Genomic DNA, 128,671 nt, shown 5'->3' with positions numbered 1-128,671 from the left:
TACTTTATTTTGAATTTTTTGGTTGAAAGAAACCTAAATTTCGGATTTCTTTACAATTGGGTCAAGTTGGACCCGAGGACAACACGAGGGTTACAGCTGTAGTAATATATATAATACTATAATATTTAGAATATGACAACTAAGTAATTACAACCAAACTCAGCGTCAACATGATACAAGTCTTTGTGATCTCGCATCGCCCCCCCGCATCGGAGAAATACAGACATACACACACACGCACACACACAGACATACACAAACACACACGCTCTTACACACACACACACACAGACACATACACGCTCTTCCACATACATACACACACACACACACACATCACAGATACACACATAGACACACACACAGACATAGACACACACAGACGCACACACACACGCTCTTACACACACACACACAGACACATACACACACACGCTCTTCCACAAGCTCTTCAACGTACATACACACACACACACATACACACACGCTCTTCCACACGCTCTTCCACATACATACACAGATACACACAGACACACACACTCTTACACACACACAGACACACACACACACACACGCTCTTCCACACGCTCTTCCACGTACATACACACACGCAAACACACACACACACGCTCTTTCACATACATACACACAAACACATACACACACACACACACACACACACACACGCTCTTCCACACAGACACACACACACACAAAACTGAACATTAAAACCCTGCCAGCGTGCTGTCAGGAAGCGTGGCCCCGAGTCAACAGTCAGACAGGGGTGTGAACGAGCAGATAGTAAATAAAAGAAGCCTCGGTGCCACCTGGTGCACACAGTGACGTCACCAGTACACTACACACTGCTCTAGGGGGGGGGGGGAATCGATACAGCATAGTATCGCGATATTTTTCGTAGCAATACCGTATCGATACACAGACGCCAAGTATGGATCTATTACGATACATGTGTTGGTCAGTCTGTCTGCTTGACAATCTCCATTTTGCAGCAATAACACTGAAGTGAGATGAACAGACAGAGAAATGCATCTTTTTAGATAAAACAGATGTTGACAAGATTGTCCTTTGGGGACGTCATTTGACATTGGGAAAAATTTGAAGTTGGAAAAAAAGTAATACATTGCATATATATCGCAGAATATTGCAATTTATTTAAAATTGCAATAACATCGTATCGTGACGATATCGTATCGTGAGGCCTCCGGTGATTCTCACCCCCTACCCTGCTCCGCGCCTCCTGACCAGCTGATCATCAAACTCCAAAATACAAGCTCCTACAGTCGAAAACAAGCAGCTGTCTGCGTACATTTGACACTTACAATATCTGCATTTTGTTAATTAACATGTATAACATCTACATCTTATTCTCTGTTATATATTGTCCTTAACGTATATTATTTCTTATCTTGTTTGTCAAGCAATTCTATTATTTTTTACATTCTTCTCTTGTCATAGTCAGAGTTAATATTTAATAATAAGCTATTGCACTGTTCAATCCCTGCGCTGTTCTCTCTTGCACTACCACCATTGCTCACACTCGACCATATAGCACCTTATCGTGGTCATTGCATCACATGGTCGGTCCATACCAGACCTTTGTAATCACCTCACAAATTGTTAACTCAGGGGTGTCAAACTCATTTTCCCAGAGGGCCACACTGGGAAAAGAGAATCACTTCAAGGGCCAGACATGGAGAGATTATTGACTTTCTTTTGTCTCGTTGAAAATGTCAAATATCTTTGACTGTATTACTGCACGTCGCTTTTTTTGACATTGCTGTAGCGCTGTACTCATTTGTGTATGTCCCCCCGACTTCTTTATGGCTTTCTCAGGCGTTTTTATCACCTTTTTATTTTAATTGTCGCCTTTTCTGACATTTTTTTCATGCTTTTTGTTGCATTTTTGTCGACATAAAGCCCTACATAAGTCAGCAAAAATGTTCCTTAGCCATCATAGAATTTAGCAAATTAAGCAAAAACCTGTTTTTTTTTTTTTTACGACAATCTTTATGCCTAAATATGGAATTTCTGAGTCTCAGAGTTGGCAAATCTGCCAAATTCTGCTTTGAGTGTTGTAACTGCATTTAAAAAAAACCCACTTTCCCGTGTTATGGGTTTTGGCGCACAACTAGGTGGGCCAAAATGTTTTGTGAACCTAAATTGACATGCGGGCCGGATCATAAGCTGCAAGGGGCCAGATTTGGTGTTTGTTGTGTTATGGTTGTCTAAGCTACTGGATGCCTAACATTTCCCTTGGGATGAATAAAGTATCTATCTATCTATCTATCTATCTATCTATCTATCTATCTATCTATCTATCTATCTATCTATCTATAGTGCAAGTATTCACCTTTATTTCATAATTCCAAATGTGCAGGTATACTGAATTTAAAGAAGATAACATGAGGATAGTCGCTGATAAATCAAGTGGTATTCATCTTTAAAAAGTCATATGAGTGGATAGGACCGATTTGTCCATCAGCTGTTAAACACACTGAGAAACTACAGACAGACACACATCTGTAGCCTTGACATTTTATAATGAATAATTAATAGACTAATCTCATATTCAGTTTGCCTTTTGCTTAGCAAGATAGCCACACGGTTTACACCAAACCTCCATACTTGTAAAGCCAATTTAATGTTCGTTTATCCAAATCGGAATCAGATTTATTGGCCAAGTATACATACACATACACAAGTAATTTGACTTCGGTAGGTGTTAACTCTCTATACATTCAACAAATAGAAATGTGGTAGTAAACATTCAGTAGGCAAGTAGTACAACAATATACATATAGGCACATATCAACATAATATACAAAAATACAAATAAGACATAATCTCAAGACAAGTACACATGGAGTGGGATGTAAAGTGCAAAAAGTAATAGTGCAAAGTAGTGTGCAAGATGCATATTGGAATGATAAAGTATGTAATGTGTAGAGATGAGGGTGAGTGGCAAAAAGTGGAGCCAAAGTAGAGTGACGGCGGTGGCAAAGAAGCTGTTATACGTCTGGATGTTTTAGTGCGCAGGTAAAAGTAGCAACTGCCAGCTTTAACACCTTAGCAGCTTCTGTTTAATGTCAACTTCACGGCTTCAAGACGTGTGAACGAGGACCGTTCGTTCGATCAAATCAAATCACCGACTTGCATTTAGTTTGAAGGGATGGAAAATGAAACGAGAGCGGGCGCATGTGTAGTTAGTTTAACGATATCTTCACGTATATGCATGCTTCAGGAATAAAGTCTGCTCAGATGTTCGTAAAAAAAATAATAAATCTGCCCGCTTACCTTTCATCGGCTCTTCTTTAGAGGTCTCTCGGAGGGTTTTTGCGCAGATTTTTTTTTTCGCATTAAAACATCCGCAGTCTGCGGCGGAAACCTGTTGTTCCTCCGGCTGTTTTTCACCTCTTCAGCATCTGTTTCCCCCAGCACTCTCTCCTCTGCACCGCCTCCCCTCCCTCCCTCCCTCCTACACACCGGCCCGGACCCGCCCCTCACCAAACACACCCCGCAGCATCCACACGTGTCAAACTCAAGGCCCGCGGGCCAAATCCGGCCCCTTGCAGATTATGATCCGGCCCGCATATCAATTTAGGTTCACAAAACATTTTGGCCCACCTAGTTGTGCGCCAAAACCAAAAACAGGGGAAAGTGTTTTTTTTTTTAAATGCAGTTACAACACTCAAAGCAGAATTTGGCAGATTTGCCGACTCAGACTTAGAAATTCCATATTTAGGCAGAAAGATTGTCGTTAAAAAAAAAAAAAGTTTTTTGCAGTATTTGCTAAATTCTATGATGGCTAAGGAACATTTTTGCTGACTTATGTAGGGCTTTATGTTGACAAAAATGCAACAAAAAGCATGAAAAAAATGTCAGAAAAGGTTTTTAAAATAAAAAGGTGATAAAAACGCCTGAGAAAGCCATAAAGAAGTCGTGGGGGGGGGAGAAAACATACACAAATGAGTACAGCGCTACAGCAATGTCAAAAAAAGCGACGTGCAGTAATACAGTCAAAGATATTTGACATTTTCAATGAAACAAAAGAAAGTCAATAAACTCTCCGTGTCTGGCCCTTGAAGTTATTCCCTTTTTCCAGTGTGGCCCTCTGGGAAAATTTGTTTGACACCCTAAGTGTGATTATGTGCATTTTCAAACGTCCTGTCACATTTAAAATCACACGTTCATCATTAAAAAAACATACAATGTTTTCTTTTCTCTTGCCAGTAAGCCTAATATTAAATGGGGATTCTGGGTATTGTCGATATGACTATAGGTAAGATGCATGTAAAATGTTGCGCCCAACACTGTTCAAATTTAAACCTATATTTCGATATGTTTGCAGGAACACCGCCCTCACTTCACTCATTTTTATCGACTCTGAACTTTCCGCGAAGCTTGCGCAGAGATCAACTGCGCAACTGGGTTATAGGTTGCCAGGTTGAGGTGACAAACGGGTTGAAAATTGTATAGGTGTGGATTGTGTGAATAGGATGTGTTTCATACAAGATCTGGCAACTGGTCAACATTAGACAAACAAATTGCTCTGATTATTTATAAAGGAGTTTGGGCCATGCAAATTACGGGAGTTTTCCGGGAGAAATAACAAACCCGGGAGGGGTCCGGGAGGCAAAATTACGAATCCCACTATGGCCACGCCAAGACCCGCCCTACAAAGCAGCTCGATTGGTTGGGGTTAGGCATTTGACCTCGAGTGGTTAAGGTTAGGATAGCCGATTGGTCAAGGGATAGGACCTGAACAAATGGGGTTACATTACCTTGCCTAAGCATGGACGCCTGGCCAATAAATGCTATTGAAGGACAGGTCTTGGCGTGGCCATAGTGAGATTTGTAATATCGCGTCTGGGAGATAGAGCTAAAAAAACGGGAGAAACACGGGAAAAACGGGAGTGTTGGCAGGTTAAGACACAATCGTTTATTTGTATAAAAGCGTCTGCTACGGAGCCATAACGTGAGGTACAAGGTAATGGAGCCTTTTATACGTTGTCGTGTTTCTTTAGAAATAAACAACGGACAAATAGAGTCTTTAAACGCTTCAGATGTAAAGTTATTCGCTGTCAAAGTGACGTCAAAATGAATGGGAGTAAATAGAACAAACCTGCTCTGGGGGACGCAACAACGGGGAAATGAGGCGCCACACGCCGGCCACAACAACGGGACGGACCGCCACATGTGGGACGCGATCCCCGGGCCCAGGGGCACACAACAACGGGGAAACGAAACGGGGAAACGAAACGCCACAACAGCGGGACGGTTGTGGTTAGAAAGAGAATAACCAAGAAAAGGAACTGCAACACGCGGGACTCGATCCCCCGGTCTCCATGGTGAAAGTCCCGTGTTGTTTGACCCATCCACCCCCACACAGACCAACCTCCCTGCGCAGACTTTCTCCTTATCAATACTACTCGCTACCGTCATCGTTCTATGATCACGAAATATGCTTCCCATTGAAATACATTGCTTTAAAATTCATAATCGCCACACGAAAAAAAAAAACGACATTTACGTGTCCTGTCCACGACTCAATAGATTCAATAACGTGACCATATCACGAACTGCCATGAGACCGGGCTGTCTGACGAGGTCGGTGACTCGAGTCTGTTCGGTGTGTTCATTTGGGCTGATTTGACACTTTGAATCGGAATACGGGCAGTCGGACTCAATGGCCAATCTGGTGGAGCGCTAACCCGGAAATGACGAGCGGGATGAGCCTGACTAACACTTCTCAAGTCTGACGAAAATCTTTGTCGATCTGAAATGAAGACAGATTCAGCAACTATATATATATATATATATATATATATATATTATATATATATATATATAAGATCATATTCTGAACGAGCCGCCATTATGCTCGGTTGTACAATCCGGGAGCATCCAGACCCACGTGACGTGTTTGTCCAATCAGCAGCCGGTTTTAATTTTTTGGGCGACAATACAGATTAGCGCCGCCCGCTGTTATGGAGACATACGCTCAAGTCAGCGTCGCTTCGGTGTGTTCCGAGGCACTTTTTGGACCTCGGGGAGCCTGATCAGTCCGACTGGCTTTTCTGCCGACGGTCGGCCATCGTGTTGGTGTGTCAGAGCCAATTAGGATCTATTTGTAACGTTAGCACAACTAGCCACAACTTTAGCCTGTTCCTATCCAAAGGTAACGTTGGTCTGCGCAAAGTGTAGATCGACATTTGTTGGCACCATTAAGAAATGCGCACACAATCTATTGATTTTACGAAAAGCTTTTACAGTAGATTAACACTAAGCTAAGCATTCTGTACTGACAGTGGTAGTGACTCCAACAAACCCTCCCCAGCAGTTCTCTCTTACTTTCTAAAATCACACACTCACCGCTGTCTTCCGGCAACAAGTCACCTCGCCAGATTTCAGATCGAGACTTCGTCATCTTCATCAGCCACAATAACAATCTTAGATATATACAGTATATAAAACCCAATCTCATAATACAGATAAAACCCAGTGGCAGCTTATGGCAGCTACTGACAGGCGAAATCTTAACCTCGTTGATGGAAGTAATTCATACAAAAATTAAAAACATAAAAGTATGGCTTTAGAAAAATCATAAAACCAATTTGCGGGAGATGATCTGTGATGACAACAAACCATGTACAAACTTGTCTCCTCTGGGTTTTTTCCAAAATATTCAAATTGAAAAAGCTGGGAACAGAGAATTATGAGCTTTTTTTCCATAAAAAAAAGAGATACAAATGGATTAATAGATTATTAAAATAATTGCGAATTAATGTAACAGATGACAACTAATCGATTTATCGTTGCAGCTCTAATGGACATACTGTATATGGTGTGAATCTGAAATGCTAAATAAAGCTGGTACTTCCACAACTGCTGAACTGATTTGGAGAAGAAGAAAAAAAGGAAGTGCCACGTAGAGGAAAAAGGCATAAACTTGAACATGAAGAAGAGTTGTCAGATCCACAAACTGGCACCAAACACCACTTTAACGTCAGTTTTGTCAATTTATTCAGTTTCGGATAAAAATCAAGACCTTTTCAAAATTGGCAATACACATTTAAATATAGAAATCTGTAACATTAGATTAGATTCAACTTTATTGCCACAACATGGGAATGTAATAGCGCCACCGCCTGGCAGCAGCAGGACAGGACAGTGCAACGGCAACATCTTTGGTCCCAGTTAGATTTTTCTTTATCTTTGACTTTAGCTCTGCGCCGACATTTTGCTCCCTGTTACTTTAGAGACAACCAAGACGTGCATAGGCGTAGATTAGGGTGGGGGGAAGGCAGGGGACATGTCCCTCCCCTCCCCCCAATATTTAGAAGAGGTAGATTTGTCCCCTTCAAAATATATGATTGGTTTTTGGGAGATTAAGTCCACGTGGTCAATTTTTTTTTCTGGGGTTCTTTGGACAATTATTTTTGTAAGTTTACTGACCGAGCAGCGTTGTATGAGAGAATTTAATATAACACAAAATGTTCTGTATTTTTACTGGAGCTACACACAAAATGTCAGTTTATTTTTATATTTTTTATCATTGCAAAATCTGAGTACTTTGCTGTAAAGTCAATTTACCGGTAATTTAACTCGTACTTCAGTAAAAGTTCCTCAAAGTAATAGTACTTTTACTTAAGTAGAAACCTTTTCACCTCTGTTTTTTTAGCAAAATTGATTGAAGTACTTAAAGTAAAAGTATGTATTGTGCAGTAAAATGTTGAAATGCTATGTTTTTTTTGTGATAATCCAAATATGTAATTGGACCATAAATTATAAGCTGCTAGAATATTTTACGGATTCATTTCTGAGTGCAGGAAATTAAGTTTTTTGACTCTCAAACTTTTCTGGGGCACAAACCCCCAGAGACCCCGGGTTAATAATGTGTCCCACCCACCCCCACACCACCCCCATTGTTGAAACTAAACCTACGCCCTTGCACACATGTAATGAGAGGGAGAAAGGGATGAGATGAAAGAAGAGCAGAGTAGCTTCCCGTCTCCGCCTCATGAATACATGGTCAGCTGCAGCCACTGGGAGACAGAGACAGAAACAGCGTTAGTGTCACGGGAGCTCTGCACTGAAAATATATGTCAAAACGTTACGTGAGCACCAGATTATTTCAGTCATGAAATGCCAAGGGTCCTAAATTTCCAGAGGTGGAAGATGTATACACCGAAGAGATAGCCTAGAAATCTAGACGCACCCTAGTGGCTAGTGACTAGGGTCATCTTGATGTGGGTCTGGTTTGTCAGGCTACTGTAGGGATGCACCGAATCCAGAATTTTGGCTTCGGATTGGGCTGAAAATTGGTCTTTTTGGCGGGGTTCGGTTTCTTCCGAACCTCAGAATTGTTTCCCAGCGAACTGAACCCCTACGCTTGCGCTACGCTGGTCGACGTAATGACGGCGCCGTTGATTACGGGAAGGTGTTTACGTAGGTGGAGCGCTCAATGCAGTAGGCTGTGAGAATGTGGAAATGGAACTGGTGAGCAGAAAAAGTTGTTGTTTGGCAGTACTTTCAGTCAATAGAAGGCCATTCAAGTCCAGCTACATGTTCAATCTGCAATGCTGATTGGTCTGGTGGTGGCGAGGACCCTAAACTATACACAAAAGACTGATTTAATGAAATAAGTATAAATCAGATATCAGATTAAATAAATATCACTATAAATAAAGCATCTTCCCCGCACTGTTAAAAATTAACATTTTTATATCAGTAATTAACTCGTACTTCAGTAAAAAGTTCCTCAAAGTAATGGTACTTTTACTGAAGTAGAATTTTTTGTATTCTTTCCACCTCTGGTTTTAGCAAATTAAGTAAAAGTATGTAGTGTGCAGTAAAATGTTGAAGTGATAGGTTTTTGTGATCATCTAAATATGTAATTGGATCATAGCCTAAGTTATGAACTCATTGTTGTAATGTTGCAGTGGCATTTATGAATGATTGTCTTAGTTCAGTTGACTGCGTTTTACCTCCTTGATGTCCAGGTCGATGGTGCCACTGTTGTCTTTATCCAGAGTTTTAAAGGCTCCTGCAGCACACACACACACACACACACACACACACACACACACACACACACACACACACACACACACACACACACACACACACACACACACACACACACACACACACACACACACACACACACACACAAACACAGACACACACACACAAATCAATACAGTGAGTTACATTAATATTTAAACAAATAAATACCGATTATTGCTCATTTTAAAGAGCAGCTTGTCGCTGATGCACTGTCGAAAAGATGGACAGCATAAATTTAAAATGCTTTGTCATTAAATTCTTGTTGTCTACTTGATGTTATATAATAAAAATTTTTTTATATTTAGTTGCTAAAAGAACACATAGCACTGAAGAGATTAACTGCATATCCATGTTGTGCATGTGTTTTTATTGGGGCTGTCAATCGATTAAAAAAAATTAACTAATTAATTGCACAATTTGCTGTAATTAACCGCGATTAATCGCTTTTTTAAATTGAGACTGAAGCTTGTAATAATGGATATTTAAATGCAAAATCACTTTTCATCAAAAAATCAATTTTTTTTAACGAGTTAAATATAAAAATTAACGCAAAAATTAACGCGTTAATTTTGACAGTCCTAGTTTTTATGTAAAAGGAAAGGGAGAGATGCTAAAAATGAGGACGGAACGTGACGTCTCCGACTAAAAACAAACAGACAAAAATGTCAAACAGAAAAGCATCAGAAAACTTTTTTAAAAAACTGTCACAAACGCCAAAAAAAGTGTTGAAAAAAAAGAAAGGGAAAGAGTCTACATCTACTACAGCCAGGAGAGGGCGACGCCTGACAACCAATAGTAAATGTCGGCCGCTATGAGCCGCTTGTTCCATCGCCACGTGCAGCGTTTTCTGAGTGACTGAGGAAGGAGAGGGACTCACTGCACATGGCGTCCAGTCGCACCAGGCAGCCGATGTAGTTGTCAAAGTCCATGGTGCCGCTCTCGTTGGTGTAGCGACGGATGATCAGCTTGAAGAGGTCGTCGTTCAGAGGGAAACCTGCAAACACACAAACACACACACACACACACACACACACACACACACACACACACACACACACACACACACACACACACACGGTTAGTTTGAAACTTTACACTGTTTGTTCACACACACACACACACATGCCACCACAAAAAAAAAAAAAAAAAAAAAAAAAAAAAAAACAAAAAAAAAAAAAACACACACACATACACGGTTAGTTTGAAACTTTACACTGTTTGTTCACACACACACACACATACCCCCCACACACACGCACATTACGCACAAAAACATCGCACACACACACACACACACACACACACACGGTTAGTTTGAAACTTTACACTGTTTGTTCACACACACACACAAACACACACACATGCCCCCACCACCCCCCACACACACACACACACACACACAAACACACACATTACAAAATTAAAATAGTTTGAAACTTTTACACAAAAAAAAATAAAACACACACACACACACACACACACACACACACACACACACACACACACACACACACACACACAGTTTCTCACCTGCAGCTTGGAAGGCTTTTGGCAGTTCGTCAGAGGAGATCGTTCCTGACCTATCAGCATCAAATTTCATATACACAGCCTGGAGACAATAAAACAACAGAAATCATTCTTGCTGTTGGTTTCATGAGTTTTTTTTGTAGCCACCGACTGACACGAGGAATTGAACCCTCGACCGAGCCAAACAGCCGACTGGTTATCGGCTTACAGAACTGACCTGCCATCTCTTGATGTTGTTCCACATGTATTTGAACTCGTCGAAGCCCAGTTTACCTGTGCTGTCGCTCTGAAGGGAGTCGGGTCAAAGGTCAAACACAACACACCCAGTGACGTTAGCTGAGAGTTGGCAACAAAAGAGAAAAGAAAGTGATCCCCCAACACCCTGCTTTTTGATGATGTTCACGTCGCGTAATTACGTCACTTCATAACGTTCCCATGGCAACAGGGGAAAATGGCTGCTCTTGTGTGAAGTAAAAGCAACATTTTCAACTTTCTGCTAAGATATATTATGGGACTTTTTTGCAACGAAAATGCGGGGATTATGAAATCATGCAAGCCCCGCATATTTTGCGCGGAAATCGGCAATTTATGCGGCGAAAGTGTGGTGTACTTGAAAAAATGCGGCCCCCGCATAAATATGCGGACTTTGGCTGATTAAGCATTGAATTAAACGATCGCATAATCGCGTTTTTCTGGAGGGACTGAGACATAATGCAGGTTTAAGGCACTTCTGCATTAGCAGCACTTCACGGAACCGGACGCGTTGTCCATTAATATTAACAGGCTCAATACATTGGTAGTAATGTTGACCTAACACAAAGAAATCGACGAAAACGTAAAAAAACATGCAACAAAAACCTTGCAAAGGTGGCGAAGCAACAAAAACTTCCTCTTACTACAAGGAGCTAAGAATACTGCTGTACTTTTACGGCATGAAGCTCAAAAAACGGGCCAAGTGTTTTTTTGTTGTTATTGGCCGTTGTTCGGGACCTTTGACCTGGAATGAAAACCAGATGGGGACCTTTGAGTGATGCGTTTGAGGACCCCTGCTCTAAGGCAGATTTAGAGCAAAGAGTAGGTGCATATGGTTGCAAGCCGTAGCCGACGTTGTGAGGATTTACACTTGAGCGCTGGTGAGTCTGCGTCGTTCTAACGTATCTCTTTAAGAGAATAGTAGAAGGAGTGAGAGATTGACGAGAGGTTGGCTTCAGAACGAGTAGCGACTCCGGCGGTGGAGACGGAGAGACAAAGGGTCTCCCCTGTGCTTCCTGACCACGGTCGGAAAGCTGTAGCAAAGACTGTAGTCGTTTTCCCGCTGTGCTTGAGCTATGTTACTGGTTGCTGGTTCCACGGCGTTGGTAGTTCGACTGGTCATTACCGTTTTCCCAAGATGGCGCCTGCCTGTATACGTGAACGGTACTGTCTTTCTAAACTATCTTTTTAATAAACTGTCTCAATGCTTCGGTTTACATGTAGGGACCCTCATTATGCTACCGTGGAAGTGTGGTGCTATTTTGAGCCTTGTTAGCGGTATAAAATAGAGATTTCTTGTTACTTTACCCTCTGCCCCGACGACTAGCGTTATAAGCTAATTAGAGGTTAGCGCTAAAACTGGTCACATGTGTTATTAACCCCTAGGTTCATTTTGCGCCTTGCATTTCATGTTTCATTAAAAGCACGATATCTGCTTGTGTTAAATCTAAAACGCCTCACAAACACACTTTTAGTACAACCGCTATACACCCAGAAGAGAAAAGAGGGTAGGCCTAATGTACAGAAAGCACACACACACACACACACACACACAGGCCCTGCTATTCTCTCAAAGCGATCGACGCACACACTAACACACAAGTATAAACTTCTGCGTGGAGCCTCCGCAAAGCCATAAATAACGCCTTCACCCCCCAGTCTTCATCATATCAGCGACGACTACTACTACTACTACTACTACTACTACTACTACTACTACTACTACTACTACTACTGACATAAAGTAGTAGTGAGTATCACCGGTACTGCATGGTGTTGGCACCATATTTGGTGAAAGGATACGTCCATGACAGCGACCATGCTCTTGCAGGACTCGATGCTGAAACCGTCCGTCTTCAGGTCTTCACCTGAAACAAACAAATAAAAATGCATCAGGAAGAAATACCCCAAAGGTTTTTGCAGCTAAGGCTGCGTTCGGTTCAGACAGGGGAAACAGCTATCCGGCAAATTGCCGCAGGGTAGTCCGGCGGTGTGGGAGCGTCACTAAACGGCTCCTTTGAGGGACGTCCTGCTGTGTTTCCTTAACCACCCCCCCTCAAATGTAGCACAAGGATAGAGAGAGAGAAAAGAGACGAGCAAGCAGAGATGTTCACAGGTCATTTATTGGAAGTCCAAGTCAAGGCTCAAGTCTCTGGCCATCTGACCTGGATACAAACCTAAAGATACAATGTACCCGTTCCCAGCATTAGCACAACACTCTGCGATGGTTAGCTTGTTACCTGTGATGATATATGCTAAATGTAACGTCTCTTTCACATTAGCGTGAGTGACTGACCCATCTGGGTGCGCTCGGAGATGCCTGATGAAGTCCGACGTTGTTGATCTATCATTTATCTCGGTGCCACACACCTTGCATGTAGCTGTTGGCTTACTGCCACTGTTTACCAAGTTATTGAAAGAAATGACAAAAGGCACAACTCTGGGAGGACTTGGTGTCACCATCGTCAATGCATTTTTTGCATGCATGTGAGTGTGCGCATAAACTAGTGTGCGCAGTGAGAAAATACTTCAGGCCAGATTTTTTCCCCCATCTCTGCGTAGTCAGTAATACCGGCATGTACTAGGAGATAAAAGTAAAGCCGACTCACGTTTGCTGATGATTCTGTTGAGGATGCTCATCAGCTCAGCGGCACTCACCTCCATGTCCTGTTAAAAAAACACACACACACACACACACACACACACACACACACACACACACACACACACACACACACACACACACACACACACACACACACACACACACACACACACACACACACACACACACACACACACACACACACACACACACCAGAAAGGGTGTTCATGTCCTTTGTTTCCACAGAGGAAGCCCCCACAAACAAAGTGACTCACAGCTGATTTGAGTGTGACTCAAACCATACTCAAGCTGTTTCCCTTTTATATGTTCCCAGCTTCTGACTCACTGCTGAAAAAAAATAAATAAAAAAAAAACTCAAAAACAACTCTCAGAATTTCTCACTGTTGCCAAAACAGTGTGAAGCAACAGCGTGCTTTCTCTGGATGCAGGGGCACACACATTTTTGTGCTGAAACTGTGTGCAAAGATTGAAAAGAGATGTGGAAAAAAATAAATAAATAAATAAATAATATATATATATATATATATATATATAGTGTCTTCACGAGTTTACTCTTTGTGTGTGTGTGTTTGTGGTGTTATGGTTGTCTAAGCTACTGGATTCCTAAAATTTCCCTCGGGATGAATAAAGTATCTATCTATCTATCTATCTATCTATCTATCTATCTATCTATCTATCTATCTATCTATCTATCTGTCTATCTATCAACTTCAGAGAGCTGTGATTGAAACTGTTCCCTGTCACAGAAATAGAGCACTATGTTGTGTGTTCACCATTTTGTAGCGGAGTTCGAATTTTTGCCTGGTTAATGTCATTCACTATATAGTCCACTATAAAATACCCAATATGCACTGCTGATTTGAGTGTACATACGATGTAGCCTACATTTTACTCCTGTATACCACAATGCAACGCTGCCGTGTTTTCCCCGGAGGCGAATTTACGAATCCCACTATGGCCACGCCAAGACCCGCCCTTCGATTGCTGCTATTGGCCAGGCGTCCGTGCTTACGCAAGGTAACGTAACCTCATTTGGGTTCACTTCCCGGACGAGAAGAAGAAGCAGAAGAAGCGGAAAGTGAAGAGGAAAAATTGAGCGGGCTTCGGTTTCTAACTATTGGGAATGTAACATGCGACACATAGAATATGTATAAAACATGTGACTCTCCTCCTGAGTGCTCGGGTTGTTTCAGGGACATATTAGAAGTATTAAAGTTTGGGTTTGTTTACATGATGCCGGGCGACTCAAGTCACGCTACGATGTGTTTTCACTGAAATCTGGTTGGTCATTCCCGATATAGTTCACTACCTTATGTTGTGTTTTTCTGGTTGTCTTTTTCAACACTTTTTTAAAAATGGGTCAAATTTGACCAAAGGACAACAAGAGGGTTAATAAATGCTATATAGGGAATAGTGAGTGAGTGAACACAGCTACAGTCTTCAGATAATAGGAAGCCAAATGTAGGGTACAGGTTGGCAGGAGTTTCAGTTATATAATGCAGTTTGTGTAACAGCACTGTGGACATATAGGTCTGGCAATGGGAGACTAAATGTAGCCTAGTTCAGGGTACAAAATTACCTTTTTTGTCAACCAGCCAAATGGCTAGTGATTGTTCAAATTGTATCAGCCATTCAATAGATTACCATTGGTTTTTTTTTCCTGCTGGTGAGTGAATAAATCTACCAGCCACATGGATATTTCACCAGCATTTGGCTGGTGAAATATGCAAATATTTAAATATCTTTTATATTTAAAAAAAAACATGAAATATTCCATCCTAAATATGCTTTTAAACTAAAGTTTGACTCGGGTACATTCACAAAAAGACCCTAGGTTGCATTTTGGCGAGAGTTACGCTTTAAGGTTTGTCAAAATTCAACTTCTGTATTTCCCAGCACTGCTGTGTACAGAGTCAGCGGTTGTACAAGTTTAACAGGAAGTTTTCCAGAAAAGTCTCCACAGCGGACTCCGCCTAATCCACACTAGAGCACACGCATTTTTTACTACAACCACCTTCGTCCTCTTCATCATCACCCCTCGTTACGGCTGCTGACAAGCCCACAGACAAGTGGGCTGAGTTCTGGTCTAACTGGTGCACACACACCCCTCTCTGATGAGTCAGAGAAAACCTCAGACACACACACACACACAGACACACACACATATACAGTATAAACACACACAGTACAACGCCTCTCAGGATTGAGCACCACCCTGCCAGACAATGGCAGGAATGCAGAGAAATATCTCTCTCTCCCTCTTGCCGTTTCTCCCGATCTCTCTCTCTCTCTCTCTCTCTCGCTCTCCCTCTCTCTCCATCCCACTCTTTCCCTCCCTCTGTCTCTCTCTCCATCTCTCTCTCTCCATTTCTCCCTCCCCCTCCATCCCTCTCTCTCCCTGAAGCGGACTGTTTCTAAGTTTGTCCGACGAGTCCGACACAATAAATGGATTCACGGTTTATCTCTGCAGGCAAACAGCACTCTTCAGTGTCTGAAGTGCAGCTGATGTGTAAATAATTTGATCACAACGTTTTAATCCTCCACCCTGAACATCCCAGAATGTCTCTGAACTGAAGAGGGAACTGTAACTGCTCGTCGGTTTTAATACTGATAATTGAAAAGATGATATTAGTAGGATCCGGATTGTTCGGAAAAGTAACAAGAAGCCAGCACGTAAGCCATCAAATCTTCAGTCCGCTTGTGTAAAATTGACCCTGAAATGTAAGAATCAACATTTACAATTTAAAAAAAGGAATATAAATTCCACTTGGGAGGTTTTTTTCTGTTATCTCTGATTTAATTTAAGATGGAAATCGCTTTAAGATGTCTGCCCAGTCTGTCAAACTCTCTCTGACTGTTTCTGGACAGATTCTCGGACAAAAATATTTCCACCCTCCAAAAACTTGGGAAATGTTTTCCAAAGTTGAGAGATGGCTTTTTTTTGAAACCCTGCGCGCCTCCCTCTCCCCCCCCCCCCCTCTCTCTCTTAAAAAATTTTTTTTACTTTTTTTTTTTTTTTTTTTTGGATTGCAAATTTTGGTGTTTCACCAGCCAATCACACGGTACAGGAGTTGACACGGACACATCGTAGTTTCTTTAACTTCGATGCATCTGCCCAGATGTGACAGCAGAAATGGAAAGAAAGATCCAGGATAACACCTGGATTTCATGATCAGCTGCACTGCAACAGTAGCCTAGAAATCTAGACGCATCCTGGCGGCAGCAAATGTAATTTGCAGCCAACTCTCCGTTGGCTTGCGAGGTGGATAAACCAAACTCTGGTCAGGCCTATCACATCGTGTACTGTAACCATAGTCCTCAGAAACCCACCGGCGGTTAGAACGCCAACACAAAGACAGAGGAAAGGGACGGACATCCGGTTGGAATTCCCTGCGGCACCTTTCCGGCTTACGAGCTGGAAAAAATGCCATTTTAGTGTCAGAATGTTCTGGAGATATGTGGCTTGTTGAGGAATGGGTCCAGTATTTACTATGGTTACTGTGGGGCAAAAGGATCGCTCATAATCTGTGTTCACGTTCACTTCTCCCGTTGGAATCAATACACTCAGGACCTGCCGCTAGTCTCCTAAAGAGGCGTGGCCGTGGCGACGCCCACGTGACACAGATACAGGAAACTAAGTTGAGTTGGGGCGTCTCAGTTCTAAACTGTCTCTGCCCCAACCAATCAGGCTGCTTCGTAGAGTGGGACTTGCCTAGAAGTTTGCAGTTGAGTTCAAATATCAACAATCTTTGTGCACCATCGTTTACTGCACCTTTACTCACTGGGGGCCCTATCTTGCACCCGGCGCAGAGCAAAGCCCGAAGCAAGTGTCTTTGCTAGTTTAAGACCGACGCAGTTGTCAATTTCCCGTCCAGCGCCACCGCCATTTAAATAGCAAATGCACCTGCGCCCATCTTTGTGCCCATGGGCGTGCTGGTCTTACAGGGAGGTGTGTTCAGGTGCATTCTGGGCTTGCTGGTCTTACAGGGAGTTGTGTTCAGGTGAGATCTTGGCATATTGCTATCTTGAGGCAGCAGGGAACCAAATTGTCAAAAAAAAAACGTGGATGGTTCCGTACAACGCTCTTCACAAGTTAAATAAATGATCAGTTCATTACTTTCATTGAATTTGGGTGTTTTATTCAATTTTATATCGTTTGAAGAAGAAAACTGATAAAAGAAAATTGAAAAAAGTGACAAAAATGGCAAAAAGCGCAGAATTTTTTTTACAAAGACATCATAAAAAGTGATAAAGAACATCGGGAAGAGTGATAAAAACTCGAAAAGTGTCTTATGGTTTTAATTTAAAATTTTGACCCAGAAATACAAAAGGTTGCATGGTCGACAGGAAGACAACATAAGGGTTAAAGTACAAAACTATTCCAATACCTAGTAAGAAAATACTGACTAAAGTAACGTTTTAAAAAGGGCACATTTTTCTGTCTTTGTTTCAGATTCATCTTGGGAATATTCGAGAACAGGTTGTGAAAGAAGACCTGTATGGAGCCACAGAAACCTGCCGTGCCGGGGGCGTGAGTCTGTAACCAGACAAAGAGAAGAAACCAGAGACAGGGCGGGACAGTGGAGGGCGGGGGTTGGGAGATTTGAGTGCAGCCGACAGACAGACAGACAGACAGACAGGTGTGGTGAGCGATCAAGGATCAGGTTGAAAATAGCAGAGAGAAAAGATCGGCTGATTCATTCTTTAAAAACTTGCTGAGCAGCCAAAGCAGGTTGGCACTTCGGAAGAGTGATAAAACTGTAGTCAGCCTCCACGTACACACTTCACACTTTTTTTTTTCATTCAGAAAAACAAGAAACTCCTGAACAGGGTGCGGCAGAATGCATCATACAACAGATTAAAGAGAGAAGGAGTGTGTAGAAAAGTCACAGCATTGGTAGAAGTAATCGCCTGAAATGTGAAGTATGCACACACGTTTTCAACACAATTCAGTTACACACAAAAAACTAACTTAATTACAAATTGAAACTCACTCCTTCCTCAGATTAGAAAATGACTAGTTGCATGAAAATAATGCTACACGTTACCCTGTTAGGTCCTTTATTCAGCCCTGACTAAAAACACAATATAACCAATCAGAACAGAACACTTTTTAAAGTTTTTGTTAAAGTGCCCATATTTCAAAAATCACTTTTTCTGGGATTTGTGGTGTTATTTTGTGTCTCTGGTGCTTCCACACGCATACAAACTTGGAAAAAATACCATGCATGCTGTTTTAAATGATATACGGTATCTGAATGCGTCCTGCCTTCAGTCTCGTGAGTGAGGTGGTCAAAATCTGCACGGCTTTCTACATCACTAGCCAAAACGCGGGGGCTAAACCATGCTAGCGCTAGCATGCTAGCATTTAGCACCCTCATTCTCAATGGCAAAACACTGCTACAACACACACTAGCACATCATAAGCTACAAAAGAACTACTTCCGTGTCCCTGTTCTGCAGGTATTCCACGCAAAAGTTGGAAGTGCGCCCTCTTTTAGAAAAAGTCTCCCGGCTAATCCTGCCTTGTACAGGCCGAAGTTGTAGAAACAACTAACTAACAATTGTGAGCCTTACCTAGCTAATGCGCATGTGCGACTGACAACAAAGATGTTACAGAAATTGTGATGTCTCACTCTGTAGCTAAAACAGAGACCTGAACACAGGGTGAAAAGAGGAGCTGCAGTAATGTGCAGTACAAAAAAAATATGGTGTTTTTTGAAGATTAAACCACATAAACCTATTCTGATACAACCTCTAAATAGAATTATGAACCTGAAAATGAGCAGAATATAAGCACTTTAAGTCAGATCTCTGCAGGGTAAATCCAGACAGCTAGCTAGACTATCTGTCCAATCTGAGTTCTCTGTCGCACGACTATAACAACTTTTGAACGTACACATGTTCCACCAAAACAAAGTCCTTTCCGAGGCTATTTTGCAGAGGCACCGTGGCTCCGTCCGGCGCTTAGACGATTGTGATTGGTTTAAAGCAGTGGTTCTCAAACTTTTTTCAATAATATACCCCTCTTGAATTGTTTCTTTAAGCCAAGTAACCTCTGACCAGCGCTAATCATTTTTGGTAGGAAAAAAAAGTCTTTATAAAGAGGAACAGTACAGCGCTGTCAGAGATAGATTTACTAAACAACTGCCTTGGGACTGAAAAAAACATTTAAATGCTGATGAGAAAAGGAGACAAAAACTGTAAAAAAGACAAAACCTTGGAAAAAGATAGTAGAAAGTAGAAGGAAGGAAGGCAAGAATGGGGCTAAGTCCAAAGAAGGCGACACACATGTCACATTTGTGGTAGGAAAAAACTTCTACATGAAGAGGAACAATGTTCTGGACAACAGCCTTTCTAACTATTAAACATTTTGTTAAATATCTCACGTACCCCCTGCAGTCCTGCAAAGTACCCCTAGGGGACACGTACCCCCATTTGAGAAACACTGGTTTCAAAGAAATGCCAATAAACCAGAGCAAGTTTTTCTCCCATCCAGGAATGCTGTGTGGTCTAGCCAGACCCTCATCTACAGCGCTGTGGAGGAAGGTCTAGCAATGCGAGACTAGCTGCCTGGATTTACCGGGATGGGAGAAAAACATGTTCTTGTTTATTGGCATTTCTTTAAACCAATCACAATCGTCTTGGGCGGGGCTAAGCGCCAGACGGAGCCACGGTGCATGTTTATGTTCAAAAGTAGTTTTAGTCGTGGGACAGAAAACTCAGATTGGACAGATAGTCTAGCTAGCTGTCTGGATTTACCCTGCAGAGATCTGAGGAGCAGTTAACCATAGTCCTCACAAATCCACCGGAGTTAGAACGCCAACACAGAGGAAGAGGAAGGGGACGGACATCCGGTCGGAATTTCCTGTGGCACCTGAGCAAATCCTGTGGTGGATATAGACTAAATCCACTCTGACTGAGTCTTCTGTTACGTTAGACTACGCTAGCAGCTAGCACAGGCTAGATAGACATATAGAAAACGGCTGGGATAAAACCAAATATCCAAACACTTTCATCGGGAGAGAAACTGAATGTAAACACAGAGCACACACAGACAGGATGAATACATATTATACATTTTTATAAACATGTGATTATTAAGGACTCACATCTCCAGCCAGCTGTTGGAAAACTCTACGAAACTGTTTGTCCTCTTCGGTGTCGTGAGACTCGGCGAAGTTCAAAGGTCTGCGGGGCGGGGGCTGCAGACACACAAGATGAGATCAAACTTAGTCTGTTCACACACCACGTTTAATTGCATCGTCTGCTCCAACAGATAACATAAAAAACATCTGGATGGTCGGCCAACAACATCTGACACACCTTTCCGTCACACACACATACACACACACACACACACACACACACACACAAAACACACAAAACACACACACACACACGCACACGCACACAGACACACACACACACACACAGCTACTGTTAGGTCACCCACATTCCTCAGTCTAACTGCATTTAGACATTCAGTGTGTGTGTTTGCTTAGGAAATCTTCCACTGCGAGAAATCGGAGTGTCGGCAAAGAGAGATTGAATAAAAACGTCATTCATGAAGAGTTTAACAGTTTAGCTGTTAAATAAGTTTATACTTCTTCCCAGTTCTCCTTTTTTCGGATATGTTAACAGATCGTCAAGTTGTTGTTATTATTATTCATTCACTGTCTTGTTATTTGCCGTTATTGATTTGTTTTATTTCTTGTCTGCTGTTCTGTTCTTTACATATTCAAATTGAAATCAATCAATCAATGTTTGTACTTCATTTACATTTACACTGCACTGCAATAGAATTTGTACACTGCACTGTTTCAGAAACAAGGAGTTCTTTCTCAAGAAAATGTAGCGTTTTTCAATAATGCTTCAGTGCTGTCTCTTTTTTTGGTCGTTTCTGTTTCCTCTGTGGTAGTCCTGCGTCTCTTTCTCACATCGTTCTTAGACCGTTATCTCAATATCTGGGTCTAAAACGTTGGAAAAGCTTGAGCAGATGATAAATAAATGACGCTGAAAATGCGAAAAAAGACTAAACTTAAAGCTAAGTCTGGCTACAATCATTAGATCTGTGAAAAGTATTTTAGTTGGATTCATTCATTGGGCTTAGGTGCACCTTAACCTTATAATAGCAGGGAGAACCCTGCTTTAAGATTTTTATTTATTTTGATTAGGACAACGCACATTAATCGACATTTCTGTAAATGCGCCAGGGTTAGCCCGTCGGCTAATTTTGGACTGTAGTCCTAGTTACCTAGCATGCATGTCTTTATGGTGGGAGGAAACCCACGCAAACCAGGGAGAACATGCAAACTCCACACAGAAAGGCCCGGAGCGACCTGGATTCGAACCCAGAACTAACCACTGAGCCACCTTGCTGCCTTAACGTTTTTTTTTTTTGTGTCTTACTGTAGCCATGTTACTTTATGTTCCTTTATACACTTATTGACCCGCTCTTTTCTTAAACATATTTTACCTTTTAATTTGACTGTGAGCGACTGCAACAGAGCCTTTTCCCCGAGGCATAGGCGTAGTTTACAGGGAGGGATTTGGGGGGGGTAGGCAAACTGGCGAGTGCAACCCAAACCCAAAAAACTATTATATTCCCTTTACATAAATACATACATTTGAAGCCTACGTTGATGCAGAAAAGGCACAAACTGTTGCAGAGAAATTCACCAGGATGCGGGAAATAAAGTGTTTGAAATGCTCAACCCCCATATCCCCCCCAAAGTGACACCCTTGCCCAGAGGGGATTGATTCTGATTCTGATGGAGCATAGATCAATATATATATAATGTATGAGACAGTTTGTTTGCCCTAATAAAGAATAGATGAGTGTGGGGTGGAGCTTTCACACTTACTGGGGCTGAAGGCTTAAACTGAGCCGGGTCGATGTTGCTGTTGGAAGAAAAGGAAAAAACAAAGACAACGAGTCAGACAGCAGCTGAGAGAAGATCATCGGGGGTTAGCCTAGCTTAGCACAAAGACTGGAAGCAGAAGGCACACGGCCTAGATCCATCACAAGAGGAAAAATAAAATGCTTACCTCACAACATTAACCAGGCCTTTGATAAAAGAATTTGCCAAATGCATTTTGCCGTCCGTCTGATAAAACAAAGAGAGAGAGAGAGAGAGAACATCAGAAATAAACAATTACAAACCTTTCTCACATCTGAAAACATGGAACCTTTAAATGTTCGACAAATGACCTAAACAACCGATCGACAAAATAGTTGCCAATCAGGTGAGATAAAACTTTTTCTGTTCACACACATTTTCTTACATCGTCTGCTGCAACGGTCAACAGATAACATCTGGTTGGTCAGCCAACATCTGACACACCTTTCCGTCACACACACACACACACACACACACACACACACACACACACACACACACACACACACACACACACACACACACACACACACACACACACACACACACACACAGGTTTGTGGCACTATCTTAGTGGGGACCAGTCATTGACATAATACATTCCCTAGCCCCTAACCTTAACCATCACAACTAAATGCCTAACCTTAACCCTTACCCTAACCCTAACCATAACCTAATTCTAACCCCGAGAATATAGTTAAACACACACACACACACACACACACACACACACACACACACACACACACACACACACACACACACACACACTTTCCTTCAATCAACTAATTGTTGTAGGTCTGATAATTTCTCCACTCCCGAATGAAGGCGTCTGACTCAGCTGCTGTTTTTACACATCACTATGTCAACAGTAGGACTTCTTAAAGTACACTTTACTGCCACTTCCTGTTTCTATTAAGTCAAGCAATTTATAGAAAGCAGGTCTGGTTAGGGGCCAACTAAAGATTGTTTCCATTGCTGATTAATGTGTGAATTAATTCCTGGATGAATGGATGAGTTGTTTTGTCTATAAAATTGTGAAAAATGTGGATCAGTGTTTCCCCAAAAAGCCCAAGATGAGGTCCTCAAATGTCTTGTTCTGACAACAAGTCAAAGATATTCAGTTTACTGTCACAGAGGAGAGAAGACACTAGAACAATATTCACATTTAAGAAGCTGACATCAACAAAATAGTTGGCAACTAATTTAATAGTTGACAAATAATCCAATAATCTTTGCAGCTCTAAGGTCTGGATTCTTTTCCGCCCCTAGATACAAGACTATAGACCCTTTACAACGCTGAAGTTGGCTTCCGAGTCACTTATTCTAATGTTTCTGATGTGATCTACCACATATGAAAAAAATAAGTGAAATCTCCCTTTATTGCATTTTCACAACTAGAATAAAGCATTCACAAATCTGAAACTGTGTTTTTAAGACTCTTTAGTCTCTCTGGGATAATTTAGACCAGATTTGACAAGACTAGGTATAGTGGTTTTGGATCTGGACCTTCTCTAATGTGGTCTACATTTGGGAAAAAAAGGGTGAAATCTCCCTTTATTGCGTTCTCATAAAGACAATAACGCTTTCACAAATCTAAAAGTGTGTTTTATTCATAATTAATAATTTACCTTAATGACTTACACGCTTTCAATACAGTCACTCAGCAATGTAAAGTTATGTTTCCGTGCTGAATCGGACGCTGCCAATCGGAAGCCAACTTCGTCGTCGTAGACCCTTTAACGTTACCTTTACATAATCCGCACCGTGTCAGGTTTCAGCACAGAAACAACAAACTCACACTCACTGAACCAGCGCACACTCGACTAACAGTTCCCTAAACACACCTCAGAGCTGCATTCACACTGAAACACACTTAAAAATCAAACAAGAGAAAAGCAATGTTGTTAGGACTTACTGACACTTGTGTTCAGCTGAAGAGAGAGGAGAGACTGACAGGGAGCGGGCGAGAGAGGGAGAGAGAGAGAGAGATAGGCACGAGGGCACACCCACTTCTAGAGTCCAAAAAAACCAGTTGAGCCAAAAGAACCAAGTTCTTTCTCAATGCATCATCAACCCCGCCCAACAAACACACACGCGCACACACGCACACACACACACACACACACACACACACGCGGCTTCTGGGTCCTAACGCTCGCTAGATTCCTGAAGTGTAAACACACGAAAACACAGTCTATGCTGCATTCAGGGGTCAGCGGGAAAGCTCAAATTTGCCATCTACAATCGCTATTCAGATGTAAATTCCCCAATTCTTGTTATTCTTCACAGCGAGGTGGTCTTTCTGCTGGGCCCTAGGCCTGTCGCACCTCCAACGGTGCCTGTGGTGGACTGTGCATGGCATGGGGCTTAGTTTGATTCATTGTATACATTAGAATTTGAGCCTTCCTGACCATCTCTAATGTTTATATTGTTTTATTTGCACTCTATATATTTACTCTTAACTAAATCATACTGTACATATTAACAGTCTATGCTTGCAACTGCTGCACAGCAACGCCCCTAATTTCTTTCTCTCTTTTTTTCTTATAAAAAGGCAGACTATATCTGCTTTCTTTTTTCAGAATTAGAATCAGACTACTTTATTGATCCCGTCAGGGGATTTTATTTCTTTTTTGCTTGCTCATTTTACTATTTGGTTCTTATTTTAACAATTTCATCACCCAAACCACTTTGTGACTTTGTAATAGGTGCAATATCAAATAAAACATACTTATTATTATTATTATTCATAATTAATAAATAATTAAAGTAATGTTAGGTTAAAAAGATGACGTTGCCATTACAGCAGCAGTGGACGATTGGTTGCTTTCCTGGATTTTTTTTGGAAACGCCCACCCAGTTGTGTTATTATTATGAATAACATCAGTTACATCAGGATTGGTAAACACCGTGTTATTTAAAGGTTGCTTTATGAACCGTGTTCTTGTCTGGAGAACGTGCAATCATGTTAAAACCACCGTGTTTACTGCCCTCCAGTGGCCACAGCCAGGAACTACATCAAGGCAAGAACTGGTTAGACATGACAGACAGACAGACAGACAGACAGACAGACAGACAGACAGACAGACAGAAAGATAGATAGATAGATAGATAGATAGATAGATAGATAGACTGATACATAGATAGACAGATAGATAGATAGATAGATAGATAGATAGATAGATAGACAGACAGAAAGATAGATAGATAGATAGATAGATAGATAGATAGATAGATAGATAGATAGATAGATAGATAGATAGACAGACAGACAGACTGATACATACATAGATAGATAGATAGATAGATAGATAGATAGATAGATAGATAGATAGTTTTTAATAATCCCAAATTCTGAAATTACTCTGTTACAGCAGCAAATTACAAGGACACACACACATATACACAAAATTCAAGAAATATACTATAAAAAATAAATAAGATAAAATAAGATAGCAAATATAGCTAAAAAATGCCAGAACAACTACTGAAAAATAACATACTTGAGGTTTATGTTTTCCTCTTCTTTGCCTTTAGTTTTAATTCTGCTTTGCCACCCCGGTGTCTCCTCCGCAGTTCCCTCAGGATTCAAGGCTTGGCCCCCGGCAGAAGGGCAGGTCCACACAGCGCTGATCAGCTGATCACCGGTGCTGCCCTGTGCATTACTCTCCGTTACAAAACATGACCAAAGTAGTACAAACCCTGCATGTTTACCACTGTGTTACATCACCTTTCCTTTTAACAACACTCTATAAGCGTTTGGGAACTGAGGACACTAATTGTTGAAGCTTTGTAGGTGGAATTCTTTCCCATTCTTGCATGATGTACGACTTCAGTTGTTCAACAGTCCGGGGTCTCCGTTATCGTATTTTGTGCTTCATATTGCGCCACACATTTTCAATGGGAGACAGGTCTGGACTTTGTTGCAGGCATCAAATTCAAAATGAGTGAATATCTGCAAAATAAAATAGGCTAATTAATAATAAATTAATTTATTTTAAAGATTATTTTGTTGGGGCTTTTCCCTTCATTAGAAAGTGGATAGACATGAAAGGGGGAAGAGAGATAGGGGAATGATACGTAGCAAAGGGTAGCAGGTCAGATTCGAACCCTGCACACAGCCAACATGGGGCAAACGCTCCCACTGGGTGAGGCCGCCCCAAAATGATAATAAAGTTAATCAGTTTGAACGTTAATTAGCCTATCTTGTAGCCTATTCGTAGTGTATTCAATTAAATATTGTTTGAAAAGGATTTGCAAATCATTGTATTCTGTTTTAATTTACGTTTTACACAACGTCCCAAATTCATGTAAATTAGGGTTTGTGGAAAAAAAGTTCTGAAGTTTCCAGAAGCCATTGTCGCATAGATGTTCCAGGTGACAAATACACACAGAGATTAAGAAAAGTGACTAAAAAACCCACAAATCCACATAGGCCTACACATGAGGAGCTGCTGCAGCACGACACAGCCACATTTTAACTTAAGATGGCATAGGATAGGCTAATCAGTGTTGCCAGATACAGCTGAGGGTTTCCAGCCTAAAAACCGCGTAAACGCACACAAAACCGCCCAAAAATAATATGAGCATTGATTTTGTTATTTTAACTGCTAGGGTAACTTATTGCACCATACCAAAGATCATCTATAACCTACTGTCTCTGACCAAACTTAAACAGAAATGCACAGCAGCAGCCAAAGCATTCATAAATAACTTTTTTTAGGTGCATTACCGCCACCTTCTGGACTGGAGTGTTGCCATCATAGAAATAAAATGGATAGAAAGGCCATTGAACTGTTTCCTGTGGTCATTTGATTGGTACACAACAAAATGCCGATTGTTGTTAGTTTTCATAGTTGTTGGGAGTGAGGAGGGACAGAGAGAGAGAGAGAGAGAGAGAGAGAGAGAGAGAGAGAGAGAGAGAGAGGACACGTTCAATCTCAGAACGGTGTGCACTGAGATATGTTTTCTCTCGTTTGGTGGGTGTGTCTCGGCTCAGGTCAAAGGTGATACTCAATCAGCAGAGACGTGTCTGTAAACTCGTGGTAATAAAACATTTAAAACTGCATCAGCATTTAACGTTGACGTTTGTTTAAGCCATATTACATGAGAGGGTTTAATTTCCAGGTCCGAAAGGCGCATTACTGAAGTGTAGGCCTCCTCACGTGTAATATTGTGATTATACAACAAAATAAGTGACCAATCTGTATTCATATTGTGGAGCAATTCTCTCTTGAAATACAAACAACATACAGGATTTATAGTCCCTCCCAGTTTAGTAAACCAGCCAATTTACCGTGGGTGACGACATCAAACTGAGCTGCTATTTTAATGTATTTAAGCATATTTATTCTTTTTTATCCTGATATTTTCTTTTCTTTCATTTCATCTTTTTATACTCCACTTATTATGTCTGAGATGTTGTCTGTATTTTTATCTGTCTTGTATGGCTGTTGAGCCAAAGAAAAATGTCCACCTTGGTGGACATTAAATATTTATTCTATTCTATTCTAATCACGCGATTAATCGATTGACATCCCTGGTATTAAGCATTATATATTTAGTGAGAAGAGACCAATAACAACCCATGTTTGCTGTCATGTGTTTTCCAGGCCAGCAGAAAACAGAAGCTGAGACGAGTGAAGAACAGTGAGATTTAGGATCGTGTTGTCGTGGGTTCCAGGTCTGAAGGCCGGAGAGGATGAAGAGGCCGGGTCAAAGGTCAAACAGAACACACCAAATATTTGTAAAAAACCACAGACGTAAAGGGGGACAGATCGCTTTATAAAAATATGAGATACAAGGTCTCTGCCCGGCAGCGACAATATACAGAATACCAAATGTATAATATTAATAATATTTTATTACTAGTGAGTAGTTGAACAGAAGAATATATAAACACCATTCTCACTTTTTTGTTTGGTTTTATCACTGATGCTGTTGTTTTAGTTTAATAAACTTTAATACAAAAGCTACTGCTTTGTTTTATTGATTGATTTTATGATTTGTTACTATTTACTTCTGACATTCACCTTTATTTTTTTAACTGGTACAATACAACCTTTACTAAAGTACCATAAATAACAGGATGTCTGTGTGTTTTCAGAGCTGCTCTTTGATTCTTTCTGGATTTTATGCACTTTGCAGACAAACACAGCTGTCAACAGTCCTACAAACAGCAGATTTTATTTCACCAACCTGCTGAATCAAATTATTTTTATTGAACTCAGCTGCTAAGACATTGTCCTCGACATACTTTACGGGGGGATGATGGGGGTTACAACCCCCTCCAATAATCAGAACTGGCCGGGGTTATGAAGTCAAAGAGTTTAAATGCTGTGGCAAGCAAAGATTTGTTAAGATGTGCATAATTCCTAAAATAAAACATCCTGAAACACGTGTAATGTTTATAATCTTTAGGTTTTTAACAATACAGCAGATTCATTAATCAATAATAATACTATTTACATGAAGACATTTGCACCATAACTTGATGCAGAAAAGGCACAAATCGTTGAAGAACGATTCACCAGAATGCAGGAAATGAAGCGGTTGATGCTCTAAATTTCCTGGGGGACGACCCAGACACCCCGGTTATTATTTATCCCCCCTAATGCTGAAACAAACATTTTTGTTACGGTAAAGCACTGGAGGTTGGACCCAAAAGAAGATGTGACACAGGAAATACGTTAAAGTGATTTAAAAAAGATAAATATATACAGAGAATAGTGCAGGGGGCAGGGGGGGTGTTGTCTCCTGGGGGAACCAATGGTGAGTGGTGGGTGCAGTTCACTCTCCAGAGCGTGCCCAGTTAATCAGCGTCTCTTGTTTGTGGCGTCGACCATGTCCAAATGGCGTCTTCCAAAGTCCATCGAACAATTCCAACTCGTGGCAAATTTCCTTGAATCCAGAGAGAAGCAGGCAAGCAAGTAGGCAGGTAGGATTCCAAAACAGGAACAGGAAGAACCCCAAAAAACAGGAATTACAGGGAACAGGAATACCGAGGCACACACGGGTAGACTAACACACACACAATGTCCAAAAACAGAAACAATGACCTAAGAACAGACAAAGAAAACACAGAGACTATTACCCCGTTTACACGTACATGGCTATTTTGAAAAATTTAGACATTTCCCTTTGTTTACACGCAACGCAAACGGAGAATTCGCCTCTGAAAACGATTCTTTTTAAAACCTCCGGCCAGAGTGGAGATTTTGGAAAACTTTGTTTGCACGTTTGCATGTAAACTGAGACAAACGGAGGTTTAGGCAGCTGAGAGAGAGAAAGAGGAAGTGATTGGTTGCTGTTGTTGCTATTTTCGGGATTCTGATTGGCTAACGTGGGCTTGAGCTTCTCGTTACACCGCCAACTACACGGATATATACACGGATACATGTAAAGGAACACTTTTCTGAAAACTGACAGCTGTGCACGATGCTATTTTTGAAAACAGAGAGGTTGAAATGTCTGTTTATGAAAATAGCCGGCCACGTGGAAACGTAGCATAAATACACAAGTAATCGAGGGTTAACAAGGGTCAGGTGACACAAGGGTCAGGTGACACAAGGGCTGGGAAACAGGTGAAAGATATCAGACAATCACAAAGGTGGGAAAGTCAAAAGACAGGAATTAAAACAAGACAAGACAAGACAGAAAACCAGACTACCAAAATAAAACAGGAAACAGAAACATACACAACCATGACAGTTTTGGCTAGATAGGTGGAGATCTCAATCTTAAAGTTGACTCATGTACTCTGGACCTGCAAAGCCTTGTAAGTAATGAGTAGGATTTTAAAATGCATTGCAAAATAAACTGCCAACCAATGGAAAAGATACTAAACCATATTTAAAGCAGAAAAAACAATACACATAACTCTTGTAAATGGGACTAAGTTATAATTTGAATAGTTTCCCCTTCAGGCTTCACACTTTTGCCGGTGCCGTACCAAAAAGTGATCACCTGCGTTTATACACTTCCACAACTTACATGACAAACTGTGTGTTTCTGGATGTATTGGCCCTTTAAAAAGTTATTTCAACAGGTAAAGTAAAGTTCTGGGTGGGCAATGTTCCATCAGATATAACCCCTCAATCATTAAAACAAGAACTTTTGAGGCAGAAACAGCCTTTCAAAAACAAAGTAGGAGCTGCGATCACTTTATGGTAAATGCAAAAGTTTATGGGTTGTATTGCGTCAGTAAAAAAAAGGTATTTCTACAGGTAAAAAGTTCTAGGTGGGTTATAATCTGTCAGATAAAAGCATTATGAATGAAATCAAGTTATTTTGAGGCATGACATCAATCACTTTGTAGCACAACACCTGTCCACAGTCCAGTTCTACTAAGTAAATGGTACTGCATTACCTAAAATTATCTTATGAACATTTAGCAGTTATTGATGAAACATTATGAGATGTCACTTGAACTGGCAGCTTCCTGTTGGCGAACGGAGAAACCACACAAAACCTGATGAGGAGATTAAAAGATAAGAGAGGAAACTGCACATCCGAGGAGAGCTGAAAGACACATATAAGATCAAGAGACAGTACGTGAAGACGATAGAGTGGCAGGCGACACACCAACTGGACATGGGTCGTGTACTGGTGCTGTTCATGTTGCTCTGGAGCTCAGGTAGGACTTCAGCCTGTTGAATTACAGTACAGCTGCCCACACAACACAAGTCTGGATTGTTGTTGTTTTTTATGTGCTTTTTCTATATACTTTGATTAATTAACTGTCGATTGTTTCTGGATGTTTGAGTTGAGGACAGCTCCGCTTGTTATCGTTAGGGCAATACAAAGTTAAAGGCCAATAACCGATAGCCTACTTTATCAAACCGTGAGTGAATGTGAATGTGTGTCATAGGCCAGGATGGGAAATTAACTCTCTGAGGACAATGTTTATTCAATGTGTCTAGTAAAGCTATAGTGCGTAGTTTCTGTCGCCCCTATGAGGAATTCTAAGTAATGACGACAAAACTGTTGGCGCGTCCACATGATACAGCACAAGACTACTGTGACTGTGCACTGGCCACCCCACTCCTCCACGCAGTTGCAAAGAAGACACGGAGGATTTTGAAAACATGATGGACTCTTTATTATCTTCACTCGAGTTTCTGAGCGGGAAAGTCGCCGGAAGTCACAATCTTCTGAACATAGTCACACTGAGAAATACAGACACTTTTGCAGGTGCCGGCCAAAAAGTGATCATCTGTTAAAATCTGATTGCTCTCAGTGGGAGGGTGTTTATACACAGCTGAAAGACACATATAAGATCAAGAGACAGTATGTGAAGACAATAGAGTGGCAGGCGACACACCAACTGGACATGGGTCGCGTATTGGTGCACAACCAGTATAAAAAGGCAGCATGGTAGCCTTGATTCTATGATTCACCATGGTAACAACCACAAACAAATGGGTTGGCGGAAATACTCATGCGCACAAACAGCGAGTTTGAACGTGCATTTTGTTAAAAAAGCAAGACAGCAGCTGCTGCTGCAACAGAGAATTGGTGTGGGAGAAAATTGCTGCTTGAGTCAATGCGTAAGCATTAACAGTGTATTAATTTCATATTTAATCATAGTTAACTTATAATATTACTGGTGAAAACTGTAATTGTATTACACCTATAATTTCATTTAGGTGCAATCCTGCGGGCGAAAAAGTAAACTATACTAATCCCATTCTGAGGCTGCAGCATCATGATCATTAACAGAACTACAATTTATAATCATTTATTTCTTTTTAATGGCTCTCACTGGTTTGTGTCCAGGGAACACTACAAAACGTTTAAAAAACGTTTCAGAGCGAGTCTCACTTTTCTGACGGCTCTACATACAGTGGCTTTACTATTACAGTATGATCCGTTACACTGTTATATAGAAAACTGCCGTTTGCAAAAAACGTAATGCGACACAAAGAATCTGCGTGGATGTTAGAGCCTGTCCACGATGGTTGATGTTAGTGATATGAGGACGGATAAGGTATCTACATATCTGATGGACTGTGATTAAAAATACCTCTCAAATCGGTTATGTGGAAATGAAAATACATCTATAGTCGGGACTCAATATCATCTCCCGATGTAAACTCTCTGTGAATTAATACAGCTTTTTCATCAACGGGATCGTCGACAAAAAGACATGACATGTTTGATAAAAAACGTTTTATAATCTGCCTAACATAAACCAATATGTTTTTTCATTCATGCAGATAACAAACTGCATTAAAATGTGCCTGATACAGACTGAATGAATGAATGAGGAAATGAGTTTCTCTCATTCTCCTCCCTCTCAGAGGGAGGAAACTCAAGGTTTCTTGAAGAAAACCTGCTCCCGACCAGGGGCCTATTGCACAAAAGTAGAATAAAGAAATCCAGGATAAGTGAAAAAGCGCAGCTTGACTTAGTGTGATCCACTCATCGCGGCTCAATCGGTTGCACGTTTGCCGAACCAGGATAAGTAGGTGAAGCTATGTCAAGCCAGGTGTACATAGCTGGGATAAGTGCACGTTCACGGATTTATTAAATAGACCACGGTATCGATCACAGATTTACTGATCCAGCAATGGAAAAGAAGTGTGCAGCTTCACCCGCTGAGCAGCAGCTTCTAATGGAAATTTACGAGGAGGTGAAACATAATATGCAAAAAGGGAAATACGGCTGTTATCAAACGGGAAAAAAAGCCGACAGACAATAGCGGACCGACTGAATACGTATGGATTTAAAAAAAATCTACTTAGTCACTCCACTCCACAATTGCTTTAATATGCTTGTTTTATGTGTTGGTTTTATTGCTGTATATGTTTTTATGCACTAAATGTGCTGGTTTTAGTGTAAAGTGTCTTTGAGTAGCTTCTTGTGGAAGTATGATGATGTGAAACACATTATTGCCTGTAAAGCTGTATATAAATAAAAAAATAATAATTCTTGTTCCTGGGAAATTTATTAGGACTAGGCTTAATTTCAAAGCTTATTCATAATGCGAGAATATGTTTTACAAGCATATGCACAGATCTCCATAAGCTATACTAATTCTAAATATCTTTCTATAATATATGTTCATACAGAACAAGCATGACTGGACAAAAACTAGAAAAAGAAGTTACTTCAATAAGTTTCTGTAAAACAATGTAGCCTGTTATTATTCATGTTTTGTTTTTTTTTCTCACTCCCAAGCTTCAAGATGACAAGTGACAGCCCCAAAATAAAGAAGCTTTGTAGCATTCCAACACATTCTCACTCCCATTCGGTAAAAAAGGACGTTTGATCAGGTGCCATTGTCGTCGTTATTGATGCAAAAAGTCCGCTTTTAGAGTCCGCTGCACGGTGTGGGAGGATCCCCTGCCTCCCGCGTTTACGCGGGGGGGCACATTTCATGGGGACAGCAGCGGAGGAAAAGCCCATTTCCTCCGTATCGTCCCACTTTTTACCATTACCATCTCAACAACAGTAGTAGGATTTAAATCAAACTCGTGACAACAATAGTGACAAGTAATGCATGTTAATAAAATGAAGCAGAACACATTCAGAAGACAACGGAATAACTGTTAAACACGTTTATTTCGGATCAGAGCGGCAGCTGATTTAACACATCAGACTCCAGGATTAATCTTAGCCTGGCTGTTAGCCTGCTCTGGACCAGGCTAGCTGCAAAGAATAAATCGCCATGGTTACTTGGCTGGGTTTAATTCAACCTGCTTTTGTGCAACCAAGTCAAAGCTAAATTCATCCAGGATAACCTGAATATCCCGGCTTAATCCCTTATCCTGGTTTTGTGCAATACCCCTCAGGTTAGGTTCACAGGCTCAGTTACCATAGTAACTGACTCTGAGGTTAAGTTACCTCTCAGACCCCAGAGTTTCCCTCATCTCAGGGTTAACAAACTCAGAGTTTTCACTAAACCTGCTTTCTGGAACGGGCCTCAGGAGGAAAATTCTTGTATGTTTGAGAAGTGAAACGTGGTTCCTTGCTAATTATGATTAGTGTCGCTATGTTATTCTAACAATTAAGCAATGTTGTTCAATATCTTTGTATTTCATATGAATGTACAGTATACTCTGCCATTTAGGCTACGAAGGAAAGTGTGTGTGTGTGTGTGTGTGTCTGTCTGTGTGTGCCTATTGTAGGGTGAGACTGAGGACATGCAACAAAACCATAGACTGTACAAATGGTAAAATACAGTTTATGAACAAACCCTTTTACAAGGCTTTAAATACAGTGTAAATATTCAGTCCACAGTCTGAATTCTATATATTTACTTATTTTATTTTACAGTAGTAAGCATGAAGCAAGGTCATGGTGAAAATTCTGGGTTTATTTAATTAAGACCAACCGTGTATGACCGTGAACATAGACCGTGTATGTGTGCATGTATGACATATTATACCCCTAACACTGTAATAGGCAGCATATTGAAGGTAACAGAATTTGCATTCACTTTAAACATCAAACCGTATTAAGGGAATTTGCTGCTGGGAGCTGATCAATAACCAGATATATACAGTTAACAAGTTACGAGCACGTAACAGTGGGATATATATTTGTGTGATTTAAATGCATTAAAAGACGATGGCCGCCATTTAGATAACGTTATAGCTGTAGCTTCGTAGCCTAAATGGAAGAGTACATACATATGAAAATAAAAAAGATATTGAACAACATTGTTTATTTGTGACAATCACGTAGCGACAGTAATCATAATTAGCCAGGAACCATGTTTCACTAACTTCTCAAACATAGAAGAACTTTCCTCCTCCGGCTCCGTTTGTCAACAACACACTCACTTCCGTTGTTGCTAATGTGTTTGTTTTATAGTTTTAGTGTTTGTGTTGTAGCTTTTGCGTTTGTGTTGTAGCTTTTGTGTTTGTTTTGTAGCTTTAGCGTTTGTGTTGTAGCTTTTGTGTTTGTGTTGTAGCTTATGCGTTTGTTTTGTGGCTTATGCATTTGTGTTGTGGCTTTAGCGTTTGTGTTGTAGCTTTTGTGTTCGTGTTGTAGCTTTTGTGTTTTTGTTGTAGCTTTTGTGTTTGTGTTGTGGCTTTTGTGTTTGTGTTGTAGGTTTTGTGTTTGTGTTGTAGCTTTTGTTTTGTTTTTGTAGCTTTTGCGTTTGTTTTGTAGCTTATGCGTTTGTGTTGTGGCTTTAGCGTTTGTGTTGAAGCTTTTGTGTTGTAGCTTTAGCGTTTGTGTTGTAGCTTTAGCGTGTGTGTTGTAGCTTTAGCGTTTGTTTTGTAGCTTTTGCGTTTGTGTTGTAGCTTTAGCGTTTGTTTTGTAGCTTTGCGTTGTAGCTTTAAGCGTTTGTGTTGTTGCTTTTGCGTTTGTTTTGTAGCTTTTGCGTTTGTGTTGTGGCTTTAGCGTTTGTGTTGTAGCTTTTGCGTTGTAGCTTTTGAGTTTGTGGTGTAGCTTTAACGTTTGTTTTGTAGCTTTAGCGTTTGTGTTGTGGCTTTTGCTTTTGTTTTCTTAGCTTTAGCGTTTGTGTTGTAGCTTTAGCGTTTGTGTTGTAGCTTTAGTGTTTGTGTTATAGCTTTAGTGTTTGTGTTTGTTTAATTTCGCGTTTGTGTTTTATGCTTATTAGCGTTTGTTTTGTAGCTTTAGCGTTTGTGTTGTGGCTTTTGTTTTTGTTTTTAGCGTTTGTGTTGTAACTTTAGTGTTTGTGTTGTAGCTTTTAGCGTTTGTGTTGTAGCTTTAGCGTTTGTGTTGTAGCTTTAGCGTTTGTGTTGTAGCTTTAGCGTTTGTGTTGTAGCTTTAGCGTTTGTGTTGTAGCTTTAGCGTTTGTGTTGTAGCTTTAGCGTTTGTGTTGTAGCTTTAGCGTTTGTGTTGTAGCTTTAGCTTTTGTGTTGTAGCTTTAGCGTTTGTGTTGTAGCTTTAGCGTTTGTGTTGTAGCTTTAGTGTTTGTGGTGTAGCTTTAGCGTTTTTGTTTGTAGCTTTTGCGTTGTAGCTTTAGCTTTGTGTTGTAGCTTTAGCGTTTGTGTTGTAGCTTTAGCGTTTGTGGTGTAGCTTTAAGCGTTGTTGTTGTTAACTGCGTTGTAGCTTTAGCTTTTTGTGTTGTAGCTTTACGCGTTTGTGTTGTAACTTTAAGCGTTTGTGTTGTAGCAGCTTTTAAGCGTTTGTGTTGTAACTTTAAGCGTTTGGGTTTGTAACTTTAAGCGTTTGTGTTTATGGTTTTAGTGTTTGTGGTGTAGCTTTAGTGTTTGTGTTGTTTTCTTTTGCGTTTGTGTTGTGGCTTTAGTGTTTGTGTTGTAGCTTTTGCGTTTGTGTTGTAGCTTTTGCGTTTGTGTTGTAGCTTTTGTGTTTGTGTTGTAGCTTTTGTGTTGTTTGTGTTGTAGCTTTAGTGTTTGTATTGTTTCTTTTCGCGTTTATTTTGTGGCCTTTGTGTTTTGTGTTGTAGCTTTAGCGTTTTTTGTTTGTATCTTTTGCATTGTAACTTTGTATTTTATTTATAGCGTTGGCTTTTGCTTTGCGTTGTAACTTTGAGTTTTGTGTTGTAGCTTTAGCGTTTATTGTTGTAACTTATGCATTTTGTGTTGTAGCTTTCGTTTTGTGTTTGTAGCTTTACGTGTTTGTGTTATAGTACTTTAGGCGTTTGTGTTGTAGCTTTTGCGTTGTAGGTTTAGCGTTTTGCGTTGTAGCTTTAGCGTTTGTGTTGTAGCTTTTGTGTTTGTGTTGTAGCTTTTGTTTGTGTGTTGTAGCTTTTGCGTTTGTGTTGTAGCTTTTGCGTTGTAGCTTTAGCTTTTGTGTTGTAGCTTTAGCGTTTGTGTTGTAGCTGTAGCGTTTGTGTTGTAGCTTTAGTGTTTGTGTTGTAGCTTTTTTGTTTGTGTTGTTGCTTTTGTGTTTGTGTTCTAGCTTTTGTGTTTGTGTTGTAGCTTTTGCGTTTGTTTTGTAGCTTATGCGTTTGTGTTGTGGCTTTTGCGTGTGTGTTGTAGCTTTTGTGTTTGTGTTGTAGCTTTTTCGTTTGTTTTGTAGCTTTTCAATTTGTGTTGTGGCTTTTGCGTTTGGCTTGTAGCTTTTGCGTTTGGGTTGTAGCTTTTGTGTTTGTGTTGTAGCTTTTGCGTCTGTGTGTTGTAGCGTTGTAGCTTTTGGGTTTGTGTTGTAGCTTTTGGGTTTGTGTTGAACTGTCTCGACCACTGTACATCTCAATGTGCTCTACAAAAAAGCTTCTTGGACCATTAACATCCGCCACGATGGTATTATGCTAATTTGCATAATGTGAAAAACAGTTAAACAAATAGAACTTTGTCCAATTGTGATTCTATCAATACCAAATTTGGTATACAGCCTTGCGGGACTAAGATACACATTTCTCCTATAAACCAGCTAGATTGGTCATAAAACATGGCTGCCATCAACCAAAGAACTTCTTAAAGGGCGGGGCGTAGCAGGGAATTGACCAGGCGCTTGTTGTGTTGCAGCCTTGGAGCACAGTAAGTGGCGCTCTAGTGTGACTTTATTTTACGTTGAAAAAGCCCGGTAAAACTGCAACCCACCATTGAATCAAAATAAAACTTTCCTCTTATTTGTGAAATAAGCATGTGACCCGTTTCAACTCATGTGACACAGTGAATCCTTAGGATAAACTGTGTATGTGGATAGCCTTAGTGACTTACTTACATATAGGCCAGTAAGCAGTGGGGATTTATGTTTGCTAATAATATGTTGGATTTATGTTAAGACTTTTTAATTGAGAAAACTTTCAATAATTAACAATAATTTGGAGGCCTCCCTGTGCTGACTCTGAGGAGCCCCTAGGGGTCCCGGACCCCCTGTTGAAGAGTTTATATTCTTTCTAAATTATCTTATATTTAAGTTAAACTTGGATTCATTTATTTATAGTCCACCTTCAAATACAAAATGTAGGAATATTTTTTTGCAGCATTGCTACTTTAAGGATCTGAATATAAAGCCCCTACTCACCCAGAAAATGATCATATTTTGATACAGATTGTGCGAGCAGCTCATAGCGACCGAAAATCACGTTTCTTGTTAGACGTGAACCTCTCGTGGCTGTAGTAATTATCGTGAGAGCAGTTTTTAAACTGTCAGTTTGTGTTTTGATGGCTTGTTTGAATAATAACTGTAGATTATTAGAATTATGTTTCTACTGTAACCTTTCTGCCTGACCTGTCCAGAGCAGGACACAGTTTTCATTTATTTATGTTTTTTTTAGGATTCCTCACAGGTTTCCAGACAGAGGAAAAAGGTAAAACGGAGAAACTAGATATAAATGAAGAATTACACAGGATATTATTTTACTAATTACTCTCTCGTGGCAAAGAAACTCTGACTTGCAAAGATACATTTTTGAAAAGGTTCTAGATCAAGGTTTAGTACCGAAACGTCACCAGTTATTAAAGTTATCTTTGTGGGAGCGTGCCTATCTTCCTGAAAATTAGGCCCTACGTTTCCACAGCCCTATGTTCCCACAGTTCAAAGATTTTTTTTCAAAAATTAGGCCCTACGTTCCCACATTTCCTTTTCAATAAATTTGTATCAGATTTTATCCCCCTTTCTCCCAATTTGGTAGCCAATTACACCCACCCTATTATCCAGTAACAACGGACTACAAATGGAATGTAACCCTAACTCTAACATAGGGGCTAATTTTCAGAATAATCTTAGAAATGTGGGAATATAGGGCTGACCCCATCTTTGCAAGTTAGACAGTGTGCGGGAGTATCTTTTAAACCTTTGACCTACTCATCCCTCTCCTACACACCTGTCTCAAGTAATAGATGTGTGAAATATTTCTCTGTACTAATTACTCTCTCACCTGTGTTCAGATATTGATGATATCCGGTTATTGGGAGGATCCAGCCGCTGTTCTGGTGTGCTACAGGTGAAGCGCCAGGCAAAGTGGTCAGAAGTGGATGATCAAAACTGGGACCTGAAGTTAGCAGACGTAGTTTGCAGACATCTGGACTGTGGCTCTGTAGTTCGAGCTTCATCAAAAAGACGTTCACACTCATACCCTTTTAGCAGCATCACACCTTCCTGTCTTGAGTCTGAAACTGGACTAAAGAAATGTTTAACAAAAAGGTCTATCCTTGAGCTTACAAGTTTGGAGATCATCTGCTCAGGTAACAACAATCAGTAACACAAATTGTGACGTCAGGTGGAAGTTGTAGGTAGCCGATACAGAGCTCCGTCAAATAAGCAGTAGTTCGTAGTTCAGTTTACCTGATAAAGGGGACTTTGAACCGGTTACAGGGCACCCGAGTTGCTGGTCATTTTGGCGGACATTAGAATTAAGTTTAGATGACAAAAAGTGGGTGTCATGCAGCGACGACAGTTAAGTTTAGGCAGCAAAATGAAAAGTTAAGTTGAGGTACCAAAATGAATCAGTCGGACAACTCATGATTGAAATTTTTACTATAACAGCAGAATATTGTATTTGGCGTAGAAACTCCGACCTTATCACTCTCTGCAGATTATGTTTACATGAGATATTGGGGAATGATGATAAAGTAGATTCCCCCTGGCCGAAGCCTGCAGGTGGATGCTGGGGTGGTGGTGGGGTTTACAGAGCAGTCAGCAATACGGGAGCAGGGCAGCAGTGCCATTGACGAGCAGCTTAAATAGAGCGCCACATGTCTATACAGCGGTGCAGATCGAGTTGCCTGCCTGAACTAGCTCGGAAGCGTTGCCCCATTTGAGGAAAAAGATCATGGTTTGGATTAAAACACTCCCAAGGAACACGCATTTCCTGTGTGAAAATCTTGTTTTCCCATGGAAGCTAACTCCGCTCCCGATTTGAAAGCGTCGATTTATGACCCAAACATCCACCCTGACCTCCCCTCCACACGGCCCACAGCATTCATTTACAGCAGCAGTTAATGTGGTGCATACAGTGAAAAAAACGTGCAATACATAGGAAAAACAGTGCCTGACTTTTCATAGCTATATGTACGAATACTTCTGGTTTTGCAACATAAGGCCCCAATCAAACAGAGTGTTTTAGCAGCCTTGGGTGGATTTTTGTAATTGTTGTCAATGAGAGTGACGTGTTTTGCTCGCTGCCCTGAGTGCCCTGAATGCCTTGAGTTGAAAAAACTTCAACTCAGAGTCCCACAGTCTTATTGCTGTTTATCTTCATTGTATTGTAATGTGTCAGTGTTATTTTGCCATGCCATATATTTTTATAAACTTTCAATTCTCTGTCTGCATGTTTTTCTGTCTCTCTTTCTCTTTCTCTGTCTGTCTGTCTCTCTTCTTCAGACTCTGTCAGGCTGGAGAATGGGACTAGTCTGTGTTCAGGCAGACTGGAGGTGAAGTCTAACCAGTCTACCCAGCCGTGGTCCTCAGTCTGTGAAGATGACTTTGACCTGCAGGATGCAGAGGTGGTCTGCAGGGAGCTTGGCTGTGGGTCTCCTTCAGTCCTCCAGGGGGCGCTCTATGGAGACATGGAGGCTCCAGTGTGGACCAAAGAGTTCCAGTGTAGAGGCCATGAGTCTGCTCTGCTGGACTGTGACAGCTCAGATAGAAACACCTGCTCTTCTGGCAAAGCTGTTGGACTCACCTGCTCAGGTAGAAGAAGAGCTGTAGCTTTGAATTGAGTTTCTATTCTAATAAATGTAGCATGATCTATTTTGACCAATTACTCTTGTCTGCTCAGAGCCTGATAATTTCCAGTTGGCGAGAGGATCCAGTCGCTGTGCCGGTGGACTGGAGATGAAGAAAGAGGGAAAGTGGAGTAAAGTGTATGTTGATGATCATTTTGCCTGGAATCTAAAGGCAGCAGATGTAGTGTGTAGACATCTTGACTGCGGCTCTGTTGTTTCAACAGGGTGGAAAAAGATGAATTTAAACACAGAAATATGGAGGATTAGATCAACTTGCCTTCAATCCAAGTCTGCAGTTAGGGAGTGTATATTAACAAATTCTTACCCTTCCCCTTCCAACCTGGAGATCAACTGCTCAGGTAACACCACACCAGGCAATACTTCAGCTATCTGTAATCTCAGTCTTTTCGCTTGCATTTACATTTCACAAATGCTTTTGTTCAAAGGACGTCCAAACGAGCTAGCATCCAATCTACAGTAGATCCAGGAGAAGTCATCAAGAATAAGAGCTTAGTTTTACATTCCATCTGACAGTGCAACATGGTTGCAAGTGCATGAAGCAATGCATAGGTTTATGGGAAATGAAACGGCAGCATTGAGTAAGTTATCTTACTCAGCCAGCATGGAGAACTACGCCTGGATGTACCCGACTCAGAATTAATTCAGCTGAATCAGATTTGGCTGTTCAATACGAATATGAAAGTGCTTTGTTTTATGACCCACCCATCCACCCTGACCTTTTCCCTAAGCAGTCCACAGCGCTTTGATACAGCAGCAGTGTATGTGTTACCTACAGCTGTATGACTCATGAGCAGCCTGATACGTTGGACATTTTATATTCTGGTTGGGCAACACAAGGCCCTGATCAGACGGAGCGCGCTTTATCAGCCTTGGGCAGTTTTTTCAAGAAAATTGAAGTGTTGTGCTCAATGCTTTTGCCCTGCTGAGCGCCTCATATTTTTCTACTCTATGCGCCTTGCATTCTTGCAGGAGTGCCCTGAACGCCTTGAGTTGAAAAAACTTCAACTCAGAGAGAAAAAGTGCCCAAAGCCAGTGATTTGGTGGTTGCCTAGCAAAAATAATAAAAACACCCAACTGCCAGCGCTATTGTAAGGTGTCAGTGTTATTTTGCCATGCCATACTTTTATACACTTTCAATTCTCTGTCTGCATGTTTTTCTGTCTCTCTTTCTCTATCTCTCTCTCTCTTCTTCAGACTCTGTCAGGCTGGTGAATAGGACTAGTTTGTGTTCAGGCAGACTGGAGGTGAAGTCTAACCAGTCTACCCAGTCGTGGTCCTCAGTGTGTGAAGATGACTTTGACCTGCAGGATGCAGAGGTGGTCTGCAGGGAGCTTGGCTGTGGGGCTCCTTCAGTCCTCCAGGGGGCGCTCTATGGAGACATGGAGGCTCCAGTGTGGACCAAAGAGTTCCAGTGTAGAGGCCAGGAGTCTGCTCTGCTGGACTGTGAGAGCTCAGATAGAAACACCTGCTCTTCTGGCAAAGCCGTTGGACTCACATGCTCAGGTAGAATAGAGGAGCTGTAGCTTTGATTTGAGTTTCGATTTTGATAAATGTGGCATGATCTATTTTTACCAATTACTCTTGTCTGCTCAGAGCCCGATAATATGCGGTTGGTGAGAGGAACCAGTTGCTGTGCCGGTGGACTGGAGATAAAGAAAGATGGAGAGTGGAGTAAAGTGGATGTTGATGATCATTCAGCCTGGAATCTAAAGGCAGCCGACGTAGTGTGTAGACATCTTGACTGCGGCTCTGCTGTTTCAACAGGGTGGAAAGAGATGGCTTTCAACACAGAAATACGGAAGATTAGATCAACTTGTCTTCAATCCAAGTCTGCAGTTAGGGAGTGTATATTAACAAAGTCTTACACTTCCCGTTCCAACCTGGAGATCAACTGCTCAGGTAACACCACACCAGGCAACACTTCAGCTATAACTGTAATCTCAGTCTTTTCGCTTGCATTTGTATTTCACAGATGCTTTTGTTCAAAGCACGTCCAAACGCGGTACCATCCAAACTACAGTAGATCCAGGAGATGTCATCAAGAATAAGAGCTTAGTTTTACATTCCATCTGACAGCGCCACATGGTTGCAGATGCATGCAGCAATGCATAGGTTTATGGGAAATGAAAAGGCAGCTTTGAGTAAGTTATCTTATTCAGCCAGCAATAGAGAACTACGGCTGGATGTACCAGACTAAGAATTAAGTCAGCTGAATCAGATTTGGCTCTTCAATATGAATATGAAAGCGCTGTGTTTTATAACCCACCCATCCACCCCGACCTTTTCCCTAAGCAGTCCACAGCACTTTGATACAGCAGCAGTGTATGTGTTACCTACAGCTGTATGGTTCATGAGCGGCCCGATACGTTGGACAATTTATGTTCTGGTTGGGTGACACAAGGCCCCGATCAGACAGAGCGCGTTTTATCAGCCTTGGGCAGCTTTTTCAAGAAAATTGAAGCGTTTTGCTCACTGCTTTTGCATTGCTGAGCGCCTCATATGTTTCTGCTCTATGCGCCTTGCATTTTTTCAAGAGTGCACTGAACGCCTTGAGTTGAAAAAAAATTCCAACTATGAGAGAAAAAGTGCCCAAAGCCAGTGATTTGGTGGTTGCCTAGCAAGAATAACAAAAACACGGAAGTGGCAACGCTGTTGTATTGTATTAGTGTATTAGTGTTATTTTGCAATGCCATACTTTTATACACTTTCAGTTCTTTGTCTGCATGTTTTTCTGTCTTTTCTTTCTCTTTTTTTGTCTGTCTCTCTCTCTTCTTCAGACTCTGTCAGGCTGGTGAATAGGACTAGTCTGTGTTCAGGCAGACTGGAGGTGAAGTCTAACCAGTCTACCCAGCCGTGGTCCTCAGTGTGTGAAGATGACTTTGACCTGCAGGATGCAGAGGTGGTCTGCAGGGAGCTTGGCTGTGGGGCTCCTTCAGTCCTCCAGGGGGCGCTCTATGGAGACATGGAGGCTCCAGTGTGGACCAAAGAGTTCCAGTGTAGAGGCCATGAGTCTGCTCTGCTGGACTGTGACAGCTCAGATAGAAACACCTGCTCTTCTGGCAAAGCTGTTAGACTCATCTGTTCAGGTAGAGTAGAGGAGATGTAGCTTTGAATTAACTGTAACACTTCATTTGAAATGTGAAAAAGACTGACATAACACCGTTCATGAACACGAACAAATATGTATGAATAGGTGACTGTCATTAGGTGTCATTCGGTAAAATATGACTTTTTAATGCAAAGTTAAAATAGTTTAAGACATTTGTGTTATGATGATTTGATAATAAGCAAAACAATGTCTGTGTAATGACTTCTATAGGTGTAGAAGACTGCTGGGGACTTCCCATGGCACACTGAACCAAGGGTTTAACTTTAGGTTCAACATTGGGGGGGTGCAAAGTTGAAATTCTGAATGTCAAACACTTCATTTTCTGCATTCTGGTGATTTTCTGCATAGATGTATGGCGCAAATGTCTTTATTTATGTAATGTATGAAATTGTAATCGTTTTTATTGTGGGGTTAACTACACACTGAGCTCCTCTCCTCCTCATGCCATTCCATTATACCCACTGATATAATTATTATGAGTCATATTTCTGAATCTCAACCGGTCAAGGCAGATGGCCGCCCACAAAGAGACAGGTTCTGTCTGAGGTTCCTGCCTGTTAAAAGGAAGTCTTTCATACCAAATTGCTCTTGCTCTTGTAGGAATTGTTGGGTCTGTGTAAATTATAGAGGTCTAGAGCTACTCTATCTATAAAGTGTCCTGAGATTTATTTATTTATTTATTTGTAGTTTATTTAAATAGGGACAGATACAAAAAAGCATAGATTATTACAGAAATAACAATCCGATGCCTGTATCACAGTGTTTGTAGCCAAGGCTAATTCGCAACACCTGTCCCTAGGAGGGCTTTTAACAGATAACTCCTGTTATGATTTGACACTATGAATAAAATTGAATTTAACTTAACATTAATTAGGCCTGCCATGACTTATTTATAACAGGTTATGTTGTCTAGGTTATTAACACAGAGATTGTTGTCTTGCTTAAAGTCATATAATGCCAACTTTACATCAAAGGAAGGTCTGTGTGACCGAAACCTTGTGAAATATATATAATAAAATAATAAAAGTATTTGCATGCGTAATGGACTTAACATTATTCACCTAATGACACACCATGTTCATGGTGTCATGTCACTCTTATGCACACCCTTCAAATAAATTCTTACCAAACATACTTATAAAAATGACTTAATTTATTGTATTAATTATTCTGGTGTCTCCGTTCAGACCCTGATGTCAGGTTGTCAGGAGGAGCCAGTAGCTGTGCTGGTACGCCAGAGATGAAACAACAGGGACAGTGGAGACCAGTGATTGACTGGGATTCTGAATGGGACCAGAAGTTATCATCTGCAGTGTGTAAACGGCTGGACTGTGGTTCTGCTGTTTCCACAAACATCAGCAGCAGCTCTTCAGAAACAACTGTGTGGGGGATCAGTCGTTCTTGTGTTCAGTCTGATTGGATAGTACGGGAGTGTTTATGGTTAACAAGTACCAGGAAAAGCCCCACAAACCTGGAGGTGGTCTGCTCAGGTAACCCTTAACAGTGACAGTCACATTCTTAACCTTTACGTTCTTTTGCTAATAAACAAATCCTGTCATCTTATCCGGTATCTGGTGTAGACAACGCATATGGTCGCTGCGAACCATCTGGTCATTCAGAGCAGTTAAAAAGGAAATATTGTCTTAGTTTCAAGATGCTGTTTACTCCAACCCTATCCTATCTACAGTATGTTATGTAACTTTCAAAATAGTAACATAAGACCATTTTTGCCACTTTTCTTGTGGCAGGAGTTGTTTTGTTCTGGTTTAGGAAGACAGTTGGTGAACAATTAGATATAGAACAGGATGTACGCTTCATAGGATGGCTTTCTTTGGCAACTTTCATGTTTTTTCTCAAATGATTTACAGAGTTTTAGGCATTCCTTTATCAAATGGATTTAAAAGATAGTGTATATAGCTGCTGTAATTAGGGTTGGGTACCAAAATCCGGTTCCACTATGGAACCGGTTTCTACGCAAATGGTAGTATTCGGACCAGATTAGAATGCAAATTTCGTTTCCTCATTTCGGTTCCGACTGAAATATTTTCCCTCTGGCGTTCCGGACATTGGCAGACTCTTTTTTCTTTCTCCCTTTTCCGCCGAGTGGCGCACGCGTTTGAAGCACGTGTCCGCGCTATTCTCTGACTCTACAATCACTGCTGATAGAAGGCTTTTTGTACACGCTCCGAAACGGACATAAAAATATCACGCTATCGTAAATGTAGGCTACTTTTAAAATGACATATTTTCCCTCTGGGCTCACCAAAATGGACGTAAAAGCATATTAACCATTCACTGCACGTGATCGCTAATAAACTTGCTCTGCTAGTCTATCGGTGGTGGGGGAGTCTGCCCTTTCCAACTCCTACCTGTGTGTACAGGCCTCTTGGACACCATCTGAGAGAGTTTTCTCCTGTGCAGGACATGCCATAAGTCAGGAGAGGTGTCCTATCTTGCCACAGAAGGCAAATATGGTCATTTTTCTGCAAAAGAACTGCTAAAGTTTGAAGCTGGTTGGCATACCAACTCAACATTTATTTTGTTGTTACTTGTTAATAGTGTAAGTGTTATTTGTTAAATGATTGTAGTTATGTGTTAGGTGACTTAGGTTTACTTATCATATATTTAAGTACATTAAAACATTAATATATTGTTAAATTTGAATAATTTTCAATTAAAAAAAAAAACTCCATAAAAGAGCCTTTCTTTGATGTCATTTTCAGTTTTTCAAGAATCGGTTAAGGAATCGGTTTGGCATCGGAATCGTAAAAATCCAAACGGTACCCAACCCTAGCCGTAATTAGAGCATAGCCCAGGACCCCCACCCCCTTAGGTTAGAGCTGAGCCTTGAATGTTGCATGCATGTTTTATGACCCACCAATCCACCCAGACCTGGCAACTTTCATGTTTTTTCTCAAATGATTTACAGAGTTGTAGGCATTCTTTTATCAAATGGCTTTAAAAAATAGTTTATATAGCTGCGGTAAATAGAGCATATCCCAGGACTCCCCCAGGTTAGAGCTGAGCCCCGAATGTTTACAACATTCACCCCTGGATGAAAAACACGTTTCATTTTGCTCAGTGTTTATCACTTTAACAAAACAAATAAAGATGATGATGGTAGAATTTTATATTCTTGATATGTGGTCTTCATTTTCCATCCACTGTGTCCACAGATTTGCTGACTCAGCCAAACATCTCCTTCTCTACCCACATTGACGGGGTTTCTGAGGCCACGCAGCAGGGGTTGCGAGTGCTCATGGGCTCAGACTTCACCATCAGCTGCTCCATCCTGCCACAGTACCCAGGAGGCTCCTTCCAGCTCATCTTCAACACCTCCGACCCAGAACAGAAGACCTACACCCTGCCAGCTGTCAATCACTCAGCCCACTTCCTGTTCTCTGCTGCAGACTCCACCCACCGAGGGGAGTACCGCTGTGTTTATCACCTCTACGTTTTCTCCCATAACTTCTCTTCTGAGAGCCGGCCGCTCCATCTCACTCTCGCAGGTAACTTCACAGACAATCTGAGTCAAACAGGGAAATGTCACACTGACTTTCTTAACACAATTTACAGTCAAAGTTTGTCTAATTCAGGTCAAATATGTGTGACAAAATCGGCAGCTTTACCGTTGATTAAAATGATCAGACGTGATGATTTTAAATCTGTTTCAGCTTCTCTGAGTTGATCGTCAGACTTGTTGTCCTCCTGCTGGGTATGATGTCACTCATCACTGCCCTCTGCGTCACCTCGAAGGTACTGCACATCTTTATTCAGGGGAAGATTGGGTTCAATTGAGTATTTAGCATTATATATTTAGTTAGAAGAGATCAATAACAACCCATGTTTGCTGTCATGTGTTTCCAGGCCAGCAGAAAACAGAAGCTGAGACGAGTGAAGAACAGTGAGACTCAGGATCGTGTTCTCGTGGGTTCCAGGTCTGAAGGCCGGAGAGCTGAAGAGGCCGGAGCCCAGAGGGAAAGAGAAGCATCTCCAAGGTGCTCCTTAAACATTCAGATAAAAAAACAGTCAAAGATATTAGACAGAGGTTATCTGCACACTCAGACTAAGAAGAGTAACTTTTCCACCCGCTAAAAAAGTTTGTAACTGACTAATTTCATGTTTTTTTCAACACATTTGGAAGTGGTTTTAGATGCGTTCATTTGTTAAAAAGCTCTAAACCGTTTTTTACCCAGGTTGGTAGAAGACTTAGGTGCACATATTTGGTGGAAGGGCTTATGGGTCAAACCCTCAAGAAAATGTGACCATTTTACTTCTTACAGTCCCCTTATGGCTAGTAATAAGTATCTTCTTATTACTAGCCATCGTATTTTCCTCCATTCAGCGAGTAATGCCAACAACGATCCTTCTTGACTACTATCAACCCTCTCTGATGAAAACAATGACTGACGACAGCGTGCTCTGTGTTTACAAGGTCTAGAGAGATGTTCCGTCATTTCTGGTTAAAATTTTTTGGGCGACAATACAATTTTGGGGCGACAATGTTATTTTTTTTGATATTTTACACATTATACTCAGCTTCATATTTTAACTTTGCACTATTTTAAGTTTTGGATTATCTTTTCTTTAATGATTTTCTTTTTAAACACATTTAATGAACGTTGTTCGAGGGAGCCCGAGATCTAGGATGAAGAATTTAATTTCAATGATTGCTTTTCTGTAATTGATGTGCATATGACAAAATGACTAATTGAAGGCTCTCTTACATATTGTCGCTGTCGGGTGAAAACCTTGTATGTCCAAGGCTTTTCAGGAAATGAAAAAAATGCTCATTTGAAGAGATTTTATTGAGCTATTTACCTTCTGACCCTAAAAGTCAGATGAATATGCCTCGTCGCTGTTTAAATATTTGTAAAAATCCACAGACAGACAGACGTAAAGGGGGACAGATCGCTTTATAAAAATATAAGATACAAGGTTTCTGTCACGGTACAATGGCGGACTCAAATGCACGACTCAGACAGGGAATCACAGGTAATGGTCTTTATTGTTCAGAGAACAAATGCAGGTGAAGGTACAAAAGTGGCAGGCAAAAATTGTAGTCAGGAAACAAAGCAATAGTCCGAGAAACACTGGGAAAAAACAAACACTGAGAAAAAATGCTGGAGAGAGTGACTTACGTACAACTACAATCTGACTCTGGGAAGTGGCAATGGTGAGTATTTATGCATGGGGACTGGGGAAGCTGAAAACAAACAGGTGAAACACATTAGGGGCGGGGACGGTAATCATACAGGCGAGAAAGCAGACAAAGGGAGGAAGTCAAGTGACCTGGGATGAGAGTGACTGATGATTTCAACATAAAACAGGAAGTGCAAATAAACAAACAAAACACAGAATAAAAGCAGGAACATGACAGTTTTTGCCCGGCAGCAATGATATACAGAATACCAAATGTATAATATTAATAATATGTGATTACTAGTGAGTAGTTGAAGAGTTAAAATATATATGTAAACACAATTATTCTAACTTTTTGTTTGGTTTCATCACTGATGCTGTTTTTTTGTTTAATAAACTTTAATACAAAAGTCACTGCTTTGTTTTATTGATTGATGTTATGACTTCTTACTATTTACATTTGATATTTACCTTTATTATTTTTACATGTACAATACAACCTTTACTAAAGTACCATAAATAGCAGGACGTCTGTGTGTATTCAGAGCTGCTCTTTGATTCTTTCTGGACTTAATGCACTTTGCAGACAAACACGGCTGTTAACAGTCCTACAAACAGCAGATCCTGCACTGTTTTCATCAACCTGCTGAATGAAATTATTTTTAGTTTCAGCTGCTAAGACATTGTCCTTGACATCATTTACGGATTAAAACTGGCCGGGGTTATGAAGTCAAAGAGTTTAAATGCTGTGGCAAGAAAAGATTTGTTAAGATGTGTATAATTCCTAAAATAAAACATCCTGAAACACCTGTAATGTTTGGAATCTTTAGGTTTTTAACAATACAGCAGATTCATTAATCAATAATAATACTATTTACATAAATAAAGACATTTGCACCATAACTTGATGCCGAAAAGGCACAAATTGTTGAAGAAAGATTCACCAGAATGCAGGAAATGAAGCGTTTGATGCTCTAAATTTCCTGAGGGACGACCCAGACACCCCGGTTATAATTTGTCCCCCCAATGCTGAAACAAATGTTTTTGCTAGATAGGTGGACATCTCAACCTAGCTGCCTGCCCCCTGAATACACTGTGAAAAAGCCCGGTCTCGGGAGACAACACAGGGGTCGTAAACATCAAACAGACACCAGGGGCACAGCCTGTGCACCAAAATACAACAAACCACCTTCCAGCCAATCACCGACAAGATGGTTGGGGGAGAGGGTGGGGGTTAGTGACAGTTAGTCAGTTAGTCATGACGAGCTTGCTCTGTTTTGTATGGTATTTACTTGGAATGTCAACAGAAGTGACGTCATGCAGGAATTCATAGTGCACCTTTAAAGTAGAAATACAATACACAACTCTTAAATGGGGCTAAGTTATAATTTGAACATTTTACCCTTTAGGCTTCACACTTTTGCCATCAATCATTAAATCAAGATATCGTTTGGATTTTTACGATTCCGATGCCGAACCGGTACTTTTAAAAAGATTCCGATTCCTGAACCGATTCTTGAAAAACTGAACAATGACAGCAAAGAAAGGCTCTTTTATTGGAGTTTTTTTTATGATTTAAATTGAACAATATATTAACGTTTTAAAGTACTTACATATATAATAAGTAAACCTAAGTCACCTAACACATAACTACAATCATTTAACAAATAACAGTTACAAACAACAAATAACAAAAATAAATGTTGTTAAGTGGGTATGCCAACCAGCTTCAAACTTTAGCAGTTCTTTTCTAGAAAAATGGCCAAATATATGTTCTTTGGCAAGATACTACACCTCTCCTGACTTTTGGCATGTCCTGCACAGGAGAAAACTCTCTCGTAGATGGTGTCCAAGAGGCGTGTACACACAGGTAGGAGTTTGAAAGGGCAGACAATTTGCCACCACCAGGCTACAGGTTATTGTCCTGAACGATAGACTAGCACAGCAAGTGTAAAATGTTTACTAGTGACCCTGTGCAGTGAATGGTTCATATGCTTTTATGTCCGTTTTGGTGAGCCCAGAGGGAAAATATGGCATTTTAAAAGTAGCCTACATTTACGCTAGCTAGCTAACGGTAGACTACAGAGAAAGTGAGATATTTTTACGTCCATTTTCGGAGCGTGTAAAAAGAGCCATCTATCAGCAGTGATTGTAGACTGCTTGTCGGAGAATAGCGCGGACATGCTCTTCACACCACGAGCAGGCACCTGCGCAACTCAGCGGAAAAGGGAAAAAAAAAAAAGTCTGCCGCTGTCCGGAGTGCCAGAGGGAAAATATTTCAGTCGGAACCAAAATGAGGAACCAAAATTTGCGTTCTAATCCGGTCCGAATACTACCGTTTGCGTAGGAACGGTACCCAACCCTAGTCATAAGCTGTTCACATCTACCTATACAGATAGCACCCATTTTGCAATCGTGCCCTATTGATTTTTAATGTACAACAAGATGCAAACAGCAAAGTAAAGGGAGTGTATTCTTCACTGTTTTTATCTATTTAATACATGTCTGTGCCTTTCGTTAGCAACAACGCATCCATGGCGGCTAAGTGGCCTTGCCAAATAGTGGTTACCATTAGACGCACCCAAATAATGATGCTAATATGGGAGGAAACTGGTTCCGGGTTTTGTGCTATAAATTTATAATATTTTGAAGCAAAGTTATAAGTTGACTATTTTAATTGAATGATTTTTTAACTTACTTTTCATTACTAGCCTACACTTCTTATCTCCTTCGTACATAGAGCTCACAATCGATCATACCCCAAAAACTTCAACAGACTAGCCTACCTTATCAGCTGTCTCGATTGTGTCACTATAATCCAAAAACTTTTAGACCGCTCTTTAATCCTCCAGACGTGTGTTTTTTATGCAAACGGGCTAATGAGACTGGTGTGTAGCTAGCTTACAGCATAAACAAAGTAAACTCATGGCTGACGCATCTTCTTGAGCTGTCACTGATTGAGACACAGGAAGTTCTCAAAAACACTATTAGGTCTGTGAACATAAAACATCACAAAATTCACATTCATTCAATGGACCTAATATTTGTAGTTGCCTTACAAAAAGAAAAAAGCTGAGAGTCTTAATTAGCTTTATAGCAACTCATTTGGCAACGGCTTGAATATAATGGACGTTCATTAATAACAAAAAGTTACATACTAAAGCTTTAATATTTCAGTGATAATATTGCACAGAATGTTGTTTAGATATTGCTGGAATAGGAAGAATCTCCACTTCTGTGTCCTTTTTTAAAATTGTGAGATCATTGTGCTCACACAGCGAATTAGGAATCAGGGAAGAGAACTTGAGACACTCGTCATCTGTCACTGTGTATAATTGGTGCCAGTTTGACCACAAGAAAATAATGATATGACACACATGGGGATCAGGTTATATGCAAATACGAATAATATGTCAAATCGAGTAAATGCCCTTAGACCTGACAATGTGAACATCATCCAGCCACTAATAGATACATTTAAATCTGATTCATTCAATAGTAAGTTATTATTTTGTGTCTTAAATCCATCAGCCATTTTTATAATATATAGAGGGACTACCAGCATTTGCAGCATCCTGAGCCATTTTGGTAAGGTTACTTGGAACAATCAGTCCAGAGTACTTTGAATCTCCCTGAAAGAAGTTGAAACATGTTGGCAAACTGAAAACCCACACAAAACCTGATGAGGAACTAAGAGAGGAAACTGCACATCCAAAGGGGGGCTGAAAGACTCATATAAGATCAAGAGACAGTACGTGAAGACGATAGAGTGGCAGGTGACACACCAACTGGACATGGGTCGTGTACTGGTGCTGTTCATGTTGCTCTGGAACTCAGGTAGGACTTCAACCTGTTTAACTACAGTACAGCTGCCCACACAACACTAGTCTGGATTGTTGTTTTTTATGTGCTTTTTCTATATACTTTGATTAGTTAACTGTCAATTGTTTCTGGATGTTTGAGTTGAGGACTCCGCTTGTTATCGTATGTGCAATACAAAGTTAAAGGCCAATAAGTAGTAGACTACTTTATCAAACCGTGAGTGAATGTGAATGTGTGGCATAGGCCAGGATGGGAAATCAACCCTCTGAGGACGTTTATTCGAAACCGTTTTTTCCATTTGCATTCGCACTGGCCAAGTGGCCATAGGGACTATAGAAGGGGTAAGAGAGTGATGCAAGCATGGTAACAGTCTTTATAGCATTAAAAAAAGCATGAACTAAATACTTAATCTAATGTATATAGCATATTTGTCATAATTCAAACAAGTCTCCCGAAGAGAAACGGGTATCTCTCTCTCCCCCACCTCTGCCTGTTGCGCTGTGGACGTGTGTGTGTGTGTGTGTGTGTGTGTGTGTGTGTGTGTGTGTGTGTGTGTGTGTGTGTGTGTGTGTGTGTGTGTGTGTGTGTGTGTGTGTGTGTGTGTGTGTGTGTGTGTGTGTGTGTGTGTGAGACGGCCGGCCGGCAAGGTTGTCAAAAGGCAGTTAACAATATGATCCCGTTAATCTTATGATGGACATGTGTTGTGATATTTAAACAAACAAACCGTCAATGGCCAAATAAAAGCCTCTTATTTACGAGAGCGGTCTGAGAGACCTCCAGCTTACAGCGGGGTCTCTGAGCAGGACTGGCTGAGCGACGAGCCAGGCACTGGCTGGCTGTCGCGTCACTTTATGGAGCTTCTCACCTCAGAAAACTTTGAAGCAAATTGTCAATTCGGCATCAATTTTTGCAAGACTGCCTATATTTGAAATCTAAACAGTTCATTTCTTGCCTAAAACATTGTCAGAAGTGAATTCAGTGATGAATAAGATGGCAAAAATTGTTAAAATTGTCCCGTTGATGGTCTGTCTGTACGGAAACCCGACCCTCGTTGACCTAGGTTCTTATGTGGAAAAGGGAACAGCGAAAAGACCTTGCCCTGAAGTAGGAGCTGAAAGAGTTAGAGGAACTTCGGTCAGAGGAACTTAAAAATCCACAAATTGGTCCAGTCTGAACACAAGAAAAAAAGGGTTCTAGGAATGTTACGTTCTTAGAACTGCAAAAATCCCTACGGTCGGAAAGCGGCTATTGTGCTCGCACAGCAAATTAGGAATCAGGGACGAGAACTTGTGACACTCGTCATCTGTCTCTGTGTATAATTGGTGCCAGTTTGGCCACGTTTTCTTTTTTTATTTAAAGAGATTTGAAGAATTTCAATAAGCGAACCTTATACCTTCCAGCTTTAGGGCCAAATGATCTCTTTACACATTGCTCTAGGAGAGATTTGGGCCTCACTGTACAGAAAGCTCAGTTTGTTCGGAAAATGTTGATATGACACACATGGGGATCAGGTTATATGCAAATACGAATAATATGTCAAATTGAGAAAATGCCCTTAGACCTGACAATGTGAACATCAACCAGACACTAACAGATACATTTAAATCTGATTCATTCGATAGTAAGTTATTATTTTGTGTCTTGAATCCCCCAGCCATTTTCATATTATATAGAGGGACTAGCAGCAATTGCAGCATCCTGAGCCATTCTGGTAAGGTTACTTGGAACAATCAGTCCAGAGTAGTTTGATTCTCCCTGAAACAAGTTTGCTTTTATTTTTAAATTATTATACACACAAAAAATTCTCAACTTTTTTTGAAAATATTCACTGTCTCCCGCAATCTCAACGCAACAAAAACGTGCAACTATTTGACAAAAGCTGTGTAAAAAAAACGTCTGCAAAATCATGGAGGGACGCGTCATTATGGAACCCACGTAACTTGTAGGAAAGGGTTTCTTAGAAGCATAGAGCTTGTCAATCTGTGTGGGAGCATAATGTATATATTTATATAGGTGCAGTAATAGTTTCCAATTTTTCAAACATGTTTGAAGTAATGAAGATCTAAATAGGATTGAAAGGTTGTCAGTAAACTTTTGTTGCTTGGAGAAAGTGTGCACCCGTTACCCTCTCTTCACTGACGCTGCTTTCTGACTGTGATGTGCTGATGACTCACCTTTTCCATAGAAACCTAAGCCAAAAACACACAAATACTAGTTTGGTACTGCCCCCTGGTGGTAACAGCTAGAAAGACTAAATGTTGACCTGATAAAATATTCAAAATAATATAGGCCTATATATAATTCCCTCGCAGGCACAAGTGTCTCTTTTGCTACTAGTTTATTCGAAACTTCTCTCTAAATCCACCATGAAAACTAAACTCACAGTATAACGAAAACATATAGATAATATTAGCATCCTACTCGAAACATACACCATTCACCAAAGTAAAATACAGAAATACAAAACATACCTCGTTGGCTCGATGCTACAAAGAAGGGAATCGTCTTTAGAGGTCTCTTTAATCACTGACTTTACATTAAAGTCTCTTTTATTACCATTGTCAAACTTTTCACAAGAGCATAAACAGTGCTTGCTGCTAGCTTGCTGTTGTTTGTTGTGGGTCTCTCAGTGCATCCCAAAGAGCCTTTCGCCGAGACTTCAAAATAAAACTACTTTGACTCTTACCAAAATAAATCACTTAAATACCAAAAGCGATTTAAATACATTTTCAATTATGACATTGGTTGTTAACTAATTATACATCATGTTATGAAGTAATTGCAATAATTACAATATATTTGATTACAATTTCATAAAATTGTTGTTTAGGGGAATAGAAGTCGAAGTCTTTTGATTTGTTATTATTAACCACTGTATTATTATTCCTTACAGTTGATTTATAGGATAGCTGGCTTAATAACTCATGTGGTCAATTGTAAAGTACCACAAAAGATGTTTCAAGCTTTTTAAAATTCTGTTTTTAAATTTCATATTTTTTTAGGAACAAAATCTTAAAACCGACATAATGCAATTCTGAAATATTTAATCGTCTTTACATTATCATCACAACTTCATGATATCGGCTAGAGTTTCTATTATTTCTAAATGATCTTTTATTTAAGTTAAACTTGCATTCATTTAATCTTTGTCTACTAGGAGTATTAGAACAATATATAAACACAACATCTGACATATCTTATAAAGTTGTTATAGCAAACTGTTTAGCTAACAGCTTCATATTTAGATCCAAGAAAAAGATTTCCAATAGAAAATGTATGAGTATTTTTTGCAGCATTGCTAATTTAACGATTTGAATACAAATGCCCTACTCACCCAGAAAATGATCATCTTGTGATAGAGATTGTGCGAGCAGCTCATAGCGACCGACAATTACGTTTCTTGTTAGCCGTAAAAACTCTTGTGGCTGTAGTAATTATCGCGAGAGCAGGTTTTAATGTCACTGCTACTATATTGCACATATGTGTACATGTTCATTTTACATAGCCATATTTATTCTGCTCTTATAACACTTCAATATATTTCTTGTCCTGCCTATGCACCACCTGTCTATACTTTATATATCACATTGCACTTTTCTGCGCTTTTTGCACTTCTGGTTGGACGCAAACTGCATGTCGTTGTGACAAAGTTGAATCTAATCTAATCTTTTAAACCATCAGTTTGTGAGCCCTCAATGTGTTTTGATGGCTTGTTTGAATAATAACTGTAGAAACTGTAAAGGATGTTTCTACTGTAACCTTTCTGCCTGACCTGGCCAGAGCAGGAAACATTTTTCATTTATTTATGTTTTTTTTTAGGATTCCTCCCAGGTTTCCAGACAGAGGGAAAAGGTAAAACAGAGAAACTAGATATAATTAAAGAATTACACGATTATTTTATTAATGACTCTCTCGTTGCAAAGAAACTCCTGCACACTGTCTGACTTGCAAAGATATATTTACGTCACCCAGGGGGGTAGCACAAAATTCTGGGCCCTGTAGAAAGGCATTCTCTATGGGCCCCTCCTTGCATCCATAGCTATTTATTCTAGCATCTTTTTTGGGTCCTCCTCCAATGAGGGCCCAGGGTACTCAGTCCCCTTTCAGTCCGACGCCCCTGGCATCACCACTTATTAAAGTTATCTTTGCAAGTTAGACAGTGTGCAGGAGTTTCTTTTAAACCTTTGATCTACCCGTCCCTCTCCTACACACCTGTCTCATGTAATAGATGTGTGAAATATTTCTCTGTACTAATTACTCTCTCACCTGTGTTCAGATATTGATGATATCCGGTTATTGGGAGGATCCAGCCGCTGTTCTGGTGTGCTACAGGTGAAGCGGCAGGGAGAGTGGGCAGAAGTGGATGACCGTGAATGGGACCTGAAGTTAGCAGATGTAGTTTGCAGACATCTGGACTGTGGCTCTGTGGTTCAAGCTTTATCAAAAAGACATTCATTCTCAGACCCTTATAGCAGCATCACATCTTCCTGTCTTGAGTCTGGACCTAGACTGAAGAAATGTTTAACAAAAAGGTCCCGGACTTGGCCTACCAGTTTGGAGATCATCTGCTCAGGTAACAACATTCAGTAACACAAAAACACAAATTCCAAAGCAAGCTCAAAAGTAGGTTTGTTGCTGGAGGCTCATGGCTTCAAACCTTCCAAGATATTCCTCTGACATCAGCCACCAGAAGGGGACTGTCACTGAACTGGCCTGCTTCCACTAGTCTCCAGCAATCTACAGTCAGAAACACACTTGGTTGTGTTGTTGATGACAAAATGATTTATTTAGAAACAATTAAAGGGAAGCGTTTGATACATTGGACATTTTATGTTTTGGTTGGGCGACATAAGGCCCCGATCAGCCTTGGGCGGCTTTTTCAAGAAAAGTGAAGCATTGTGCTCGCTGCTTTTGCGTTGCTGAGTGCCTCATATTTTTCTGCTCTATATGCCTTGCATTTTTGTAGGAGTGCCCTGAACGCCTTGAGTTGAAAAAACTTTAGAGTGCAAAAGTGCCCAAAGCCGGTAATTTGGTAGTTGTCTAGCAAGAAAAAAGAAACTGACATCGCTCGGTTTTGTCGTCATTGTATTGTAAGGTGTTAGTGTTATTTTGCCATGCCATATACTTTTATGCACTTTCATTTATCTGTCTGCATGTTTTCTGTCTTTCTCTTTCTCTGTCTCTCTCTCTCTTCTCCAGACTCTGTCAGGCTGGTGAATGGGACCAGTCTGTGTTCAGGCAGACTGGAGGTGAAGTCTAACCAGTCTACCCAGTCGTGGTCCTCAGTGTGTGAAGATGACTTTGACCTGCAGGATGCAGAGGTGGTCTGCAGGGAGCTTGGCTGTGGGGCTCCTTTAGTCCTCCAGGGGGCGCTCTATGGAGACATGGAGGCTCCAGTGTGGACCAAAGAGTTCCAGTGTAGAGGCCATGAGTCTACTCTGCTGGACTGTGACAGCTCAGATAGAAACATCTGCTCTTCTGGCAAAGCTGTTGGACTCACCTGCTCAGGTAGAAAAAGATCTGTGGCTTTGATTAGAGTTTCTATTTTGATAAATGGGGCATCATCTATTTTTACCAATTACTCTTGTCTGCTCAGAGCCTGATAATTTCCAGTTGGCGAGAGGATCCAGTCGCTGTGCCGGTGAACTAGAGATGAAAAAACACGGAGAGTGGCGTAAAGTGGATGCTACATATAATGCCTGGAATCTACAGGCAGCAGATGTAGTGTGTAGACATCTTGACTGCGGCTCTGCTGTTTCAACAGGGAGGAAAGAGAGCAAGCAGTACGGAGGAATATGGAGGATTAGATCAACTTGCCTTCAATCCAAGTCTGCAGTTAGGGAGTGTATATTAACAAAGTATTCCCTTTCCCTTTCCAACCTGGAGATCATCTGCTCAGGTAACACCACACCAGGCAATACATCAACTATAACTGTAATCTCAGTCTTTTCGCTTGCATTTACATTTCACAGATGCTTTTGTCCAAAGCACGTCCAAATGAGGTACCATCCAAGCTACTGTAGCTCCAGCAGATGTCATCAAGAATAAGAGCTTAGTTTTACATTCCATCTGACAGTGCCACATGGTTGCAGATGCATGCAGCAATGCATAGGTTTATGGGAAATGAAAAGGCAGCATTGAGTAAGTTATCTTATTCAGCCAGCAATGGAGAACTCTAGCTGTATGTACCAGACTCAGAATTAAGTCAGCTGAATCAGATTTGGCTGTTCAATACGAATATGAAAGTGCTGTGTTTTATGTCCCACCCATCCACCCCGATCTTTTCCCTAAGCAGTCCACAGCGCTTTGATACAGCAGCAGTGTATGTGTTACCTACAGCTGTATGGTTCATGAGTGGCTTGATACGTTAGACATTTTAGGTTCTGGTTGGGCGTCATAAGGCCCCGATCAGACAAAGCGCGTTTTATCAGCCTTGGGCGGCTTTTTCAAGAAAAGTGAAGTGTTGCGCTCACTGCTTTTGTGTTGCTGAGTGCCTCATATTTTTCTGCTCTATGCACCTTGCATTTTTGCAGGAGTGCCCTGAAAGCATTGAGTTGAAAAAAAACTTAAACTCAGAGAATAATTGCCCAAAGTCGGAGATTTGGTGGTTGCCTAGCAAGAATAACAAAACCACGGAACTGGCAACGCTATTGTATTGTAAGGTGTTAGTGTTATTTTGCAATGCCATACTTTTATACACTTTCAATTCTCTGTTTGCATGCTTTTCTGTCTTTCTTTCTCTGTCTCTCTCTCTTCTTCAGACTCTGTCAGGCTGGTGAATGGGAATAGTCTGTGTTCAGGCAGACTGGAGGTGAAGTCTAACAAGTCTACCCAGTCATGGTCCTCAGTGTGTGAAGATGACTTTGACCTGCAGGATGCAGAGGTGGTCTGCAGGGAGCTTGGCTGCAGGGCTCCTTCAGTCCTCCAGGGGGCGCTCTATGGAGACATGGAGGCTCCAGTGTGGACCAAAGAGTTCCAGTGTAGAGGCCATGAGTCTGCTCTGCTGGACTGTGACAGCTCAGATAGAAACACCTGCTCTTCTGGCAAAGCTGTTGGACTCACCTGCTCAGGTAGAAAAAGATCTGTAGCTTTGATTTGAATTTCTATTTTGATAAATGTGGCATGATCTGTTTTTACCAATTACTCTTGTCTGCTCAGAGCCCGATAATTTACGGTTGGCGAGAGGATCCAGTCGCTGTGCCGGTGGACTGGAGATAAAGAAAGAGGGAAAGTGGCGTAAAGTGGATGTTAAAGATTCTGCCTGGAATCTAAAGGCAGCAGATGTAGTGTGTAGACATCTTGACTGTGGCTCTGTTGTTTCAACAGGGTGGAAAAAGAGGAAGTTCTACACAGGAATATGGTGGATTAGCTCAACTTGTCTTCAATCCAAGTCTGCAGTTAGCGACTGTAAATTAGCAAAGTCTTACACTTCCCAGTCCAACCTGGAGATCATCTGCTCAGGTAACACCACACCAGGCAATACTTCAGCTATAACTGTAATCTCAGTCTTTTTGCTTGCATTTACATTTCACAGATGCTTTTGTTCAAAGCATGTCCAAACGAGGTACCATCTAAGCTACAGTAGATCCAGGAGATGTCATCAAGAATAAGAGCTTAATTTTACATTCCATCTGACAGCGCCACATGGTTGCAGATGCATGCAGCAATGCATAAGTTTATGGGAAATTAAAAGGCAACATTGACTAAGTTATCTTATTCAGCCAGCAATGGAGAACTACAGCTGTATATACCAAACTCAGAAATTAAAGGTCCTATGACATGCTGCTTTTTGGATGGTTTTATATAGGCCTTAGTGGTCCCCTAATACTGTATCTGAAGTCTCTTTTATATAGACCTTAGTGGTCCCTTAATACTGTATCTGAAGTCTCTTTCCCGAAATGCAGCCTTGGTGCAGAATTACAGCCACTACAGCCACCCCAACCAACCTACATCCTTTCATACTACTCGCTACGGTGATAATTCACACGTAATGTAGGTCAATGGAGGCCAAACAGCGTTGATATACATGCTAAAAAACCATTATGCGTCTTGATAACACGCCAATAATGGCATACGAATTGGCATGTCATACATACGCCACTTAATGAGATCAGTCTGGTGTTTGCCTAGCAAGGATAACAAAAACACCCAACTGGCAGCGCTATTGTATTGTAAGGTGTTAGTGTTGTTTTGCAATGCCATACTTTTATACACTTTCAATTATCTGTCTGCATGTTTTTCTGTCTTTCTTTCTCTTTGTCTCTCTGTCACTCTCTCTTCTCCAGACTCTGTCAGGCTGGTGAATAGGACTAGTCTGTGTTCAGGCAGACTGGAGGTGAAGTCTAACCAGTCTACCCAGTCATGGTCCTCAGTGTGTGAAGATGACTTTGACCTGCAGGATGCAGAGGTGGTCTGCAGGGAGCTTGGCTGTGGGGCTCCTTTAGTCCTCCAGGGGGCGCTCTATGGAGACCTGGAGGCTCCAGTGTGGACCAAAGAGTTCCAGTGTAGAGGCCATGAGTCTGCTCTGCTGGACTGTGACAGCTCAGATAGAAACACCTGCTCTTCTGGCAAAGCTGTTGGACTCACCTGCTCAGGTAGAAGAGGAGCTGTAGCTTTGAATTAACTGTTACACTTTATTTGAAGTGTGTAAAAGACTGACATGACACTGGCCATGAACATGAACAAATCTTTATGAATGTTTAGCTGTCATTAGCTGTCATTCGGTAAAATATGACTTTTTAATGCAAAGTTAAAACCGTTTTTGTTATAACGATTTGAAATTAATGTCAAACACTTCATTTTCTGCATTCTGATGATTTTTTCCTCATCAATTTATGGCGCAAATGTCTTTATTTATGTAAATGAAATGGTAATAGGGTTTTGGCCAGTTTTGAATTACGCCTAAGCACTGAGCTGCTCTCTCCTCCTCTCTCTCTCTCCATCTGTGTGCATTCATGTTCCATTAATGCATGTTACTAACTTAGCTTCTTGCCCGGAGCCCTTGTGCTGTCTCGCCCCGCAGATTTCCTTGGATTGTGGTGGCACCTGGATCGTGTCTGCAGCTGCTGCCATGATCCTGCTTGATGGCCTGCTACACCCTGCACTTCTACTGCTATTATTATTAGTCCTAGTTCTTATATATTTACTGTTACTATAATTGCCACTCTTCATCATGCTATTCCATTATACCCACTGATAAAATTATTATGACTCATATTTCTGAATCCCTTTCTCTCTAACCGGTCAAGGCAGATGGCCGCCCACCAAGAGACAGGTTCTGTCTGAGGTTCCTGCCTGTTAAAAGGAAGTCTTTCATAGCAAATGCTTTCTCTAGCTCTTGTTGGGTCTCTCTTAATTGACCTAATGACAAATTCTGTTCATGATGGTGTCATGTCACTCTTATGCACACCCTTCAAATGAAGTGTTACCGAACGTACTTATAAAAATGACTTAATTTATTTGAGTAATTATTCTTGTGTCTCCATTCAGAGCCTGTCAGATTGTCTGGAAGAGCCAGTAACTGTGCTGGTACGCCAGAGATGAAACAACAGGGACAGTGGAGACCAGTGATTGCATTTAATTACGAATGGGTCCAGAAGTTATCATCTGCAGTGTGTAAACGGCTGGACTGTGGTTCTGCTGTTTCCACAAACATGAGCAGCTCTAGAAAAACACCTGTGTGGGAGATCAATCATTCTTGTGTTCAGTCTGATTGGCTAGTACGGGAGTGTTTATCGTTAACAAGTTCCTTGAAAAGCCCCACGAACCTGGAGGTGGTCTGCTCAGGTAACCCTAAACAGTGACTGTCACATTCTTAACTTTTACTTTCTTTTGCTAATAAACAAATCCTGTCATCTTATCCGGTCAGCGCAGTCGGGATGGTGTAGACGGTATATGGTTGCTGCGAACCATCTGGTCATTCATACTCGTTGCGGTCAAAGTTGTTAAAAAGGAAATATTGCCTTAGTTTCAAGATGCTGTTTACTCCAAATCCCTACCCTATCTACAGTATGTTATGTAACTTCCAAAACAGTAACATCAGACAATTTTTGCCACTTTTCTTGTAACAGGAGTTGTTTTTTTCTGGTTTAGGAATACAGTTTAAGAAAAATTTGATATAAAGCAGGATGTAGGTTTTATAGGATGGTTCTTTTCTTTGGCAACTTTCATGTGTTTTGTCAAATGATTTACAGAGTTTTAGACATTCTTTTATCAAATGGCTTCAAAAGAATAGTTTATATAGCAGCTGTAAATGGAGCATACCACAGGACCCCCCCCCCCTCCTCCCCTTAGGTTAGAGTTGAGCCCCGAATGTTTACAACGTCCACCCCTTGATGAAACACGTTTTACTTTGCTTAACAAAACAAATAAAGATGATCATGGTAGAATTTTATATTATTGATATGAGGTCTTCATTTTTCATCCACTGTGTCCACATTTGCTGGCTCAGCCAAACATCTCCTCCTCTACCCACAGTGATGGGGTTTCTGAGGCCACGCAGCAGGGGTTGCGAGTGCTCATGGGCTCCGACTTCACCATCAGCTGCTCCATCCTGCCACAGTACCCAGGAGGCTCCTTCCAGCTCATCTTCAACACCTCCGACCCAGAACAGAAGACCTACACCCTGCCAGCTGTCAATCACTCAGCCCACTTCCTGTTCTCTGCTGCAGACTCCACCCACCGAGGGGAGTACCGCTGTGTTTATCACCTCAACGTTTTCTCCCATAACTTCTCTTCTGAGAGCCGCCCGCTCCATCTCACTCTTGCAGGTAACTTCACAGACAATCTGAGTCAAACAGGGAAACGTCACACTGACTTACATCTGGTCATCGGACTGGTTGTCCTGATGGTGCTGCTGGTGCTCGTGAACGGTGCTGCCCTTTTTTTCTACTCCAAGGTACTACACACATATGCTACACACACTATACACTTTTATGTATCAAACTCACGGACCTTTCAAATTAAAAGCCTTCCAGTGGCTCATCTCTCGCTTTCCTGGTAGGCTTTTTAATTAAAAAAAAGAGAGCACAGAGTTTGACATATAGACTGAATAAGTAACTGATATAAAAAAGTAGTAACATTTTAACTAGCCTCCACGCTGCTTTGTACTGTTCACTAACCCTGTGTTGTAAGAGTAGCGTATCTCTTTTGGAGAACAAAAAGGTATCTAAGACATTTCCTGTCATGTCTCTCTAGGCCAGCAGAGGGCAGACGCTAAGAAGAGAGGACAACATGGAGGTTCATTACCTCTGTGGTGCTGATGACTTGCTGGGTGAAGAGGCAGGAGGAGCGCAGGGCTCAGAGTAGGATCTCACAGCCAGATGGACGGCTCTGCTCTCAAACAGCCAAATCAGAGCAGTTCAGGTGTGGGATAATATCAGGCATAGCTTTCCTAGAGAAGACCCAGACAGACAATCAACTACAATGGCAAACTTTTAAACCATTGTACAGGGTGGAACAATTAAATAATATGATTGTACATTTATGGTTTTATTATTACAGAGATTTTTTTCTGCATAAAGAAATATTTGGCGCCCCAAAGAGGTTTTAGTCAGCGTCTAAAGGAAAATCACCAGCTCTAATACATCTTTGACTTCCAGCTGTCAACTCCTCTCCCCTCGCTCTCTGATATAGAGGCATCAGCATTACATTTAAACGTCTTATAAGCAGTTGAAAGTTCCTTGTAGTCAATCAACATTTATTTGCATAGCACTTTACAGCAACCTACAGGTATCCAAAGTGCTACAGAAAAGGACCAAGAATAAAACAACATAACATACAATAAAAAGAATAAAACATAGAATTGTAAAATCAGAAAAGGTTGCTTTTAACCAGGAGGAAGAGAGGTCAAATGTTAGAGCGCTACTGTATATTAAAAGCAATTCTAAATAAATACGTTAACAACGTAACAACTTAATGTTGAATTCACACATTCTTTTCACATCGTAGGAAAGCACATCGCTAACGAGTGTATGATGAAGGTGTTGTGAAATGTTTGTTTAAAGCACTTAAATAAGAAATTTATGTTGTTTAGTTTAAAACAGTCTAAAGGAAATGGTACATTATAGTGTGATTAAAAGTCACCATTTACATTATTTACAGTACTTGATTTACAGATGATATGTGAAAAGGTACAAAACCTTATTTGTTTAACAGTAATTTAGTTTTCACTGCAAACCGTCACAAGAAGTGTTTTCAATTTGAAGTAGCCTACACGAAAGTTGTCCGTTGTGTACTCGTGCTAGCTTACTGAGATGAACGTGAGACGTTAGATGCAAAACATGTCCATCAAGCTTAAGTTGTTCACTTTCTTATGTGTAAAACTGCAACATATTGAACAGTAAATGTTCACAGTAAAAGACAAGCATTTTTGGTCGTCATTCGAAGCCATTCCACTACAGAAGGCATGTTGGGTTGGTAAAATTAGAAAGCTAATGTTAGCTAACAAGCAGCAGCAGAGTAGGGTTCGTTGGAAAAAAATTCTAAGGTTCGGCAGAAACCGAACCCCGCCAAAAAGCCATATTCGGTCGAATCCGAACCCGAATCCTGGATTTGGTGCATCCCTAGCATGAATAGACAGTCTATATAAATGCTGAAATGTAGTAAAGAGTCAATATGCAGTTATTGCAAAGTGTGGTCTAGATAGTGATGTAGATCAGTGGATGTACAAAAATTTTATAATTTGAAAAAATAAAATTCAAGTTCATGGTAATGTACATTTCTACCAATTTAATTTAACAGATTCAACAATATAGCCATGCTTTTTTCCACACTTTGTTTTTCTGGATTATGGTACTCATGTAAAGTATTATTGTCCTACCGGTATTTTAGTCAATGCGGCTATATGTGTTACTAATTAAGTGCTAGCAGAGAATGACAGGCTCAGGTGCTAGTGACAGACTATTCAACATCAAAACAAAAAGAGTTTTAAAGTATGCGGAGGAAAACTCAGGTGAAAAAGCTGCAAGACATTTTGACATCGACCCCAGGAGAATCCAAAACTGGAAGAAACAGAAGGAGGAGCTGACAAGAGCACAGCACAGCTAGCTAGCTAAAAGTTAGCCTGGAGCTAGAAACAAAGCTAGCTAGCTATCGTCTGTAATGTTCATCAGATACTGGTGTGCTGCAAACCAGCAATGTGTTTTACTAAACTACTGTATGCTCTTATTGTATTCTACCAGCAATACCGTAGTACCTGTATTTGAAATAAATACCCGGTGAATTTACAGGGTTCAAACTGACTCATGGTGTTTGATTCATTCTGACCCAAATTGCTTTGTCTTCTGGCTGTTGTTGTATATGGTCATATATATATATATATATATATATATATATACACGGTACGTCAGTATATATATCTATGGTATATGGTGATACTTTTGCAAATGTTTCTTAAAAAAATTAATGATCTCTGTCCACTGGAACACTACAGTTTTTCATTTAAAACAGTTTATTTAAAACAATTATACTTATCAAACAGATCAAATTAGAAATAAAAGCCTGCCTCTAACAAAAGCCTGGCAGCTAGAGTTCTGCACGGACCTTAAACGAGACCCAAACCTGGACCAGACCTACGTACTTCTGCTCAGTCTGATTCCTGAACCTGATCAGAGACAGATGCTGTATTTTAATGTTTTATTTCTTCAAAGACAAAAGTTATATGCTTGCTTTGTAATACCTGGATTCTTTTTTCTTTAATGATTTTCTTTTAAAACACATTTAATGAGCGTTGTTGGAGGGATCTAATAATTTCATTTCAATGACTGCTTTTCTGTAATTGATGTGCATATGACTAATTAAAGGCTCTTTTACATATTGTCACTGTCGGGTGAAAACCTTGTATGTCCAAAACTGTTGCTTTTCAGGAAATGAAAAAAAATGCTAATTTGAAGAAATTTTTTTGAGCTATTTACCTTTGAAAAAAGTCAGATGAAACTGCCTCGTTGCTGTTTAAATATTTGTAAAAACCCACAGACAGACAGACGTAAAGGGGGACAGATTGCTTTATAAAAATATAAGCTACAAGGTCTCTGCCCAGCAGCGACAATATACAGAACACCAAATGTATAATATTAATAATATTTGATTACTAGTGAGTAGTTGAACAGAAAAGTATATAAACAAAATTATTCTCACTTTTTCGTTTGGTTTTATCATTGATGCTGTTGTTTTAGTTTAATAAACTTTAATACAAAAGTCACTGCTTTGTTTTATTGATTGATTTTATGACTTGTTACTATTTACTTTTGATATGCACCTTTCTTATTTTTACTTGTACAATACAACCTTTACTAACGTAACATGAATAACAGGATGTCTGTGTGTTTTCAGAGCTGCTCTTTGATTCTTTCTTGATTTAATGCACTTTGCAGAAAAACAAGTGTGCTGTCTACAGTCCTACAAACAGCAGCTCCTGCACTTTTTTATTTCATCAACCTGCTGAATGAAATTATTTTTATTGAACTCAGCTGCTAAGACATTGTCCTCGACAACCCCCCCAATAATCAGAACTGGCCGGGGTTATGAAGTCAAAGAGTTTAAATTCTGTGGCAAGCAAAGATTTGTTAAGATGTGCATAATTCCTAAAATAAAACATCCCGAAACATGTGTAATGTTCAGAATCTTTAGGTTTTTAACAATGCAGCAGATTCATTAACCAATAATAATACTATTTACATAAATAAAGACATTTGCACCATAACTTGATGCAGAAAAGGCACAAATTGTTGAGGAAAGATTCACCAGAACCCAGGAAATGAAGCGTTTGATGCTCTAAATTTCCTGGGGGACGACCCAGACACTAGGGTTTCCTAGAAGCATAGAGCTTGTCAGTCTGTGTGGGAGCATAATGTACATATATGGGTGTAGTTAGTGATGGTCAAATGAAGCTTCGCGAACCAGTGTCTTTACTTTCTGAGCTCACTAGATGGCGCTCTCTGTTCAAAAAAAGGGTTTGAAAACACATTGAATTGCCATTCATTGAACCTTTTTCTTTGAACAGAGAGCGCCATCTAGTGAGCTCAGAAAGTAAAGACACTGGTTCGCAAAGCTTCATTTGACCATCACTACCAGACACCCCAGTTATAATTTGTCCTCCCAATGCTGAAACAAACGTTTTCGCTAGATAGGTGGACATCTCAAAACATAACCCTAATCACTGCAGCAGTATCTCTCCTTTGCAGGGCAGCAGATATGTGATACATGTTTGTACATGTGGATGGTGTAACCATATTCTGGAGAAAACATGAATGGACAGGGGAGAAATGGAGCATTCTGCAGGAGCAGTTTGATCTGTTTCTATATAGGATTTTATATATTAATTCCACTTTACAAAGTAGCCATTATGGTCACATTTATCTCACATTTTTATATTTGTTGTAATTGAAGTTAACTACAGCTGCCATGCACAGTTAACAACCAAAGGGAGTAGCTTTCAATTCAGGAGCTGAGTTTAATATTTGAAAGATAAGGAGGCTTCACTGCTGAGACTGCTGATCAGAGAAGAGGATGACAAACTGGGATAAGAAACTGATAAAGGGTCCTAAGGTCTGAATTATCTCTTGTCACAAACATTTCTTTTAGAATGTCTACAAGTTGACTCATGTACTCTGGACCTGCAAAGCCTTGTAAGTAATGAGTAGGATTTTTAAATGCATTGCATAAGAAACTGGCAACCAATGGAAAGATACTAAATCTAGGGTGATGTAATATTTTTCCCTTCACGCTTCACACTTTTTTTCAAACTCTTTTGACGGTGCCGTTCCAAAAAGCGATCACCTGCTAAAAGGACTGGATTGGTTATAATCGAGGGCACAGGGCTCTCCCGCAGACCAGATCAATTACTTTGTGGCACAACACCTGTCCACAGTCCAGTTCTTGTAAGTAAATGGTACTGCATTTACTGAAATTATCTGGTGATCAATCAGCGGTTATTGATGAAACATTATGAGATGTTATTTGAACTGGCAGCTTCCTGTTCCTGTTCCTGTGAAACCACACGAAACCTGATGAGATTAAAAGATAAGACAGGAAACTACACATCTGAGGAGAGCTGAAAGACACATATACAAGTACAAATATTTAGGTGTCTGGTTAGACAGTTCCCTCTCCTTCCAGCAACACATAAACCACCTTCAATCTAAAGTTAAGTCTGGGATTGGTTTTCTGTTCCACAACAGGGCCTCCTTCACTCATGCTGCCAAACTCGCCTTGGCGAAAATGACAATTTTACCAATTCTCGATTTCAGTGATGTCATTTACAGAACTGCCTCAAAATCTCTCCTGAAAAAACTGGATGTTGTCTACTAGAGTCCGGATCGGGCCGAATTGTTCTGTCCGAGCCTGGCCCGCGTCCGACAGAGTCATGTCCGAACCCGGCCCGAGCCCGACAGGCATTAAGAAATGTATGTCCAAGCCCGACCCGAGCCCGACACAGTTAAAATCTCATCGTTTTTCCTCTCATACTAATGACACATGTAGGCTACGTTTGTTTGTGTGGAAAGCCCTTTTTTATTAAGCAACTGTAGGAAGGCATTCGGAAATGTCAACAGATGAGCGCATCAGCGCACACGGGGCAACAAGCGCACATTAATAAGCTGTTAAAATGTTCAATGTGTTAACCTTTCCTGATCGCTTCGTTTCCGACCGTGATCAGAAAACCAGGAGAGACTCATTACCTTCAGGGCCGACGTTATAAAATCAATAACCACTAACTCTGCTCCGGTTGCATCTACAACACGTCGGCTTCCTTTTTTTCTATCTCTCTTCTGCCCACTTACCACACACACTCACACACACACTGAGCTCTCTTAAAAGGAGCCGCAGCACCATTTTACAACAAATTCCTTATCGCGCTGATGTGACCGAGCCCGACCCGACCCCGACCATAATTTCGAATTATCTGTCCGAACCTGGCCCGTCGGGACCCGTCGGCCTCGGGTCGGGTATCCATGCCTTATTGTCTACCATAGTGCCGTGCGTTTTGTGACCAGAGCTCCTTATAACACCAAGTTATAAGGAGCTGTTTCCACTGTTTTTCACACCCTTATTCCATTATCTCCGTCATGCCCCATTTTTTAGTTGCACAAATGCACATCTTCACCTGCATTGTTATCATATCTGTTTACGCTCCTTTGCACTATTTATCTGCCCTGGTAGCTCAACTTTTATTCTTCCCACCTTTGTTGTCACACAATTTTTGTACATCCACTGATCTACATCACTATCTAGAGCACAATCTGCACTAACTGTATTTCAATCAGGAGCGACTTGTTTGCAGATATGCAAAGGTTTATTTTACATAAGCATAATAAAATGTACAGTCTTTGGAGCTTAGACTCCATTGTTAGAAAATAAGGAAGTCAAGACAATCCCCCCGATGGAGTCTAGACACTGGAGGTGGTGGCGAAGGAGCCCGAAGACCAGACTGAAAGAGTAGCCGGACACCACAATCTTAATAATAATAATGAGAAAGACAGAGACACACTTTTGCCGCTGCCGTGCCAAAAAGTGATCATCTGCTAAAAATTGATTGCTGTCAGTGGGAGCGAGTTTATACACTTCCACAACTTACTTGAAAAACTGTGTGTTTATGGATGTATTGGCCCTTTAAAAAGGTATTTCCTCAGGTAAAGTAAAGTTCTGGGTGGGCAATGATCCATCAGATATAATCCTCAATCATTAAACCAAATATTTTGAGGCAGAAACAGCCTTTCAAAAACAAGATTGGAGCTGCGATCACTTTTTGGCAAATGCAAAAGTTGATGGGTTGTATTGCGTCTTTAAAAAAGGTATTTCTACAGATAAAAAGTTCTGGGTGGGCTATAATCTGTCAAATAAAAGCCGTATGAATGAAATCAAGTCATTTTGAGGCATGAATAACCTTTCAGTGACAAGGTAGAAGCTAAAATCACGTTTTGGCAAGTGGAAAAAGGACTGGATTGGTTATAATCAAGGGCAGAGGGCTCTCCCGCGGACATCAATCACTTTGTGGCACAACACCTGTTCACAGTCCAGTTCTTGTAAGTAAATGGTACTGCATTACCTGAAATTATCTGATGAAGATTTAGCAGTTATTGATGAAACATTACGAGATGTCACTTGAACTGGCAGCTTCCTGTTAGCTAATGGAAAAACCACACAAAACATTATGAGGAGATTAAAAGATAAGAGAGGAAACTGTACATCCGAGGAGAGCTGAAAGATACATATAAGATCAAGAGACAGTACTTGAAGACGATAGAGTGGCAGGCGACACACCAACTGGACATGGGTCGTGTACTGGTGCTGTTCATGTTGCTCTGGAGCTCAGGTAGGACTTCAACCTGTTTAACTACAGTACAGCTGCCCACACAACACAAGTCTGGATTGTTGTTGGTTTTTATGTGCTTTTTCTATATACTTTGATTAGTTAATGGTCAATTGTTTCTGGATGTTTAAGTTGAGGACAGCTCCGCTTGTTATCGTAAGTGCAATAAAAAGTTAAAGGTCAATAACTAGTAGAATACTTCATCAAACCGTGAGTGAATGTGAATGTGTAGACCAGGATGGAAATTAACCCTCTGAGGACAATATCTATTCAATGTGTCTATTAAAGCTATAGAGCGTAGATTCTGTTATCTGCCTCACTGTGTATAGTTGGTGCCAGTTTGTCACATTTTTTTCACAAGAGATTTGAAGAATTTCAATAAGCGAACCTTAGACCTTCCAGCTTTAGGGCCAAATGATCTCTTTACACATTGCTCTAGGAGAGATTTGGGCCTCACTATACAGAAAGCTTATACAGAGTCTTTTCTGAAAATGTTGATATGACACACATTGGGATCAGGTTATATGCAAATAAGAATAATATGTCAAATCTAGAAAATGCCCATAGACCTAAGGCCAACTGCACACTGGCTGCGTGGCGTGGGCATGGCATGGACGTGGCGTTTCTGTTGCGTGTCAGTTGCATGGCGTGCATGCTAGAAATAGGACCGACGCCTATTTTTCACGCGACATGCAAGCGTGTTGGAAGAGTTTCCTGGAAAAATAGAACACGAAAAGATGTTTATATGTCATTTTGACACCTATACATTTAACAAATGACATGTTGATGTTTGAAAGTCTCTCGGTTTTTCAGATATAGTATTATTATTGATTAATAAATTCAGATATAAATGTAATTTAAAAAAATAAGAATTATCGATTTTCAAATATTGCACCTGTCAATACAGAATGAAATATTCTGCAGCCTATTTTGCCGTCAATACTGCCGAGGTTGTCTTTGCTGTAATCAAATCAGTCTATATTTATGTTTATGGGAAACATACATGTGTCCAGACAAGGCTAGCAGCAGCAGCGCCGCGTCAGACACGTTTCTGGTGTGCAAAGACAGAAAATGCCACGCAACCGCCAGGCAACAAACGCCACGCTCACGCCACGCAGCCAGTGTGCAGCCGGCATAACAATGTGAACATCATCCAGACACTAACAGATACATATAAATCTGATTAATTTGATAGTAAGTTATTATTTTGTGTCTTAAATCCACCAGCCATTTTCATATTATATAGAGGGACTACCAGCATTTGCAACATCCTGAGCCATTCTGGTAATGTTACTTGGAACAATCAGTCCAGAGTAGTTTTATTCTCCTTGAAACAATTTTTTTAAATCTCAATTTACAAAAGCTGTTGCGAAAAAAACTGAGAAGGGTTTGGTGTCAACCAAGCTATAAACACAAAGTATAATGAAAACATATAGACCATATTAGCGTCCTACTAAAGAAATACAAAACAACATACCTTGTTGGCTGTATGTTACAAAGAAGGAAATCGTCTTTAGAGGTCTCTTTAATCACTGACATTACTTTAAAGTCTCTTTTATTACCATTGTGAAACTCTCACAGGGGCATAAATAGTCCGTGCTTGCTGCTAGCTTGCTGTTGTTGTTGTGGGTGTCTCACATATGCCGTTATATATGTGTCTCATTCCTGAGCGAGTAATTGTACATTTTGAGCACAGAGAACTATATTTTGCAAGAATATTACATTGCATTTTGAACAGAAATTAACACTCACAAAAAATAATTTAGTTTGAGTAAACAAAAACCTATTCCGTGCACAATAAATGTATTTGCATGTCTTTCTCTACTCGCAGGTAGACACTGTTGCGCTCCGGTCAGGTCTCCCTCGCTCTCAACCTCTTCTCTGCACGTTCAAGTCTTGACACACTCGCTCAGATTTTCACAGTGTTACAAGTGTGCCACAAAACCAACCAATCGGAGAATTAAAGGTCAATTTTGATTGGCTGTTCATCTCCAATTAGATTGCAAGTAGCAGGACACGAAAATCTAGGAGGAACAGTCTTTTACAGTCAACACCTGTTGGTCAGAATACTGGTACAGCAAATACTGACTACAGTGGAGTTGTTAGACTAACGTTACTGGATTAAAACACATTTCGGTTGGTATTTTGTATTATTGACTTATATCAAAGAAATGTCTTAATATTTGTGTTTACTATAATGCCGTGGTTTTGTTTGACTCATATCTCCTTGTGTGACTGTTAGTTTGACTCATCCTTCACATTGACTGTAAATATTAATTAGTTACTTAATTAATATTAACAGTCTATGATCCTTCACAAGCAATCTAGCTAATTTAGCACACAGCAGCTGACATGTCATCTGAACAGGCCTCGCAGCACTGTATCTAAGTTAGGTCTCACAATGCGAGACTGAACTGCAGTAGGCCTGTCCCATTATAGCCACATATAAATAGTTTTTAATACTTTGGTTACATTACCGTGTTTTATTAACATGAATTATGTTGTTATATTAGCTTGCGAAGGAGCTATCCGTTGCTGAGATATGTTATTGTAATTCAAACAACACAACGGTATTGTGATTAACACAACTGTTAAGGCATGTCTGTAATATACCGGTAGGTCAATAATATAAAATACTGTAGATCAGTGCTTTCCAACCTTTCTGGTCTGAGGTTCCCCCAAAGCCCTGTCGTATTAACTCACATACCCCACCCTATCAATTACCAATGCATTCACACTATTTATCATATTAAAGGTCCCATGACATGGTGCTCTGTGGATGCTTTTATATAGGCCTTAGTTGTCCCCTAATACTGTATCTGAAGTCTCTTTTATATAGACCTTAGTGGTCCCCTAATACTGTATCTGAAGTCTCTTTTATATAGACCTTAGTGGTCCCCTAATACTGTATCTGAAGTCTCTTTTACATAGGCCTTAGTGGTCCCCTAATACTGTATCTGAACTCTCTTTTGTATAGGCCTTAGTCGTCCCCTAATACTGTATCTGAAGTCTCTTTCCCGAAATTCAGCCTTGGTGCAGAATTACAGCCAGTAGAGCCAGTCCCACAATGAGCTTTCCTTAGGATGTGCCATTTCTGTCTGTAGCTATGGAGGAGGAGAAAAGGGGGGGGGTGTTATTACATCACAATAACTTCAGTTTTGTTAGAGTTTAACATCAGGAAATTGTGGGTCATCCAGGATTTTATATCTCTAATACACACTTGAAGTTTAGCTAACTGACCACTTTCGTCTGGCTTAATTGACAGATATAATTGGGTGTCGTCTGCGTAACAGTGAAAGTTAATTGAGTGTTTCCTAATAATATTACCTAGAGGAAGCATATATAAGGAAAATAGAATTGGACCAAGCAATGAGCCTTGAGGAACGTCATGGCTAACTTTAGCGTGCTTGGAGGGTTTATCATTAATGTTAACAAATTGGGATCGCTCAGAGAAATAGGACTTAAACCAGCTTAGTGCGATTCCTTTAATGCCAACTAAGTGTTCCAATCTCTGTAACAGGATGGTATGGTCAATAGTGTCAAATGCAGCACTAAGATCTAGTAAAACAAGGATGGAGACAAGTCCTTTATCTGCAGCAGTTAGAAGGTCGTTAGTAATTTTCACCAGTGCCGTCTCTGTGCTATGATGCTTTCTAAATCCTGATTGAAAGTCATCAAATAAACTATTGCTATGTAGAAAATCACATAACTGATTAGCAACTACCTTCTCAAGGATCTTGGATAGAAAAGGAAGGTTAGATATAGGTCTATAGTTTGCTAAGACCTCAGGATCGAGGGTGGGTTTTTTACGAAGAGGTTTTATCACAGCTATTTTAAATGACTGCGGTACATAACCTGTTAATAAGGACATATTGATCATATCTAGTAATGAAGTGTTAACCACGGGTAACGCTTCTTTGAGTAGTTTCGTTGGGTTGGGATCTAAGAGACAGGTAGATGGCTTAGCTGAGGATATCTTTAACATTAATTGTTGAAGGTCTATAGGATAAAAGCAGTCTAAGTATATGTCGGGAATAGTTGTTCTTTCTAGCGGTCTTGCGTTTAAAGGTGAACCGTTAGAAGTTGAGGGCAAAAGGTTTCTCTAATTGTTATAATTTTATCATTAAAGAAGCTCATGAAGTCATCACTACTCAGAGCTAGAGGAATAGATGGCTCAGTAGAGCTGTGACTATCTGTCAGCCTGGCTACAGTGCTCAAAAGAAACCTTGGGTTGTTCTTATTTTCTTCTATTAGTGATGAGTAGTAGTCTGATCTGGCCTTTCTTAGGGCCTTCCTATAGGTTTTGAGACTTTCTTGCCAATCCAAACAAGATTCTTCCACTTTGGTGGAACGCCATTTACTTTCGAGGTTTCGTGAGATTTGTTTTAATTTGCGAGTTTGAGAGTTATACAAAGGTGCTAGTTTCCTTTGCTTAATCATCTTCTTTTTGAGGGGAGCAACGGAGTCTAAAGTCGTCCGTAGGCAGGTCGTAGCACCGTCTACAAATGTATCAATTTGAGAGGGACTAAGGTTAACATAAAGGTCCTCTGTTATGTTAAGGCATGACAAAGAGTTAAATGCTGTTGGAATCTCTTCCTTAAATTTAGCTATAGCACTGTCAGATAGGCATCTAGTGTAGAAGCTTTTATCTAATTTAGTATAGTCATGTAGTAAGAATTCGAAAGTAATTAAAGAATGATCTGATAGTACAGAATTCTGCGGAAATATTATTAAATCCTCAATTTCAATACCATATGCCAGCACAAGGTCGAGGGTGTGGTTAAAACAGTGTGTCGCCCTGTGCACACTCTGACTGAAACCGATTGAATCTAACACTGAGTTGAAAGCAGTACTAAGGCTATCATTGTCAACGTCCACATGGATTTTAAAATCACCTACAATAAGTACTTTGTCAGATTTAAGGACTAAACATGATAAAAACTCTGAGAATTCAGATAAAAATTCAGAATACGGACCTGGAGCCCTGTAAATAACAACGAATATAATTGGCTGTAATGTTTTCCATTTTGGATGTTGAAGATTAAGAACAAGACTTTCAAATGAGTTATAATTTAGCTTTGGTTTAGGATTAATTAACAGGCTTCAATCAAAGATGGCTGCAACTCCCCCTCCTCGGCCTGAGCCTCTAGGAATTTGAGTATTAATATGACTGGGAGGAGTGGCTTCATTTAGACTGACATATTCTTCATGGCCCTGCCAGGTTTCAGTAAGACAAAATAAATAAATTTTATTATTTGATATCAAGTCATTTACCAATACTGCTTTAGAAGACAGAGATCTAATATTTAATAGTCCACGTCTAATTTTCCTATTTTGTTCTATCGTTGCAGGCGTTCTAATTCCAATTAGGTTGTTGAGTATAGCGCATCTTTTGTTTACCTTTGATTTAACCGATCTGAGTCGGGGGACAGACACCGTGCTTATTAGACTATGAGTGGGGGACTGTTCCAACAGAAGCCCAGCGGGGCATGTACTGCACCTCTGATAACTAATATCAGACTTGGGTTGTCATGGTTTATGACCGATAATAGACTCAGTCAGATTTCTTGATATGAGAGCGGCTCCGTCCCAGGTGGGATGAATGCCGTCTCTCTCAATCAGACCAGGCTTTCCCCAGAACGCCCTCCAGTTATTCACAAAGCCCACATCATTAGCTGGGCACCACCCCGACAACGAGCGGTTGAAGGATGACGTACGGCTGTACATTTCATCGCTGGTCAGGTTTGGCAGGGGTCCAGAGAAAACTACAGAGTCCGACATTGTCTTTGCGTATGCACAAAGTGACTCAACATTAATTTTAGTGATCTCCGATTTACGACCATTACCACCTACGTGAAGTATGATCTTATCAGCAGCTGTATCACTGAGTAGGGAGAAACTGTTAGAGAGGCGAAGATGCTCCGGTTTAGAGCGACCGTCATCATGTGCACTAGGGAGAGGAATTAGTCATTGCTAATGGCTAAGCTAAAGTAGCTAACAGCGTTTTAGCAACTGTAAGATCAGCGAGGCAGTCGCTGTAAGAGAAGCGAAGTATAAGTGTTTTAAGTAGAACAATTGTAATTCAAATGCAATCCAGGCAAATAGCCGCTAGTTTAAACAATAACGCAGAGTTGAGTAAGTTTTTGCTGGAGCAGCAAACTAGCGCTTGTAACACGGGAACACCGGAATTGACACAACACGCTTACCATACACGTCAGCACGTCGGTCCCGTCGTTTAGAGACGTCTCCCGGCTAATCCTGCCTTGTACTGACTGAAGTTGGAGAAACAGCTAGCTAGGTCATGTAGTCCTTACCTAGCTACTGAGCATGTAGTCCTTACCTAGCTACTGAGCATGTGCGACTGCCAACAAAGATGTTACAGAAGTTGAGATGTCTCACTCTGTAGCTAAAACAGAGACCTGAACACAGGGTGAAAAGAGGAGCTGCAGCAATGTGCAGTACAACAAAAATATAAGCTTAACAATATCTGTTAAGCTTAGGACAAGAGCAAAAGAGGTGACACAGGGTGCCCTCAACAGAGTTACATTTTGGACAGTATGGGGAGACAGAAGGATAGAAAGAATGTAGTTTAGTACAGGAGTAGTGAAGTCTATGGATCACTTTGAATTGAATTATCGGGTTAAATGCTGTAAACAGGTCAACAAATCGAGGGACACATTTTTTGGAGTCAGGGGGCTGATTTATTAAAGTATAAAGTTCAATGGGGGCTTGGATTAATTCAAAATGTGGTAAATTTGTCCGGATGTAATTTCTAATCTGGAGGTAGCGTGTGTAGGTGGGAGAGTGAACTTCTCCTTTAGCTGGATGAAGGTGGCAAAAGTGTTATTGACGTATAAGTCCGCTACAGTGACGATGCCTCTATTTTTCCAGATCTTAAAAGCAGCATCAGTGAGCGAAGGGGGGAAGGCATGATTATAGAGAACAGGCGTGGCAGTGGAGGTTTCAGGTGAATTAAATTATTTCCTTATTTGATACCAGATTCTTAAAGAGCTTTTTACCATGAAGTTATTACCTGATATGGTTGAGAGAGGTCTGTTTGATGAGAAGAGAAGAGCAGGTAGAGAGCTTTTAGAAATATCCTGCTCAATGGCAAGCCATGGTGGGGTAGAAGCAATAATGTTACCTGGGTATGCGTCTTGCCAGTACATAAGTGCTCTAGCATTTGCAGGCCATTAGTAGTGCCTTAGAACAGGTAAGCTGAGGCCCCCGGCAGATTTGGGCTTAGTTATATGAGATAGAGATACGATGAACTTTAAATCCCCAGACAAATGGTAAAATATTTGAATCTAGTTGCCTGAAGAATACTTTAGGTAAAAATACAGGCAGGTTTTGGAAGAGGTAAAGGAAAATGGGGAGTGCAACCATTTTAATTGCATTAACGCAACCTATCATTGACAGAGGTAGTAGTCTCCAGGTCTCAATGTTGCTCTTAAGTTTTTCTAACAAGTTCAAATAATTCAGTTTATAAAGAAGATTAGGATTTTTGGGAATGACAACTCCTAGATATTTAATCTTGTCTTCAGTGATATGAAAGGGCAAGATGTTAAGAAAATCAGGGCCCATGTCTCCAACAAGAGGCATGAGTTCACTTTTCTCCCAGTTTATGGTGTAGCCAGAAAATCCACCAAATGTTTTAATAAATTCTAGCAGCGGGGATAGGGATTTTTCGGGGTGGGACAGGAACAATACCACGTCATCCGCATATAGTGAGATGCTGTGATCTACTTTACGTAAGGTTAATGGGGTGATAGAGAGATGACTTCTTATACTGATGGCAAGGGGTTCCATCGCAATCGCAAACAATAATGGGCTCAGAGGGCAGCCTTGACAACAGGAACATTGTAGTGGGAAAACGGGGAACTGTTATAGTTAGTGATGACAGAGGCTGTTGGAGCAGCATATAACAATTCGACCCAGGAAGCAAAGCCATTACATAGACCAAACTCCTTTATTACTGTTAGGACGTATCGCCATTCTATCTGGTCAAAGGCTTTCTGGGCATCCAGCGCTAAAACAGCAATTTTAGAATCATTGTCGTATCTGGAGTACATAATATTCATGAGCCGTCTGACATTAAAAAAAGAAAATCTTTCTGGAATAAATCCCATTTGGTCATGGTGGATTATGCTTGCGATATATTTATTGAGTCTGTTTGTGAGTATTTTAGTTAACACCTTGATATCACAGCCTAGAAAGGCGATGGGGCAATATGAGGTGGGATCAGTGTCATCTTTATCTTTTTTCAATATCAGGGAGATATTAGCAGAATATAAAGATTAAGGTAGATGACGAGATTGAATCACCAAGTGAATGTGGGCTTTGCATTGCCAAATATGATTTTTAATTCGACAGGACTGTGATCAGAAATTATGATATTGTGGTATTTAGTAAAAGGAGTCAGTCTAGCATCTGTGTGGAAATAGTCAATTCTTGTATAAGATTTATGTACAGGTGAAAAAAAGAATAATCTCTGTCATTTGGGTGTTGCAGTCTCCAGATATCATGAGATTCATATTTCCAATTAGATTATTTAATGCAACGGAGGATCTAGAGGGGGAAACAGGACGGGTAGAGAGTCTATCAGTGAAGCAATCCAAAATGGCGTTGAAATATCCACCTGCGATTAAGTGGGTAGTAGATAGGTCTGGGATGAGATTAACAACTCTCCTAAAAAAAACAGGATCATCGCAGTTTGGTGCATACAAGTTTAAGAAAGTTACATGTCGTGATAATATATGGCCTGTTACAATGGGATAACGTCCATTTGGGTCAGAGATGGTTGATACATGTTCAAATGGGATGTTTTCGACAAATTTATATACATACGAATAACACCTCTGGCCTTGGATGAAAAGGTGGACTGATATCCACTTAATCATACTCTCCAATCATTTGCTAATCGGCTCACTGTCCCCCCTCAACTGCAATACCCCCACACCCCACCGACCACACGCACTGCTAACCGGGACAACCTCAGATCTCTCCAGCCTGCCCCCATCCCACCACCCTCTCATCATGCCAACTTTGCCCTCCTCAACACCCGATCGCTCAACAATAAAGCCCCTGCCCTCCATGAACTAATCCTCGACAACACTCTGGACTTCCTTCTGCTCACCGAAACCTGGCAACAACCCAACGACTTCTTCTCCCTCAACCAAGCATCCCCCCCTGGCTACAACTACATCGGCAAACCCCGCCCCTCCCGCCGTGGAGGTGGCCTCGCCGTTATTTTCAATCAGAACTTCCGGATCACAGAACTCACCCTCCCCTCAGTATCATCATTTGAATATCTCGCCTTCAAAGCGCTTTCCTCCATGACAGTCATCCTCATTTACCGGCCACCTAAACCAAATCCCTCCTTCCTCTCTGATTTTACTGAACTCCTCACACTAGCCTCATCTCTCTCACGTCTGCTGCTACTCGGTGACCTAAACATCCACATGGACTCCCCCACCTGCAAGCTCTCATCAGAATTCACCATTTTACTGGATAACTTCTCTCTCCCCAACATGTCACATTCCCCACCCATGAAAAGAACACATCCTCGACCTGGTCTGCTCCACCAACCAACCCGTGCCGGCTCCACTCCATCCATGCCTCTTTCCCCTCTCTGATCACAAACTGATACGGTTCACCATCCCTTCTCCAACCCCACGCCCCCGCCTCCTCAGGGAAATCACCTTCCGCAACCTCAAATCTATCAATCCCCACCATCTCTCTGACCTGCTCTCCACCTGGACTCCACCCTCACCTCACCTGATGACCTCACAGACCACCTCAACTCCACCTTGTCTACCTCCCTCAACACCCTGGCCCCCCTCAAAACAAAAACGTCACTTTTAACACCTCTTCACCCTGGTACACACCTGCACTCCGGAAAATGAAACAAACTGGCCGCCAACTTGAACGCCTCTGACAAAGAAATCATCCCTCACAGTCCATCATGAAGCCTATAAATCCCATCTCCACGCCTACAAAGATGCCCTCATTGCTGCCAAATCTGCCTACCTCTCCACCATCCTCACCGACCCCTGCCAAAACCCCCAGAACCCTCTTCTCCACAATGAACAACCTCATCAAGCCTCCGGACCAACAGCGCCTACTTTACCTCTCTCGGATCTCTGCAACGCATTCCTCCACTTTTTCACTGACAAAATCAATCTCATTTTACAAATCTCTATACCCCTGTATCTGACCTCCCAGGATCTACTCCAGCACCTACCTTGGACCCTCCTCTCCCCATCCCTCCAGACCTCCCGACCCCTCCTCCACACTTCCTCCTCTCCCAGTTTGACCCAGTCACTCCTCCTGAAATCCCCAAACTCATCAGCTCTTCCAAACCCACTACCTGCTCCTTTGACCCCCTCCCCTACTCACTCCTGAAGTCCTGCTCTCCCGGTCCTATGCCCCTACCTCACTAACCTCTTCAACTCCTCACTGTCCCTTGGAACTGTCCCCTCTGCTTTCAAAACTGCTGCTGTCACCCCAATCCTTAAAAACCTGGTCTGGATCCCTCCCTCTCTCAACAACTAACGCACACATAACCAACCTCCCCTTTCTGTCTAAAACCCTGGAACGATTAGTCGCCTCTACAACTACAAACCCATCTTCATGCCAATAACCTATTTGAACCTCTCCAATCTGGTTTGCCCCTACACAGCACAGAAACCGCCTCTCCTAAAAGTCCTTAACGACCTCCTCACCTCTGCTGACACCGGTTCCCTCAACATCATCATCCTCCTCGACCTGAGTGCAGCCTTCGATACTGTGAGCCATAACATCCTGCTCACCAGACTCAAAGACCTCCGGTATCGAAGGTACTGCACTCAGCTGGCTCCAGTCCTACCTATCCAACAGATCCCATTTCATCTCTCTCCACAACCACACCTCTGCCACAGCCACAGTCACTGCAGGTGTTCCCCAAGGCTCCGTACTTGGTCCCTTTTTTTTTCATCATCTACATCCTCCCTCTTGGTCAGATACTCCGCCACTTCAACCTGGACTTCCACTGCTATGCTGATGACACCCAGATCTACCTCAGCACCAAATCCCCCCACAATCATCCCTCTCCCCACATCAACTCCTGTCTGTCAGCTATTAAAACCTGGATGCAACACAACTTCCTCAAACTCAACAGCGACAAAACAGAATTCCTTCTGATCGGCTCCAAATCCACACTTAGCAAAACCAATAACCCAACTCTCACCATCGACGGCACCATTGTCTCCCCATCCCCCCAGGCCCGCAACCTTGGCGTGATCTTTGATTCCACCCTCTCCCTTGAGCCTCACATCCGTCAAGTCATTAAAACCTCCTTCTTTCACCTCCGCAACATTGCCAAAATCAGACCCTCTCTCACACCCCCGCTGGTGGCGGAAATACCATTTCGCCTACCTTCATCTCCTCCCGACTGGACTACTGCAACTCACTTCTCCTTGGCATCAGCTCTACCAACATCAACCGACTCCAACTGGTCCAGAACTCAGCCGCCCGCCTCATTACCCGCTCCAAATCCTGGCACCACATCACTCCTGTCCTAAAACAACTCCACTGGCTTCCTATTTCCCACCGGATCATCTACAAAATCTTGGTCCTCACCTACAAAGCCCTCCTCAGATCCACCTCAGCCGGTCTCCTCTCCATCCAAAAGTCCAAACTCCGCAGTTTTGGGGACAGAGCCTTCTCCAGAGCAGCTCCCAGGCTCTGGAACTCCCTCCCCCAAGAGATCCGCACCTCTGAGTCCCTCACCATCTTCCAGTCCCGCCTCAAGACCCATCTCTTCAACTCTGCCTACCCATAGCCCCCCTCCCCGCCCCCTCCTTTTTTCATCTGAATTTTGTTTTGTTCTACTTGTTTTGTTTTGTTCGTTTTGTTTTATGTTTTTATAATCTACCCTGCCCTGTAAAGTGACTTTGAGTCCATGAAAAGCGCTATATAAATTCAATTTATTATTATTATTATTATTATTATTATTATATATCTGTGATATCCAACTACATTTTAACCTCCATTGTTCCCCATGCTTTATGTGCGTTTCTTGCATAAAAATAATATCCCCAGATAAAGATCTTAAATGTGAGAAGATCTTGCCTCTTTTCTGATTGGACCTTAAGCCTCTGATATTCCAGCTAATTAATGATAGGGTGCCACATTGTGGCAAAAGATGAGAACTTCTAGTGCCCATAATTAAGGATAGCTAAGCAAAGCTGTTTTAATATATGAACAGTTACACTGGCAACGGTGCAGAATGGGAAGAGCAGGAGTAGCCTAGGTAAACACAAACAGACTAAACAACAATAAAAAAACACACAACAAGAAACCTTCTCCCCATTTTCCCACTTCCCCAAACGAAGTGGAGTGGAGTACAAATTCCCTCATGGACATTGAGTGACAGCTGGGCACTACATGCCTAAACATACTGACTGCGTAGGCTATTAAAAATAGCATACCTTATCAGAGGTCCTGTTGAACAGTCCCATCTACCCTTGTGTCCATAACAATTGCTCTTAAGATTAATTTGAGCAGCGCAAAGTTCTTAACAAAAGATGCTAGCGCAACTGGCATCTGCGAGGTGGTCGGGCTCAAGTGCACAGTGAGGCAGTGGCAGCCGCAACATTGATAAACCTGTCTATGTATGCTTCAGCGTCTGCCGGGTCCTGGAAGATGAGACCATGTTTAATCCCAGCATCTCTAAGCTTTTTCTTGACTCCGTCAAAGGCACGGCGTTGCTCCATTATTTCAGGGGAGAAATCAGGGTAGATGCTGATGTGGGTTCCATTGAAGGACAGGGGAGTTTGTAACTGGGCAAGTTTCAAGATTTTCTCTTTTTCTGGGAAATGGTGGATTTTGGCGATCATAGTGCACGGGTGTGCAGATGAGGGTTGCGCTCCTATTCGATGCGCCCGATCCACTTTAAGTCTGCTGGGAAAGTTGTTTATCCCAAGAAGCTGCGGCAGGAACTCCGCCATGAACTGCGTCAGGTTGCCTTTCTCCGCCTTTTCTGGTAAGCCTGATCTGCTTTCTAGGTCAATTAGCTTGTGCTTCGTGGCCTTGTTGATCTCTGTCAGTTCCTCGCAACGTTTCTCCAGGACTGTGATGCGGGACTCTTGGTCACTGGAGCAACCTTCCATGTCAGCGATGCGAGCTGCATGGTCAGTCAGGGAAGTTTGTACTTGTTCTAGTTTCGAGTCCAGCGCATTGAATCTAGAGTTCATTTTGGATGGCTGTTAAGATAATGGTCATTGTAGGTTGTGGGCTCGGATAGCCCTCGGAGCTAATACTGACGGAGGGGTCGGAAGTGAGTTCGGCAATGCTAGTTAGCTTGGAATTGCTAACGCTGACACCTTCTTCCATGGTAGAAGCAATTTTACCGTCTTTCTTTGGGGCTGGTTTTTGGATGGCGGATTTCCCCTTTGCAGCATTTCTATCAGAGCTGCTCATGGTTAAATATTTTTACACTCGGAAAAGCGTCTACTCCATGCAGTGCTCCGCAAAAACTCATCATTTAAATACATTTTCAATTATGACATTGGTTGTTAACTAATTATACATCACTTTATGAAGTAATTGCAACAATTACAATATATTTGATTACAAAATATTTTTTTAGGGGAATAGAACTCTTTTGATTTGTTATTATTAACCACTGTGTTATTATTCCTTACAGTTGATCTATAGAATAGCTGGCTTAATAACTCATGTGGTTGATGGCAGAAGTACCCCAAAAGATGTTTCAAGCTTTTTAAAATTCTGTTTTTATATCTCATATTTTTTTATCAACAAAATCTTAAAACCGGACTCTGCAATTCTGAAATATCGGCAATAGTTTATATTATTCCTAAATTATCTTTTATTTAAGTTGAACTTGCATTCATTTAATCTTTATCTACTTGGGGTATTAGAACATCAATTCAATTACATTTTATTTATAATATCAAATCATAAAAAGAGTTATCTTGAGACACTTTGCAGATAGAGTAGGTCTAGACCACACTCTATAATTTACAAAGCCCCAACAATTCCAGTAATTCCCCCAAGAACAAGCATTCAGTGCAACAGTGGTGAGGAAAAACTCCCTTTTAGGAAGAAACCTCGGCAGACCCAGGCTCTTGGTAGGTGGTGTCTGACGGTGCCGGTTGGGGATGCGATGTACAGTGGAAAAATTAGTCACATTAATAATGGAACAGTGTCTACAATGGTAGTCGTAGTAGTTCATGTCATAGCAGGGCACTGCAGAGCGTTACAGGATGTAGCGTGGCACAGCAGAGCATGGATGGACGTAGCAGGATTGCAGCAGGGTTCAGCAGGACGCAGCAGGACCAAGGTGACAGCTGCAACCGAGTACTTGGTGCCATCGTAATCCAAGGAAATATGGAAAAAAAAAATATATATATATGGACTCCGGGGAGTAAACTCTGAACTATAAACACAACATCTGACATATTATCTTATACATTTGTAATAGGAAATGCTTTAGCTAACAGCTTCATATTTAGATCCAAGAAAGGACTACTAGCCAGTCAGAAGCAGAGTATGAGCGCGTGCCCTGACAGTACCTAGGTAAGGACTACTAGCCAGTCAGAAGCAGAGTATGAGGGCATGCCCTGACAGTACCTAGGTAACGACTACTAGCCAGTCAGAAGCAGAGTATGAGCGCGTGCCCTGACAGTAGTAAGGACTACTAGCCAGTCAGAAGCACAGTATGAGGGTGTGCCCTGACAGTACCTAGGTAAGGACTACTAGCCAGTCAGAAGCAGAGTATGAGGGCGTGCCCTGACAGTACCCAGGTAAGGACTACTAGCCAGTCAGAAGCAGAGTATGAGGGCGTGCCCTGACAGTACCTAGGTAAGGACTACTAGCCCGTCAGAAGCAGAGTATGAGCGCGTGCCCTGACAGTAGTAAGGACTACTAGCCAGTCAGAAGCACAGTATGAGGGTGTGCCCTGACAGTACCTAGGTAAGGACTACTAGCCAGTCAGAAGCAGAGTATGAGGGCGTGCCCTGACAGTACCCAGGTAAGGACTACTAGCCAGTCAGAAGCAGAGTATGAGGGCGTGCCCTGACAGTACCTAGGTAAGGACTACTAGCCCGTCAGAAGCAGAGTATGAGCGCGTGCCCTGAAGTAGCTAGGTAAGGACTACTAGCCAGTCAGAAGCAGAGTATGAGCGCGTGCCCTGACAGTATTAAGGACTACTAGCCAGTCAGAAGCACAGTATGAGGGTGTGCCCTGACAGTACCTAGGTAAGGACTACTAGCCAGTCAGAAGCACAGTATGAGGGTGTGCCACGCAGAGCTGTAGTAACGAAGTAGAACTACTTCACTACTCTACTTAAGTACTAAAAGGCTCTATCTGTACTCTACTGGAGTATTATTTTTTTCTCCTACTTACTTCTCTTAATTGAGTACATATCTTCGATATAGTTTAATACTTTTACTCCTTTACATTTTTTATGTGCTGCATTGTTACTCGTTACTGTTGTGAATTCCTCACGCTACGGAGACTGTGTAGGTTACAGTGTGTGTAGTTACGATTCGTTAGTCACGTACGCTTATTACATAATGTACGTAAGAAATCCCTGAGATTGCGTCGTGTTTCTTTTCGTTACGTTCAGAAGTCAGAGACGATGTAAGTTTGTACTCTTTCTATTTAGCCGTTGTTGCAGCAGATGAAGCTATTCCTGAGTTGTTTCAGTCTGCAGTGAGTCCTGAACTTTTTGACCCTGTGATGTGAAGCTGCTAGTTTATCTGGATGTTTGACCCTGTGATGTGAAGCTGCTAGTTTATCTGGATGTTGCTAGCTTGCTAACTTTCCTGTTCATCACACGTTACTAGAGTGTGTGATACGTTTTTGGGGGCTTTAATCGTTACTGTGCTGGAGAGGATGTTCATTTTACTTAATAATAATTGTACATTTTATTTCAGTATTTGTTAATATTTGTTATTTTTAATATGATATAATATATTTAATATTTGCTAATTCCTTTGGCTACAGCCTTAGGCTAAACATTTGAAATAATATAAACAATAGGATATTCAAACTTTTGACTGCTTTCTTTAATAACTAAATAACACAATACTTGTACTTTTACTTTCGGTACTTGAGTAGTACATTTAGTTTTAAAATGAACTACTTCCAATACTTAAGTACAAAAAATGGTGAATACTTTAGTACTTCCACATAAGTGTGTTTTTTTTGCCTCATAAAAGGTGAAAAACAGGACTTGCTGTATGATCCTGCCCTGTCCTATTCATGGTAGCCTACTCATGGACATTGCGCCGTCATCCCCTGCTGTAGTAGGGGGGCCCGCCTTGAAAATCCTGCATAGGGGTCTGGTGTTGGCTCGTTACGCCACTGCATATAAGAGATGAGAGGACTGACAAAATCAGGAGTAGCCTACACACACCACAACAACAACAAAAACACTGGTGAATGTGAACCATAACACATGAGAATAAAAAGGAAACTTGTTTTGGGGAGAATAATAATTGGTAGTGTTAATTAATTACTCTGGGCTGAGATTTTCTAGCAACCTTACCAAAAAGGCTCAGGATGATGATGTTGGTATAATATGAAAACGGCTGGTGGATTTAAGACACAAAATAATAATTTATTGAATGAATCAAATATGAATCAAATCTGTCAGTGGCTTGTTGATCTTTACATTGTTAGTTTATTTCCTATCCTGTGCTGGGACTCACATTCATGCGGCTTCATATTGGACTTTAACTTATCGTTGCACTTACAATAAAGTAGCTGTCCTCAATTTAGGTCATCCTGTAGGTCTCATCTGCGTTTTTTCCTGCATCCACCGTGTGTGATTGTGTGTGTGTTTGTGTGTGTGTGTGTGTGTGTGCGCGTCAGTCGCGGGGGAAACGGAGCAACAACCCCGCCCGCTGCAGACCGCTGACAAGATGAAACAGCAGCAACTTTCAGAGACTTAAGAGTGAAAAATGGTCCCAGCGTACATTGATGTTACAATGTATACATGTTGGCAGGACGGTCTGAAATGTGTTGCACGGTCTTTCGCTGTACGTTTGGTTGGTAAATGTGAGATGTTGGAGTCACACACGTCTCGTCTTCATAACATAAACAAGGAAATTAATTTGACCCGTTCTACCTCGCGCTTGGTCAGTAGCTAAGTTTCCATCCACTTGTCAATCGAATTATCTGAAGTTCGGTAAAAAAACTCATGCGAATAAAGCTGGTGAAAGTGTGTTTCCATCCAACGGCTCTAAAGCGAATAAAAACCTGTGCGTAATGACGTCACATGCTGTTTTGCGATTAAATTGGTATATCGAATTGATTTGAGACATTTATGGTGTTTCCATTCATTTTTGAACTGAATCGCACAAGATTCAAGCGAACTTTTGTGAACAAAGTTTTGCTAGACAAAAGTAGTTGTTAATATTAGAAGCCAAGCTATAGCCTAAGCTCCGATGGACCTTTGGCTGAGGATATGATCCAGCTCATCAAAAAGGTGGAACTTGCCTTATATTTCCCCTCCGGCACCGCTGCGAGACAACTCTCTTTTTTGAGCTGTGTATCGCTGTTTGAGCGCCTTCCATTTACTCCGCAGGACGTCCCACGGCTTGTCGTAAGGGACATTCTAAAACGCTTAACGTGAAAAAGCTTAACATGGTTTAATATCTAAACAACGATCAATCATCACCAGATGTATCATGGTCATATCTTGTCATGAACACTTAAGCCTGTCAAAAAAACTAAATCGAAATAAGTTATCTCACGTTAATGTGTTAGATTTGACCGTTTTAAGTGGTTATGATGAGCAATATAGAAGAGGATGTTTTGGTGATGATTGATCGTTGTTTAGATACATTAAACCATGTTAAGCTTTTTCACATTAGGACTTATAAAGCCAATGAGAACCGTGGAGAGTCAACCCCCAGCCACTCCGCTGCCCTGCTGTGAAGCAGAAATGCTTTATGTCAGATAATGTCCATAATAATTGGACTTTGGGTTAGATTATTGTTATTATTATTTGACAGTTTTCCGTGGTTATGATGGGTAATATGAGAGAGAAATTTGGTGATGATTGATCATTGTTTAGGTACATTAAACCACATTAATAAGAGATAACTTCTATAATCGTTGGATTTCGATTTAGTTTTTTTGACAGGCTTAAGTGTTCATGACAAGATATAACCATGATAAATCTGGTGATAATCATCGTTGTTTAGATACATTAAACCACGTTAAGCTTTTTCAAGTTAAGCGTTTAATGTCCCTGTCGTAACTGTTGGTCATTTCCTTCGCGAGCCCCTGATAAATGATGGCGTTTCTTAGATTTTTGCTATCTAAAATAGCTGTTATATTTTTCTGGTAAATTAAATTAAAAAAGTATCTCATCTCCTCGTTTGTCCACTTACATCTGTTTTTGTTTTGCAAACAGAGCGGAAATACTGGGCGGAAATGAACTGAAACTTCTTCTTCTTCGTTTTATTGCGGGTTGCAACCATAAAATGACCTAAAACTTAATCGCAATTCATTATTTATTTGGCAAATAACGTTTCCATCAGCGTTTATCGCATAAGCCGTATATCGATCAAGAGAAAATCCGATGAGACCGAACGTATTTCATTTGAGTCGATATTCATGAAATTTTGTCGGATTTTACTGTTTCCATAAGGCATTTTTCATTCAATATCACTTAATTCGGATAAAAACGGGTCGATGGAAACATAGCTAGTGGCTGCGCGATAGGGAGCCCCGGCTGTCAATCAATGTCTTCCAGTGATGTGGGCCCTTGATTGGACCAGGCCCGTATGCCACCATGTACCCTGCTTACCGATAGTTACGCATCTGAATCACTCAATTATCATTGACTACCCGCCAAAATGGCGTTACCTGCCAATTGCAAAATTCACCCGCATTTGGCTTGTGGGCGGATATTAATGTCATGCCCTGGTGGTGCTTAAAGAGCACTTCAACTTCTACACAAGTCATTTTTTTGATAGAGCACTTGTACTTTTACTCAAGTATGGGTCTCTAGTACTTTATACATGTCTGGTGCCACACTAGCAGCTAGGCGAGCATTATAACGTGTTACAAAGTGACCATGTTTGTCTCTGAAGTAAAGGCTGGACTACAACAGAGCTGTTTGGAGCAGTTTGTGAACAGTGTTTTCTGTTGGAGATGGTAAGTCCCTTTGGGGTGGACTTTGGGCTTTTTCACTTTGTAAACATATAACATGCAAAAAAAAGATATATAACACAATAAAGGAAAAGCTAAAAAGCATAATATGAACACTTTAAGGATCTGAATACAAACCCCCTACTGACCCAGAAAATTATCATATTTTGATACAGATTGTGCGAGCAGCTCATAGCGACCGACAATTACGTTTCTTATTAGCCGTAAAACTCTCATGGCTGTAGCAATTATCGCGAGAGCAGGTTTTAAACCGTCAGTTTGTGTTTCGATGGCTTGTTTGAATAATAACTGTAGAAACTGTAAAGAACCTTTCTGCCTGACCTGCAGGACACATTTTTCATTTATTTATGTTTTTCTTTTAGGATTCCTCCCAGGTTTCCACACAGAGGAAAAAGGTAAAACGGAGAAACTAGATATGAATGAAGAATTACACAGGATATTATTTTACTAATTACTCTCTCATTGCAAAAAAAGTCCTGCACACTGTCTGACTTGCAAAGATACATTTTAAAAGGTTTTAGATCTAGGTTTAGTACCGAAACGTCACGTCACCGAAACGTTATTAAAGTTATCTTTGCAAGTTGGACAGTGTGCAGGAGTTTCTTTTAAACCTTTGACCTACTCGTCCCTCTCCTACACACCTGTCTCATGTAATAGATGTGCGAAATATTTCTCTGTACTAATTACTCTCTCACCTGTGTTCAGATATTGATGATATCCGGTTGTTGGGAGGATCCAGCCGCTGTTCTGGTGTGCTACAGGTGAAGCGCCAGGGAGAGTGGAGAGAAGTGGATGACCGTGAATGGGACCTGAACTTAGCAGACGTAGTTTGCAGACATCTGGACTGTGGTTCAGTGGTTCGAGCTTCATCAAAAATACGTTCAAACCCTTCTAGCAGCATCACACCTTCCTGTCTTGAGTCTGGACCTAGACTGAAGAAATGTTTAACAAAAAGGTCTACGCTTCAGCCTACCATTTTGGAGATCATCTGCTCAGGTAACAACAATCCGTAACACAAAAACACAAATTCCAAAGCAAACTCAAAAGTAGGTTTGTAGTTGAAGGCTCATGGCTTCAAACCTTCCAAGATATTCCTCTTACATCAGCCACCAGAAGAGGACTGTCACTGAACTGGCCTGTAACAACGCATTATGTAATACAATTTCAAAATGTAATGCTTTTATACTTAATTATGTAATAACACTCACATTATGTAATAATTTGCCACATGTAGTAATAAAACCCTGCTACAGAGCTCTGTGACACCAGGTGGAAGTTGTAGGTAGCCGATACAGAGCCCCATCAAATAAGCAGTAGTTGGTAGTTCAGTTTACCTGATAAAGGGGACTTTGAGCCAGGTACAGGGCACCCAAGTTGCTGGTCATTTTGGCAGACATTAGAAATAAGTTTAGACGACAAAAAGTGAGCGTAATGTGGCAAGAACAGTTAGTTTTAGGCATCAAAATAACTCAGTCGGACAACTCATGACTGAAATGTTTATTATGACAGCAGAATATTGTGCTTGACTCCGACCTCATCACTCCTCGAAGATTGGGTTCACATGAGATATTGGGGAGTGATAATAAAGTAGCATCCACCTGCAGGCTCCAGCCTTCCTCTGGCTGGAGCCTGCAGGTGGATGCTGGGGTGGTGGTGGGGTTTGCAGTGCCACTGACGAGCAGCTTAAATATAAAAAATAAAATTGAAAAAACGTCGACTTAGAGTGCCCACCGTTTTATTGCTGTAAGTCTTCATTGTATTGTAATGTGTCAGTGTTATTTTGCCATGCCATATACTTTTATATACTTTCAATTCTCTGTCTGCATGTTTTTCTGTCTTTCTCTGTCCATCTCTCTCTTCTCCAGACTTTGTCAGGCTGGTGAATGGGACTAGTCTGTGTTCAGGCAGACTGGAGGTGAAGTCTAACCAGTCTACCCAGTCGTGGTCCTCAGTGTGTGAGGATGACTTTGACCTGCAGGATGCAGAGGTGGTCTGCAGGGAGCTTGGCTGTGGAGCTCATTCAGTCCTCCAGGGGGCGCTCTATGGAGACATGGAGGCTCCAGTGTGGACCAACGAGTTCCAGTGTAGAGGCCATGAGTCTGCTCTGCTGGACTGTGACAGCTCAGATAGAAACACCTGCTCTTCTGGCAAAGCTGTTGGACTCACCTGCTCAGGTAGAGTAGAGGAGCTGTAGCTTTGAGTTGAGTTTTTTATTTTAATAAAGGTAGCATGAACTATTTTTACCAATTACTCTTGTCTGCTCAGAGCCCGATAATTTCCAGTTGGCGAGAGGATCCAGTCGCTGTGCCGGTGAACTGGAGATGAAGAAAGATGGAGAGTGGCGTAATGTGGATGTTGATGATGATTCTGCCTGGAATCTAAAGGAAGCCGATGTAGTGTGTAGACATCTTGACTGCGGCTCTGCTGTTTCAACAGGGAGGAAAGAGAGGAATTACTACACAGGAATATTGATGATTAGATCAACTTGTCTTCAATCCAAGTCTGCAGTTAGGGAGTGTATATTAACAAAGTCTTCCACTTCCCTTTCCATCCTGGAGATCAACTGTGCAGGTAACACCACACCAGGCAATACTTCAGCTATAACTGTAATCTCAGTCTTTTCGCTTGCATTTACATTTCACAGATGCTTTTGTTCAAAGCACGTCCAAATGAGGTACCATCCAAGCTACAGTAGATCCAGGAGATGTCATCAAGAATAAGAGCTTGGTTTTACATTCCATCTGACAGTACCACATGGTTGCAGATGCATACAGCAACGCATAAGATTTATGAGAAATGAAAAGGCAGCATTGAGTAAGTTATCTTATTCAGCCAGCAATGGAGAACTACGGCTGTATGAAGCAGACTCAAAATTAAGTCAGCTGAATCAGATTTGGCTGTTCAATACAAATATGAAAGTGCTGTGTTTTATGACCAACCCATCCACCCCAACCTTTTCCCTAAGCAGTCCACAGCGCTTTAATACAGCAGCAGTGCATGTGTTACCTACAGCTGCATGGTTCATGAGCGGCCTGATACATTTGATATTATATGTTCAGGTTGGGCGACATAAGGCCCTGATCAGACAGAGCGCGTTTTATCAGCCTTGGGCGGCTTTTTCAAGAAAAAGTCAAGCGTTGTGCTTGCTCCTTTTGCGTTGCTGAGCACCTCATATCTTTCTGCTCCGTGCCCCTTGCATTTTTGCAGGAGTGCTGTGAATGCCTTGAGTTGAAAAAGCTTCAACTCAGAGAGAAAAAGTGCCCAAAGCCGGAGATTTGGTGGTTGCCTAGCAAGAATAATAAAAACACGGAACTGGCAGCGCTATTGTATTGTAAAGTGTTAGTGTTATTTTGCAACGCCATACATTTATACACTTTCATTTCTCTGTCTGCATGTTTTTCCTTCTTTCTTTCTCTGTCTGTCTCTCTCTCTTCTTCAGACTCTGTCAGGCTGGTGAATAGGACTAGTCTGTGTTCAGGCAGACTGGAGGTGAAGTCTAACCAGTCTACCCAGTCGTGGTCCTCAGTGTGTGAAGATGACTTTGACCTGCAGGATGCAGAGGTGGTCTGCAGGGAGCTTGGCTGTGGGGCTCCTTCAGTCCTCCAGGGGGCGCTCTATAGAGACATGAAGGCTCCAGTGTGGACCAAAGAGTTCCAGTGTAGAGGCCATGAGTCTGCTCTGCTGGACTGTGACAGCTCAGATAGAAACACCTGCTCTTCTGGCAAAGCTACTGGACTCACCTGCTCAGGTAGAAGAAGATCTGTATCTTTGCTTTGAGTTTCTATGTTGATAAATCTGACATGATCTATTTTTACCAATTACTCTTGTCTGGTCAGAGCCCGATAATTTACGGTTGGCGAGAGGATCTAGTCGCTGTGCCGGTGGACTGGAGATGGAGAAAGATGGAGAGTGGAGTAAAGTGGATGTTGATGATCATTCTGCCTGGAATCTAAAGGCAGCAGATGTAGTGTGTAGACATCTTGACTGCGGCTCTGCTGTTTCATCAGGGTGGAAAGAGATGGATTTCAACACAGAAATATGGATGATTAGATCAACTTGCCTTCAATCCAAGTCTGCAGTTAGGGAGTGTATATTAACAACGTCTTACAATTCCGTTTCCAACCTGGAGATCAACTGCGCAGGTAACACCACACCAGGCAATACTTCAGCTATAACTGTAATCTCAGTCTTTTTGCTTGTATTTACATTTCACAGATGCTTTTGTTCAAAGCACGTCCAAACGAGGTACCATCCAAGCTACTGTAGATCCAGGAGATGTCATTAAGAATAAGAGCTTAGTTTTACATTCCGTCTGACAGTGCCACATGGTTGCAGATGCATACAGCAATGCATAGGTTTATGGGAAATGAAAAGGCAACATTGAGTAAGTTATCTTATTCAGCCAGCAATTGAGAACTAGGGCTGTATGTACCAGACATAGAATTAAGTCAGGTGAATCAGATTTGGCTGTTCAATACGAATATGAAAGCGCTGTGTTTTATGACCCAACAATTCACCCCGACCTTTTCCCTAAACAGTCCACAGCGCTTTTATACAGCAGCAGTGTATTGGTTACCTACAGCTGTATGGTTCATGAGCAGCCTGATAAGGTGGACATTTTATGTTCTGGTTGGGCATCATAAGGCCCTGATCAGACAGAGCGCATTTTATCAGCCATGAACAGCTTTTTCAAGAAAAGTCAAGCGTTGTGCTCGCTGCTTTTGCGTTTCTGAGCGCCTCATATTTTTCTGCTCTATGCGCCTTGCATTTTTGCAGGAGTGTCCTCAATTCCTTGAGTTGAAAAAAACTTAAACTCAGACAGAAAAGTGCCCAAAGCAGGTGATTTGGCAGTTGCCTAGCAAGAATAACAAAAACACGGAACTAGCAGCGCTATTGTATTGTAAAGTGTTAGTGTTATTTTGCAATGCCATACTTTTATACACTTTCAATTCTCTGTCTGCATGTTTAACTGTCTTTCTTTCTCTGTCTGTCTCGTTCTCTTTTTCAGAATCTGTCAGGCTGGTGAACGGGACTAGACTGTGTTCAGGCAGACTGGAAGTGAAGTCTAACCAGTCTACCCAGTCGTGGTCCTCAGTGTGTGAAGATGACTTTGACCTGCAGGATGCAGAGGTGGTCTGCAGGGAGCTTGGCTGTGGAGCTCCTTCAGTCCTCCAGGGGGCGCTCTATGGAGACATGGAGGCTCCAGTGTGGACCAAAGAGTTCCAGTGTAGAGGCCATGAGTCTGCTCTGCTGGACTGTGACAGCTCAGATAGAAACACCTGCTCTTCTGGCAAAGCTGTTGGACTCACTTGCTCAGGTAGAAGAAGAGCTATAGCTTTGAGTTGAGTTTCTATTTTGATAAATGTGGTACAATTTATTTTTACCAATTACTCTTGTTTTCTCAGAGCCCGATCATTTACAATTGACGAGAGGATCCAGTCGCTGTGCCGGTGAACTGGAGATAAAGGAAGAGGGAAAGTGGAGTAAAGTGGATGTTGAAGATTCTGCCTGGAATCTAAAGGCAGCAGAAGTAGTCTGTAGACATCTTGACTGCGGCTCTGCTGTTTCAACAGGGTGGAAAGAGAGGAAGTTCTACACAGGAAAATGGTGGATTAGCTCAACTTGTCTTGAATCCAAGTCTGCAGTTAGGGAGTGTATATTAACAAAGTCTTCCACTTCCAGTTCCAACCTGGAGATCAACTGCTCAGGTATCACCACACCAAGCAATACTTGATCTATAACTGTAATCTCCATCTTTTCGCTTGCATTTACATTTCATAGATGCTTTTGTTCAAAGCACGTCCAAATGAGGTACCATCCAAGCTACAGTAAATCCAGGAGATGTAATCAAGAATAAGAGCTTAGTTTTACACTCCATCTGACAGTGCCACATGGTTGCAGGTGCATGCAGCAATGCATACGTTTATGGGAAATGAAAAGGCAGCACTGAGGAAGTTATCTTATTCAGCCAGCAATGGAGAACTATGGCTGTATGTACCAGACTCAGAATTAAAGGTCCTATGACATGCTGCTTTTTGGATGCTTTTATATAGGCCTTAGTGGTCCCCTAATACTGTATCTGAAGTCTCTTTTATATAGGCCTTAGTGGTCCCCTAATACTGTAATTGAAGTTTCTTTCCCGAAATTCAGCCTTGGTGCAGAATTACAGCCACTAATGCCACCCCAACCAACCTCCATCCTTTCATACTACTCGCTATGGTGATAATTCACATTTAATGTAGGTCAATGGAGGCCAAACGGCATTGCTAAACACGCTAAAAAACAATTATGCGTCTTGATAACACACCAATTATGGCATAAGAATTGACATGTCATACATACCCCACTTAATGAGATCGGTCTGGTGGTTGCCTAGCAAGAATGACAAAAACACGCAACTGGCAGTGCTATTGTATTGTAAGGTGTTAGTGTTATTTTGCAATGTCATACTTTTATACACTTTCAATTATTCGTCTGCATGTTTTTCTTTCTCTTTCTGTCACTCTCTCTTCACCAGACTCTGTCAGGCTGGTGAATAGGACTGGTCTGTGTTCAGGCAGACTGGAGGTGAAGTCTAACCAGTCTACCCAGTCATGGTCCTCAGTGTGTGAAGATGACTTTGACCTGCAGGATGCAGAGGTGGTCTGCAAGGAGCTTGGCTGTGGGGCTCCTTCAGTCCTCCAGGGGGCGCTCTATGGAGACATGGAGGCTCCAGTATGGACCAAAGAGGTCCAGTGTAGAGGCCATGAGTCTACTCTGCTGGACTGTGACAGCTCAGATAGAAACACCTGCTCTTCTGGCAAAGCTGTTGGACTCACCTGCTCAGGTAGAGGAGCTGTAGCTTTGAATTGACGGTATCACTTTGTTTGAAGTGTCACGAACATGAACAAATCTTGATGAATGTTTGACTGTCATTTGGTAAAACATGAGACTTTTAATGCAAAGTTAAAACAGATCAAGATGTTTGTGTTATGACGATATGAAATTGATGTCAAACACTTCATTTTCTGCATTCTGGTGACTTTTTTCCACATTGAATTATGGCGCAAATGTTCAATTTATGTAAATGAAATTGTAATAGGGTTTTTATTTTTGGGGGGGAGGGGGGGTGTTATTGATGGTGAAATGAAGCTTCGCGAACCAGTGTCTTTACTTTCTGAGCTCACTAGATGGCGCTCTCTCAACAAAAGGGTTTGAAAACACATTGAATTGCCATTCATTTAACCTTTTTCTTTGAACAGAGAGCGCCATCTAGTGAGCTCAGAAAGTAAAGACAATGGTTCGCGAAGCTTCATTTGACCATCACTAGGGGCGGTTGCACTGACCAGTTTTGAATTACGCCTAAGCACTCAGCTCCTCTCTCTCTCCATCTGTGTGCATTCATGTCCCATTGATGCATGGTACTAACTAAGCTTTTTGCCTGGAACCCTTGAGCTGTTTCGCCTCGCAGATTTCCTTGGATTGTGGTGGCACATGGATCGTGTCTGCAGCTGCTGCCATGGTCCTGCTTGATGGCCTGCTATGCCCTGCACTTCTACTGCTATTATTATTAGTCCTAGTTCTTATATCTTTACTGTTACTATAATTGCCACTCTTCATCGTGCTATTCCATTATACCCACTGATATAATTATTATGATTCATATTTCTGAATCCCTTTCTCACTAACTGGTCAAGGCAGATGGCCGCCCACCAAGAGACAGGTTCTGTCTGAGATTCCTGCCTGTTAAAAGGATGTCTTTCATACCAAATGCTTGCTCTTGCTCTTGTTGGGTCTCTCTTAATTGACCTAATGACAAGTCATGTTCATGATTGTGTCATGTCACTCTTATGCACATCCTTCAAATAAAGTGTTACCAAACGTACTTATAAAAAAAAACGTATAAAGACTTCATTTATTTGATTAATTATTCTGGTGTTTCCGTTCAGAGCCTGTCAGGTTGTCAGGAGGAGCCAGTAGCTGTGCTGGTACGCCAGAAATGAAACAACGGGGACAGTGGAGACCAGTGATGACATTTACTTTTGATTGGGAGCAGAAGTTATCATCTGCAGTGTGTAAACGGCTGGACTGTGGTTCTGCTGTTTCCACAAACATAAGCAGCTCTTCAGAAACACCTGTGTGGGAGATCAGTCGTTCTTGTGTTCAGTCTGATTGGCTAGTACGGGAGTGTTTATCGTTAACAGCTTCCTTGACAATCCGCTTAAACCTGGAGGTGGTCTGCTCAGGTAACCCTAAACAGTGACAGTCACATTCTTAACCTTTACTTTCTTTTGCTAATAAACAAATCCTGTCATCTTATCCGGTCAGCGCGGTCGGGATGGTGTAGATGGTATATGGTCGCTGCGAACCATAAAAGGAAATATTGCCTTAGTTTCAAGATGCTGTTTACTCTAAATCCCTACCCTATCTACAGTATGTTATGTGTGGAAAACTCCCTGCTGGACTGATGAGCCGACCTCACTCCTTGGACTCACGCATTTGCACACATGCGCAACTTCGCCATTTCCCTTTGTAGTTCGCTGCAGACACAAGTACAGCTGCTTCTAAAGTTGCACGTTACTTATATAGCATTCTGTTGTGTTGCCGTGTGCGTTATTGAGAACGTAAGTGCACAATTTTATGTCCATGCTGGTGTTGCATGTATCTTTATTTATGTAGTTAACGTGACAGTATTTTCTTTATTATAGTTCAGGATTGCATGCTTATGTCTACTGTAATACTAGGAGCTTACTGCAAATATATCACCCAGAAACAATAGTTAATACTTTGATTCATGGATGCATGTTAGTACAGTGTTGTACATTCGTTAATTACAATCCTGCTGAGGATTAGTTCAGCTGTTGCACTCGCGATGGTGTTGCTGGTTTAATTGTTGAAGCGCATTTCACCGTGCCATTCGCGCCGCTGGTGTATCACATGACTATTGCACCTGTATGTAGCTGTTATATTCATTTGTGGTCTTAGAGCGCCATCTAATGGCCAATAGATGTAACTGCACAATGAAACCTACAGTGTATTCTTTACTACATTGGAATTTATTGATTTCCATTACTATCTAGTATTATCTGGTTGTTTGCACAGCAACTTGCATAGCAATTATGTATATTGCATATAATTATGTATATTGCAGTGAGTTGTTGCTTATTGATCTGTAATCTCTATATATGTGTATTCGTTATGTACAGGTTATATTTACATATTCTGTATTTCTTTATTTTACAGAAATCCACACACCCACACACAAACACATACTATCACAAGCAACAAGCACTGTATTCACCTGCTGGATGTCAATAAATCTGTTGAACTAAACCAAAGGTTGCAGCGACTCTCTTACTGGAGGACATAGACAGCTGGGTAGTGCCAGGACATAACATACACGGACTTCACATTATGTAACGTCCAAAATAGTAACATCAGACAATTGTTGCAAATTTTCTTGTGGCAGGAGTTGTTTTGTTCTGGTTTAAGAAGACAGATTAAGAAAAATTAGATATAAAACAGGATGTAGGCTTTATAGGATGGTTCTTTTCGTTGGCAACTTTCATGTTTTTTCTCAAATGATTTACAGAGTTTTAGGCATTCTTTTATCAAATGGCTTTAAAAAATAGTTTATATAGCTGCTGTAAATGGGGCATACCCCAGGACCGCCCCCCCCCCAGGTTAGAGCTGAGCCCCTAATGTTTACAATGTCCTCCCCAGCATGAAACACGTTTGACTTTGCTCAGTGTTTATCACTTCAACAAAACAAATAAAGATGCTGGTAGAATTTTATATTATTGATATTTGGTCTTCATTTTTCATCCACTGTATCCACAGATTTGCTGGCTCAGCCAAACATCTCCTTCTCTACCCACATTGACGGGGTTTCTGAGGCCACGCAGCAGGGGTTGCGAGTGCTCATGGGCTCCGACTTCACCATCAGCTGCTCCATCCTGCCACAGTACCCAGGAGGCTCCTTCCAGCTCATCTTCAACAACTCCGACCCAGAACAGAAGAACTACACCCTGCCAGCTGTCAATCACTCAGCCCACTTCCTGTTCTCTGCTGCAGACTCCACCCACCGAGGGCAGTACCGCTGTGTTTATCACCTCTACGTTTTCTCCCATAACTTCTCTTCTGAGAGCCGGCCACTCCATCTCACTCTCGCAGGTAACTTCACAGACAATCTGAGTCAAACAGGGAAATGTCACACTGACTTTATTAACACAATTTACAGTCAAAGTTTGTCTAATTCAGGTCACATTTGTGCAGTTATGTGTGACAAACTCAGCAGCTTTACCTTTGATTAAAATGATCAGACGTGATGATTTTAAATCTGTTTCAGCTTCTCTAACCGAGTTGATTGTCAGACTTGTTGTCCTCCTGCTGGGTATGATGTCACTCATCACTGCCCTCTGTGTCACCTCGAAGGTACTGCACATCTTAATTCAGGGGAAGATTGGGTTCAATTGTTCAATTTAGCATTACATATTTAGTTAGAAGAGACCAATAACAAATCATGTTTGCTGTCATGTGTTTCCAGGCCAGCAGAAAACACAAGCTGAGACGAGTGAAGAACAGTGAGATTTAGGATCGTGTTCTCGTGGGTTCCAGGTCTGACGGCCAGAGAGCTGAAGAGGCCGGAGCCCAGAGGGAAAGAGAAGCATCTCCAAGGTGCTCCTTAAACATTCAGATGAAAAAACAGTTATCTGCACATTCAGACTAGACTAGAGTAACTTTTCCACCCACTAAAAAAAGTTTGTAACTGACTAATTTCATGTTTTTTTAAACACATTTAGAAGTGGTTTTAGATGCATTTAGCCAGATGTTAAAAAGGTCTAAACCGTTTTTTCCCCAGGTTGGTTGAAGACTTAGGTGCACTTATTTGGCGCAGGTGTTCATGGGTCATCCCTCAAGAAAATGTGACCTTTTTACAGTAAAAGAAATATGCAGTTTAACATAATTCAACACCATTATTATTATCATATACTGTATGTGTTTAAAACATTGGAAAAGCTAGAGCACGCATTCATTTTACATTCATTCAGCTTAGGTGCTGCCCAAAACGACTTGGGTATAACGGCATAGCTGCCAACACTCCCGTTTTCCCCGTGTTTCTCTAGCACTATATCTCCCGGACCCGAAAGAGAGACGATAAAAATGGCAGTTCAAGGTGGTGTTCTTGCAAAGAAATCGAAATATAGCTGTAAATTTCAACAGTGTTGGGCGCAACAATTTACATGCATCTTACCAATAGTCATATCGACAACCTCCACGCTTTTTGTAAGGTGTGTGGCATTGATTTTAATGTAGCGTACGGCGGGAAAAATGACATTACCCAGCACATTAAGACACAGCGGCACCGAAGAAGAGGCACATGAGGGCACACAGGGGATTTCATCCTTCATCATGAAAGGACAGACAAAGGCAGACTTACAGACCCCCCCCTCCCCCCCGTGCTGTCGGCTTTAATTTGGGCCAAATTGACTAGTTGAATCGGCCAGTGGGCAGTCGGACTCAATGACCAATCTGATTGGTGGAGTGCTAGCCCTGTCCTTTCATGATGAAGGATGAAATCCCCTGTGTGCCCTCATGTGCCTCTTCTTCGGTGCCACTGATTTGCTAGCCCTTCACTAGCAAATCAGTGCACGAGAGCTGACAACGGCAGAATCTTCTTATTACTAGCCATCGTATTTTCTTCTTTTTTTTCATTTCCGGTTTTAATTTTTTGGGCGACAATACATATTAGCGCCATCTGCTGTTATGGTCTCCATGTGCGCGAGACGTAATACAAAATGTCTTCAAATTAGCATTTTTTTCATTTACTGAAAAGCAACAGTTTTGGACATACAATGTTCTCGCCCGACAGCGACGATATGTAAGAGAGCCTTTAATTAGTCATGTTGTCATATGCACATCAATTACAGAAAAGCTATCACTGAAATGAAATTCTTCATCCTCTCGCTCCCTCCAACAACGCTCAGATTATTTCTGGATTTAATGCACGTAATACGTCTCGTATTACGTCTCGCGCACACGCAGAACATACGCTCAAGTCGGTGTCGCTTCGGTGTGTTCCGAGGCACTTTTTTGACCAACTCGGGGAGAGTGATCAGTTCGAATGCCTTTTCTGCCGACGGTCGGAGCCATTACACCCCCCATGTGTTACTGCTAGAGTTCTGTACAGCCCTTAAACGAGACCCAGACCCGGCCCAGACCTACTTGGTTCTGCTGAATCTGATTCCTGAACCTGATCAGAGACAGATGCTGGATTTTAATGTTTTCTTTCTTCAAAGACAAATATTATATACTTGCTTTGTAATACCTGTCAAACACTAATATATATATATATATATATAATTTTTGATATTTTAAACATTATACTCAGCTTCATATTTTAACTTTGGACTATTTTAAGTTTTGGATTGTCTTTTCTTTAATGATTTTCTTTTTAAACACATTTAATGAGCGTTGTTGGAGGGAGCGAGATCTAGGATGAAGAATTTCATTTCAGTGATTGCTTTTCTGTAATTGATGTGCATATGACAACATGACTAATTAAAGGCTCTCTTACATATCGTCGCTGTCGGGCGAGAACCTTGTATGTCCAAAACTGTTGCTTTTCAGTAAATGAAAAAAAATGCTAATTTGAAGACATTTTGTTGAGCTATTTACCTTTGAAAATAGTCAGATGAAACTGCCTCGTCACTGTTTAAATATTTGTAAAAACCCACAGACAGACAGACGTAAAGGGGGACAGACCACTTTATACAAATATAAGATACAAGGTTTCTGCCTGGCAATGACGATATACAGAATACCAAATGTATAATATTAATAATATGTGATTACTAGTGAGTACAGAAGAATATATAAATACAATTATTCTCACTTTTTTGTTTGGTTGTATCACTGATGCTGTTTTTTAGTTTAATAAACTTTAATACAAAAGTCACTGCTTTGTTTTATTGATTGATTTTATAACTTGTTACTTTTTACTTTTGATATTCACCTTCATTTTATTTTTACTTGTACAATACAACCTTTACTAAAGTACCATAAATAACAGGACGTCTGTGTGTTTGATTATTTCTGGATTTAATGCACTTTGTAGACTAACAGTCCTACAAACAGCAGATCCTGCACTTTTTTATTTCATCAACCTGCTGAATTAAGTTATTTTTATTGAACTCAGCTGCTAAGACATTGTCCTCGACATAATTTATGGGGGATGGTGGGGGTTACAACCCCCCCAATAATCAGAACTGTCCGTGGGTTATGAAGTCAAAGAGTTTAAATGCTGTGGCAAGCAAAGATTTGTTAAGATGTGCATAATTCCTAAAACAAAACATCCCGAAACACGTGTAATGTTTATAATCTTTAGGTTTTTAACAATACAGCAGATTCATTAACCAATAATAATACTATTTACCTAAATAAAGACATTTGCACCATAACTTGAAACTGCACAAATTGTTGAAGAAAGATTCACCAAAATGCAGGAAATGAAGCGTTTGATGCTCTAAATTTCCTGGGGGATGACCCAGACACCCCGGGTATAATTTGTCCTCCCAATGCTGAAAAAACGTTTGCGCTAGATAGGTTTATAGGTTTTATTTATCTCACATTTTTATATTTGTTGTAATTGAAGTTAACTACAGCTGCCATGCACAGTTAACAAACAAAAGGAGCAGCGTTCAAGTCAGGAGCTGAGTGTTAAATATTCAAAAGATAAGGAGGTTTCTCTGCTGAGACTGCTGATCAGAGAAGAGGATGACAAACTGGGATAAGAAACTGATAAACGGTCCTAAGGTCTGAATTATCTCTTGTCACAAACATTTCCTTCTGTCTTTTAGAACGTCTAAAATTTGACTCATGTACTCTGGACCTGCAAAGCCTTGTTAGTAATGAGTAGGATTTTAAATGCATTGCATAAGAAACTGGCAACCAATGGAAAGATACTAAACCGTATTTAAAGCAGAAAAACAATACACATAACTCTTTTAAATGGGGCTAAGTCATAATTTGAATATTTTCCCCCTCAGGCTTCACACTTTTGGACGTGCCAAAAAGTGATCATCTGCTAAAAACTGATTGCTGTCAGTGGGAGCGTGTTTATACACTTCCACAACTTACTTGGATGTATTGGCTCTTTAAAAAGGTATTTCAACAGGTAAAGTAAAGGGCTATGATCTGTCAGTTATAACACTTGTAATGGCAAAAATTACATTTAAGCATAATTCCTTATATTTTTCTACTTTAATTCTCTCACAAATGCTGAAAGAGTTTCTCATTCCCACATGCAGATTTTGATTCTAACTTTGTGAGACGTCCAGTCTGGAACATAATGTGAGCACGGTTTGTCTGAACAGATAGGGGCTACAACGTCGCCCTAAAACTCTCTAGTTTTCCCATGCCAGTTAAGATGTAACTGGGGGTGAAAGTCGTACCGGGGAGGAGGCGAAATGGCTCCAAGATGTCGTCTTTGTATTATTTTGATTGTCGTTCATGTGTATCAGATTGCTGTACGCCCGTAATAAGTACTAAGCGTCATAATAAATCAGTGCGTGTGTGCTGTCACTCTGAAAATGCATATAAGCCTAGTGTTCTTGTTCACTCATTTGAGAAACTGACTCCACACTGGGCTGCGGCCTTTTGTGAAATCATGTTGCTCCTATATTTGCAAATATATCTTTTTTAATAAAATACAAAAACCCAACTTGGTTCTAGTCTCAGACTGTCTTATTTGTTTCAATTTACTAAATTCTGAAAACTCTTCCCCCTGCTGCAAAGGAAACTTCCATAACACCCTCAATAAATAAATCAAGATATTTTGAGGCAGAAACAACCTTTCAAAAACAAGGTAGGAGATGCAATCACTTTCTGCAAAAGTTTATGGGTTGCATTGCGTCTTTAAAAAAGATATTTCTACAGGTAAAAAGTTCTGGGTGGGCTATAATCTGTCAGATAAAAGCTTTATGAATGAAATCAAGTCAATTTGAGGCATGAATAACCTTTCAGTAACAAGGTAGAAGCTGAAATCACATTTTGGCAAGTAGTAAAAAGGACTGGATTGGTTATAATCGAGGGCACAGGGCTTTCCTGCAGACATCAATCACTTTGTGGCACAACACCTGTCCACAGTGCAGTTCTAGTAAGTAAATGGTACTGCATTACCTGAAATTATCTGATGATCACTCAGCAGTTATTGATGAAACATTACGAGATGTCACTTGAACTGGCAGTTTCCTGTTGGCAAACGTAGAAAGCACACAAAATCTGATGAGATTAAAAGAGAGGAAACTGCACATCCGAGGTAAGCTGAAAGACACATATAAGATCAAGAGACAGTAAATAAAAAAAAAAAAAAAAAAATAATACAAATCAGGTAGGACTTCAACATGTTTAACTACAGTAAATGAACCCTCTTCAATGTGTCTATTAAAGCTATATTCAGGGATTAAAGTGAAAAAAAAATCTTTTGACTGAACTTTTTTTCAGGCCAAGTCATAAGCTGTTCACATCTACCTATACAGATAGCACCCCTTTTGCGAACACACCCTATTTGTTTTTAATGTACAACAAGATGCTAACAGCAAAGTAAAGGAAGTATTGCGAGTGTTCTCTTTTCCTGATGAACCAAACAATATTTCAGTACCATCCCACGACTAACCATTGCTGTTCTTTTCTACTGCAGCAATCATATTTTTGAAAGGCTTTACCTTACACTCTATGTACTGTAATTACTTTTTTTTATTGTTAATATGCAATTCAACACCAAGTCAAATCTATAAAATCAAGTTTGGAAGACTTCACTGTTTTTATTCAAGGGCTACTAATAATGAAACATATATAACTTTTCAGTGAAAGCTTTTTTATTATTTAAATTCAAACTTTAAAATGTTTTTACAATAACAATAAATAAACACAACGGTATAACAGAAAAATCTCACTTTTAGAAAGGCTACTTTTTCAGCCTTTTGGCACTGAAACCACAGGCATGAAGATTAGCTACACTCGATTCCCGTTTCAGGTCTTTTCCTGCCGCATCAGGAGTGGGGGAGGAATATGAGCTTTAGATGCAGCGATCTACACAGGACCGCGGGGTGGCATGCTCGTCACCTCGCGGGCTGTGAACAGACAGACCACTGGAGCTATCTCGCTGAGCAGTGACTAAATCCCGTGGAGGGAATATCCATGTAGCATTTACAGTTCAATAAGCTACATTAATCAACACAACATGTCAACCATGCACCTGGATGAGTGGTGCTTTCACAGAAAATAATGGGACACGGTGGTCCCGATCAGATTAATACTCAACACGTGAACCAGTAGCAGGATTAATCACACATTAATGGCAAAACAATGGCAACATTAGCCTTTACACATTAATAAACATACTATGTTCTAAATCTCTCTGCCCAGAACACTAAGCCTTACTGTATGTTGTCCATCAGTCCATAGATCCCAATGGAAAATAGAACAAAATCCAAAATACACTCGTCAGTGATTTCACGGAAAACTTGTGTCTCGTCACAGGCAGTTGAAGTTGATAAGAAAAGAGTTGTTTTCTTCTTCTGCACTTCTTCTGAAAACACACACCAGTGTTTTCAAAACTGCAGAAGAAGAAAGATGCTTCCAAAGCACCAAAAATACAGTGTTCGAACTATACCGTGGCTTTCGGGGGAGCCGAAAGCCACGAGGGGGGGGGGTCGTGTGCTTGCAACTTAGCCTACAATGACTTACAAAGATACATAACAGCTACAAGTGTATGCACTACGGGATTTACCCTATCATACTTTATCAACAGGAGTAGATAGGTCAAACAGAAAACAGCCAGCCACAAATAGTCTATAAACAAAGCATCAGGCTGTCTTTGAGATTTCACAAACGGTTAAAGTTACTCAGGCTACCGAAGAATACCATAATTCCTCCGTTCAATTAGACCAGCGATGCACCCCAATCTTCCACTCCTTAACAAACAGCCATGTATATCGGCTCTTCCAGTCTCTCCACTGCTGGCTGTTCCAATTTAACGGGACAGAAAGGAGCAAGAGGGGTTAGGATCATCTTCAGCCAGAGAGGACATTATTTCTTCAGCTTCTTCTTGCGTTGTCACCCCGGTGGGAGATGTGCTAACAGGGCTTTCAGCAGGTGAAATGGTCGTGCTACGTCTTCGCTACACAATTTCTTAGTAAAACCAAAATGAATTAAGCTGCCTTGTTTTCTTTTTACCATGGCTGTATGATGCATACTGCAGGATGGATTTCAAGGACTTTGCACGTTAACATGTAGCCTACCACGCCTTGATGCTCATGACAAGAATAGCATGTATAGTTATCTTTATTGAAGTGAATTAGGTTTAAATCGCGTCACGCATGAATTAATGATATTTTTGCAATTTTACACATAATAATCCATGATGATCATATTACACAAAACTGAAATTGCACGTCAAAATGACACATTGTCAGTATTTTTAGAGACCCCCCAAAATTTCACGAATCACGTTTTCAGGGGAGCCCATGTCTTATTAAGGGGAGCCGAGCTCCCCCTAGCTCCCCCGTAGTTTGCACCCTGCAAAAATAAATCCACTTTTCTTGGGAAATGGAGCTATTTCAAAGCAAACGATCACTTGCAAACCTTTCAGCAGCAGAAGCCACCGGGGTAAGACGGAGTTTTGTCGGTGCTCAGCGCATTTATTCCCCCGGTCAACTGGTCGCGGCTAGATATAGATATAGATTTTATAATATACCAATTTTAAGTGAGGTAAACAAGAAGGAATGAAAAGCAGCAGTTTGCTTCAATATATTATTTTGTCTCTAGTAATTTATGGAATTACTGGGGAAAAAAACTAAAGGTGCGTAACAGTAACAAAGAATAGTTAATAATCCTGCCTCTCTCCAGCATCATGTGGCAAATTTTCTTCATCACATTGGACGTCTGCATCATCTCTGAATACAAATGAATGTGGTGTTTTCCATTGCTTTCACCATTGCTTCAAAAAGTTTTATCTCATCTGATCGGCAACTATTATGACAACTGGTTGTTTAGATCATTTGTCAAACATTTAAAGGTTCCATGTTTTCAGATGTGAGAAAGGTTTGTTGTTCTATATTCCTGATGTTCTCTCTCTCTCTTTGTTTTATATAGTTAAATAGTTTTTGTATACTGTATGGTACTAGCCTGACAAGCCAGACCCACATCAAGATGTTGGGTCTGGGAACTCACCATTGGCAGGGCTCAATCCGAGGGGCGGGATAAACAGTTGTCTTTCAAATTCCCTCTGCACACGATAGGATAGCGCTACAACCAACCAGAGCAACGAAGAAGGTAGCGGAGCTAGTTGATAGATTAAACTTTTGCATATCCGGTCGGCAAAACTCGGAACATATTTTCCTTTAAGAATGATTTCAGTGCCGTTCTTTGTTCTTTTCTAAAAGAAAAGCTTAACTCCAAGTCTTCCGGAAGACATAAGCCCGCCTATACATGATGTGATTGGCCTGACCAAAATGTTTTTTTTCCAGCTCGCAAGCCAACGGAGAGTGCCTAGACTGACCCTGGCTGCAAATTAAATTTGCTGCCACTAGGGTCTAGATTTCTAGGCTAGTATGGTACATGTCTCATACACTCATTTGGGGTATGTAAGGTTTGTGGGTATTTGTAATTATTTGTATGTTGTCTTCGCTACAGTGTAGCAACTGCAGCTATTCAACTAGCTAAACTCTTCCTGAAAATTAACAGTTGAGTCGTAGTAAGCTTCTTAAGCTGTTTATTGTGGCCCTTTACATTATGTCACAGACAGAAGAGTGAAAACTGTAATGAAACACAAGATACAAAATTGTTTAATCCTATGTAAATATATGTAAATAAAACGTTTTTAATTACAGTCATCAAATGCCTTTTACTGTAAATATGCATCTTAACATTTACATTATAATTACAACAATGAAATTATCAACAACAACATTGCTTCTGCAGCTTTTACGATGTGGATTGCAATGGATGACTAAAGTATGTTGGCTGATTCTACCATCTTTCTCTAACCACTAACAGGAAACTAACCCCTGATCCTGGAACTCCTTAGGCATGAACCATTTCAAAATAAAAGCTTGTACAAAATAAAGGCCTGTACAATACAATGCCTAATGCCTAAAAGGTGACACAATTTCTATAACACCTGTGGCAAAACTTCATAAAAAATAAAAGATAGATTGTTTCTAAAACACTGCAGTGTAAAAATTATATTGTAGGGCAGTGTAAATGTAAATGAAGTACAAACATTGATTGATTGACTATGAATATGTAAAGAACAGAACAGCAGACGAGAAATAAAACAAAACAAACCAATAACAGCAAATAACAAGACAATAAATTAATAATAACAACAACTTGTAAACACTTGACGATCTGTTAACATATCCGAAAATGGAGAACTGGGAAGAAGTATAAACTTATTTAATCCCACCTCAGTGTGTACGCACACACGCATAACGTAAAGTGAGTGAATAGAAGTAGCAGCAGTGAAGAAATAATAGCTATTGCACATGTAAGATGTACGTTCTTAATAGTCAGTCATTAATTTTTTTGTACACCCAAAATAAAATAAAAATGCCAATAAAAATACACTGTTTTGAAATGTAACTTTGTAGTAAACAGACAATTTGAATCAGAATCAGATTTATTGGCCAAGTATACTTACTTCTCCATACATTCAACAAATAGACATGTATTAGTTAACATTCAGTAGACAAATAGTAATATAGACACATAACTGTACAATAGAGACAACAATATACATATAGGCACATATCAACATAATATACAAAAATACTAATATACAAATAAGACATAGTTTCAAGACAAGTGCACATGGAGTGGGATGTGAAGTGCACAAAGTAGTAGTACAAAGTAATGTGTAAGATGCATATTGAAATGATAAGTATGTAACAGTTGCTATGGATGTTGTTTGAAGAGAAAAAGATATTTTGGACTCCACTGAAATCCGTTTGTGTCCCTGCGTTGCGTCCCAACCCCTAAACTGTTAAACTCTTCATAAATGACGTTTTTATTCAGTCTCTGTTTGGCAATACTCCGATTTCTCGCAGTGGAAGATTTCCTAAGAAAACACACACGCTGAATGTCTAAATGCAGTTAGACCGAGGAATGTGTGTGACCTAACAGTAGCTCTTTGTGTGTGTGTGTGTGTGTGTGTGTGTGTGTGTGTGTGTGTGTGTGTGTGTGTGTGTGTGTGTGTGTGTGTGTGTGTGTGTCTGTGTGTTTGACAGAAAGGTGTGTCAGATGTTGTTGGCTGACCATCCAGATATTTTTTTACATTTGTGTTTATAATGTTGGAGCAGAAGATGTAAGAAAACTTTGTGTGTGAACAGACTAAGTTTGATCTCATCTTGTGTGTCTGCAGCCCACTCCCCGCAGACCTTTGAACTTCGCCGAGTCTCACGACACCGAAGAGGACAAACAGTTTCGTAGAGTTTTCCAACAGCTGGCTGGAGATGAGTCCTTAATAATATGTATATATATGTATAATATGTATTCATCCTGTCTGTGTGTGCTCTGTGTTTACATTCAGTTTCTCTCCCGATGAAAGTGTTTAGATATTTTATCCCAGCCGTTTTCTATATGCCCTCCCAGCACACAAATAGCTAAGGTTTGATACTGTGTTGGCAATGGGGAGAGTGAGACAGAAACAAGCAAACTGTTGAGTAATAGAAATAGCCTGTGCTAGCTGCTAGCATAGTCTAACATAACCGTTTTACGTGGAGGAGGGTCTGGCTAGACCCTCCTCCGCTGCGCTGTGGAGGAGGGTCTGGCTAGTCCACACAGCATTCTGGGATGGGAGAAAAATGTGCTCTGGTTTATTGGCATTTCTTTAAACCAATCAATTCAATCACCAATCAAACACATCTGGTTTTTATTCTTAACCCTTGTGTTGTCCTTCGGGTCCCAGTGACCCGAAGGACAACACAAGGATTATGTACTTCCGTTTACTTTGTTGAGAATTGCTCTCTAAACAAGGGTTAATACAGCACCATAGTTCTTGTTTGTACAGCATTTTGGTCAGCATAAACTGTGTTTAAATGTGTTCTAGAAATAAACTTTACTTACTTACTTTACACAAACAGGGTTTAGAGAGCAATTCTCAACAAAGTAAAGGGAAGTACATAATCCTTGTGTGGTCCTTCGGGTCACTGGGACCCGAAAGACCACACAAGGGTTAAGGAGGACACAGAAGAATAAAAAACTCTTTAGAAGAGGTTATTAGCTTGAGTTTCTGCGCGGGAAGATCGCCAGACACCACAATCTTCTGAACATAGTCATACTGAGAAATACAGAGAGAGTTGTGTGGAGCTGATAGTCTTAATTAGCTTTGTAGCAACTCATTTGGCAAAAGCTTGAATGAAACGGACGTTCATTAATATGAAAAAGTTACAACTAAAGCTTTAATATTTCAGTGATAATACTTCACAGAATGTGGTTTAGGTATTGCTGGAATAGGAAGAATCTCCACTTTTGTGTCACTCTTTTTAAAATTGTGAGATCATTGTGCTACCACAGCGAATAAGGAATCAGGGAAGAAAACTTGTGACGCTCATCATCTGCCTCTCTGTGTATAATTGGTGACAATTTGCCCACATTTTTTTTACAAGAGATTTGAAGAATATCAATATCAATCAAGCTAACGATTCACCTTCCAGCTTTAGGGCCAAATGATCTCTTTACACATTGCTCTAGGAGAGATTTGGGCCACACTATACAGAAAGCTGAGTTTGTTCTGAAAATGTTGACATGACAAACATGGGGTTCAGGTTATATGCAAATTCGAATAATACTGTATGTCAAATCAAGTAAATGCCCTTAGACCTAACAATGTGAACATCATCCAGACACTAACAGATACATTTAAATCTGATTCATTCGATACTAAGTTATTATGTTGTGTCTTAAATCTACCAGCCTTTTTCATATTATGTAGAGGGACTACCAGCATTTGCAGCATCCTGAGCCATTTTGGTAAGGCTACTTGGAACAATCAGTCCAGAGTAGTTTGATTCTCCCTGAAATAAGTTGAAATATGTTGGCAAATGGAGAAAACACACGGAACCTGATGAGGAACTAAGAGAGGAAACTGCACATCCGAGGAGAGCTGAAAGACACATATAAGATCAAGAGACAGTACATGAAGACGATAGAGTGGAAGGTGACACACCAACTGGACATGGGTCATGTACTGATGCTGTTCATGTTGCTTTGGAGCTCAGGTAGGACTTCAACCTGTTTAACTACAGTACAGCTGCCCACACAACACAACTGTGGATTATTGTTTTTTATGTGCTTTTTCTTTTTCATATACTTTGATTAGTTAAAGGAGAATTCTGGTCGATTTCAACACATAGCTCTGTTGTTTGGAGTGCTGTCAGTAGCAAGAAAAACAAACAATCGGTGCTGCCTACACCATGTTATCCTCCTGCTAGAGTTAGCACCCACCAGGCTTAAACAGGGCAAGTTTTAAATGTGTTTTTAGCCTCTAAACATGTTTGAAATGTCATTACAGGTGCCTACCAATGTGTAGTGATTCCTACTGAGGGAACACAGCAAAACTGACTGCAGTAGATGTGACAGAAAGGCATAAAAGTTGTGTTAATCCATACCTCTGTTTATTTCCTGTTTTCCGGTGAAGTCCACACTACTCAATTGTCGAACTCATACAATCCAATATTACAAAACATTTGCCGTTGTTATGTCCTTAGTAATGACTATGTAGCAGCAGGCTGTAACCTGACACTACAGCTGAGCCAGCAGAGCTGCAGCTCAAGAGTTCAACAGCCATCACGCATGCACATAGGTAACTAAGCAATAGTGGGCTCTTGTTCTTTCGACCTGCTGCAGCCGGCCGTTCTGCTCTGCTGAAGATCTAAGTAGGATTTAAATGTCAGTAAACTTTTTTTGCTTGGAAAAGTGTGCAGGTGTTACCCTTTCTTAACTGACGCTGCTTTCTGACTGTGATGTGCTTATTACTCACCGTTAACCTAGAAACTTAAGCTAAAAACACAGACACACACAAATACTAGTCTAGTACTGAGCCCTGGTGGTTACAGCTGGAAAGACTAAATGTTGACTAGGCCTATATATAACTCCCTTGCAAGTGTTTCTGTTGCTACTAGTTTATTTGAAAGTTCTCTCTAAATCCACCGTTAAACTAAACACAGAGTATAACGAAAACATCTAGACCATATTAGCGTCCTATTCAAAACATAAACCATTCACCAAAGTAAAATACAAAAATACAAAACAACATACCTCGTTGGCTGCTTCTCTCTAAATCCACCATGAAAACTAAACTCACAGTATAACGAAAACATATATACATATATATATATATATATAACCATATTAGCAGAAGCGGCTTCAGCCCATAAATTGCCTTATTTCATTGTGCATTGGCTTTGCACATACTGCATATGGTTCAGACTCAAACACACGGAGCTCTGAAGCAGACCTGTGTGTCGCTTAGTGTCCACTCTCGCTGTAAAAATAGAGATGAGCAGCGCGCCTTCTGTGGTCTGCGCAGCTTCAGGTTTATTTATAAAGGACACGCTCTGCTGTGGGCATGCTGCAGCAGATGTGTCGCGTTTGTGCTCCGTGTATTTCTGCAGTAGTTTCAGTTTTCCACCTCTGACGTAGGGCAGCGTAAAGCCACTTCCCTAAACGTTGTCTCATTCAGAGACCAGAGTCTCAAAAGGGGCTCTTAGTCTGTCAGAAGGTCTGAGATCTACCGTATCAGCAGAGAAATCACGTAACGCACAGCAGACTATGGTGCAGGTAGATTATTTCCTGAAATTTAGTGACTTTGTTCTTGTAATAGCCTATTATCACTTAATTTTTCTCAAAATATTACGACTCCTCCAAATCACAGAGAACACAGATATATTTTGAATGTGCACAAAGTTTTGGACATGAGCAGAAATCTTGCTCAAACACGGTTTATTAATTCATTAAAATGAATTAATGTATCATTGAGGTTAATAATTGTCATATGCACATTTAAGGAGGTTACTTATTCAACAAAAGATGCAAAAGAGGAGGAAAGAGTAAATGATGCCTATAGGCTACATGTGTGCTGACTCAGATATAATTAGAAAAGTCGATCCACAGGAGAATACATAGATGACAGCAATACAGAATGCCTGAGAGCCTTACTGCCATATATTCCATTATGTTTTTATATTTGGATTGTAATCTATGTTTCCCTTTACATAAAGATAATTCCAGTATAAATTGATTCAGAAAAAGGTAGAAATATGTGCATACAAATTCACCAAAATGCAGGAAATGAAGAGTTCAATGCTCAAAATTTTCTGGGGGATGACCCAGACCCCCCCACATCAAGTCATTATTCCTTACAGTTGATTTATAGAATAGCTGACTTAATAACTCATGTGGTTGATTGTAGAAGTACCCCAAAATATGTTTCAAGCTTTTTAAAATTCTGTTTTTAAATTTCATATTTTTTTAGGAACAAAATCTTAAAACCGGCATAATGCAATTCTGAAATATTTAATCATCTTTACTTTATAATTACGCCTTAATGATATCGGCTAGAGTTTATCTAATTTCTACATTATCTTATATTTAAATTACACTTGCATTCATTTAATTTTTGTCTACTTGGGACTTGGGGTATTAGAACATTATATGAACACAACATCTGAATATTATCTTATAAAGAGCTGTTCCATCGTTGTTAGGAGCCGCACATGCTCATTTCTAGGTAAGGACTACTAGCCAGTCAGAAGTAGAGTTTCAGGGTGTGCCCTGACAGTACCTAGGTAAGGACTACTGGCCAGTCAGACGCAGAGTATGAGGGCGAGCCCTGACAGTACCTAGGTAAGGACTACTAGCCAGTCAGAAGGAAAGTATAATGCTCGTGTTTTCTGTTGGAGATGGTAAGTCCCTTTGGGGTGGACTTTGGGCTTTTTCACTTTGTAAACCTATAACGTGCACAAAAAATATATATAACACAATAAAGGAAAAGGAAAAGCCAAAAAGCATAATATGAGCACTTTAAGGATCTGAATACAAACTCCCTACTGACCCAGACAGATTGTGTGAGCAGCTCATAGCGACCGACAATTGGGTTTATTGTTAGCTGTAAAACTCTTATGGCTGTAGAAATTATCGTGTAAGCAGGTTTTAAACCGTCAGTTTGTGTTTTGATGGCTTATTTGAATAATAACTGTAGAAACAGTAAAGAACCTTTCTGCCTGACCTGTCCAGAGCAGGGCACATTTTTCATTTATTTATGTGTGTTTTTTTTTAGGATTCCTCCCAGGTTTCCAGACACAGGGAAAAGGTAAAACTAGATTTAAATGAAGAATTACACAGGAGAATATTTGACTAATTACTCTCTCATTGCAAAGAAACTCCTGCACACTGTCTGCATTGCAAAGATACATTTAAAAAGGTTTTAGATCTAGGTTTAATACAGAAACATTACCAGTTATTAATGTTATCGTTGCAAGTTAAACAGTATGCAGGAGTTTCTTTTAAACCTTTGACCTACTCGTCCCTCTCCTACTTACCTGTCTCATGTAATAGATGTGTAAAATATTTCTCTGTACTAATTTCTCTCTAACCTGTGTTCAGATATTGATGATATCCGGTTGTTGGGAGGATCCAGCCGCTGTTCTGGTGTGCTACAGGTGAAGCGCCAGGGAGAGTGGTCAGAAGTGGATGACCGAGAATGGGACCTGAAGTTAGCAGACGTAGTTTGCAGACATCTGGACTTTGGCTCTGTGGTTCGAGCTTCACCAAAAAGACGTTCAAACCCTTCTAGCAGAATTACATCTTCCTGTCTAGAGTCTGGATCTAGACTGAAGAAATGTTTAACTAAAAGGTCCCGGATTTTTCCTACCAGTTTGGAGATCATCTGCTCAGGTAACAACAATCACAAAAACACAAATGTGCCGTTGACGAGCAGCTTAAATAAAGCGCCACATGTCTATACAGCGGTGCAGATCGTGTTGCCTGCCTGAACTAGCTCGGAAACATCGCCCCAATTAACCCTCCTGTTGTCCTCGGGTCAAATTTGACTGATTTTCAAAAAGTTTCTATTATATCAGAAATTTGTTTTTTTTTTCAACCAAATTTTCAAAAGAAATAACGTGGATGGTTTCATACAACGCTATTCACAAGTTTTATTCAATTTCATAGCATTTGACTTTTTTTTTTTTTATAAAAGAACGTTGAAAATAGTGACAAAAATGTCGGGAATAGCTTCAAAAACGAGGGGAAATAACACACAAAAACATAAAAAGTTGCATAAAAAAACGTTGGCAAAAAGTTACAAAAACATTGGCAGAAAAGCAACAAAAGTGTTGAAAAATACGTCCAAAACGTTGAAAAAAAAGTTTTAATTTTGACCCAGAAAAAAAAAAAAAGTTGCACGGGAAGACAACACAAGTGGTAAGGAAAAATATCGACAAAAGTGGGCATCATGCGGCGATGACGGTTAATTTTAGGCACCAAAACAAAGAGTTAAGTTTACGCCCCAAAATGACTCAGTCGGACAACTCATGATTGAAATGTTTTATTATAACAGCAGAATATTGTGTTTGGCATCCAGACTCCGACCTTATCACTCTCTGCAGATTATGTTTACATGAGATATTGGGAGTGATGATAAAGTAGTTTCCCCCTGGCCGAAGCCTGCAGGTGGATGCTGGGGTGGTGGTGGGGTTTACAGAGCAGCCAGCAATACGGGAGCAGGGGCAGCAGTGCAGTTGACGAGCAGCTTACAGTTTTTCACGATAGCTATGACACTTTTTTCAATACTTTTAACAACTTTCCTAAACCCTTAACACAGTTAGCACAACATCTGTCTGTGAATGCTATACAATTAACACATTTCTTGTTGCTTTGACACAAAATGCATAAAGTTAACACAAATTTAAAATGCTTGAACTTCTTTTACACACAAGCTCCACCAAAACCAAAGCAATGGATCTTTACTGCCAAATTTACAAATGCCTTCACACTGCATGTCAGAACAGATAACAACATGTTCTAAACCTAACTTATAGGCTAAAGTCAAAGTGCACAGCTGATCATATTGTAAATTGAAACACAAATATATCCATAATATGCATTTTATACATGCATTTATTGAGAAAAAGATGATTGAAGTTATGCAAATAGATCAATCACAGCTGATTCCCTTCTAGGAAACACACTAAGGTGTTGAGGTTCTTTCAATTGCATGATCATATGGTAGTACAGTAAAGCAGCACCTATTTGAACAATGTACTGTAGATCAACACGGAAAATAACAAAAATTTAAGAGGAGCACCAGGACAATTCTGTATCTGTCTCCTTTTTTTCACAAACTTAATAAAGCTTTAGCTTTCACAAATTCTATAAAGCTACTCTGAGATGGGTCATTCATTTTTTGTATTGAATTTCTGCAGTAAAAGAAACAAATTGGTGGCCGGGTTGGATCAGTGGGTAGAGCAGGCGTACATATAGGTGGAGATTTATGCCTCGATGCAGAGGTCCAGGGTTCAAATCTGACTTGTGACAATTTTCTGCATGTCTTCCACCTCTCTCTCTCTCCCCTTTCTCACCTAGTTGTCCTGTCAAATAAAGGCGGAAAGGCCCAAATTTTTTTACTAAACCCAACAAAAAAAAAAAAATATAGAGAGGGTTCAACAGAAACTGCAGTGCAAAACACAATATATGATCAAAACAATCACTTTTGTCTGTTGTATAAGGGCAGGCCTGAGTGACACATAAAATAATGCAGTTTCTGTAATTCCATGGGATGTTAGTGTTTTGTATGACATTGTGCTATGATTGACTAAATGTTCCTGTTGGGAGAGAATATGTGTTACTGTTTTGGAAGAATTATTTAAACTTAAATTAGGGTTTTATTTCAGAATCAAATCCTGCCTCTCGTTCAAATCTAGACAGAGGCTGGTCAATGCCACTTTTATGTCTGTACTTGACTATGGTGATGTTTTATACATGCATGCTTCCTCTAAAGGTTTACATGCACTGGACACTGTACACCATGGAGCCTTGAGGTTCATCACTAGTATGAAAGCCCTCACTCACCACTGTGATCTATATCACAGTGGTATATTCTGGTTGACTCTGAGGGATTTGCTGTTTCAGTTGTTTTATGTTCTTAGTGTTTTTGTGTATTTTGTATTGGCATGTATGTGTGGTTGTACTGCTGCCTGCCTTGGCCAGGACACTCTTGAAAAATAGATTTTTAATCTCAACGAGTTTCTTCCTGGTTAAATAAAGGTTAAATAAAAAAATAAATAAAAATTTGATGTTTGCCTGAACTATCTCGGAAATGTTGCCCCAATTAAGGAAAAGGATCATGGTTTGGATTAAAACACTCCCAAGGAACACGCATTACCTGTGTGAAAGTCTTGTTTTCCCATTAGTGCGATCTCCGCTTCCCAACATCAAAGCGCGGTTTTATACAGGTAAAGGTGCTCTAAGCCAGTGGTTCCCAATCAGGGGGCGCAAAGATCACGGCGCAAGTCTTTATCTGGTTTGAGGTTGAGGTAAAAAAAAAAATGTGCACATGTTAAATAAATTATGATAATACACTACAATATATAAAGTATACAAAAGTCTGAATGAAAACTATATATTTTTGTTCTCGCTTGAAATTGTAGTGCTTAGTATGCCAAACCTCTGGGACCTCTTAACCTGTGGCCCTTGCTGTCATCAGGTCAGCTGCTAGCTGCTAGCTGCTATCATCCTCGTTTTTTCTGCCGCCACGGCAATACTATTTTATGAATGAAACATGGCGGAGAAACGTGAAAGTGCTGATAACTCCTCTGTATCAAAAAAGAAAGTAAGGCTTTATCTCGAGAGTTACCTCAACTTCGGTTTCGGGGTGGGGGGCTCAGCTTTTCTTAGACATGAGTAGGGGGGACGCCAAGGAAAAAAGGTTGGGAACCACTGCTCTAAGCGATTTCACGCATTTTTTAGGCTACACATATTTTTGTCACAAGTAAACAGCAAACAAGGAGTTGGTTGAGTCATGAACGCATATTGTGGAAGTATCCTACGTGCTAACACTGCTGGGGTGATGACTCAACCAACTCCTTATCGGTTATTGGCTGGAACACTGGTTATGTTTCGTGGTGCAGGTTGGCACAGTTTGTTTTTGTCACTGTTTATGGAACCTGGGCTGTCTTCAGAGACCACTTTTTTTTACAGTGTGTTCAGGGGACAGGCAGCTAGCAGATAGTGAGGAGATGTTTGCTGTATGTGACAAACAATGTTGTAGCCTAAAAAACGCGTGACATCGCTTAGAGAACCTTTGATTTTGAGCATACAGTGAAAAAAACGTGGAATATATAGAAAATAACAGTGCCTAACGTTTTGTAGCTATATATACGAATACTTCTGGTTTGGCAACATAAGGCTCTAATCAGACAGAGAGCACTTGGGCGGCTTTTTGTAATTGTTTTCAATGAGAGTGGCGTGTTTTGCTCGCTGCTTTTATGTTGCTGAGTGCCTCATATTTTTCTGCTCTACATGCCGTCCATTTTTGCAGGAGTTCCCTGAACGCCTTGAGTTAAAAAAACTTCAACTCAGAGTGCCCACCGTCTAATTGCTGTTTGTCTTCATTGTATTGTAATGTGTCAGTGTTGTTTTGCCAATGCAATATACTTTTATACACTTTAATTCTCTGTTTGCATGTTTTTCTGTCTTTCTCTGTCTGTCTCTCTCTCTTCTCCAGACTCTGTCAGGCTGGTGAATGGGACTAGTCTGTGTTCAGGCAGACTGGAGGTGAAGTCTAACCAGTCTACCCAGACGTGGTCCTCAGTGTGTGAAGATGACTTTGACCTCCTGGATGCAGAGGTGGTCTGCAGGGAGCTGGGCTGTGGGGCTCCTTCAGTCCTCTATGGAGACATGGAGGCTCCAGTGTGGACCAAAGAGTTCCAGTGTAGAGGCCATGAGTCTGCTCTGCTAGACTGTGAGAGCTCAGATAGACACACCTGCTCTTCTGGCAAAGCTGCTGGACTCACCTGCTCAGGTAGAGTAGAGGAGCTGTAGCTTTGATTTGAGTTTTTATTTTGATAAATGTGGCATGACCTATTTTTACCAATTACTCTTGTCTCTTCAGAGTCCGATAATTTCCAGTTGGTGAGAGGATCCAGTTGCTGTGCCGGTGAACTGGAGATAAAGAAAGAAGGAAAGTGGAGTAAAGTGGATGTTAAAGATTCTGCCTGGAATCTAAAGGCAGCAGATGTAGTGTGTAGACAACTTGACTGCGGCTCTGCTATTTCAACAGGGTGGAAAGAGATGGAATTCAACACAGAAATATGGTGGATTAGCTTAACTTGTATTCAATCCAAGTCTGCAGTTAGGGAGTGTATATCAACAAAGTCTTACCCTTCCCATTCCAACCTGGAGATCATCTGCTCAGGTAACACCACACCAGCCAACACTTATAACTGTAATCTCAGTCTTTTCACTTGAATTTACATTTCACAGATGCTTTTGTTCAAAGCACGTCCAAACGAGGTATCATCCAAGTTAAAGTAGATCCAGGAGATGTCATCAAGAATAAGAGCTTAGTTTTACATTCCATCTGACAGTGCCACATGGCCGCATTGAGGAAGTTATCTTATTCAGCCAGCAAAGGAGAACTACGGCTGTATGTACCAGAGTAAGAATTAAGTCAGCTGAATCAGTTTTGGCTGTTCAATACGAATATGAAAGCGCTGTGTTTTACAGCGTGGCATCATGACTTCGCGTAAACATACACGGCATTTTCCTGAAGCCAAATGCATGTTATCTGTAGGCATTTTTCAGCCATCCGCGTGTATTTCTACGCTGTATACAGCGGATGTAAAGTTTTATCGCGAGAACGTGCCGTGCTATCGCGAGAACAACATCAAGTGTGTAAAAAAAAGTTGGGTTTAGGAAAAGGGTAAGGCTTTGGTAACACAAATAAACGAACAAACAATGACAAAAACACGATGGTGACCAATGTCACACGCATGTGGTGTGTGGTGTCTTGATAACACGCAAATAGTACCATACAAATTGGCGTGTCATACATACGCCATTTCATGAGATCAGTGTGGTGTTTTATGACCCACCCATCTACCCCGACCTTTTCCATAAGCAGTCCACAGCACTTTGATACAGCAGCAACCATACAGCAGCAGTGTGTTACCTACAGCTGTATGGTTCATGAGCGGCCTGATACGTTTTATGTTTTTCATGTTTTGGTCGGGCGACATAAGGCCCCGATCAGACAGAGCACGTTTTATCAGCCTTGGGCAGCTTTTTCAAGAAAAGTGAAGCGTTGTGCCTCATATTTTTCTGCTCTATGCGACTTGCATTTTTGCAGAAGTGCCCTGAACGCTTTGGGTTGAGAAAACTTCAACCCAGAGAGCAAATGGGTCCAAAGCCAGAGATTTGGTGGTTGCCTAGCAAGAATAACAAAAACACAGACCTGGCAGAGCTATTGTATTGTAAGGTGTTAGTGTTATTTTGGAATGCCATACTTTTATACACTTTACTTCTTTGTCTGCATGTTTTTCTGTCTTTCTTTCTCTTTCTCTGTCTCTCTCTCTTCTCTAGACTCTGTCAGGCTGGTGAATAGGACTAGTTTGTGTTCAGGCAGACTGGAGGTGAAGACTAACCAGTCTACCCAGTCGTGGTCCTCAGTGTGTGAAGATGTATTTGACCTGCAGGATACAGAGGTGGTCTGCAGGGAGCTTGGCTGTGGGGGTCCTTCAGTCCTCGAGGGGGCGCTCTATGGAGACATGGAGTCTCCAGTGTGGACCAAAGAGTTCCAGTGTAGAGGCCATGAGTCTGCTATGGTGGACTGTGACAGCTCAGATAGAAACACCTGCTCTTCTGGCAAAGCTGTTGGACTCACCTGCTCAGGTAGAAGAAGAGCTGTAGCTTTGATTAGAGTTTCTATTTAGATAAATCAGAAATGATCTATTTTTACCAATTACTCATGTCTGCCCAGATCCCGATAATTTCCAGTTAGCAAGAGGATCCAGTCGCTGTGCCGGTGGACTGGAGATGAAGAAAGATGGAGAGTGGAGTAAAGTGGATGTTGATGATCATTCAGCCTGGAATCTTAAGGCAGCAGATGTAGTGTGTAGACATCTTGACTGCGGCTCTGCTGTTTCAACAGGGTGGAAAGAGATGGATTTCAATACAGAAATATGGAGGATTAGCTCAACTTGTCTTCAATCCAAGTCTGCAGTTAGGGAGTGTATATTAACAAAGTCTTACACTTCCAGTTTCAACCTGGAGATCATCTGCGCAGGTAACACCACACCAGCCAACACTTCAGCTATAACTGTAATCTCAGTCTTTTCACTTAAATTTACATTTTACAGATGCTTTTGTTCAAAGCACATCCAAACGATGTAACATCCAAGGTACTGTAGATCCAGGAGAAGTCATCAAGAATAAGAGCTTAGTTTTACATTCCATCTGACAGTGCCACATGGTTGCAGATGCAAGCAGCAATGCATAGGTTTATGGGAAATGAAAAGGCAGCCTTGAGTAAGTTATCTTATTTAGCCAGCAATGAAGAACTACACCTGGATGTACCAGACTCAGAATTAAGTCAGCTGAATCAGATTTGGCTGTTCAATACGAATATGAAAGAGCTGTGTTTTATGTCCCACCTATCCACCCCGACCTTTTCCCTAAGCAGTCCACAGCGCTTTGATACAGCAGCAGTGTATGTGTTACCTACAGCTGTATGGTTCATGAGCGGCCTGATACGTTGGACATTTTATGTTCTGGTTGGGCGACACAAGGCCCCAATTAGCCAGAGCACGTTTTATCAGCCTTGGGCTTCAGCTCTACGCACCTTGCATTTTTGCAGGAGTGCCTTGAACACCTTGAGTTGAAAAAAACTTTGAAGAAAAAGTTCCCAAAGCCGGAGATTTGGTGGTTGCAACGTGGCATCATGACTTTGTGTCAACATACACGCCCTTTTCCTAAACTCCTTACTTTTACGTTACTTTTAAAAGCAGGCGTCTCTGGCAGAGACTGAAGTTAATTATACAAGACGTTATTGTATATATAAATAATATGTAATATGGTTTATCAGTGAAGTGTCTTAACTACACTGCAGACTGGATTTTCTACTCACAGTGTGACGGCTGATTCATTATGAACGAGTCCAGCGCGGGTTAAATGCACATCGGCAGGTCATCGGCGTCGGTGTTAGTGTATGTAATGTCTGTAACGACTTGTACCAGTTACGCGGCCACGGTGGTCCATGCATTGTCGTAGACACATGCAGCCTCTTTTCTGGAAATCCTTGCATGTCAAGTCCACAGCGGTCCGCTGCGTGTATGTATGAGGCCATCTCCACCGCATCCATCTGTGAGGTTGTCAGCTTTGTGTCTGCCTGGCTCAGAGTGCCATCCAGCAAAAAGCCACAAAGCTTAAAATGCTCTCAAAAGTTAGCTTTGGCTATGCTACCAGCCTCCATCATGTCCCATGTGGAGCTTGTGAATGCGCAGCTGAGAAGGCAGCACTGCTGTCAAATCTGTCCCTGGGAAAAGTAACTCCAAATTGAAAAAGGAACTCCGTTTCATGACCAAATGTTCAGTAGTAGAGTTACACTACTTTTTACACGAAAAAAGTAGTTACATTTTTGAAGTGTGTAAAAGACTGACATGACACCGGGTCATTACCATGAACAAATCTTTATGAATGATTGACTGTGATTAGGTGTCATTCGGTAAAATATGACTTTTCTGCTGCACTGGACAGTTTTGAATTACGTCTATGCACTGAGCTCCTCTCTCCTCCTCTCTTTCCATCTGTGTGCATTCATGTCCCATTAATGCATGGTACTAACTAAGCTTCTTGCCTGGAGCCCTTGTGCTGTCTCGCCTCGCAGATTTCCTTGGATTGTGGTGGCACCCGGACCATGTTTGCAGCTTCTGCCGTGGTCCTGCTTGACGGCCTGCTATGCCCTGCAATACTACTGCTATCATTATTAGTTCTAGTTCTAATACCTTTACTGTTACTGTAATTGCCACTCTTTTTTGTGCTACTCCACTATACCCACTGATATAATTATTATGAGTGATATTTCTAAATCTCTTTCTCTCTAACCGGTCGAGGCAGATGGCCGCCCACCAAGAGACAGGTTCTGTCTGAGGTTCCTGGCTGTTAAAAGGAAGTCTTTCATACCAAATGCTTGTTCTTGTAGGAATTGTTGGGTCTGTCATAATTGACCTGATGACAATTCATGTTCATGATGGTGTCATGTCACTCTTATGCACACCCTTCAAATAAAGTGTTACCAAATGTATTTATAAAAATGACTTCATTTACTTTATGAATTATTCTGGTGTCTCTGTTCAGAGCCTGATGTCAGGTTGTCAGGAGGAGCCAGTACCTGTGTTGGTACACCAGAGATGAAACACCAGGGACAGTGGAGACCATTGATTGAACGGGATTCTGAATGGGTCCAGAAGTTATCATCTGCAGTGTGTAAACGGATGGACTGTGGTTCTGCTGTTTCCACAAACATCAGCAGCAGCTCTTCAGAAACACCTGTGTGGGAGATCATTCATTCTTGTGTTCAGTCTGATTGGCTAGTACGGGAGTGTTTATCGTTAACAAGTTCCTTGACCATCCCCATCAACCTGGAGGTGGTCTGCTCAGGTAACCCTAAACAGTGACTGTCACATTCTTAACCTTCACTTTCTTTTGCTAATAATCAAATCCTGTCATCTTATCTGGTCAGCACAGTCAGGATGGTGTAGATGATATATGGTCGCTGCGATCTATCTGGTCATTCATACTGGTTGCAGTCAAAGCAGTTAAAAAGGAAATATTGCCTTAGTTTCAAGATGCTGTTTACTCCAATTCCTACCCTATTATCTACAGTATGTTATGTAACTTCCAAAATAGTAACAGAACATTTTTGCCACTTTTCTTGTAACAGGAGATGTTTTGTCCTGGTTTAAGAAGACAGTTGGCGAACAATTAGATATAAAACAGGCTTTATAGCATGGTTCTTTTCTTCGGCAACTTTCATGTTTTTCCTCAAATGATTTACAGAGTTTGAGGCTTTCTTTTATCAAATGGCTTTAAAAAGGACTCCTGCGCCCCCTACCCAGATTAGAGCTGAGCCCCTAATGTTACAATGTCCGCACCTGGATGAAACACATTTGACTTTGCTCAGTGTTTATCACTTTAACAAAACAAATAAAGATGATCATGGTAGAATTTTATATTCTTGATATGTGGTCTACACTTTTCATCCACTGTGTCCACAGATTTGCTGGCTCAGCCAAACATCTCCTTCTCTACCCACATTGACGGGGTTTCTGAGGCCACGCAGCAGGGGTTGCAAGTGCTCATGGGCTCCAACTTCACTATCAGCTGCTCCATCCTGCCACAGTACCCAGGAGGCTCCTTCCAGCTCATCTTCAACACCTCCGACCCAGAACAGAAGACATACACCCTGCCAGCTGTCAATCACACGGCCCACTTCCTGTTCTCTGCTGCAGATCCCACCCACCGAGGGGAGTATCGCTGTGTTTATCACCTCTACGTTTTCTCCCATAACTTTTCTTCTGAGAGCCAGCCACTCCATCTCACTCTCGCAGGTAACTTTATTGAGAACCTAAATTAATCAGGGAAATGTGACACTCACAACGCATGCATGGTTGAAAGTATTATTTGTCTAGATCAGATAAAAAGTAATGAGGTGCCAACTGTTTCCATCTATGAAAACATACAATGTCTTCATGTTTCCTGCTGCTGTTCAGAATAATCTCATGAATGAATGAATGAATGAATGGATAAAAGCCATGCAAACTGGGACTATGTATAAAGTTCATATGAAGTACGATTTCAGTTGCTGATATCTGTTTAACTGCATTTTAAATTTGCATTAATTTGTTTTATCAAACTAGATTGTGTTTATTTAAGAACCTGACAATGTGAAGCAGCCGGGTTATACAACTATTTGACTGTATGAAAACACATTTAGCGTTTATGAGAGTCCATCCAGAATGATTGTAAATATGTTTCAGCCTCTGGAACACATCTGGTCATCGGACTCGTTGTCCTGGTGGTGCTGCTGGTGCTCGTGTCCGGTGCTGCCCTGTTTTGCTACTCCAAGGTACTATACACATACACATACACACACACACTATACACTTCTATGTATCAGACTCACGGACATTTCAAAGCCTTCCAGTGGCTCATCTCTCTCTTTCCTGGTAGGCTTTTAATAAAAAAAAAAACATCTTCAGAAAATGCTGTTTTTCACTCTCATGAAAGCAAACTGTAACATCAATAGAAAAAATAAGTGAATAAAAACTGCATTTCTGTAAAAATAAAAATAAATAAAAAATCGCCAGCATTCTGCTGTGACGAGTTTCTTCTGTAACTTCAGTCATCTCGGCCACAAATTCCTCTTGTTCCTTCCCAAGCAGCTCTCCTAAATGTCGTATTAGCCGGCACAGAGTTTGACAGAGAGACTGAATAAGTAACCGATATAAGAACGAGGTAACATTTTATCTGGCCTCCATGCTGCTTTGTACTGTTCACTAATCCTGTGTTCTTTTGGAGAACAAATAGGTATCTAAGACATTTCCTGTCGTGTTTCTCTAGGCCAGCAGAGGGCAGACACCAAGACGAGAGGACAACATGGAGGTGTATTACCTCTGTGGTGCTGATGACTTGCTGGGTGAAGAGGCAGGAGGAGCGCAGGGCTCAGAGTAGGATCGCACAGCCAGATGGACGGCTCTGCTCTCAAACAGCCAAATCAGAGCAGTTCAGGTGTGGGATAATATCAGGCATAGCTTTCCTAGAGAAGACCCAGACAGACAAACAACTACAATGGCAAACTTTTAAACCATTGTACAGGGTGGAACAATTAAATAATATGATTGTACATTTATGCTTTTATTATTACTGAGATTTTTTTCTGCATAGAGAAATATTTGGCTCCCCACCAAAGAGGTTTTAGCCAGCATCTAAAGGAAACTCACCAGCACTAATACATCTTTGACTTCCAGCTGTCAACTCCCCTCCCCTCTCTCTCTCTGATATAGAGGCATCAGCATTACATTTAAACGGTCTTATAAGCGGTTGAAAGTTCCTTGTAGTCAATCAACATTTATTTGCATAGCACTTTACAGCAATCTCCTGGTATCCAAAGTGCCACAGAAAAAGACGAAGAATAAAACACAACATACAATAAAAAGAACATAGACAAACATAGAATTGGAAAATCAGATAAAGTTGCATTTAAACAGGAGGAAGAGAGGTCAAATGTCACTGTGCTACTATATATTAAAAGCCGTTCTAAATAAATATGTTTTGAGTTTGGCTTTAAAAAGAGCTACGTCTTTGATAGTGCTAATGTTTATTTAATTTTATTTAACCAGGTAGGCCGTTGAGAACAGGTTCTCATTTGCAACAGCAACCTGGCCAAGAAAAGCATAAGCGTGCAAGACAACATACAGTTTCACATTCAATACAAGAATACAGAATACAAAGGGTTACATAAAGTACAGTACAGGCAATTCAAAATTGGTGCAAAGTGAGGTGTAAGTAAGTCGATGGATATGCAAAAGTGATATGGTAATAACATAATATACGTGAATAGACAGTCTATAAAACTGTTGAGATGTAGTAAAGAGTCAAACAAAAAAACTCTTTGACAAATTGTGGTCTAGTTAGTGATGAATTTCAGTTATAACGCAATATATATGAGTAGACCGTCTATTTAACGCACTGGACACTGTCAGAGAAATAGTTTTTGAACCACGTGAGGCATTTATGAGAGAAACCAATGTCAGGAGGTAACTTAACCAAATGCTTGGGGCAGCAACTGCAGAAGCCCGATCACCCCCCAGTTTGTACCTTGACTGAGGAACTTCTAAAAGAAGTTCATTGAAGTTGATCGTCTTAAATAGCAGTCCATTTCCGTGTTTTGTTACAGGTGTTTTCCCACCTGATGCATACCGTACGTGAATAACACATGAACCCTAGGTCTCAAAACCACCTTTTCAAGCGGACTCAGCCACGGTTGGACCAACTGGGCCTGGGTTCAGTACAAAACGTTTAAAG

The 128,671-nt window shown here is 40.9% G+C and overlaps 4 protein-coding genes across 6 annotated transcripts; 3 read left to right on the top strand and 1 right to left on the bottom strand.

Moving 5' to 3' along the window:
- Window positions 1-7,020: 7,020 nt before the first annotated feature.
- On the bottom strand, window positions 7,021-24,443 carry LOC120550666 (calpain small subunit 1-like). Of its 2 annotated transcripts, none has more exons than XM_039787317.1 (11): window positions 24,317-24,443; window positions 22,547-22,605; window positions 22,363-22,399; window positions 20,608-20,700; window positions 13,479-13,536; window positions 12,673-12,737; window positions 10,835-10,903; window positions 10,621-10,699; window positions 9,968-10,084; window positions 9,009-9,067; window positions 7,021-8,066 (listed from the first exon to the last, which is right to left on the bottom strand). In XM_039787317.1, exons 2-11 carry the CDS (start codon window positions 22,591-22,593, stop codon window positions 8,040-8,042), a joined length of 651 nt encoding a protein of 216 aa, XP_039643251.1. In that variant the 5' UTR covers window positions 22,594-22,605; window positions 24,317-24,443; the 3' UTR covers window positions 7,021-8,039. The 2 variants fall into 2 exon arrangements, with proteins under 2 accessions (XP_039643251.1, XP_039643258.1); XM_039787324.1 differs by having other exon boundaries at window positions 24,321-24,401.
- A 6,549-nt stretch (window positions 24,444-30,992) lies between these two features.
- On the top strand, window positions 30,993-41,450 carry LOC120574326 (scavenger receptor cysteine-rich type 1 protein M130-like). Its single transcript, XM_039824632.1, has 4 exons — window positions 30,993-31,036; window positions 39,177-39,473; window positions 40,612-40,920; window positions 41,009-41,450. Exons 1-4 carry the CDS (start codon window positions 30,994-30,996, stop codon window positions 41,434-41,436), a joined length of 1,077 nt encoding a protein of 358 aa, XP_039680566.1. The 5' UTR covers window position 30,993; the 3' UTR covers window positions 41,437-41,450.
- On the top strand, window positions 41,174-126,221 carry LOC120551206 (deleted in malignant brain tumors 1 protein-like). The gene is made up of 7 exons (XM_039788453.1): window positions 41,174-42,479; window positions 42,570-42,875; window positions 43,754-44,062; window positions 45,273-45,575; window positions 47,262-47,594; window positions 100,367-100,699; window positions 125,863-126,221. The coding sequence occupies exons 1-7, from the start codon at window positions 42,089-42,091 to the stop codon at window positions 126,219-126,221; spliced, it is 2,334 nt and encodes a 777-aa protein (XP_039644387.1). The 5' UTR covers window positions 41,174-42,088.
- On the top strand, window positions 52,991-64,998 carry LOC120574316 (scavenger receptor cysteine-rich type 1 protein M130-like). Of its 2 annotated transcripts, none has more exons than XM_039824619.1 (11): window positions 52,991-53,064; window positions 56,869-56,901; window positions 57,326-57,622; window positions 58,249-58,557; window positions 58,646-58,948; window positions 59,811-60,119; window positions 60,376-60,510; window positions 61,335-61,643; window positions 62,539-62,835; window positions 63,526-63,818; window positions 64,246-64,998. In XM_039824619.1, the coding sequence occupies exons 1-11, from the start codon at window positions 53,022-53,024 to the stop codon at window positions 64,354-64,356; spliced, it is 2,439 nt and encodes an 812-aa protein (XP_039680553.1). In that variant the 5' UTR covers window positions 52,991-53,021; the 3' UTR covers window positions 64,357-64,998. The 2 variants fall into 2 exon arrangements, with proteins under 2 accessions (XP_039680553.1, XP_039680545.1); XM_039824611.1 differs by having other exon boundaries at window positions 60,208-60,510.
- Window positions 126,222-128,671: the final 2,450 nt, after the last annotated feature.

The sequence above is a fragment of the Perca fluviatilis genome, chromosome 2 (assembly GCF_010015445.1).
Source record: "Perca fluviatilis chromosome 2, GENO_Pfluv_1.0, whole genome shotgun sequence".
Taxonomy (NCBI): Eukaryota; Metazoa; Chordata; class Actinopteri; order Perciformes; family Percidae; genus Perca; species Perca fluviatilis.
This window is presented reverse-complemented; position numbering and strand designations above follow the sequence as displayed.

Bases quoted from the DNA above. Each gene is read 5' to 3' on its own strand.
- LOC120550666 (XM_039787317.1), bottom strand. From the start codon at position 22,593: ATGCATTTGGCAAATTCTTTTATCAAAGGCCTGGTTAATGTTGTGAG. The intron at 20,701-22,362 runs GTAAGTGTGAAA...GTGTGTCTGCAG, and splicing joins AGTTTAAGCCTTCAGCCCCA to CCCCCGCCCCGCAGACCTTT. The intron at 10,700-10,834 runs GTCAGTTCTGTA...TATTGTCTCCAG, and splicing joins ACAACATCAAGAGATGGCAG to GCTGTGTATATGAAATTTGA.
- LOC120574326 (XM_039824632.1), top strand. From the start codon at position 30,994: ATGGGTCGTGTACTGGTGCTGTTCATGTTGCTCTGGAGCTCAG. The intron at 31,037-39,176 runs GTAGGACTTCAG...ACCTGTGTTCAG, and splicing joins CATGTTGCTCTGGAGCTCAG to ATATTGATGATATCCGGTTA. The intron at 39,474-40,611 runs GTAACAACAATC...TCTCTTCTTCAG, and splicing joins TTTGGAGATCATCTGCTCAG to ACTCTGTCAGGCTGGAGAAT.
- LOC120551206 (XM_039788453.1), top strand. From the start codon at position 42,089: ATGCCATACTTTTATACACTTTCAATTCTCTGTCTGCATGTTTTTCTG. The intron at 47,595-100,366 runs GTAACTTCACAG...CTGTATCCACAG, and splicing joins GCTCCATCTCACTCTCGCAG to ATTTGCTGGCTCAGCCAAAC. The intron at 100,700-125,862 runs GTAACTTCACAG...CTGTGTCCACAG, and splicing joins ACTCCATCTCACTCTCGCAG to ATTTGCTGGCTCAGCCAAAC.
- LOC120574316 (XM_039824611.1), top strand. From the start codon at position 53,022: ATGGGTCGTGTACTGGTGCTGTTCATGTTGCTCTGGAACTCAG. The intron at 57,623-58,248 runs GTAACAACATTC...TCTCTTCTCCAG, and splicing joins TTTGGAGATCATCTGCTCAG to ACTCTGTCAGGCTGGTGAAT. The intron at 60,120-60,207 runs GTAGAAAAAGAT...TTGTCTGCTCAG, and splicing joins TGTTGGACTCACCTGCTCAG to AGCCCGATAATTTACGGTTG.